At 46.4% G+C, this 122,500-nt stretch overlaps 5 protein-coding genes across 11 annotated transcripts in view; 4 read left to right on the top strand and 1 right to left on the bottom strand.

Moving 5' to 3' along the window:
- clec16a (C-type lectin domain containing 16A) overlaps positions 1 to 13,178 on the top strand; it is a 33,545-nt gene extending 20,367 nt beyond the window's left edge. For 3 of the 5 annotated variants that reach the window (XM_084571394.1, XM_084571396.1, XM_084571395.1), the window contains exons 16-23: positions 944 to 994; positions 1,074 to 1,202; positions 1,545 to 1,665; positions 6,897 to 7,048; positions 7,441 to 7,645; positions 8,365 to 8,535; positions 9,249 to 9,386; positions 11,476 to 13,178. In XM_084571394.1, coding sequence (XP_084427520.1) covers positions 944 to 994; positions 1,074 to 1,202; positions 1,545 to 1,665; positions 6,897 to 7,048; positions 7,441 to 7,645; positions 8,365 to 8,535; positions 9,249 to 9,386; positions 11,476 to 11,990 — 1,482 coding nt within the window. In that variant the 3' untranslated portion in view covers positions 11,991 to 13,178. The remainder of the gene's footprint in view (positions 1 to 943; positions 995 to 1,073; positions 1,203 to 1,544; positions 1,666 to 6,896; positions 7,049 to 7,440; positions 7,646 to 8,364; positions 8,536 to 9,248; positions 9,387 to 11,475) is intronic. The other 2 variants (XM_084571397.1, XM_084571398.1) reach the window with 2 other exon arrangements.
- A 4,633-nt stretch (positions 13,179 to 17,811) lies between these two features.
- On the bottom strand, positions 17,812 to 21,074 carry socs1a (suppressor of cytokine signaling 1a). The gene is made up of 3 exons (XM_084569892.1): positions 21,052 to 21,074; positions 19,981 to 20,181; positions 17,812 to 19,142 (listed from the first exon to the last, which is right to left on the bottom strand). The coding sequence occupies exon 3, from the start codon at positions 19,083 to 19,085 to the stop codon at positions 18,450 to 18,452; it is 636 nt and encodes a 211-aa protein (XP_084426018.1). The 5' UTR covers positions 19,086 to 19,142; positions 19,981 to 20,181; positions 21,052 to 21,074; the 3' UTR covers positions 17,812 to 18,449.
- A 14,187-nt stretch (positions 21,075 to 35,261) lies between these two features.
- Positions 35,262 to 81,661, top strand: LOC311506946 (protein kinase C beta type). 2 transcript variants are annotated; one of them, XM_084571103.1, is made up of 17 exons: positions 35,262 to 35,632; positions 36,598 to 36,629; positions 54,529 to 54,611; positions 58,265 to 58,376; positions 58,467 to 58,595; positions 60,108 to 60,264; positions 60,401 to 60,535; positions 61,304 to 61,400; positions 62,475 to 62,618; positions 65,197 to 65,370; positions 66,343 to 66,434; positions 66,980 to 67,042; positions 68,076 to 68,214; positions 68,300 to 68,380; positions 68,532 to 68,639; positions 70,668 to 70,808; positions 81,174 to 81,661. In XM_084571103.1, the coding sequence occupies exons 1-17, from the start codon at positions 35,454 to 35,456 to the stop codon at positions 81,327 to 81,329; spliced, it is 2,022 nt and encodes a 673-aa protein (XP_084427229.1). In that variant the 5' UTR covers positions 35,262 to 35,453; the 3' UTR covers positions 81,330 to 81,661. The 2 variants fall into 2 exon arrangements, with proteins under 2 accessions (XP_084427229.1, XP_084427228.1); XM_084571102.1 differs by lacking the exon at positions 81,174 to 81,661 and adding an exon at positions 73,314 to 76,396.
- Positions 81,662 to 88,473: 6,812 nt separating this feature from the next.
- Positions 88,474 to 95,783, top strand: cacng3b (calcium channel, voltage-dependent, gamma subunit 3b; the record flags this gene model as incomplete). Its single annotated transcript, XM_084570240.1, has 4 exons — positions 88,474 to 88,690; positions 93,381 to 93,464; positions 94,464 to 94,604; positions 95,263 to 95,783. The coding sequence occupies 4 exons, from the start codon at positions 88,474 to 88,476 to the stop codon at positions 95,781 to 95,783; spliced, it is 963 nt and encodes a 320-aa protein (XP_084426366.1).
- Positions 95,784 to 105,489: 9,706 nt separating this feature from the next.
- Positions 105,490 to 117,799, top strand: rbbp6 (retinoblastoma binding protein 6). 2 transcript variants are annotated; one of them, XM_084571105.1, is made up of 18 exons: positions 105,490 to 106,117; positions 108,242 to 108,344; positions 108,575 to 108,617; positions 111,237 to 111,278; positions 111,356 to 111,444; positions 111,511 to 111,607; positions 111,705 to 111,844; positions 111,971 to 112,143; positions 112,232 to 112,335; positions 112,409 to 112,522; positions 112,833 to 112,930; positions 113,214 to 113,307; positions 113,964 to 114,015; positions 114,654 to 114,678; positions 114,763 to 115,086; positions 115,163 to 115,270; positions 115,347 to 116,783; positions 116,860 to 117,799. In XM_084571105.1, the coding sequence occupies exons 1-18, from the start codon at positions 105,961 to 105,963 to the stop codon at positions 116,975 to 116,977; spliced, it is 3,318 nt and encodes a 1,105-aa protein (XP_084427231.1). In that variant the 5' UTR covers positions 105,490 to 105,960; the 3' UTR covers positions 116,978 to 117,799. The 2 variants fall into 2 exon arrangements, with proteins under 2 accessions (XP_084427231.1, XP_084427230.1); XM_084571104.1 differs by having other exon boundaries at positions 111,356 to 111,607.
- The last annotated feature ends 4,701 nt before the right edge of the window (positions 117,800 to 122,500 follow it).

Genomic DNA, 122,500 nt, shown 5'->3' on the forward strand with positions numbered 1-122,500 from the left:
TAACGGAGCTTTTTGTAGATGCCTGCATGACGACGCCTCACGCTTAGTTGAACATGGTGAAAGATTGAGTCCTTGAGCAAGACGCTGAACCTCCAGCTGCTCCCAGTGCTCGGCTCCGGCAGTGTGACTGTAAAGAGCTTTATGTATCAATGAGTAGAAAGATAATATAATAATATAAAAACAAGACGCTCTGCATCTGTTATGTCTCCGTTCTGTCTCATATGAAACCTGTCAGAGGGGATGAGTGTCCACATAAACAATCACTGTCCTGACATGCTCCACTGAGCGTGTCCACACTTTTTTTGTTTTGTGTCCTCACATCATTCAGCTGATGGTGTCACATGAGTCCTAGAACACACCAGCTTCACGTTTACAGATAAGGACCTCGTCGTCTTCTTCTCCTTCTGTTCTTGTTGCACGCAGCTGCAGAAGAATGTGGTCACACCGGGCGAGCACGGGGACACAAACAACACACTCTGCATCATTCACGCAGAAAACGATTGTTATCGTCAGAGCGTGGATACGTCTGTGTCTTTACTCTGGGTCTGCACGCACACATGAGTCAGCTCAGATGTCAACATGACAACTGCTTTCACTGCAGATCAACACGCTGATTAGGTTCTCATTAAACCATCAAATGCTGCAAAAAGAAAAAAAATGATGATCCAAGAAGACGTCTGCAAACACAAAGATATTAGTTTACAGTTAATAATAAATAATATGCTGAATGAATTCTTACCTTTTAGAAACTGGGATCAGAACATGTTTAACATTTTTACTTTACTTAGTCATTCATTTAATATTAATAAAGAGAAGGAGTAAATATGAAACCCTTAGATTGATCAGATGAACCTTCTGTGTTTCTTCTTTCTACATTTAGCTCTGTGTCTTGACCGTCGGTGTAAATAATTTAAATCTTATTGTCTCCTCTCTGTCGTCCCAGGGTGAGGAGATCTTCCTGGACATGTTTGAGGATGAATACAGGAGCATGACGGTTGGTTTCTTTTCTTTTTAATCTCTATTCTTGGTGTTGGTGTCCTCTCTCTGATCTCCTCTCTGTCTCTGTGTCACAGAGTAAACCTCTCAACGTGGAGTATCTGATGATGGACGCCTCCATCCTGCTGCCCCCCACTGGGACCCCTCTGACCGGCATCGACTTTGTGAAGAGACTTCCCTGTGGAGACGTGGAGAAGACTCGTAGGGTGGGGTCACATTCAGTATCTACTAGTGAATCCAAGAAACCTTCTCCTCCTCCTTTTTATCCTCCTTCCTCTTCCTCCTCCTCCTCCTCCTCCTCCTTCCAGTAGCAAAGTTCTACAGTGATTAATGTTTTGATGTTAACACTTATATATCTGACCAGATCATTTTATTCTGTCTCCATGGAAACGGTTCAGTTCATCTCTGAAGGACGAAGAGAAAATGTTTAAAGTCTGACCTGTTGTTCTTTTCATCTCTCTGTGTTTTTATTTATTTCCTCTCCGTCCTCTCGTCCTCTCGTCCTCTCTGTCCTCTCCATCCTCTCGTCCTCTCCGTCCTCTTCTCAGGCCATCCGGGTGTTCTTCATGTTGAGGTCGTTATCGCTGCAGCTTCAGGGAGAACCAGAGACCCAGCTCCCTCTGACCAGACCTGAAGACCTCATCAAGACCGACGACGTCTTAGACCTCAGTAAGACACAGACACACAGACAGAGAGACAGAGAGAGAGACAGAGACATCCTGAGACGGCAGAATCAAAATAAAAACCCATTTAACAATGCAACTGGAGAGAGTCCTCCAACCAATCAGAGCAGATCTTTGCAGGAGCAGAATCAGTTTCCAACAGAGAAACTCCAGATAAACTTTAGGTTTAAAGTGAAACTAGAAGAGGTTGATGGATGGAAGAATGAAAAGATGTTTTAAATGTCAGAATAGATGTGTTTTAATATTTTTAAGACGTCATGAAACAGCCTCCCTCATATCTGTGGCACTTTATGGTATTTACTTTCAATTCACACTCAAACAAACCACTAGAATCATTCACATGTTTAGAGCTGTTGCTCAAAGGCTTAATCTGTAGTGATCTTCACTATATTTAAAGGTGATGTTACACCATAGATTTCTTAGAATAATAATACGCACAGAGATGAGGTTGTTCCTGAAGTTGTGGGGGCTGAATACTTTGTAGCAGTGACTCCACCATCTGTGGTGGATTAGATAGTCGTGGCCTTTAACGTTATGAATCTGCAGTTTCTGTACTTTTTGGAAACACGTTTGGTTAATGATGTAAAGCTGTGGCCTGATGGAACAAACCTGTGACAGAGCAGTCTGTCGTGTCAGGGGGGCGTCTGCTCGTCACTTTTATTCCTCCATTCAGATCCTCACTGGTTTGTCGTGGTGCCCGTCTATCACGCCGACTGATCTCAACTCATTTGTCTTGATTTATCCTTGTTTACAAGAGGAATGGATGGAAACACTGAAACCAAACGTCTCCCTGTGGCTTCACTTTCAAGAATATTTCAGTGGTTGAAACTGTGACTGCTCATGAATCCAGTCGAAAGAGTCTGCGGCTGATTTATTTTAACGATAGCCTTAAAGAGCCAGCGCCGCCTCGGCTCAGACGTGACTCCCACTAGCTTCATGTCACCAGAAAATATCATTTTAATCTGTTCGGTAAGTTTGAACAGAGTTACTCCTGATTGTGATGAAGAGACTTTTCTTTGTGGCTGACTAAGAACAAGCCTCTGACAGAGTAGTAGTGGGTAGTGGGAGGGGTTTTTCCTTTGGTGTTTAAAACCTGCAACCTCACACCCACAGCTTTTATTTTATTTCTGACCATTAGGCTGCTGACGCCTACGTTTACGTTACAAAACACTTAGTTTGCATCTGCACCAAAACTCTCTGTGGTTACTCTTACAAACAGAAGGTCACGTTGCATTTGTGGCTTCAGAGGCTTCATGTTTTCTGGTTATCACTGTGTTTGCCCTGTTCTTGGTATCTCAGGAATACTTGGTGCAAACCTTCTGTAAACTGAGTGGAATTAAAACCTGCTTCACTGGTCTTAATTTAATAATGTCTGTCCTTTTAACACACAGATATTTATTGGTCGTCTCTCTCTTTGTAGCCGACGGTAGTTGAGTTGTCATAAATATGAGACAGTAATAAATAAAATATATGAGACAAATTTTCGGCCGAAAAAAACGGAAATGCGGTCGAAAATTGCTGCGGTTGTTGCTTGCATCATCACACCACCTGTTTCGGTCGTGTTGTTTTGGCGTTAAATTTTCGGCCCGAAAGTGCATTTTCGGTTTTTTGTCCAAAATTTTTCGGTGCATCCCTAATTATTTTGAGTCTGTCTCTTCAACGTCTGCCTTAGAAGTGTTTGTGCAGCCTGGAGGGTTGATCAGGGAAACATTAAACTACCTGCTGACAGCAGAGGCTTCATGTTTTCTGGTTATCTGTGTGTTCGTCCTATTCTTGGTATCTCAGGAACACTTTGATCGAGTCTCTTCAACTTTGGTGCAAAGGTTCTGTAAACTGAGTAGAATTTAAAAACCTGTTTTTCTGGTCTTCACTTAATAATGTCTGTCTGTTTAACAAATAAAGGGATTTACTTGTCGTCTATCTCTGTGTAGCCGACGGTAGTTGAGTTGTACTGTATGCGTAGGTGACCTGATATTTATCAGTGAAACTATAAATAAAATATTGCTAATGTATGGGCGTAGGTAGCTCCTCTTCTGTTTGAAAAGTAAATACTCCAAGCTGCTGTCATCATCATCATCATCATCCTGGTGGATGTGGTGGTAGGAACCAAAGTGGAGGACGGTGTTTCCTTCAGGTCAACGTTTGGGGAACTTCTCATTAACCTGCTGACACTGGTTCTATTATTTTGAGTCTGTCTACCTTAGAAGTGTTTGTGCAGCCTGGAGTGTTGATCAGGGACACTTGAGAGCTCTAGAGGATACTCACAGGGACAGGGAGTGCTGAACACTTTGAGGCGTGGCAGCGGCTCAGGTCTGATCTCACTTTGTTTCTTAGGAAGGACAGAAGGTGTCTGACGTTAACGTTAGTTTGCCGTCCAGCTCTAAAAGTCACAATCAAAGAAGTTCATATCTGAACAGCTTCCTCCTCCTCCTTCTTCTTCTTCTTCTTCTTCTTCTTGTTCTTCTTCTCAGAGGAAGGTATCTAAACTGTGCCTCGTGAAACCAGACCTAGAAAGGTGTTTCCCTGCAGCCTCTCTGTCTGGTAGTTTTGTTTTTTATTCAGCGGCCCACATCTTCAAAACTTTCTGAGCGGCCTTCTGTAGAATTTAAATAAACACACACACACTTGGGGGTGGGAGGGTTTTTTCCCCGTTTACTTTGGGGATGAATTTTTTCAGACTTCCACCTCGTCCCTACGACCATTGGGCTGTTAAATTCCTTAGAAAACTGGGGACTGGTTCTCCAGCTGCAGGTACTTTCACCTCTCATGTCTCAGTAGTTCCTGGTAACCCCCGCCGCTCTTTTAATAGCGTCGCGTCTGAACCGACAGCATGAGCATCTACAGCTGTCAGGCCTTCAGGGAAACACCAAAAATATAAACTAACAAATGTGTTAGGGTTTACTCAGGCTTACTCAGGTTCCCTCTGTACATCATTTGTCACATGCCATTTAAAGACGTGGGTTTGATCCGAGGAGTTCAGGACAGAAATCAAGGAACCAAGTGAAGCTAAATACAGTAAAGAGGAAGGGACGTGTGAGCGACTGTAAGAGAAACTCACTGAGGGGGGGTTGTACGTCAGCCAGCCTGGTGCCTTTAGAGTCATGATGGGTGATATTTAAACCAAAACCAGTGGTGTCAGATCGGGTCATCACCACTTCCACATTCACTTCAGTCGCAGGAGGTTTTGTGGTAAAACTGAAGTGAGGAGGCCGAGGTAGTTTTGGGCTCAGGGTTTCTTTGTGCTCCTCCTAGACGTGTGGGCGTAAAAACACCTTCTCTGTCCTTTTAAAGTTCACGACTGAATGTTTGGCTTCTAAACCTTATCTAGAACGTATCAGAGTTCCTTCTCTGGAATCAGCTGGTGTCTCAGAGGTTCCCTGTAACCCGTTTATAACTCCCACCGAGGCTTTTCCAAAGAAGATGACACGCTGGGCCTTAAACAGGAACTGATTATACAAATAAAATTCCTGTTATAACTTGTTGGTGTCCACTCAGGCTGGGCTTCCTTCAATACCAGTTCATTTCATTTCATTTCAGTTTCAAAACAGTTTTACTTCAAACTAATGTCGTCACTGGTTCCAGAGGTTTGTGGTATTTCCCTCTAGTTTCTATCTTCTCATGCGTCTTTGCTTTTGTCCTGCGGTTCTTTATAACGAGAGGATGCATCGGATTTTAATTCATTTGTTCAGGACCCAGTCTTAGTTTCCACTGTTGGTTCTTATTTTGTCACTTCTCGTTGGTTTCTGGGACTCATCAGAGCTTTCCGGTATTTGTGGTTCTCTTAAAGAGGAGAAACTCTGTTCTAGGAGTGGTCTAAAGCATTTTTTCCAAGAAAGGAGACAAAAAAATATATAATCATTTTTAGGAAACTAGTCATAAAAGAGAAGTAGAAGCTGCAGTGACCTCATTTTATTCATGGAACGTATCTGATTACTTGAATCGGTAACTAGATATGTTCCATGGTAACGATCGTCGGCTGTGTTTGTGTCTCAGTGGAACATTTTAGTGTTTTAATGGAGGTTAGGCGGCTCAGGTTGGAGCTGCCTCCTAAAATAACCTCCACATGAATGGAAGGATCCGGTTTCTCCCAGCAGAACATTGACCACAGCATCACACTGCCTCCACGGGCGTGTCTTCCTCCCATAATGCATCGTGGCACCATGCGTTCATCAGATAAGCAATGCACCTGTCAGACCAGAACCACCTTCCTCCATGTGTCTGTGGTCCAGTTCTGAACTTTCATCAAAGGTCAGGGGTCAGACCCTTTCCTCCTAGACCTTCAATGACCTCCAACCTCATTAAAACACGTCTTAATACGATGGTTATGACTCCACTGCTATAGAAACCATCAACATCATCCAGATACGCAGTAAAACATGACGTAGCATGGTAGACAGGTATCTCATATAGAGAGATGAATGTCATTACTAAAGAAAGAAACTCACTTAGAACAATTCATCAAGTCTCCTCTCACTCTCTGCAGCCACCAGCGCCACATACGTCAAATCCAGCAGAAGCATCAATGTTGACCCAATAAAATGACAGAAATATACATAACAGATGTAAATATAATTCATTTAATCACCAGAACTTTAGAAACTATTTAGAGTTCTCCTCAGAGCCTGTCAACCAAGGGTAGCGCTCATAGTTGCTGACCTGGGTCAGGCTAGCTAGCTCCAGGGTTGGGCGGCCTTTCCTCACAATATCCAGCTTTTCCTTCAAAGTCCAAAGTGAAAATGTCTTTCTAAGAAGATCTGCAACCAGATGGATAGCCTCTCCTCCTTCCTCCATGGTGGCTTCAACTAATAGCTATCAAAACGTTAGCGTTGTGCAGCTAGCATCAGATGAACATGAACCGCTAGCTTAGCTTAAACAGAGCGGCTCTCTGACCGTCCAATCAGAGGACGGTAAAACGCTGACGCTACCGTAGGCCACAGAGAAGGACTAAGAATACCAACTAGAAATGTGATTGGTTAAAGGAACAGCGTCATTACAATGTGTTTCAGGTTTAATTGTGAAGGCCCAGCAACATGATGATGAAATATGATTGGATAAAAGCTCTGATGCTAAGCTACACTGACAGAAGCACCACAGCTGAGAGACAGACAAGATTAATGTTAAGATATTAAAATGTAAGTTTAGTCCAGTAGAGAGGACTTCGCCACCACTGGTGTTTCATCTATAAATGCTAACGGTCTCTGTGTTCGTCTTCTCCAGATAACAGCGACCTGATCGCCTGCATGGTGGTCAGTAAAGACGGCAGCCAGGCCCAGAGGTTCCTGGCAGTCGACGTGTACCAGATGAGTCTGGTAGAACCGGAGACCAAACGCCTCGGCTGGGGCGTGGTCAAGTTCGCTGGCCTCCTACAGGTAAGATGAAAAGAACTCAAACTGTCCCATCAGTGCCTCTCTGTGTCTTTTTTTCTCTTATCTTTAATTTCTCTGCCTTCATGTTCCTTCTTAATTCCTGGAGGCTCCTCTGTCTCTCATCAGTTATTTCTGCTTCACTCATCTGATGTTTACTTGTTCTTAGTACTTCTTAGAAGTATCACAGGCTTCCACAGGGAGGAGACCCAGTTCAGTTCTTGGTATTTTGACGAGTCTAAACCTGCTTCCTAATACTTCACACTGTTTACAGAGCATCCTAAGTCATCTGTGTTAGCCAAGAAAGACTCAACAGTGACCTGCTGTTAAAGAGTCAGATATTTATATTTATTTTACACCATAAACCTTCTAAAACTCTCTCTCTCTCTCTGTCCCAGGACATGCAGGTGTCCGGCGTGGAGGACGACAGCCGAGCGTTGAACATCGTCATCCACAAACCCAGCTCCAACCCGCACGCCAAGCCGCTGCCCATCCTGCAGGCCAACTTCATCTTCGCCGACCACATCCGCTGCATCATCGCCAAGCAGCGTCTGGCCAAAGGGCGCATCCAGGCGCGCCGCATGAAGATGCAGAGGATCGCAGGTGAGGGAGGTTTCATTTACAAGAACAGAGTGATTCAAACAGAAACTCCTTATTTCCTCAGAAACATGAAAACAGAAGTCAAATAAATACAAAAACAAATAGTGAAATCATCGTTTATAGCCTCAACGTCACACACAAGTAGGAAAGTCCATTTGACTTAACACATTAAACGACACCAGTGTCCAGCAGAAGTGAAAGCTAATGGGTTGATTAAGAGCGTCATGGTATCAGTCATTTCCCTGAATTAGACGCTGCCTCCTTCTACTGAGCTTTAAAAAAGTGACTTCCTCCATTTTCTTTCCTTATCAGTCTTATCTGTGTGTTTTGTGTTTTTTCCTTCCACTATAATTCACAGAAGCGTTCACAGGTCTGATTTCAGCTAAGTGACGAGACTGGCATCTCTCCAGACTCGTTATAAATGCGTGTGTTGGTCAGTAGTGACGGTCAGTCGGCCTCACTTCCCTTCTCACTGTGGTCGGATTCTTGTGAACATCACAAAACATAAATATGAAATCTTGCTAATGCAGCAGAGTGGAGGAGGATGTGAAGCCTGCCAAAATAGCCGCTGCCATCACAGTTTCAGATTCTTTCACAGAAACAAAAACATGAAAGCCAGTCATATGAAAACCTTTTTTCTCACTTAGGTCTTTTTTTTTACTGTAAACCGTCCTTCCTCTCTCTTCCTCTCTCTGCCTCTCTCTGCCTCTCTCTGCCTTCAGCTCTGTTGGACCTGCCGGTGCAGCCCAGTGCCACAGAGGTGTTGGGTTTCTCTCAGACAGCCAACGCCTCGCCCGGCGGCCTGCCGTTCAGATTCTACGAGCAGTCGAGACGGGCGCCCAACGACCCCACGGCCAACAGATCGGTCTTTGCCTCCGTCGACAAAGTACCAGGTGACTCACGCTCAGAAACGTCCTCCAACAATAACACCTGGGCTTTTATTAAACTTTTTATTAAAGTTAATATCTGAGCTCAGAGATCAGGAGTCCCTCTTTGGTTGTTGTGAAAGAGCTGACGTCAGCATTAACCCTTTAAATCATGAAACATGTTTGATATTAGTCTGCAGATCTGTGAACAGACTGAAACTCACTGAAATTGGATTAAATATAATGCAGCTTCATTTTTATTATTACTAAAAAACCTTCCTCTCATTAAGTCTCAGCATTTTTAGTTGTTAATTATCTTTTAACTGGAGGTCTGGAGGCGTCTTCAGGGATTTGTCAGTGGGTTGAGTCTTCATGCATCTCTGCAAAAGAAAAGTCTCGTCTGCAGCTAGAACTCAAAGAGGTGTAAAGACGTGAAGGAAAAAACTCAGAGATCAGAACAACATCTGAATAAAATCAACAGAAACAGATCATTTCAGACATTTAAACCCAGCGCCTCTATCTCTGCTGCTGCTTTAACTCTCTGTTTAGACTTAGATCAACTTTATTGATCCACAAGGGAAACTGTTTTTAGTTGCACATAAAAAAAAAGATTAAATAAAATAAAGACATTATAATATCCCCAGTAATGACGTTAAGGTGCGGTACAGTGTATGTAGTGGTATAAAGGTGGAGGAGGTGATTGACGGTGTTGAATAACGACGGTGTTGACTGGTCCACAGGTTTCGCGGTGGCTCACTGCGTGCCTCAGCTCACCCCCTCACCCCTCTCCTCCCCTTCACCTCCCTCCAGCGGGAGCGGGAGCACAGGAAGATGTGACTCTGTTACAGCGAGCACGATATCCGCTCAGAGCCCGACAGGTGAACACACACAGCCCCTCTCCCCCCTCCCTCCTCCCTCCTCCCTCCCTCCTCTACACATGTTCTGGGTGTAGCCATGGCACGGCCACGTATATACACAAACCACCAGCACCACAGTCGTATGCAGCGGTGTGTGACGTGGTCATATAGGTGTCTCTGTGTGGTCTGTGTGACTAATGTAAACACTGAGTGATTCCTGCTACGGGCCTTCACTGAGCTCACAGTCGTTTCTGAGTAGGAAGGAAATTAAATCCTGCTCTAGAGAATCAATGTGTCATCACTTCTTTATTAATCCTGCTGCTGATTATTCTTTCTAACTTTTAGAAAACAGTGATGTCAGACTTTTAGCTGCTGGAGACTTTTAAAGAGAAGAATGAGCCGTCTAAAGGCTGGATGAAAATAATTATAATATTATTACTGGTTAAATGGAAATGACACAACCTGAGGAGTTAGCATCATGCTAACACACTGGGTCTCATAATGAATCAGAAATATTTTTACACGTCTCAGACAACACCTCCCCTCCCTAAAGCCCCTCCCCCTCCACACACACCTGGTCACCTGCTCTGTCATTTAACCTGACGGAGCAAACAGTTCAGACGACTCACGTAGCATGAGAAGCTGTTTGTTGTTGTTCACTAATAAAATTAGACGTTGCAGACACTTTTAAAACCAGATGTTTGTGCTCTTGAGTTTATTGGAGATTAAAATGATTTAAAGAAAAGTCGGTTAAAACCAGATGAAACTAGCTTAACTTTATAAGAGCTAACGGTTTACTATAAACTAGATTCATTCACTGATAGACGACCACGTCTCAGCAGCTTTATCCAATATTAATGTTATGACAAAACTCACGATCTAATTCTATGTGACATTTCTAATAGATAGATGGATAGATACTTTATTGATCCCGAAGGAAATTCAAGCATCCAGTAGCAGTAACATCCATTAAAGTTAACTTATAACACAGTAACCATACGCTGAAATTGACCTGAGATAAATGTAAATTTAAATGTGTACAGAGAAATTAAATATGTAGAGGAGTTGAAAGTTAAAAAATGTGCAGAGGAATTAAACATTTGCATAGAAAATAAATATATAACTGTGTTAAGTTAACCCGTGCTAATCGTCCATACAAAAACTATATAAAAAATAGAAAGTAACTAGAAATAAAAATGTTAACTATAAATTATATTTAAAATATAAAGTGACGGATGAATGAAATGAATAAATGAATGAAAGTCACAGTCACCACATGTAGCAGAGGTAGACAGACATGGCAATGACAGAGTGTCCAGTAGGTAGTGCAGAAAGATTTGTCCATTGTCTGTAGTTAGGATGGCATCATTATTGGGGGCTTTTATTAAGGTATTAAGACAGTAGAACCCCCCCCCCAAATAAATAAAGACAGCAGGGAGGATCTCATCATATTTTGTGATAAACACTTTATTAGTGACATGCTAATCTCTGTGAACAGATATGTGCTAACGAACATGAGGAAGCTTTCTGGTGTCAGTTTTACGTCCTATCATGTTTGATCCATGGTGGGACAGTGGTGTGGTGGTCAGCACTGATGCCTCCCAGCCAGAAGGTTCTGGGTTCTAATCCAGACCGACTGGTTCCTTTCTGTTCTCCCTGCGTCTGTGTGGGTTCTCTCCAGGTCATGGTCGTTAGGTTTATTGGTGATTCAGTTCTTCGTCCTGTCATGTTTGATCCAGATCTGATTTCAGGTGAACAAGGAGTTAATACGTCACGTTTCTGACCCGTAGACTTTAGACTAGAACAGGAGCCCTTAAAACACTGGCCGATGCCCCCACAGGTTAAAAGTCTGAACCTTGAGATGTTGATGACAGTAAGAGAGAATAGATTATTATAGTTTGTTTAATGAACGTGTCATCAGAGGATCTTATCAGTGAAGGTTTAGAACTGAGGTCAATAAAAGTCAGAGTGAAAGGAAACCAGAGCTGTTTTATCAGGTCGTAAAGGAACGCTCCTCTGAGGGTTCCCATCAGCTGGTGATTCATTCACACCTTCACACCTTCCTCCCCCTTCCTCCCCCCTCCTCACCCTCTCCTCTGCTCTCCCCTAGATGACGGTACATTTCTGGAGCACACCCCTCCTTCGTCTTCGGGTGGGGAAGGCGAAGGCGGAGGTGGGGAAGTAACACTGGTGTCCTCTGCTCCCTCAACCCCAGTCCCGTCTCCAGCTCTGGCCCCCAGCCTCACCCCGGCGTCCCAGCCCACCATCTCCCTCCTCACCGACCCCAGCGCCGACGCCCTGAGCGTGGAGTCGCTCACGCTGCTGCCCCCCGCCGACTCGCCGCATCTGCACCCGTGTGCCGGCCACGCCCCGCCGCCGAGACCGGACGCCTCCATCGCTGAGGAGCAGGAGCAGGAGCAGGAGGAGGAGGAGGTTAGGAAAGAAGAGGAGCAGGAGGAGGAAGAGGAGGAGGAGGAGGAGACGGATGCAACAGTAAAAGAGGAAACCACCGAGATGACTGAGTGTGTCACACCCACTGAGGAGCCTGAAGGTAAAGACACACCTTTAGAGGCAGACAGAGACCAGGCCCGCTCTGACACCCCTGACTCACCTGAGCTGGATTAATGAGCTGTAGCAGGTAAGCTCTGCAGCAGCAGCAGCAGCAGCAGCGGCAGCGTTGCGGCTGCAGCAGCAGCGGCAGCGTTGCGGCTGCAGCGGCGGCGGCGGCGGCGGCTTCGTGTCGTGACCTGTAGCTAGAGCGACTCTTTTTACTCTCTGGTCCGACTCAGAGGAAACACGTTTGTAACCAGACGAGCAACCAGCAACTTTTCTACTCACCCTGAGGGATTGATCAGGTTGCAGTCAAAGACCCGCGTTGTTGCCTCCGCTCACGTTGTGCTGGTCTCTGGCCCGTTAGCAGTTACTGCCTCCTTCAGCTGCCCCGTCTGATCTGACTGGGTCACTTCACTGACGTTCATTCATTCATTCTTAACATGTGACAGCTCATTGTTTCAAATATGCAACAGACACGTTTCCTCATTCAGACACGTCAGGAGTGTGACTGACGAACAGCTGCTGCATAAGTGGAGCACTAGTCATACATAATAGATGATAATAGCGTCTGCAGAGGGTCGTCTGCTGGATGGAGATGAATTAAATGAAATGAATGAACTTTGCGAACGCTGAGCGTCAACCGCTCGTTTCCAGGGTTGTGATGGAACAGCGTCAGCGGCTTTTCACTGAAACCTTGAAATTAAAGCCCAGGAAGGATTTTATTTCATCAGATGAAGCTTTACTACTGCAATAATCCTCAGAGCTAATTAACCAGGGCAGAGGTGAATGTAACGCAGCGTTTGATTGGTGGATTTTAAATCATCACTTGATTTCTTTTCTCTCTTTTTAATTCTTTAATTCTTCTTTTCTCACCTGCCGTCGCCTCCCAGCTGAAGTCTTACAGCTCCACTCGTCTTAGTTTTTAATCTGTACAGGCCTCACCTTTCTAAAGTCAGAGCAATACTCTCTATCTTCTTTTCTCTGTGTGTGTTTTGAGTTTGGAGGTTTTTCCATCTAGCTCCTGTAGATATCAGCAGCAGACTGACGGACGGACGGACGGACGGAGACGGAGACGGCTGACGTCCTGAAGAGGCTCGGCTCAGCCCGCCCCGCCCCGCCCCGCCCCGTCCCGTCCCGTCTGATTGTAGTGTAATATGTTTGTACGCTCTGTAAATGCTTTTCAACTTGTAATTATTGTTAATGAACAAAAACGGGAATAAATAAAGAACCGCAATAAATTATTCTGCTTAACAACGGAGACTCTGGAGCCAGACTCGTGTTCTTGCTTGTTCTGCAGCTTGTTCCTCTTTTTTTTTGTTTTACTATGGAACGCTTCCAGGAAATGACTTCACCGTTGGCGCCGGCGCTCTGTTGGACACACCTGTCAGGAATCCATTCACTGACTATGACACATTTTCATACACATGACAGATTCCCTCCCCGGTTGACTTCCTGCAGAGGAGCCCTGCTCTTCCTCTGGTTGTGTTTGTTCTTGATGTTGTGGCTCCGTCTAACCAAACAAGTTGGTTCCTGGTTCCTTCATAACAGAACCATTAGTCCCGTAGGCGCCAGGTTCTCTCTGTAGTCCGGTAGGCAGCTCAACCTCCTCTAAACAACAGCGAAACCGCAGCCGAACATCGGTTAAATCTTGGCCTGACCTCGTCTAAACATGGGCTGAACGCCATCTACATCTCAACCAGACCCTGGTTAAACATGTATTCATTTGGCCAAACCTCATCTAAACATCATCTGTACCTCATTTAAACCAGATGATGTGAACTCAACCGACCAGGAGACACACTTAACTTCATTTGTTTTCATTTTCATGTCCATAGTCTGGTTCTCATTGAACCAGCGTCCTAACAGTCGTCCCGTAGGCAGCAGGGTCTCTCTGTAGTCCAGTAGTCGGCTCAACATCAGCTTAGAGTAAATATCTCTGATAAACATTTGTACCTCGACCAAACAACGGTTGAATCTTGTCTGTACCTCGGTTAAACCAGATGCTTCTGCATGTTCTACATACAGTTTGCTTTTCTCTGCAGAAGCTCGACCAGGAGACACACTTCACTTCATTTGTTTTCATTCTAATGTCTGGTTCTCGATGGGAACCAGTGTCCTGACAGTCGTCCCGTAGACACCAGGGTCTCTCTGTGGTCCAGTCGACAGCTCAACATCAGCTTAGAGTAAATATCTCTGCTAAACATTTCTACATCATCTATATCTCCAGCAGACCTTGGTTCAGTCTCGTCTGTACCTCATCTAACCAGGTTCTTCATATGTTCTTCTTTTCTGAGTAGAGAGTTGAACTTCACCAGAAACTCCTAGCTGTCCTAGCTGCTCAACCAACGTCTCATTGGTTGAGAAACTGTTTCAGAGTAAAGACGGGTGTCTCTGACAGGAACCAGAAGGTACACGTCGATAACCTAATACCTCGTATTCAATCCCTTCAAAAGGTTTCACTTCGAGTTTGGACGTGAACTGAAATCTTCTGGTTTGGTTTGATGCAGTTCCACCTCGGAGGAGTTGGTGGTTCTGGTTTCCCCTCGTTCACAGAATCACCGTCGTGGCTCCTGTAAGAGCAGAGGAGGAGAGGCCGTCCCTCCGAGCTGCTAGGTCACAGTAGATGATCTTTAAACGCTGCCTTGTACCTGTACCTGTGTGTGTTTGTGTGTGTTTGTGTGCTGAAGTGTGAAGCCGGTGACGTCTCCACTTTCTACCTGTGTGCTCTGCGGCGGCTGCAGGAGCCCTCAGTCATCTTGCGGTCTGTACGTGTTGCTTTATCGCGGTTCCTCTCTTCAGGGAAGTCTGGTGGTGTGTGCGTAAACGTGAATCGGTTCCTGGTACTGGCAGCGATACTCAGAGTGTGTGTGTGTGTGTGTGTGTGTGTGTGAGTGTGTTTTCTCTGCAGTGAACCACAGTCCCAGCGCTGAAGCAGCTTCTCAGTGTGCAGAGTTCAGAGCGAGCAGGAGGCTGCACGTCACCGTTTAAAAACCTTCAGCACGTGTGATCGCTCCAAATATTCAGCTTTTTCTGTCTGCTGCTGATTCCTTTTTAGGACATTTAGCTCTTGACAGATTTATTAGACATTCCTTCTTAATCATCTGCAGCTGGATTACAAAGTATTCGTGCTTGGGTTTGAACCACATGGCAGCAAGCTCTCTGTTCAGTGTAACGCTGAGACTGGAAATGGGGAAATGACTTTGCTCTGTGCACCAGAAACAAAACCATTTCTGCAGTGTTGTCATCACCAGTTCCTGCACTCAGCAGAGGAATAAACTCAGAACGTGACACCCCTCCCCCCCTCCCCCCAGCCCCCAACCCCCAGATTAAACCACCACGTGAGCTTTTAACACTTTTACTTTTACACAGATTCCACAAACCATGTTGATGCATGTGTAGAGTCCTAACAAGAGGCTGAGCAGCTCGTCTGCAGCCGACTGGTGTGATTATAGATATGTTCACCGGCTAGGAGTCCCATGATGAAGCTAAGCTAAGCTAAGCTAAGCTAAGCTAAGCTAATGAGCCATTTACGCAAATGGAAAAGTAGGACTGTTGTTAATGTTTCCTTTATTTACATGGATCATGTTTCTTCAACCAGCTGTTACCATGGAGACCAGATCTAATGATCTGATCAGAGGAACGTGTCTGGAACATCCACCGCTGGAGAACTTTATTGATGGTGTGGAGCATTATATCTACTGAAGAAGAAGAAGATGATGAAGAAGAAGATGAATAAGGAGGAGAAAGTTTTTTTCCTCCTAACTTTATCGACCAAGTTGTTCCTGCTACTTTGCAGCATCAAATCTACTGGAAAGAGAACCAAAGAAGAAGAAGAAGAAGGAGGTTGTCTCCTCACCTGACATTTATTTAGTAATGTAAAGCTCCACCTCAGCCCTGTGACATCTGAGCTGATCAGTCATGTGATTTTATCTCTTTGGGAAAAACGTCAAAACTTTTTGAGCAGTTTCATAAACTTTTTCTAATAAATCTGAAAACACACGTTATAATAGAAGAAGAACGACTTTCTGTCTGACTGAAAGCAGAAATAAGTTGTTTTGTTGTGCAACAGGAGAGTCTGAAAGTGACTTTTTGGTGAGTTGATATTAAAAGTCAGGTTTCTAGTGAATCTCTTATCTGGGTGAAGATATCCCACGAACCAGAACAGGAAGAGTCAGAGGAAGCTGGTGACTAATGAGGCTTCAGGGAATCGTTTCTCTCACTGACAAATGATTTTTAGTTTTAAAACAGAAAAAACATCTCATCCAGGAATCAGCAGCGAGTCAATCGGGACGAGTCAGGTAGAGGAGCAGACCGCCGCCCTGCGTGTCGCTTTCTGTAGAAGAAGAAGAAGAGTTTGTGATTAAAGGACAGAAAAGTCCGAGCGGAGGTTTCCTCAGAAGTCAGCTGATCAACATGAAGTTGCAGAACACCTCACCTCACCTTACGATTCTCAAAATAGTCGGGAATGTCCTGAAAACTGAGGCTGAGAGTGAAACCGCTTGATGTTTGACTCACAAACACACACACACACACCTTAAATATGGAGGTAAGACACTTCTATAAACGCCACTCATAACGTATTGATCACTGACTCATGTTCCCCTTCGCTCGGCCTCTTCATGGCGCTGAGATAACTCTGTCCTCAGCTCATCAAACTCTGACTCATGGTTGTGTGTTTGTTTGTGCGGCTGAACTCGTCTAGACCCAAGAGAGGTTTAGAAAATCCCCCGGAGATCAGAGTTGTTTCTGGTGAGGTTTGGTTTTAGTGTTTCTGGAGGATAGTTGACAGAGATTAAGTCTGCGCCTGTGTGACACACACTCTCACAAATGTCACGAAACTGCCAAATATCACCAAAATTGCGATGCTTCCAGAAGATAACCCTTCGCCTCGTCTGTCACAACGAGATTAGGGTTCCCACGCGCCCTGCTTCTGCACCGTGAACCGCCATGGGACGTGGGCGGAGCCTAAACTGACTGGCTGTTGTGGACCGGAGGCTCTAAAACTGCCACTTTTATCAATGGAGTCTGGTGGCTTTGAATCGAGCTCAGATCTCAGATAGAACCGCTTCAGTTCCTCGTCAGACCGACAGATAAAGAACTTCTACAAACAGTTCAGCGCCTGAAACGTTGAGCTCCTGTTACTCTGAACTCTATCTCCTCCAGATAACGCTCAACAACACTTCAAAGAACTTCTCCTCTAATGTCCCAAACATCTAAGTTTCCATCAGAAGGTTCTACAAATGAGTCAAATCCCTGCTTAATTAAACCTAGAACCTTTACTGATCAGCTCCTGATAAATAGATCAACATCAGGTTGAGGAGTTTCCAGGAAGGACAGAAAGAGACAAGTTGTCTCCTTCTACTCTAGACATGGAGGAGGACATGGAGGAGGAGACACTTCTACTCCTTGTTCCTTCTACTGTTTCCAGCAGATTTGATGCTTGTTGGGATATATCCTCATCCTCATCTTCCTCCTTTTCCCTCATTGTTCCACCAGCGACGTAGTTTTTAACTCCTCACTCTGCCTATTTACATACACTTAAAATAAATGTGTTTTATTAGTCATCCCTCTAAAATCACACTGTAAGCCTGACCTCGATCAAACACATCTCTCGTCTAACCACTAACCCCAAAAAATTCCCACTTCCTCTTGAGGGAATTTGAATTTGTCCACATGAGTCTGAACGCCGCTCCCTCTCTTCATTATGTGTCACCTCTGGTCCTGTTTCTGGTAAGTGTGTGTGCGTCTAAGCGTAACAGTCCATTTACACTCCGTCCTACACAGATGAGTCACCGTGGTGACGATACTGTACTCTACCTTCACACTTCCTGTCTGGCTCTCTCTGTGAAAACACCAAGACGCACCAAACCAAACGAGACCAAAACTTTAACTTTAAATACATTTTATTGTCAAAAATAAAATTAAAAGTTAAAAAGAAGTGATTAGGTAAAAACACAATCAGATTATTTCTGCGTGGCAGACATTTGAATCAGAGGTGAAGCACCTCAGGATACAGTACAACGAGACGTCAGCCCTCCGGCTTCAGAGCTCAACAACATTCATGTGAGGTGTAAACATTCAACGTTAGAGTTTTCAGATGTGCTACAAGAATAAAACGCTGCTGCTGCTGCTTCAACCGGACCCTCCTCCACCACGCGTCCACACAGCTCCTTGATGTGCAGGTTTTTAGGGCCCTGGACCGTGGCCTGGACCGTGGCCCCAGCCTGGACCCCGGCCTGGACCGTGGCCCGCCCCCCGTGTCTCTTTCATGTCTTTCTCTTAATGCAGAGCCTCCAGACTGGTCAGACTTGGTCCGTGTGCAGCGTGGAGTCCGAGAGGTAACGTATGTTGAAATGCAGACCGTCCGACAACAACAACAACAGCAACTCCTCATAAATGTCCCACAGCCATCCAGCTTAGAAAAGTTCACGTGTAGCCATGGTAACGCAGCCTCCGCCTCCTGAACTTGACGGACAGGCGTACTTGGTGGAAGCTGCCTCCTTGAGGCCGAGCACAGCGCCGCCAGGCCGCTCACAGCCTGTAAGGGAAGTCCAGCAGGAAGTCCTTGACGACGTGGGTCACCGGCAGCTCCGGGATGCGACTCTCTCTGCCGCACAGCTCCATGATGCGCTTCCTGCACAGCTCCTGCAGGGTGGGCTGCCATTTCCTGTACGGCGTGGTCAGGCTCTTCTTGGAGGAGTGGATGTAATGCTCCAGGAGGGCGAAGACGCTGGGGAAGGAGCGGTCGCTGTGGGACAGGGAGAACTTCTGGTGCTTGTACTCGATGCGAACGCTGACCGGCCCGTTCTTGGCGTGGAAGGACAGCGTGAATAAGACGTCCTTCTGACTGCTGTCCCGGATCAGGAAGCTTCCCAGAGGAGCGTCCTGTAGTTTGCGGTGGGCCTCCTCCACTCCCAGAGGGCCCCAGTAGAAGCCAGAGCGTTCCAGCTGAGCCGCCGTGTCCGTGATGATCTTACAGTCCTCCTTGCTGGTGAACGTCCTGAAGTGGGTCAGAGGCACAGGTGCAGACCTCTGGGACGGGTTTGGATGAGCCCGACGCTGGAGCTGCTCCGATTCTGTACGACGTGATGAGGATGAAGATGAAGAGGAGGAGGAGCTTGACAAGTGTGTCTTGTCATGGCCTTCTAAAGTGCTGTCGGCTACCATCCTACAGGGGAGAGAGGCCCCAAACCCTCTCCCATCTCTGACCACCACACTGACATCCTGGAGGAGAAGAAGAAGAAGAAGAGGGGGGGGGGGGTCAGTTTAACTGAAGATAAATTATAATAAATAATAATAATAGATAATAAATAGACACAGAGTCCCAGACGTCTGAGTCCTGGTCTCTGTGGTTCACATGGTTCATAATCAGCTCTGATGTCACCACACACACACACACACACACACACACACACACACTGATATGACTAGCTTTGTGGGGACGTTCACTGACGTAATGTATTCCTTAACCATAACCGTAACCACAACCTGAGACAACCGAGACCCGCACACATGTCCTCACTTCACCGGTGGAAAACCAACAGCTGGTCCTCAGAAGGATAGAAAGCTCTACACACACACACACACACTCTCTTCATAGAGCCCATTACTGAAACATGAGCCTCCAACTACACAACTACACAAAGTCAAACTGAACTATTCATTATTAAAGATCCAGTCAGGATCCATGAGCTGATCCAGACCTGATCCAGACCTGATCCAGACCTGAGTCCAGACCTGAGTCCTGACCTGATCCAGACCTGAGTCCTGACCCTGAACCAACTTGACTCTACAGGTAGAGGAGTCGCTTCCAGGAACAGCTGATGATTAACAGGTGATGACTGTGTAGTCTGAGTCTGAGGAGACTTCTTTTAAACTTCTCTCTCATTCACATTCAACACGTTGTTGTTCACTTCTCAGTTTTTCTCAGAGCAGCAGTGAAGGAGTTAAATCCTCTCGGAACATTTTGATCCAGTCTCTGGTTCCCGGAGCAGCAGCTCAGACTCAGTTCCCCAGCAGAGCCACTAGTCCACAGCTCCTAGTGGATTATATTCAAACTCACCGTTTTGTTCTAACTCCGGGTCCTTGTCGTGTTAAATCCCAAAGCGCAGCGGGACGGGACAGTAAATCCAGCTGTGCTCGGACCCGTCCAGCCAGCAGTGAGTCGGCTCATGTGTGTGAGCAGCGTGGTAAACAGTGCTCCTCTTTATAGGCGCCTCCTCCTCCTCCTCCTCCTCCTGGTTTAGCAGCAACTCTACTGTTTCTGTGAAACAGACGAGACGAATCGAAAGTGAAAGTGAGCTTAGTCCTTGTTCTCAATTACTTTGAAGGCAGCGTTATATGAAGAATTTCAAGAAAACCGCAAAGCCACATGACAGCAGGGCGTTTACAGAAAGACAGGTGACAGATTCGAGTAATGGAGCGATATCCAGGAGCAGGAGCAAAAGGAGGAAGCAGCCGCTCCGTCCCCCACCTCTCTGCTGCTGCTGCTGCTGCTGCTGCAGCTGCTGCAGATATGTTTATTAATGTCCTCAGGATATGTTTAAACAGATCCACACATGCTCAGTCTTCCTTCTAGCTCTTCTGGCTCCTCTGGCTGAGCTCTGAACAACTCTGCAGCAGCTCTTTGCTTCAGTCTTTGTTCCACATGTGAAACCTATTGAGATGCAGGACACATTTCAGAGGAATGTGAAAGCTGAGCTGGATGCAGGACCCTGTTGTTCTCTTAGCTGCAGTCATGCACGCTCGCCGGATTCCTTTTCTTGTGCAGATTTAAATAAAAACAGCTCGCCCCGCTGCAGAGAAGTGAAAGTGTGCCACTGGTGGCTGAGGGCCACAGGTATCAGGTTCAATCCTTGGCTGCACTGAGTCTAAATAGAAAGTTAAGGAAAAGGCTGCAGGTCTGATGAGGACACTCTGGCCGTGCACGCTGCTCTGTAACAGGATTCGAGGGTTAAATAAATCCTGAGCTAAGCTGCTGTGTTTATCTAAGTCTGATTAAACTTTGCTCAGAGAGATTCTGCAGGAGCCCGGAGACATTAAAACGGTTCCTGTTCAGATGTTTTTGGTCTGATAAAGAAAAGCTTGATGTCGTTGGAGAATCACTGATGATCTGAGGAGCTTCATGTTTTACTTTAGCTGCAGCAGCTTCATGGTCCACTCTTTCTGCTGGAGCTGCATGTCTGCGTTGCTCCTGATCCTCTGTAACCTCCGTGTGTCATGCGTGACACTCATGACACACGCCTCACTGTTTATCTGACTGCATCTTCCATGAGTTTCATTTTCTGTGAAACAGGGAGAGGAGGCTCAGACATGAAGTGAGCGTGTGCTGGAGCGTGCAGACGGACGAATGCATTAAACATAAACACAAACAGATTTAAAGTTTCCTCCTTCGCTGGAACAGAAGTGCAGAGCAGGGAGAAGCCCGTTTTATTGTTTCTGTTCTGCAGCAGCTCCTCACTCTAACAATAACCGCTTTGTTGAAGTGGGAACGAGAACCAGCTGAAACATGTCTCTGGAACAAGCTCTCATTCTGTTTTAAATCTGATCAACTTTCTGAGCTGGAAACAGAAACTTTAATGTCAGTGGTTCAGAGAAAAGCAGCTGCAGCTGGAGGTCTGCAGGGAGGTTATGATGTGTTTGAGGCCCTCTGTCTGATCACTGTCCTCTCTTGTCTTGTTCAGGACGTCTCACTGCTTCTGTCTTCTCTAAATCCAAGTCTTTCCAGGAACCTGGGCTCCTCCCATCAGGCCTTGCTTCATAACAGAATCTACTTTCAGTATGAAGACGGTCTGAGGATGCTCATAAACCACTTCAGCTCATTATTCTTTCATTTCTTCTTCTTGTAAATTATTCACAGGTTATTACTGCTGCTGATAATGATAGTGACACTGAGGTGTGTAACATGTTTGATTGTTGCTTTCATTTTCATTCATTGTTACAAACATTTTATTTCCTTTACGGGAAGGAAGGATGTTTATCATAGTAGTCACATTAAATAATAATAATATAATAATAACTTTATTTATATAGCACTTTTAAAAACAGGGTTTACAAAGTGCTTTGACAAACAAAGCAGAACAAATAAAAGGAACACAGTTAAATTAAAACTCAAAACTTAAAAATTAATGAGTAAAACGAAGACGACATCACAAAAAGGCGAGTCTATAAAATTGAGTTTTAAGAAGTGATTTTAAAGAGGTTACTGATTCTGCAAGCCTTATCTCCTCAGGTAGGTCGTTCCAAAGCCGAGGGGCAATAACAGAAAAAGCTCGGTCACCTTTAGATTTAAGCCTTGACTTTGGAACCACCAGGAGGCCCCCACCCGAGGATCTAAGGCTGCGAACTGGCTCATATGGGGTCAACATTTCTGTTATATAGCGTGGAGCCAGGCCAAGACGAGCTTTAAAAGTGATCAGTAAAATCTTAAAATCAATTCTAAAACGAACAGGGAGCCAATGGAGAGAAGCTAAAACTGGGGTGATGTGATGTCGTCTGTTAAAACCTGTGAGAAGCCTAGCTGCTGCGTTCTGGACCAGTTGGAGGCGGGAGAGAGACTTTTGATTTATGCCGGAAAGGAGGGAGTTACAGTAGTCTAGTCTAGAGAAAATTAATGCATGAATAACTTTTTAAATACAGACGTTATCTCCAACTGGAAGTAGTTTTAGTGTTCCTGTGAAAACGGAGCCGAGCAGCAGCAGCAGCTCTGTTTGTGTCTCAGGTTTAAAGTCGTGTTTTATTTACTGACCGATGCTTCGGACAGACTTGGCCGGAGAGCTGCAGCCGGCTCAGCTGATCTCATCCATCTCCTGAGACCGGATGAAAGTGGAACTTCTGCTGAAATGAGAAGCAGAGTTTCAGTGAATCTTTAGTGTTTCTAGTAAGAGGCTGTGGAAAGTTTCTCACTTTCTACTTAACTCATGACAGGACGGGAGGTAAACTGTGGACTGAGCGCCGTCATCTGATTCAGGAGGAAGCAGAATGAGCTCCGTCCGACAGCGATGTCCGCTGACCGTGTTACACCACTTTGTGCTTTTTTAAATATCAGCCTGAAAACTTCCTTCTTAAGATTAAAACGTTCTGAATCTGCAGCTGTAACAGAGACGATGTGTTAACTCCCGGGAGTAATGTCAGTCCACGCTAACAGCCCCCAAAACACAGAGGGAGTCAGTCTGGCTCAGGACAGAGGCTCAGGATGAAGCTGCACAAAACATAGAATCACTTTTCTATAAATCAAAGGACTGAAACACAACGTCAGACTTTTCAAAGTAAACCTGAAGCATCAGACTTTAATTATGGTATGTGTTGAATCAGAGCTGCAGGCACGGCCTTTCTCTTTAATACAAAGGTCACAGACAGTAAAACTGGTTTTAGCTGAGCTGGATCCAGTCTGGCCGCTGCAGTTTCTGAAGAAAACCTTGACTTCTTAACAACGATCTGAACTGGCTCTTCCAGTCTGACTCTGACGATCCAGTCCTGACCACATGAAGTCACCTCGGAGCGGCCCGGGCTTCCCAGAGCTCAGGAATCACTCTGAGAGTCCCAGAGTCCAAAAATATAAGTTAAGATCATTTTATCATGAGAGTTTTTAATCCTGTGGCTGATCTCTAATTATATAGAATAGTCTCTGATTAAGACTTTAAGATTTTAGTCCAGGTCGCCCAGAAGTTTTGTTTTTATCTAAAATCTCAACACAAGTAAGACATGTTAATTACAGCTCCCAGATTAGTTTATAGCTTTCTTTATCTATATCTCATAAAAACCTTCAGGAGCGTCCTGGTTCACATCAGACAGCTGCGTTTCACATGAATTAGTTTCCTCAATGATTGTTCATGTTTGAACGGTGAAAAGGAAACGTTCTTCCTGATAAACGTGATCCTGGACGTTACGGCTCATGTTTCCTCTGAGCTGACTTCTGTTTGCAGACGGACAGAAAGATTCTCAGGGTGCTTCAGAGAGAAAATGAAACCTGATCCATGACTTTTCCGTTGTATTTACACAGCAGCTTCTGGTGGAATGAGGAAGCAGCGTCGGTTCATTCAAACTCTTCTTCCTCTGACTAGAAACACGGCGACAGATCTGCAGACGAGTGACCTGGAGCACGCTCAGTCAAACAAACTCAATGCACTGATTCATACTTATTGTTCCAAGGTTTCTGGTTTGAACTTCTTGAGAATTCAGCTAGTTCATCAGCCGCCAGCGCAGCAGTGAATCATGGGAAATATGCCTGGAGGTGACCTGAGGTGTCACATATCCCGTAAAGTCTGTTTATCCAGCAGCAGAGGACACGATAACTCAGCCTGAGTTTAACACACGGTGTGTTTAAGCTGAACTCCTCCTGTTGTCACGCTTCTGTTAACATTCAGAACTTTTTTAACCACCTTTAATCTGAACGTCCAAACTTCTCCAGCTGTTTTCTGACCACAGTTAGCGAGCTAATGAGCAGCTAGCTTAGAGCAGGACGTGTAAAAGGAAGATGAGGCTGTTTGTAATCATCAACATAACATTTAACCTCTAATAAATTAAGAATCCAGAATAAAAGAATCCAGATGAGGCCGAAACGTTGGTGCTAACTGGACCTCTGACGACTTTCTTAGCTTCCAAGCCTCCCAGCTAATAGCAGCTCTTATTGCTTCCTAGCCTCATAGCTAATATTAGCCCTTCTAGCGTCCTAGCCTTCCAGCTACCAGTAGCTTTTCTTAGCCTCCCTGTTAACTGTAGCCCTTATTGCTTTCTAGCCTCCCAGCTAATATTAGCTCTTCTAGCTTTGTGGACTCACAGCTAATATTAGCTCTTCTAGCTTCATGGACTCACAGCTAATAGTTGCTCTTCTAGCTTCGTGGACTCACAGCTAATATTAGCCCTTCTAGCTTCGTGGACTCACAGTTAATAGTAGTTCTTATTGCTTCCTAGCCTCAAAGCTAATATTAGCCCTTCTAGCTTCCTAGCCTCCCAGCTAACAGTAGCTTTTCTTAGCCTCCCAGCTAACAGTAGCTTTTCTTAGCCTCCCAGCTAGCAGTAGCTTTTCTTAGCCTCCCAGCTAGCAGTAGCTTTTCTTAGCCTCCCAGCTAGCAGTAGCTTTTCTTAGTCTCCCTGTTAATAGTAGCCCTTCTCGCTTCCTAGCCTCCCAGCTAACAGTAGCTTCTCCTTGTGTTCAGACTTTCAGAAACGCTGTCCGTAGCTGTGAGGACAGAGATTGTTTGTGTCATCTAAATACCTTTGTCTTGTTAGAACCTATGCAACTAGTTCGATAACAAAATAATCTGATCTGATGAAATCTGAAACGCTGATGTAGACGCAGCTGTTGAAATGTTTGTGCTCAGAATGAAACTGAAATCTGAATTTAAACTGTTTGTTTAGATGATTTTAAGGACTACTGATTTCTGGGAAACGTCCAACACGGGGAGGGAGGATCAAGAAGGCAGGACGGCGGTTTGTTGTCTCTGCTAATCTGGCTCCCCATCAGTGTAAACACTAATTTTACAGTTGATTGGGACATTGATGTCGGTGACACACCTTCAGTAAATACCTGCATGGAGACACCAAGCGTTGCTATCTCTGCCAGGACCTTCCATTGACACAATGAATCCCATAACTTAATTATAACCTGAACCATAAAAACAAGTCTGGACAGGCCCAGGAGGGTTTGAAAAATGGCCCCACACGAACAACATGACCCCACAAGAACGAAATGGCCCCATAAGAACAATATGGCTCCACAAGAACAACAGGGCTCCACAAGAACAACAGGGCCCCGTAGCATCAGTATTCTGCAGTGTGGTCCCTGCGACTTAATAAAAACAAGAACACACACACAAGAAGGACTGTGCATGTTCTTATGCGCCTATAAAGAGGAGCACTATGTCTTTGTGTGTTCTTGTTTTGAATATGTAGAACTCTGCATTCAACACATTTGTTTAATAACCTTCATGCACAGACACGTGCATGAAGGTTATTGTGTAACTTGCATGACAAAGTGTGTGTGTGTGCGTGTGTATTTTGCAACGCATGCAAAACGAGCATTTGTTTCTTTTGAGGCCTCGCGTGCATTTGTCCCATATGCGGTCCGCGTCCCTCTGAGCGGTCACGATGTGCCAGAAACGGTCTTTTTACAGGAACACGAAAGTGAAAGTGTCCGCGAGCTCCGTGGCAACAGATGACGACACGCAGTTTCAGATTTATCATTGGCTCTTTCTGCAGACGCTGCCTTCAGGGAGCGTAGGAAAACTAACCAACACACAACATTAATTTGTCTAAACCTTAAATTTAATATTTACTCATTTAAAAATCAAACACCTAAAATACATACTGTATAATAACTTTACTACTAATAACATATATTATCACTGAAAGCAAGCAGTCAGATTGTGGGTTTAGTCGATTTGTTTGGTTTTGGTTCTTCTTTCCTTCCTGGAATCATGAACCTTTAAACCAGTGTTCAGTCAAAAACAGTTTAAAATTAACAGAATATTTCTGAGCTGGTTCATTCGAAAGAACAAGTTGAGGTGAAGATCAGGAATTTATCGGCCAGAACGAATTTCAGTTTCCCTTGAAATTCTGCAGAAATGGAGAAGGGAAATCTGTGACGGTCCTCATCTGACTGAACCCTGTCACATGTCTGTGTCTCAGAACCACTTTAATGAACCTTTAACAAAGCTGATATTTTCCTCTCTGCGCTGCGTGGACTCGTTTCCAGTACGTATTACGACATCTGTGGTGGAAACTCATCACCTTCATTCTCTTTTTCTGTCTTTTCTGTTGATATAAAGTGAGTTATGGGTCAACGCTGCTGTAACACATGAAGTGGAAATCAGATAAAAGTCTTCTGAGGTAACACAGCGGTGATGAGTGTGAGATAACCAAAGTAAAAGTGCAAGTTCTGTTTTCACGGCAATGATGCTGACTTTGAGTCAAAAAAAAAATAATAATAATAATGCTGCTGATGTAGGAGGCTATGAAGCTAGGAGGCTAGTTCCCTAGCCTCCTAGCTTCATAGCCTCCTAGCTTCATAGCCTCCTAGCTTCCTAGCCTATGCTAATGTAGGCCATGATGGCGTCAGAGTGAGCAACGACATCTGAACCTGCAAATTAAAGCTTCACATGTTGCTGCTGCTGATGCAACCTGAACATTTCCTGCAGTTTGAAACATTTCAGGCAGCGATAGAAGAAGAAGGAGCAGCCACGCTGAGCCGTTAGATGAGGAGCTGCAGCCTCTTCATCACATCAGGTCAGTTACATCTGTTTACTGAAAGGTTTGTTTCTGCCTGTCCACTAAAACCAACCAGGACTGAACTCTTGGAGCCGGTCTCTTCTAAGCCCTGCTGCTATAACCCAGGGTGTTCCCCTAAAGGTCTGACTCTGTCTGAAGCATCTTCTGCTTTTAGTGACGTCCTGTGAGGATGGATATTTAAAAACATCTAACATGAATTTTCTGTCTGAGCTCGTTGCATCCAGTTGGATCTTCCAACACATTTGATTAAAGTTAAAGAGTTAGTTTCATGTAGACACTCCTATATTCTAGTTCTGATCAGATGCTGCAGCAGAAGCATCTCAGAGTTTCTTTTAGTGTCAAAAGTTTAACTCTGAACTAAAAGTCTTACAGTAATAACCTGACGTGTCCTTAAAAGGTGAACATGTAGCTCCACCTCTCCTCGAGGCCGGGAATAGAAATCACTTACAGGAACACGCTTTGAGCTTCTGCTGCTCAGATCTGATCTTTCCTCTCAGTCAACTCTGATATAAACAGACAAACACAACCACAACCCCCCCCCACCCCCACCACCACCCACACCACCCCCTTCTTCTCCACTCAAGTCATGTGACCTCCCGGCAGCTCATTATTCGGCCTCATTCAGCCAATGAGAGCGAGGCAGCGTGTGTTCCTGTTTTAATCACACACAGCGACACCTTTCACTTTCAAAGAAATGAGGTGATGAACTGAAAGTGATGCCGGGGCCGCTGGCCATTTGAGGAGGACGACTCTGAGGGGCTCTGAGTAAACCAGCGACCGCTCTGATGGTCACACAGTTTGAGTTTGTTCTCACTGACATCAACATCCTCTTCTTCTGAGTTACTATGGAGAAGTGCCGTTTCCTTTTATTATAAACTCTTGTTTCTATGTTCTAACTCTCAGAAAGTCGTGGGCTGCAGAAACACCTAAAATAAATGTCCCCACCACGTCAGTCTTCTTGAATAGTTTGGGTCTTAATGAAAACAGGAACACACTCCACAGACGTAATAATGAAACTCGTAATTTGTGTCTTTTGGGGTTTCAGCTGTGGTTCTGTGTTAAATGATGTCATCGGCTCATCGTTCAGCCTTAGAGGAAACAAACAGGTGTCGAGAGTCCTGATTGGTCGATTCTGGGACAGAACCACCTGAGAGTTTCAGTCAGAAAGTCAGAGCAGGCGGCAGCCACGTTTAGAAGGTCAGTATATGACCTCAACAGCTGTTAGCTTAGCATCGTAGCTACTGCTCTACGACAACCAGCTCAAACTGAAGAATTTAGCTCCTCAGACTGAACACAGCACAGGAACGCTCATGAGGTGTAGAGGTGGTAACCATGGTAACCTCTACTAATCATCTCCTGATTAATAAATCAACATCAGGTGAGGAGTGTTCAGGAGGGACAGAAAAAGATGAACCAAGCTGACATGGAGACATCTTGGTCGTCTTCTGAGACTCTAGACATTCAGGGAACACTACTTCTCCTCCTCCTCCTCTTCCTCTTCCTCTTCCTCTTAAACTGGTCAGATCATGTGATCTATCATTCAGTCTCTGATCTTAATCGTTGACGTGTCGTCTCTCGTGTCACGTTGGAGCTTTTTATCAAACGGCATTAAATCTTATTAAGTCATTAACATTCCCGTGTGGTTGCCGTTTTACAGGCCGCTCTAAACACGTCTCTTCTCTACGCCTGGTAGCAGAGCTTGTGCTAAGCTACGCTAACTAGCCTGGGCTACAGCGTTAGCGTGCAGACATGTCACATGTCGTCCTAAAGCAACAGAGTTTCTTCTTCCTCTAACAGTTAAACGTAAGGCATTAATGCTCTGGAAGGGTTAGTCTGTTAGCATTGTTAGCATTGTTCACAGTCTGATGCTCTGTGTACACAGTGCTGCAGTTGTTTCTCGTGTTCACAGGATCTACAGGTTTGTGGTTCACACATGTCTCCAGAGGAGGAGTGTGCGTTTGAGATTTAACTCATGAGTCACCATGAAACAGGCCGAAGGAAAAAAGACGAAGCGGGGAATGTTTTATTTTGGGCGTTTCCTCAGATTATAAAGGGAGTGGCGTCTGCATCCATCAAAGGAGAACACAATAAGCGATTATGTTCAGTTCTTAGTTTAAGGTTTCTGTTAATGTGCTGTACTGGTTTTATGTGGCGCCCCCAGATGAGCTTTTTACAGAGTTTCTGCAGAACAGTCTGATTAAACTGGTTTGTCTGTTTTAACCACATCAGTCTGTAAATAAATGACCTGGTGTCAGGTTCCTCTGAGGCCCATGTGTTCTGGTTCATGTGACTCTAGGAGGATGGAGGAGGACACCAGTCAGAAGATAATGTCAGAGGACAGGAGGACAGACATGGAGCTCTGTCTCCCTCTGCTGGCTGATAACAGAACCACGGCTGTGTCTTATTATTTAACAGCTTCAATACGTAAAGAAATGCTCGTACAAGTTTATATTTACATACACAACTGTGGAGAAATAAATCAAATGAAAAGATTAAGACAAAGCCAGGATGTTGTTCTGATGTCCTCAAGAAAGCTTTGTGTAGTTTTTAGTATTTCAAGTTTGGTTTTAGACTCTAAGATAAAAACAAATACATAAATATGATGCAGAACTCTGTCGGTTTAGAGAACTAAAGGAGACAAGAGTGTTTTTGTTTGTGGCTACATGTTTTAGGTCCAGATGAAGCATGAGCTGACGACTGAGGAGATTCATTCAGTCAAAGTCAAACCAAGGACAGAGGAGAGAGGATCAGAGTTGAGTCTGCAGCTCTTCACCTCTAGATGGCCTCATTCCATCATTTTAGCATTTCATCATTTAGATTTGTCTCTTGTTTCTGAGAGAGAGACGGGTCATTAGAAGTCTGTGTGTGGGCGAGTTTCTTTAGAAGAAAGATGGAGATCGTCACCATCACCACAAGTCTCTCACTTCTTTTTCCTTCTCACCGTATCTCCCGTGAGATCTGTCTGTATAAATAGAAGCTGCTGGCAGTCTAATGAGTCCATCTTCTCTCTACGGTTATTGTTAGATACTGTATGTGCTGTGCATCGATGAGTGGGCAGAGAACGACTGGAAAAAAAAAAAACACATCCGCCCACCAAGAAAACGATAAAGAAGCTGCAGATGTGTTTCTGAGCATCTGCAGCTTCTTCTGAGTCAGTCAGCGACGTCTCAGCTTCTTGGTTTTGTCCAACAGGTGAAGCAGAGCAGAGCTGGTGTTCACGGACAGAAAGCTACATCTGTCCTCCACCGTCCTCCACCGTCCTCCACCGTCCTTCACCGTCCTTCACCGTCCTCCACCGTCCTCCACCGTCCTCCAGCCTAAGGTGTCCTCAGAGCTTATTTCACATCCTGCACGTTTCATTTCAATGATTCCATAAACAGAAAAACACAAATTAAAATCACTGAAGGAAAAGACGACGACGTTTCATAAAGAACAGAGAGAGAAGAAACACACATGTGCTCTAATGAATCCTCCACCTTAATAAAATAACAACTACATAAAACTGATTAAAGATGGACAGAAACTAAAAACAGAGGAACATGAACATCTGTCCCGTCTAAACGTCCTGAACGCCTCCTGTTTCAAGGTTTTATTAATAAATTGACATTTGGAAACACATGACTTTATAAAAACATCTTTTAAAATATATTTTTAGATGTCAGAACCTGTCTGCTTCCACCTGTCAGAGTAACCCCCCCCCCACACACACACACACACACACACACACACACCCAGCGTGGCCCGTAGGGAATGACATGAAGCCAAAACAAATACAAACAAAACAAAAAATGACCCTAACAATGTTCATGAAGGAGGAAACCCCATCACCGTCCAGTAACGATGCTTCTTTCTCTGGACAATAGATCTGACTGGATCTCTGGAAACCTGCTTTATTAATTCATTCATTCATTCTGTTCAGTCGGTTTAGTCTCAGTCTTCATTCATCATCTTCCTCAGGTCCTTCACTAACTCATCAGCTCATTTCTATGTCTGTTATTATATATATATATTGAATCCAGGTGTTCCAATCACTTCCATGTCCACAGGTGTATAAATCAATCACCTAGTCATTCAGACTGTTTCTACAAACATCAGTGAAAGAATGGGTCGCTCTCAGGAGCTCAGGGGATTCCAGCGTGGTGCTGTGATAGGATGACACCTGAGCAACAAGTCCAGTCATTACTAAATGTTCTACAGTGAACTGTTAGTGGTATTAGAACAAAGTGGAAGAGATCTGGAATGACAGCAACTTGTAAAATGACAGAGGTCAGGGTCAGAAGATGCTGAGGTTCATAGTGAGCAGAGGTCAGAGGTCACCAACTTTCTGCAGAGTCAATCTCTACAGACCTCCAAACTTCATGTTTCCTTCAGATTAGCTCCAGAACAGTAGAGAGCTTCATGGAATGGGTTTCCATGGCCGAGCAGCTGCATCCAAGCCGTACATCACCAAGTACAATACAAAGCGTCGGATGCAGTGGTGTAAAGCAGCCACCACTGGAGACTCTAGAGCACTGGAGACTCTGGAGGGATGAATCACGCTTCTCCATCTGGTAATCTGATGGAGGAATCTGGGTTTGGTGGTTGCCAGGACAACGGTACTTGTCTGACTGCATTGAGCCAAGTGTGGAGTTTGGTGGAGGGGGGGTTATGGGGTTATTCCATGCTCCCAACTTTGTGGGAACAGTCTGGTGATGGCCCCTTCCTGTTCCAACATGACTGAGCACCAGAGCACAAAGCAAGGTCCATAAAGACATGGACGAGAGAGTTTGGTGAGGAAGAACTTGACTGGCCTGCACAGAGTCCTGACCTCAACCTGATAGAACACCTTTAGGATGAATTAGAGTGAAGACTGAGAGCCAGGCCTTCTGGTCCAACATCAGTGTCTGACCTCACTAATGCTTCTTTTTACTAATGTCCTGGTCAGAAACTTAGAACCAGAACTTTCTATAAACCATCATTTACCATCAGGCTCAGATTAGAGTCGTTCTAAAGGTTCTAAAGGCAGAAGAAGAAGAACAATAACACATAATGTTCATGGAGTTCTATGAATCAGCCCAGTGGAAGCATATAGTAAAGGATGTGAACCATCGTCTTCATCAGCTCGTCTTCATCAGTCTCTGAAAGGCTCAGTTACATCAACAGAATCATTTCAGCCCTCAAAGACGACGTGGAAGTTCCTTATGTAACCATCATCTTACAGTAACAACACACACACACACACACACACACACACACTGCAGGGGTTTACATCGATGCACACACACCACAGCTGCATGCACACACACACAACCACACACACACATAAACACCATCATGCACATGTGAGTCTAAAACAGAGAGAGAAGAGCAGATATGCAAATACAGAGAGAAAGCAGAAGAGTGAGATGTCTGTGGTTTCATATCGAAGACGTTAGAGCCGCATTTAACTCTGAAAGAGGGGGTGGGGGGACGGGGTGGGGGGATGGGTGGGGGGTGGGGGGGTGAGAGGGGTGAGGAAGTAAGGAGTGAAGAGCTCAGTCAGTCATTAGAGACAAACAGACGTTACTTAACTCAGGTAGGTTCCCCTGAGAGTCTTTCTTACCTGTGGCTAAACATACCTGTGTTTCTATCTTTGTGAGGACGTCCCCCTGACATCATGCATTCCTCCCCAGCTGTGACCTTTAACCTCAAAACTAAGTCTGAGCATGTTTTAACTACTCTCACAAACATGTTGGACCCAGAGAAGAAAAAGAAAAATGTGGACATAGTGTCAGTCTAGAAAATAAAAACAAGGTGAAGAAGAAGAAGAAGACGAAGAAGAGGAAGAAGAAGAAGAAGAAGCGACGTCTGAAGCTGCAGCTGTGATTGTGTTCTGAGCTTCAGTCAGAAAACAACAAAGGAAACAACAGGTTTATGTAACAGCTCCCTGAGTGGAAGAAGAAGAAGAAGAAGAAGAAGAAGAAGAAGACGATGATGGGAGTAAAGAGAGGAGACCACTGTGTATTCATTCATTTAAAATTATTCAGATTTATTCAATGAAATCTTCTGATTCATCAACGTCTTTGAGTCGGCTCCTACATCTCCCATGATGCCTTTCAACCCCCCCCCAGAAGTCGTTTTTAGTGGGAGCAATGATTAGCATTTAGCTCAACATTTTCTTTAAGTTGGAGGTGGATGGTGAGTTCATTTATTAGAGCTTACCATTAGCATGCTAGCTTCTGTTAGCTTCTCACCTCTTGACACTTGAACACTAAACATTTTACGTCGTACCTATTTGGTGCAGCAACAGTTTTATGAAGAAGGAAAGAACATGTGCAGAACAGCTCTAACATTTAGCATTAGCAACATATAGCATCAGAGCAGTCTTAAAAAACTGCATTTATATCCACGCTAGCGTCACGATTCTGTGGACAGCCTGTTTATTCCTGTTAGCATCCTCTGTACTTTGTGCAGCTGTTAGCATGCTAACATGCTAACCTAAGATGGCTGATACCTGCTAAACATCAGTTCCTGTGTTAGCATGTAGCTCAAAGTGCTGCTGTGTCATGTGTTCAGCTCCTGAGAGCTGCTAGCTTGACTGCTCACTGCTAGTTTTATTTTATTTTATTTTATTTAATAATCTCGATGACTCATGCTGCACTCTGGGGCGTGGACTAATCTTGCGTCCAATGAAATGCACCTCCTTGTCTTTTCATGCCCCTCCCTCTCCCTGTGTCTCTCCTTCACTCAGCTCTGTTTGTGGGCGGAGCCTGCTCAGGTGGTTGGAGCCGACCAATCAGAGCAGACTGGTGTAAATGTAAATATTGAAACTAACAACACTGGTGGAGGTTTGATGAGGGCTGCTGAGGGCTCACCTGAGCAGGTACAAGGACTGGAACCATAGCAGGAACTGATTCTACTGTTTACTGGTTTTTATGATCATAAAGCTCAAAGTTTATCTGGAGTCCCTCTGCTGGGAACTGATTCTGCTCCAGTACATATCTGATGGACCAAACAGATCGTGTGAGGGCGGGGCTTAATGTGCTGATGGACAGAAGAGTAACAGTAGTCATAGACCATGTGTCTCTGATTGGTTGGAGCCAGGTGATGCAGAGGGATGAGACCAGACTCAGAACCCCCACCGCCCCAGTGTGTGGTCCTGGTCCTGGGACAGTACTGTATCTGGTGACAGTCAGGCCTTCCTCCTCTCTGGTTCAGTCCCATCCTGTGTAGTGATGAACCTAAAGAGACCAGGGTCCTCCATGCGTTACCATGACGAAGCTGTCCTCCTCATCGTTTGTCAGAGTGATACTTGTGGACGTAAAACCATAAAACCAGAGTGTTGTTGCCGCTGTTGCTGCTGTTGCTGCTGCTGTTGCTGCTGTTGCTGCTGTTGCTGCTGTTGCTGCTGCTGTTGCTGCTGTTGCTGCTGCTGCTGCAGCTAAATCAATCTCATCTAGGTCATGGTGGCTCTGAGTGCAGCCCTGAAATGAGAAGCTGTGGCCTCGATGGAAACGAATGACACGTGTCTATTAAAGCTCGTTATCTTTATCCTCAGAGAGACAGAGAGAGACGCCTCCTTCTAGGAATCAACACAGAAACATCTTAGAAAACCTCCTGAGGATGATGATGAGGAGGATGATGAGGATGATGATCCCCTGTGCTGCGTTCACTGTCGTCCGTCTGAGAGCAGGTTGTAGAAACCGTCTCAGTGTCTGGAGAGTTTCCAGCGACACATCTGAGCCGTGGTTTCACGCCTCGCTGAGCTGTTGCTGCTGTTAAATGACAGAGAGCTGAGTCTGTAGCTCTGAGGCAACGTTTAAAACCTTTATCATTAATAAAAGATCATTAAATATTAATAAAGACTGCAGCTCATCTCTTCATGAGCTGAGGAGGAAAATAAAGAAGTAGATGGTTCTGTTCCTACATCAGCTGATGGTCAGTGAACGCATCATTATGTTTGAAGTTAACTCAAATTAAAAGTTAAAGCTTCTCTTTCTCTCTCCCTTCTTCTCTCCCCTCTCTCTCTCTCTCTCTCTCTCACACACACTCTCTCACTCCTCCCTCTCTCCTCCCTCTCTCCTCCCCCCTGTCAGTGAGAAGAAAAGGAGGAAGCAGAGTGAGTTCAGATCATTTATTGTTCAGCTGAAGGACAAACTCTCTCTCTCTCTCTCTCTCTCTCTCTTCTTTTTTTAATCATATCAAACAGACTCCAGTCTTCCTCCTCCTCCTCCTTCTTCTTCTTCTTCCTCTTCCTCCTCTGACACCTCCTCCAGCTGATCCTCCAGCTGATCGTCCAGCTGACCGGTAGCAGCGGCTCGGACCCCGGACCCTAACCCCGGAGAGAGGATGGCAGACTCGGCGGCGGCCAACAGCGACGGGGAGGACGGACCCCGCGAGCCCATGCGGGGCTTCGCGCGACAGGGAGCGCTTCGGCAGAAGAACGTGCACGAGGTGAAGGACCACAAATTCATCGCGCGCTTCTTCAAGCAGCCCACGTTCTGCAGCCACTGCACCGACTTCATCTGGTGAGCACGCGCAGCACGCACGCACGCACGCACGCGCCGCACATAGGACACATATATGGATGTGTTTGTTGATACAGGCATGCATTAGTTAATGAGATGATTGACAGGTGGTCACATGTTAAAGTTGAGGAGTCTGAAAACAGATCCAGGTTCACCTGTTCAGACATGTCACCTGTAGCTCACCTGCTTCTGGAGCCAGAGGCTGCAGCTCCAGAAGCAGGTTACTATCAGGTTACTATCAGGTTATTAACAGGTTATTAACAGGTTATTATCAGGTTATTATCATCATCAGGTTATTAAAGAGGCTCCAGCTCCAGTTTGGCCTCGTTTGTCTGGTTTCTAATTATCTGCTCTCTATTCCCTCAACGGCCGTTATTTAAGAGCAGCTCTTTAATTTGTCAACGTTTAAATGATCTGACCTAGAAGATGGAGAGACTCACAGAGGGAGACGCCTTGACCTGTTTAGATTATCTATCTATCTATCTATCTATCTATCTATCTATCTATCTATCTATCTGTCTATCTATCTATCTATCTATCTATCTATCTGTCCATCTATCTATCTATCTATCTATCTATCTATCTATCTATCTATCTATCTATCTATCTATCTATCCATCTATCTATCTATCTATCCATCTATCTGTCTATCTATCTATCTATCTGTCTATCTGTCTATCTATCTATCTATCTATCTGTCTATCCAGGTCACTGATCAGACTCAGTGATTTCATACCTGACCAGGTTTTATCTATTTGTAGCAACAATCTAACACTGAGCTGATGGACTGATGTGTGTGTGTGTGTTCATGCAGTAGTGTGTGTGTGTGTGTGTGTGTGTGTGTGTGTGTGTGTGTGTGTGTCCCAGCATTCCTCTGACTACAGGTGTGTCTGAGCGTCAGTCCTTCCTGACAGGTGACCTCAGTCCTCTGTCCTCTTTATAACTGGTTGTGTGTTTCTCTGCAGGGGCTTTGGCAAGCAGGGCTTCCAGTGTCAAGGTAGGACCTCTAAACATGAACACACACACACACACTCACACACACACACACAATAACGCAATAACACTCACACTCTGGCTGGTCGCTTCCAAAGTCCATTAACAATCAGATGAATCTTGATGATTTATTGTGTTACCGCTCCAGCTCCAGGAAGTCGATTCATCCTTCACGTCTAAATAATAATCATTAATGTTTGACTCCTAACAACATATTTAACTTGGTCTCTCACCTGATACCAGAGTTCACATTCATCCTGACATTAATCATCATCAAAGAGCTGAGTCTGGTTTAATTATTCATCAGCTAACGGTTGCCAACACTTAGCACTGAGAGCAGAACGTTACTGGAAATCTACCTGGTTTAGTTTTAGATGCTAGCTGTTAGCATCACCATTAGCACCTTCTACATATAAACCAACCAACCATCAGACTAAACTCTCAGGACCAGATGCTCGTATGAAGCCGTCGTGCTGCGGCCTCGTTGTTTTTACTGGACCTCTTTCTCTAAAAGTTTTTTTCTGTTTTCATGAACACAATTATCCAAAACTCAACGAGACAATCAACGAAGAATCATGTGTGTGTGTGTGTGTGTATTGATTAATGTTGAGGCTTGGTAGGTAGTGATGGACAGAGACAGGAAGTGATGGGACCACATGCATCTTATTTATTCATCTGCAGACTCTGATCCATTCACCAAACAGACGTGTGTCTAATGAGACGCTTTTAATCGTCACAGCAGGAGAAGCAGCAGCGATGAGTCTGACACTGTTTTATTTCAAATGTCTCTTGATCACAGATCGTCTCTGATCTCTGAACCTCCTCCATCTCTAACGAGGAGCTGGCTTCAGATCAGCTGATACAGACACTTCCTGCTCTTACAAATGATCAATGTTCTGTCTGTCGCTCGTCTCGTCACAGAAAAACCGTCGGAACGCGATGACACCTGACTCAGAGCAGAAACCACATGGTTCAGATACATGAACGTGTCGTCCATCCTCCTCTTCCTCCTCATCATCAGGAAACAACTCAATCTGTCTCCTGACGTTTGTTTGATTTTTCAGTTTGCTTAAAGTCTTTTTGTTTTTTTTTCTTGCGGCTGCATTAACATCCAACTGGATGCTCAAGGATTTTCTGGTCTCCTAGCAACAGTGAGACACTGAGACACAGCCCTCTATAGGGTACAGGATGAAAGAGGGGCTTCTCAGCTCAGCGGTGGGCTCGCTGCTAATTGGTCAGGGTGAGCATGTAATGGGTCAGTTGTACCCTTCAGGGGCCTTTGCTCTGCAGGGGCCCTGAACGCCTCTGGAGAGGGACGGGTGTGTAGTTAGTGTGTGTTGGAAGGACTGTGTAGAACCTGCAGGCAGAGGACCAGGTGAAGGTTTCTGTTCTCAGCTGATCGGTCGCGTCTGAGGAGGATTTAAAAAAAAGAATTACATGGAGAGAAAAGAGGCAGCAAGCTAACGTTGTTCATGCTAACGGCTGTAAAACACTAGATGTCCGGTCAGATGAAGACCTACCGTTAAACCATCCACTCAGAGATCCCTCTGATTGGCTGATCAGCTCAGAGAAGAAGAGCAGGAAGTGATGAAAGTAAACAACAACAAAGTCTCTTCAGATATTTCATCTTCACCTGAATGTTCAAATGTTTCCACAACAACATGAATTAATAAAGTGTTAGCGTCCCAGCTAACTGTAGCTCTTCCTAGCTTCCTAACCTCTCAGCTAACTGTAGCTCTTCTTAGCTTCCTAGCCTCCCAGCTAACAGTCCCTCTTCCTGTTTCTCTTTTGAATAATGAATCCAGACTACTGCCACCTGCTGGTATGAAGAGTCATTTCCTCTCAGGTGTAGAACGTACGTACCAGTTGGTTGTTGGCTGTAGTCTTTGATATCGGACGTTAGCATGTCTGGGCTTCAACTCCTTAAATACATTTAACTGTAAACTGTCCAGTTGTGGACGTCTACTTCCGTCTCAAGTGTCACGTTGCTAATCAGACGCTAAGACGCTAGTTCTGGTCCAGATCCGTCTTCTGTTGTTGGGATATCCGCTGACGACAGATCTCTGACCCGCTAGGCGTCTGGAGCCGGCTCTCAGGGAGATAGGGAATTCCTCTGCAAGGTCACACTTATACTCTGAGGGAAGAGCTCTGCTTCTACATGTTCATTTGACATCGTCCTCAGAGGATTCAGTCCAAGGTGTAAAATACTTGATGGATTTACACAGATAAAAAAAAACAACCTCTGACTGATATATCATTATATCTGGATACGTATACAGTTGTAGCTGGAACTGCTCAACTATTTATTTACAGGCTGTTAATAAATCTGAGGCTCTGGAGAAGAAAGAAACTGAAATGAAACCATGTGAGAAGTTTACAGGGAAAATGAACTCAATCATCTAAAGACGTAGTGGAAATAAATGGTTTAATCAATATTTAAAATAAAAGCTTTTTATTCGATCCATTGCATAAAATCTTCATCTTAAACGGAACTAAAGCCGTCAGATAAATGTAGGCAGTACTGGAGCATCAATGTTTATTGAGCTCTGACCTGTTCAGTGTTGAGAAGTCAGATTATCATTTATTTTAATGTCATGAAGACGCTTTGCACGACCGACTTAAGAAAATAAAACGTTATTAATATAAAAACTTGTTGGTTTCTGTTCCAGCTGCAAAGCTTTAACGTTTCAGCAGCATTTCACTTTTCATTTCATCTTGTCGTCTTGGTAAAAAGGAAGTTAACGTTTCCTCTGATGTATTAATCTGATCTATTTTTTAAATTAGCCGACCCTCGGCTCAGTTTGAAACTCTTCAGTCAGATATTCAGACGTGTGCTCTCAGGCTGAACGGCAGCTTGTACCTGGTTTCAGCTTATGATGGTTCTTATGATTAAAAGGATGTGGTGTCGCGTTTCTTTTTTTTTCTGACATGATCAGATGTTCTTCAGATCGACTGACAGGTTTTTTGTTGTTTATCAAACATAGATTAAACTTTGAGTCTCTTAAAGCTACAGCTCATTTCTGCTGACGGAGCCGGTTAGTATTGAAAGAGTTTGGTTCTAAATCTGGATTCAGACGTTCCTGTAGCAGGGACTTAAACACATGATGTCATGTTAACTGTTTCACAAAAGGAGGAAAAGGAAAACTAGCGAGGGAATATCCGGAAAATTGAATTCATTCAGCTTTATTTATAAAGCTTCAATAGTAATGCACTTTGTCTCTAGACGCGTTACAGAACCTAGAAGAAGAAGAAGCAAGTACTGAGGCGACAGGAACAAACACCACATGTGTTTCTAATCAGGTGATACAAGTGAAACCAATCAGGGCGGAGCCAACGATTACAAAGGACAGGAAGTAAAGCTAACTCTTTCCTGGATAGAAGTTCTGAAGCTCAGCGTGGCGTCTCCGTCCGTCTCCATCTTTGTCTGACTCCACCTAACGCCCAGCTGATTCAACAATGGTCAAAGAGGTGGAGCGTTAGCTAGCAGCTAGCAGCTAGCAACTGATGTAGTAGCAGGATGGAAACATTTAACATGGAGGTCAATGGAGACTGAGCGGTGGAGCCTCTAGTGGACGTTAGAGGAACTGCAGCCTTTTAAAACGTCGTAGAAATTAAATCAATGTTGTCACTAAAAATATATGTTAAAATACTTTAGTAAACATCTATGAGTTTAACTATGAGGTCGTCTCTTTGTTAATATCCAATAATAATCAATCAATGATCGATTGTCAGAGCTGGAGACTGGAGCGACTAATCAACCGTTTAATTAATTATTATCTTCATTGATTAATGAAGTGTTTGGTCTAAATCACTGCTCATCCAGTTGATTCGTTGTCAGAATATTTCTAATCATTTTGTGTTTGTCAGTGAAGCTGGTTTCATTCCAGAGTTAAATCACTAAAATCAAGATTCAGTTTGAATTCATTTTCCTGTTTTTACATTATCACGTGAACATGTTATTGAGAAGCAGCTGAGCGGCGTTCATGTTGCTGCAGCTCGTCCTACCACCTGTGTTGATGCTGTAAACATGAACCGGTTTAGTTTTCCAGCTTCTGTCTCGTAGCGTGTTTCTAAGAAGTGTTCGCTCCACGTTCCATTTAATAAGCTGCTCACCTCTTTATTTCTTTAACAGCAGCTCTAGCGCTTCCACGTGACGGGTTTGTGTTCCTAAATGAGTGCGTCGCTAATGAGTTGGGTTTCAGTTTGAAACGGGCTGTGGAGAGTCCTCCAGCGTCTCCTCACCCGCTCAATGGACAAATTATCCCTTCAGAGGGATGGAGAGGACGGAGAGGATGGAGAGGACGGAGAGGACGGAGAGGATGGAGAGGATGGAGAGGATGGAGAGAGGCAGGAAGTGTTAGAGACGTAGCAAAGAGACAAAGGAGGAGGAGAAAAATGCAAAGGAATGCCATGACGGAAGAGTGGGGGTGGAAGGCATGGAAGGGAGAGGGAGAAGGGGGAGAAAGTGAGTGGGAAGGATGTAGGAAGGAGAGGAGCTGGAATTAAGAGCAGGGGAAATAAAAGAGTACAATCCTTCGAGAAACGTACAGAGAACGTTGTTTTCAGAGGGATTTATAAAAACTAAACCCCAGTCGTCCACGTCTTTGTGGCTGACAGCTGGTCTCTGGAGGACGTCCCAGCCTCTGGTTGCCCTGGTAACCCTCAGAACTGTCAACAAAAAAAAAATAAATTATATATTTTAGCTGCTGGAAGACGGGTTGACTCTCACACAGTTCCACCGGTCTCATGCTGATTAGTTCCATCATAAACGATGCTAACGCTCATAGACTCATGAACAGCGCCCTCTGGTGGCGTCACCACTTTCAAACTTTTCTTTAAGTTACGAGTTCTGGAGTTTGTTGGTCCTTTCACTTGTTAGCCACTCGTTAGCCTAGCAGACTGTCTGGTCGTCCATGTCTCTGCTGTAGAGGACAGCTGGTCTCTAGTGGACATCCCAGACTCCGGTGGCCTAGGTAACCATCGTAGCTAGTGAGTGGGCGGAGCTAGATCTTCTTCTTCTTCTTAGTGGATCTGGTGGAACCAAAGTGGTGGATGGTGTTTGGATCTATCGCTCTGATTGGTCGAGATTAGTTCAGCTTGGTACCGCCCACTTCATCAACAGCTTCGTCAACGTTCATGGTCTCTGGTTGTCTCTTCTTGAGTTTGTCCACTCAGGAAGAGACAGTTCATTTGTTTATGCAGCGTTACAAACAACACAGGTTGTCTCCAGATGTTCTACAGAGCTCGGCCTGAGATGACACGTGGAGTCTAATCATGATGCAGCTGATGCATCTTACATAAGACGTTAGTTAGTGACAGTATATAAAGATGAGAGGAGTTACAAGCATCATTTTATAGTGGACTACTCATGGCGCCTTGAATGTGTAGGTGCTGTTATGTACGATGGCTTTAAGGCAAAACACAGAACATGTTCTGAGTTGGATTTGAAAGTTATTTGTTGCAGCGTTTCTGCAAATGTATTCTGACAAAAACAGAATAAATTAAAGAGAGTGAGTGAGAAAGGAGTGCTGGAATGACACTCGAAGCAGCGGAGAGGTGGTGGTGGTGGTGGGAGAGAGACTTTTCACCGGGCGGAGAGGATAATGGATGGGAAAGGTAGAGAGAGGGAGATGAAAGATGAAATGGTGTGGGCACAGAGTGTAGACTGCAGCTAAAACCAGCCCATAAAGGTGTCGTTGGCTGCAGCTATTAGCGCTCGGAAAGGAGAAACATACAGCGATGATAAAAGAAAGCTGCGTTCAAGTGTCCCTCTGACTGACGGTGCTTTGAGTTTTTTTTGGGGGGGGGGTGAGCGTCTCATTCTCATGCCTCATTCCTCTGGATTCACATCACACCATCACATCATCGTCTTCTTCTTTTCATGAGGCTGCTCGGGTTCAAACGACTCGCTGAACATTTGCAAACACCGACGTCTGTTGGCGGTGCTGAATGCAGCTCAGGTGCTTCTGCAGCTCCGACCCGAGTGGGCGAGAGGTTCTCCAGATCCAGAACCTGCCTCCTACACACACACACACACACACACACACACACACACACACACACACACACACACACACACACTGAGCTGATGTTGAGGTGTATCATCATCATCATCTGACTCTTTGTTTTAGTTTTCCTCCTCCTTTTCTGACTTCTCTTTTCTTTTCTTTTCCCCCTTTTTCTCTCATGCATCGTTTTGTTTTATTTTTTTTTACCTCTTCTCGTCCTTCCTCCACATTTCTCTCCGATCCGTCTCCCCCGTCTCCCCCCCTCTGTCTCTCAAGTGGCGGTGTGCTGGAAGCTGTGGGCTTTGATGCTTTTATAAATAGCAAAAGTGTTCCACTGAGAGTAGCACCGAATGGGATGGATGGATGGATGGATGGATGGATGGAGGGGGGAGCTGAGAGAAAGGAGGGAGGGAGGAGGAGGAGGAGGAGGAGGAGGAGGGAGACCTGAGTGTGTAGGTGTGAAGGGAGAACATTGGAAACCACAAAGATTAAAAAGCGACACAGGTTTTTATTGAGATAACAGAATCTGTTTTCAGGCTTCACCTCTTTAAAAGTTTATTTTTTCAATTTAAAAACCTGGGGAAATAAAAATAAGGTTTGCATCGTAGCTCAATAAGGTTTGCTGAAGCGTCTGTATGAAGGCGACCGTTTGATATCTGGAGTTATAAATCGCGCTGTATCGTGTCTCCTACTTCCTGTTGATGATTAATTTGAATCTGATTCGTGGAGTCTTATCTTTTTGTCTTGTGGTAAAACAATTACACAGAATCATTTTTGTTCAGGTCTTCCAAATTAAACGGCACAGTTCTATCTGCAGGACTTTCCAAAAAACTCCTCCAAATCCCCGTTGGTTGGTTTCAGGCTGGACGCCAACGCTCGGCGTTCTCTCTTCCTCCCACGTTAAGGTTAATTGGTGATTCTAGATTTTAGAGGAGGAAACTTGTTCTGGAGTCTCTCTGCTCCAGCAAAGATCTGCTGGGCCAATCAGATCATGTGGGAGGGGCTTCACGTGGTGATGGACAGGAGAGGAACAGTAGTCATACATGTCATCTGAGAGACGTGGAGATGAATTTGTTTTTGCTCTTAGATGGGAAGCTAAGGAGTTAGTAAGAGCTACTGTTAGCTGGGAGGCTAGGGAGCTCTCCTCTCTTCTGCTGAATCAGCTGTTGATTGACACTTTATTCATTCTAGCTCATCATGATGTTGTGTAAATCTAAACGTTCAGATCAGATGAAGATTAAGTTTTTTTTATTTAACAAAAATCTAAATGCAACCAAACACCTGTAACAGAAGCACAGTGACGACCAACGTCCAACCTTCAAACAGCCAGGAGCTAATCTCTGCTGTAACCTGTGACATATAAACTCTTATCGTCAGTGAAGCAGTAACTTGTCAAGGACTTTATTTGCTGATGTTGTATAACACCATTCTGCAGCAGTCTCTCCTGCTGTGAGCAGCTCTGACAGCCTCATATATCGATAGGGACAAAAATATGTCAGCATTATAGTTCATTGATTGGTCCATCGGTCCCGCGGCGCCTTTCAGACACAACAAACCTGCATCCTGGACGCTTCGGTCCACACCAGGAGAATGAATCATGGTTCAGAGGGGAGGTCTCTCTCTGATGGGTTTTGTTCCATCACTATAGTTGAATCTGAAACGTCTGGATACGCAGGGCACACAGGAGGAGACAGGATGACATGAGAAGGTTCACTTTAATGTGACTTACTGCGCTGTCAAGGCAGCTCATCCAACTAAAGTCAACTAGAAATCTAAACATCAACTAGACACAAGGATATAACTAGAAACAGTATCAGAGTCATGAGGAGCTGCTGTTAGCTGGAGGCTAGGTAGAGCTGCTGTTAGCTGGAGGCTAGGAAGAGCTGCTGTTAGCTGGGAGGCTAGGTAGAGCTACTGTTAGCTGAGAGGCTAGGAAGAGCTACTGTTAGCTGGAGGCTAGGAAGAGCTGCTGTTAGCTGGAGGCTAGGAAGAGCTGCTGTTAGCTGAGAGGCTAGGTAGAGCTACTGTTAGCTGGAGGCTAGGTAGAGCTGCTGTTAGCTGGAGGCTAGGAAGAGCTGCTGTTAGCTTGATGCTAGGAAGAGCTGCTGTTAGCTGGAGGCTAGGAAGAGCTACTGTTAGCTGGGAGGCTGTGAAGAGCTACTGTTAGCTTGGAGGCTAGGAAGAGCTGCTGTTAGCTTGGAGGCTAGGAATAGCTGCTGTTAGCTGGGAGGCTAGGAAGAGCTGCAGTTGGCTGGGAGGCTAGGAAGAGCTGCTGTTAGCCTGATTCAGTTTGTGTTCGTTTGTCAAGCGTCAAATCTGCCAGATATACAGTATAAAATAAGGAGGAGGAGGAGTATAATCATGTTGTGTAACCAAAGACAGTGACGTAATTTGAATTTAAATGATAACAGATGAATTAATTGATTACTGTCTCAGGAAGGGAGGAGCTGAAGTTGGTGTTCATTAGTCGGTTTCGGTAACTTGCAGCGTGTTTCCTCCTTTAACTACTTCCTCTTCTCAGAGTCTTAGCTGGTGTTGTGTGTGTGAACATGAGTGTGTGTCTCTGGTGTGTAGTGAGACATGAGTGTGTGTCTCTGTTGTGTAGTGAGACATGTGTGTGTGTCTCTGGTGTGTAGTGAGACATGTGTGAAGGACGATGCTCCTCCTGCCCTGCTCTACTTTCACACATGTGTTTGTTGGTGCTCTGTAACTGACGGCCTCCTTCAGGGCGCGGCCGTCCTTGCTGCTGGTATCTGTGGCGATGCTACACCCGTTACCGTGGTGACACCTCGGCGACGCATGGGGACGGATCACCTCGGCCAATGTGGATCGAGATCAGAGACACAGAGACAGACAGAGACAGACAGAGTGAAGAGCATCTATCAACAGCTAAATATAGACGGTCACAAATGAATCCTGTTAATTAACCTGTGTCACGTTAAATTAGACCAACCCAATCTGAATCTGTGTCATCATCACCTGGAGATGTTACAACCAGGAAGTGATTCAAGCTAATACCACGACCTCTCACCTGTCCCACGTCTTCGTCACTTATAGTAAACAAAGCTGTAGCACTAGTGGGTCGTCTGAGGAGCGTCAAAGCTGCAGGAAATAGAACTGAAGAAGAAGAAGAAGAAGAAGCTGGAAGAGGAGGAAGTGCTGAATGAGGGAGAGAAGATGAAGACGAAGAATGAGGAGGAGGAGAAGAAGATGTAAATTGAGACGTTTTTCCTCCAACCTTTTCTGCTCTCCTGTGTCCTGTGTCTTCTGTCCTGTGTCCTGTGTCCTGTGTCTTCTGTCCTGTGTCCTGTGTCTTCTGTCCTGTGTCTTGTGTCTTCTGTCCTGTGTCCTGTGTCCTGTGTCTTCTGTCCTGTGTCCTGTGTCTTCTGTCCTGTGTCTTGTGTCTTGTGTCCTGCGTCTTGTTGGCTGTGTTTCATAAATAGACTCTACCTCGTTGTGTAAGTGTGTCAGTCCCAGAGAGGACCAACCTGCCTCATTTAACTCTGTCAATAAAGCAGCCTGTGGTGGGATAGATTAGTGGGCTCCACCCGCCGCTCTGCTCCGACCCGGGCCGGGCCGGGGGTCAGTAGAGCGCTTCACTCTGGGGTTTCTGCTCAGCTGAAGCATCGTCTGGAGGAACAGTAGAAATATCCTCCAGTCTTTACTGAAATCACGGAATCTGACTCCTCTGGTTAATAAAATGCTCTGACACGCTCTGATCAGTGCAGCTCTAGCCTCATGGAGTCATAAAACTCTAACCGTGTCCCGTGTCCATCACGGGACCTGTGCTCTGCAGCGTGGCCCATCTACGAGCTGATCCATCTCACTCAGGACAAACCGGTGGCGATGAAGAGATGAGCCGAATGTCTGAAACCGTGAGTCACGGTGTGGAGGCGTGAAGGCTGGCCCACCTGGATTAGTAACGGCCGTGGGTTTAAAGAGCTCTGATGAAAGGAGGGGCGGGGAGGGGGGGCAGCTCGGAGATGAGTTTGGTTCATTTCTGGGACGGGAGGTCGCCCACCGTCTCTGATTGAACTCTGCTTACACCTTCATCCAGGAGTTTAGCTCACATGTCCAAGAACATGACATTTAGAGGGTGAAGCTGCTTCGGGACGTTGTGATGATTTCCTGTTTCTAGTTTCTAGTGTTTTACGGAGAGCTGGAGCCGCCAGCGTCTCTGGCAGCCAAAGGATTTTAGTTTCCAGACTTGGCACGGAGCAGCTTCGGTCTGAGACGAGTGTGTTTGCGTTCACGTCTTAGATTCTGCTGAATCTAAATAAAGCTTTTTTAGAGTTGCTCCATTTTTTGTGTGTGTGTGTGTCTACAGACGGAGAACTATGTCACTGTTGCTCCTGAGATGCTTTAACCCCTTCATCTGTGGACGCCGGTAACCTAGCAACAGGGGCACCAGCAGACAGCAACCAAGTTATCCCAGACCCCGAACCCCCGCCCCCTCCCCTCTCTTTACCTCCATTAGTCTCATTTTTGTCATTTCCTTTATTTTAATATCATCCAGTGACGGGACGTCCTGAAGGCGTGTTTAGATCTGACTGATGCTCATGTAACAGGCGTCACTGAGCCGATGCTAAACACACGTCATCAGTCGTTCTCTAAGGCAGCTGCCATTAGTTTAAGACAAAGGAAGGAGAAGGACGCTGTGATGCAGAGTCACATCTGTAGAGATAAAGACACTCAAGCTGCTGTTTAATCATCGTCCCTCTGCAGCTCCAGCACATTTATTAACCTCAACCAGAGACTCTGGTCAGTCTTTACAGAAGTTTATCCTCAACGAGCCTGAAACACAAAGTGACAGAGTTACTAAAACAAAAGGTTTATTTCATTAGAAAGAGATAAAACGATAAAACAGAGACGTGGTGTCTTTGATCCTCAGGTTTAACTGGTTCACTGCCACTGCAAGGCCAGAGAGGATGCAACGTCTGTATGTTTATTTTTATTAGTTGATAGTTTTATTCTCGGCCTCCTCCAGATGAGCTGCTGAACTGCTGCAGAGTGAATATTTAGGCTGGAAAAAATAAATTATATCCAGAGATCTGTCTCCAAACCAGGTCTCAGAGTTTTGACATCTATTAATAATCAGTCCTATATCTCCTTTACATCTATCTGACGTCCCACAAACATTTATTTTTAGAAGCCTCTGATTGTTTCTGCCTCAGATTGACGACTTTCAGACTCTTATTCCAGCCGTGGTGGAGCGTGTGCGTCTCTTCCTGTCAGAGGTTTTCTAATCGTCCTCTGCAGCTTCATCTGATCGTCATAAACTTTCTGCTGTATGTTAATAAAGTTAACGTGAGGACAGAACTCGTCTTCTCCTGCCTCAGAGGGATGGAGGTGTCTGTGAGAGCGTCAGGGAAGAGAAGGAAACTCTCTGGATGAATACTGTTTGAGTGTAACTGGAGCTGAGTGGAGGAACATGTGCAGTAAAACGCTCTCACATATTGTAGCATGAAACCACAGATGGAGACGCTGGACCTCAGAGCAGCTCCTCCACCCGTCCACCCGTCCACGAGTCAGACCATCAGTGTCTTCTCATTTCACTTCATTATTTTATGTTCAAACCTGTTGGTCTCATCCGTGCTCCTGTTATTATCTGCAGCTCTCCACCCTCACCCCTCTCTCCCCTCTCTCCCCTCTCTCCCACTCTCTGATTTAATGGCTGAATCTGTGGATCGGATTAAAAGCTGCACGTTGAGGACGCTGTGAAGGACTGCAGTTATTTTCTTGCCGTCTGGCCCAAAACAGCAGGAAGGATTTGCGAGGGAGTTCAGAGAAAGAAGGAAGCAGCGAGAGATGGAGGGAGGGATGGAGGGATGGAGGGATGGAGGGGGGATGGAGGAGGGAGGGCATGTACAGTAGAGCAGATGAGAGGGTCAGGTTTGTGTTGATGGTCGGACACGTTGAGTATCTGTGGAGGTTGATGTTCTCCGGCTACGAGAGGACGTGACAGAGAGTTAGTTTAGTTTGACTGCTGCAGCTTCATCTGGAGGAAACGTACGCGCCGTCTGAACAGACCTGGACGAATGTGATTAACGAGCATGAGAGCAATGAAATGTGATCAGGGGAGGAAGGAAGATTAAAAGAGAGACGGATGAATGGAGCGAATAGAGAGAGAGAGAGAGAGATTAAAGGGTGAATGGATGCAGTGAATGAGACGGAGACAGAGGAGGATGAGGGTGGAGGTGTGAGCTGGACCACGTTAAAGCTCTTAAAGAGCGCTGGCACCGAGCTGAAGCTGGAATCAGACGCCGCCGTGTGGAAGCAGACGGGCCGCGGCGAGCTTTAAGGCTGAGTCGTAGAGAGGAGATCAGACGTGGAGGTCTAACAGAGACCTGTTCCTGTTGGTGTGTTTTATTTTCACCAGGCTGTGGTCACGTCTTCCTTCCTCTTCTCTGACTGTTTGTGGCTTTTTTAGTCGTAGCTCTCGTTGCCTCATTGAGGCCGACTGCTGCTTGTTTGTGGAGTGAAATGACAAAACTCTGACATCTAAACGTAGCGCTGCATGTTTGATTCCTGCAGAGTGAACCTAGCTCAGGGCTCATCTCTGACCTCTGACCTCTGACCTGAGTCTGGATTCATTATGATGCAGGTATTAAATCACCTGGACGGTCCTCCAACCAACACATTTAAACCATCACCACATTAAGGCCCGCCCCCGTGCATTGATCTGATTGGCTGAACAGATCTTTGCTGGACCAGAATCAGTTCAGACCTGTTTTGACTAGACCAGCGTTTGACTCTGAGAGAAACTGAAACTAACACAGTCAGAGCTGTGAACTCATGATCTGGAGGAAACGTCGGCGGCAGCAACGGAAATAACAAATAAAATAAAAAGAGACCTGAGGAGGAGCAGGTCACAGGTGCATCCTGGGAAACTGAACCGACAAGAAGGGCAAAGACAAGACTATCACCAATCAGCCACAACATTATGACCACTGACAGGAGAAGTCAATAACATTTAAACCATCTTGTGACAGTTCAGTGTTCTGCTGGGAAACTTCTGGACCTGGCATTCATTGGTGTGGATGTTACTGAGACATGTAGCACCCACCTAGACCAGACCAGGCACCCCCACCTAGACCAGACCAGGCACCCCCCCCATCTGGTCAGGACGTAAACATTGTCTCTCTCTTTCACTTCGTATCACTGATGGTTGTGTTTACTCCTCGTCTTACGATCATCTCCGGCTCCAGGTCGGTGCTTTAGTGCCAAGAGAAATCCTCTGTGATTCAGTGTTACGGCGTGAATAAGTGATGGATGAAGGAGGAGAAGAAGAAGAAGAAGAAGAGAGGATGGATGGATGGAAGGATGGATGGAAGGATGATGGATGGATAGAAGAGGGAGAGGAGGAGTGATATGGGTGCGCTGACTCACGCTGACCCCTCTCTCTGCTCCACCAGCGGCATCGTGGGTATTTATACATTAGCGTGGGCCGCTCAACCCGTCCCCCCCCCCCCTTATATAAGCCCTGACACACACAGACACGAGGGGGGGCACCCAAGGTGAACGCTGCGTTTTATTCACGCTATCCACGTTTCTTCTTCTCCTCCTGTTGCATCAGACTCTTCTTTGAGTCTTCAGGGTGTTTCTCTGAGACGAGTCCAGACCTCTCCACCCTGGATCAGCTGGGACGGGGTGGGGGGGCGGCAGGGATCCTCGACCAATCAGGATCCCTGCCAGGACTCAGACTGCACAGATTTCTGGTTCAGATTATCTTGTAATGTGAGCTGTTCACAGACGTGATGTTTAGGATTTTAAATCTGGACGATTACGTCAGAACAATAACCAATGAGAGAAGCTACTAGCTACACACTAGCCCTGCATGCTAACGCTAGCTAGCATGCTACCTTAGATCAGACATAGAGTTCTGTATTGTTTTTATTTTTAATTTGATTTGATTGGCCGTCAAGGACCCGGTGTACAGATGTGTTACTGCCCCATACTGACCTGGAGGAAGTTGTTTCTCCACGGTCTCTGTTTTCGTTCAATGCTTCCTGATCTGTTGGGATAATCTGAACGGTATCCTGTAGTGTGTGCAGGTTTGAGATGATAGAGGAGGATATCTGTGACGACATGCCTCTAATGTGTTTTATACACATTTTAAACTGTATTTTATTTCCTCCAATCACAGAGCAAACAGCTGTTATTTATGACAGTGAGTCAGATCTCTGTGTCGTAGCGCTGAACCTAGCAGCTGAATCTGGGACATCACTATGCATTAACACACACACACACACACACACACACACACACTGGCAGCTCATTAAAGGCAAACATTTGATAAACAGAAGACAGTGGAGCAACGAGCAGAGGTGGAACAGGAAATGAAACGAAGAGGAAGAAATAAAGGATATTAAAAGTCCTCCATGTGAGATGAAGCTGTGTCGATGCTCAGAGGATGATGGAGGATGATATTGATGAACCAGCCTTTACATAACGACGTCACGTGACTGCAGCAGGTTGAAGTTAGTTCAGATTCACTCAAACCTCTCAACAGTGATTCAGTAGTAGTTTCCACATTTTACGACAAAGCGTCAAATAAAAGTCATTTGATAATTAATCAAAACATCTGGGATGAAACTGATGATTGATTCTGTTAAAAACCAAATAAACACCTTAATGAGACTGGATGTAAACTCTGGTGTCATATGAATCAAAATCAAACGTTTCAGACAGAATAATCTTTTAAAAGCTCGTCAACATTTCCTGATTGGTTCTTTAATCTGACCGGTCTGCCAGTCAGTGATCATGATATTAATCTATTCATTGATAAAAGCTCAGGGTGGTGTCGTTGTGTAGATCAGGACGTTCATTGGGATTTAAAGGAGACAAAGTAGAGAAGTGAAGTGACAGAACGTGCTGCAGCCTGCCCCTGCCCCGCCCCCTGCCCTCCCCCTGCCCCGCCCTCCCCCTGCCCTGCCCCTGCCCCCCGGGGGTAAAGAAGACCTTTGATGTTCTTTGCTTTTGGGACGTTATGAGAACGAGTTGGGACGTGAATCCTTGAGAAACTGATTTTCTTTACTTTCTAGTGAAGCTGGTTTTACCTGAAGCTTCATAATGAGGTTCTAACTCAACCTGCAGTTCCTCTAACGTCCACTAGAGGCTCCAACAGTTAACGACTGAGACGACCTGCTGCAGTCGTCACATTAAATGCATGTAAAACCTCCTGACTACGGGCTGACTTGTCACCATAGCAACCTGGAAAATGGTGGACAGGCTCCAACAGAGTCACTCCCATCAACTGTAGAAAAAAAATGAGGTCATACGGGCGGCGCCATCTTGGATCTTGTTTGAGTTTGGATCCAGGTTCTGGCTGATCCGTTAACTCTGCTCTCTGCTCTACCTCCACCAGTTTACATTAACATTTAAATCCATCATGGATTCATACTTTGTAAATGCTAACGTAGCTAATGTAGCACAGAGCTAACGTAGCTTAACTTCAGGTTGGTTAGTTTACAGCACAACTCATTTAGTAGCTTACCTAAAATGTATGTGGCATGTACTTTAGCCCCACCCACTAACATGGAGGGGGCGGGGCTGTCTTCTGTTTATACTCTAGAGGAGCTGTCATGGCGTCTATGGTCAACAGTTCTAGTCTCTAGGGATAATTTTCGTTCATGATGAATGTTTAACTTAGATCAAGCATTGAAGTTCTTCAGAATTAAGAGGGCGTGGCCTCTTTGATTGACAGGTGGGCGTCCTCACAGGTAGCTAGCTGTCTTTAGCCTCAGCTCCTCTCACGCCCCACCTCTTTGACCACTGTTGAATCAGCTGGTAGTCACACAGAGTTCACGTTTCATCTCAGAGACGGGCCGTCCTCCTCCGTCCTACTCTGTCCTCCTCCGTCCTCCTCCGTCCTCCTCCGTCCTCCTCTGTCCTCCTCCGTCCTCCTCTGTCCTCCTCCGTCCTCCTCCGTCCTCAACCTTGACCTCCACATGCTTTAACGACCCAGAGAGAGGTGACGACGTTCAGCCGTGACATTATGTTGATTTACGTGTTACTATCACGCAGCCTGCTCACCTCTGCAGCAACATAAAGCAGACGGAGAGCGAGTGATATTTAATGAATATGATGAATAATGGAGGCTGCAGCTGCAGCATCAGAGGAAACATGAGGGTTTAAGTCAAACGCCGAGCGCTGCTGCATCCTGGTCTCACGCCATCTGACTGGATGTGAACTAAATGTTGAAGCCTGATGGTTATGGATTCCCAGAGGGAAACTAATGAGAGATGATAGAGGAAAAAAGGCTTTTACAGTCACATGACGGGAAGAGCGTTGGAGGCGCAGTCCTGATGTTGGCCTTCTGCTAAATGATCAGAGTTGTGGTGCAGATCGATTTGTGCTGAGCGTCCTGTAAGGTCAGGAGGAGGAACAGAAACCACAGCGCACCAAGAAAAATCCTCTCCAGAGCAGAATCTGTTGATGTGTGACGGAAGAAGACGTCGAGGCGTAAAGAGCGACTTCTTATTTAGCTGTCTGGATTATAACTCTTATTTTAGTAAATGCTTAAAGCGTTAGAAATGGTTTGGGTTCTAATTATGGTTTTACTATATTTGGAAAGTGAAAACAATACTTTTATATAGAATATTATTATTTCCTAAGAGACCAGAAACCTAACTCCCTCCAGAGCAGAACAAATCTATCGTTAATTTAAACGTGTTGTTTTCTTGCTGGACATGAATTTGTGAGTAAGTCTGAAGGAAACGTCTTTAACCTTTCTCTCTGGAATAAACTCTTATAGATCCTTAGTCGCCTGAATAACTGAAATAACAGTTGGACGTCAAAGCTGCAGTAACGCTGTGGAAAGAAAGCAGAATCTGAAGTGTAGTTTGTTTTTTAGTACGTCTCCCACCAACCTGCAGCTAACACGGCCTGAAAAACTACGAGTTAGTGTTTGTTAATCACGTTCTAAAAGTAGATGAAAGACGAGGGAGTCAGTCACAATTAACCAGAATTAAGAACTTTAATTCCTGCAGCCGGGACTAAAACACGTTGATGATGCAACTGGACCTGAATCTGTCTTCAGTGAACAGGTGTAACACGTGGAGTAAATAATTCAGGAGGTGATCGTTAATTCTGACACCGTGCATGAAAAGAGGTGTTTGTTTAGGCCCGAGGGTCGGAGCTATGAGTGTGTGTGTGTATGCATGGGTGTGTGTGTGTGTGAATGCGTGTGTGTTTGTGTGTTTTGGCAGCAGAAGCAGTTTTACAAAAGAGCAGTTGCCTCGAAGCAACGTGTGCACACAGCTCCCATCACTTCCAGCCCTCCACGCTGCCTCGCTGTGGATCCACTCTGCAGAATCACCGGGATGAGTGGGCGCTGTGTGTGTGTGTGTGTGTGTGTGTATCACTGCTGTGAGTGGGCGCTGGAACCAAACAGAGGATGTCGAGTGGGAGTGAAGAACCATTGAGGTGCACGTGATTTAAACTGTGTGTTCTGTTGTGAATATCTGCAGAGATTTAAATGGATCAATAATCTGATCACTGGTGGAAACACAACCTTTATTTAAATCATCCTCTCTTAATTCTTAATTTTCTGTCAATAAATTAATTAATGAATCAGTTTATATTGTAATAATCTGTCACGTTAAATTAAAAGCAGCTAATCTTCACAGTTAGCTGGTCGGGTTTGTTAATTAACCGCCGCTTAACACGGTTACCACCACACCTCTACACCTCTACACCTCATCCATCAGTGGTTTTTATTTCTTTATTATTAGAGGATAGGTCCTGGTCCTGGTCCTGGTCCTGGTCCTGGTCCTGGTCCTGGTTCTTATCTGCTCCAGACTCATCTGATCTCTCAGCGTTTTGGATCCGTCTGTTTCTGCAGCTCTGATCCTAACATGAACGACTCGTCTCTCCTTCTTCTTCTCTCCTCAGTGTGTTGTTTCGTGGTCCACAAACGCTGCCATGAGTTCGTCACGTTCCAGTGTCCCGGCGCTGATAAAGGACCGGACTCGGATGTGAGTACGAGATAAACAAACTCCTCTAACCCGAGACAGAAGCAGACAGATGACGGAGTTACGCTTCATCGGCCACCATCTTTATCTCTCTTCCTGTCCTGACCGTTATTTTGTAACACGACAAACCCACACAGGAAGTCCTCCTCTATTTATATTCATCAGATGATTCAAAGGTCCAGCGTCAGATAAAACTCCTCCCAGTTCATTGATGGGGGTCAAAGGTCAACAGGCATCCAACATCCTCTAATAACATCTAGTGCTGCTAAGTGCTGCTCTGATTCATATTCTTAACATGCTGATGTCTGTAGCTCGTCCTCTCTGAGAGTCCTCTCGTCATTTAAACTCCTTCACCTCCAGCGGCGTCTTCTCCGTTCGTTCACTGACTTTATTTTCTGACTTCCAGCTCGTTTCTAAAAACCTTCTTCATCATCTTTTTAAACAGTTTGAGGAGACGTGTTCATATTCCTGCAGACGTCATGAACTATTATCAGACTACTCACCACCGGACCAGAACCTGGCTCTATGATTATCTTGTAGTGTGAGCTGTTGACAGATCTGCAGACTCGTCCGTTAATGTGTTTGATGTTCAGGATTTTAAATGTGGATGATTTGACGTGGAGCAGCTGGAGGTGACATGTTAGCTCTCTAGGCTAACGCTAGCTGGCATGCAACTTAAACCGTTGTCTTCATGTTGAAGTCGTTGCTCTGCAGAACAAATCCCACGTCCCCTCGATTCTCTGAGAGAATATGATCAGTAACAAGCTCAGAGAACATTTCCCCACATCAGACTTCTGTTACATCAGTGAAGGTGATAAATAGTAGGACGGTAGAAGTGATAAATAAACTGTGGAGCCACATTTAAACCTGTTTAGGATAAATAAATCAACACTACTAATATAATAATATAATAATATAACAGCTGGTGTCTGTGTATAATTCTGTTTCTGTCCATTTGGGACGGAGGAACATTTAATGTGAACTAAGTGCAGAATATTCTTCATCATCTTCCTCTCCCTCTGCTGTGATTGATGCATTAGCGCCACCTACTGGACACTACAGTAGTGTGCATCTTATTCTCCGTCCTGTTATTTCCCTTTGAGGTGATGTGATGTGGTGCGTTCACTGCTCTCTGATCTGTCAGGATAATCTGGTTTACATCCTGTAGTGTGTGCAGGTCTGAGATTAGAGAAGAACATCTGTAAAGATGTTAAAGCTCATGTCGATCTCCTGGTCGTTCATCTGTAAAGATTTGTAGAAGCAGCAGCAGTGGTTGCTCAACAAGTTGCTCTGAACGAGGCTCTTTTTATCTTCTTCTTCTTCCTCTCATGTGATCCTCTATTATCTCCTCTTCTATATTTGGCCTCCACGTATCTCTCTCTCTCTCCTCATTGTCTACCTGATGCTGTTCTGTACATCCTCCATTTAAATGCCACTCCTCCCAGGGGTCCCCCCCCCCCCCCCCCCCACTGTTAATTACGGGGCCTCACCTCCCCCACAGTGTCATCTCCTTAATGAGTTCACGGCCTTACGACCTCCTCTCCTCCTCAGGAACCAGGAGCTGCTTTAAATATAGGAGACGTCATCTGGATTCATCTCTCAGCTTAAAATATCAACCGTACATTTTCTATTTGACTCTGAAGGTTCAACATTTAAAAAGTCTTTCATTTATATCTTTAATTTATAAATAAATTTATATCTTTAATTTATATCTTTAATTTATAAATAAATTTATATCTTTAATTTCAGTCTGATTAAATATTATTAGTTGTATAAAACTAACTGAGCGTAGATTTATAACTGATAACGTTGAGCTGGAGATGAAGACCTATCATCTTCCTCTGACCTCATCTCATCTCTCTCATAGTTCTTACATCTCATCCCTCTCATCTCTCTCATCTCTATCATCTCTCTCATCTCTCTCATAGTTTTCATCTCTCTCATCTCTCTCATAGTTTTCATCTCTCTCATAGTTTTCATCTCTCTCATCTCTCTCATAGTTTTCATCTCTCTCATAGTTCTCATCTCTCTCATCTCTCTCATCTCTACCATCTCTCTCATCTCTCTCATCTCTACCATCTCTACCATCTCTACCCTCTGACCTCCTGCCTCCCTGCGTCTCTCTCCACCAGCGACTTGTGTTTAAAAGAAGAATTCAATTATAGATGTGGGTTAATAGACCGAGTCCCTGAGGGAGCGGTCGAGGGATGAGAAGCTCTAATGAAACCTACATTTATGGGATGTATAGCGCTGCAGTGAGTCTGGATGACAGGAGCTTACAGATACAGACAGACAGAGTTTATTTATTTACTGCTTTTCTTTAGATGAAACCAAATCAAAACACCAGTAAAGACGTGAAGAGAGATGATTACTAGGATTCATCTCAGAGAGTCTTTGACTCAGGGCCTCTTCTGATGAGTAAAGATGAAGAGTAAAGCTTTACAGAGCCAGAACAGAGCTACACGGCTACATCCAGATGTTTAACTCATATCCACTTTACTCTCGTCCTCCTTCTGTCAAACCTCTAGTAGCCTGACTTCACTCAGAGCAGACCAGTCAAAGTCATAGATCCACATTTAACAGAGAGAACAGACGCTGAGAGCAGCTCTGAAGCTAAAAGAACCTCAACCTGAACCTGAAGCTAACACATGGAACAGGCCTCCCCCCAGCCCCCCCTGGCACCGGCCTCCCCGACCCCAGCCTCCCTGGCCCCCTGGGCCCCAGGGTGGAACTGCCAAGTTTCCCAGAATGCATTTCACAGGTGTCATCAATTCCAGAGTCTGTATTTCAGGAAGTTGGATTTTCATTTATTTGGTATCAAGACCCCTCCTTCTTCTTCTTTTTCACCCTCCTCTCTTCTTCTCCTCCTCCTCCTCTTTTTTCTTCTGTGGTCAGATGTTTGTCTTCCTGGTGGTTCTTGACTGGTTCTTCTCTGAAGTCCAGACTGTTTGTTCTCAGTTTAAAACAGCAGCATATATGAAATGCATTCTGGGATACCTGGCTGCACCAAGTCCCTCCTCATCTGAGTATCTGGACCGTCCCGGGTCGGGTGGTCCTCAGAGGACTTCCTCTCCAGTCGTGGAGGTTTTTCATTTATTTTTCCACATGTGCTCGACGCTATCGTTAGCTTTGACTGACGGGCCGTCGTCAGCTGACGGATGAAAGCGGAGGAGGAAGGAGAAGTGATGTCTTTTCATCTTGATTGACTTTTTCCACGCCTCCGTCTTCCTGACTGATCTTTTTCATTTTGATTTAATCGTTACCGTCCATCACTGCAGCTCCAGGAACAAACACACTGAACCAGCAGAGACGCCCTGAGGACGTCCATGAAGACAGTATCATACATGAGGACCAACCAGTCAGCTGTCTCTGTCTTTATACTGTCATATTAAATCAGCGTCTCCTTCTAAAGACACGTTAGGATCAGACGACTCCAACCTGATCAATGACTCTGATCTGTTTCCATGGAGACGATATCTAACGATGTGATCAGATAGGTGTGTTTACGTCAGAGCATCAATCACTGGAGGACTTTACTGATGAAGAGGAGGGGAGCATCTCATTCTTCTTCTGTCTGAAGGTCAGGAGTTAGAGTGTACAGTAGATTGATGCCTGATCTAATTCTTCTTCTCCTTCTCCTCCTCCTCCTCCTCCAGGACCCGAGAGCAAAGCATAAGTTTAAGATCCACACCTACTCCAGCCCGACCTTCTGTGACCACTGTGGCTCTCTGCTCTACGGCCTCATCCACCAGGGCATGAGATGTGACCGTACGTCCTTTTATGATCGACCCTCTACAATATGTTCTCCTGATGATGATGATGATGATGATGATGATGATGATGTGCTTGTTGTTCCAGACTGTATGATGAACATCCACAAACGCTGCGTGGCCAACGTCCCCAGTCTGTGTGGGACCGACCACACCGAGAGGAGAGGACGCCTGGCCATCACCGCCGAGGTCAAGACCAACGTCCTGACTGTCACCAGTGAGTGGGACACACACCAACACACACACTAACACACACTCTACAGCCAGTCTACATCTACACGGTCACCTGTCGCCCTCTGCTGGTGGACTGGTGGAGGTGCAGGATGTTGGGTCTGGGAACATTTAAGATTTATTGGTCGATAGGAGCTGAGAGGAAGAGATGGAGGGATGAGAGAGGTAGAGATGGAGGAGAAGATCACAACCAGCTCATGTAAGAGAAACAGAGTTGATGTCAAACAGCAGTGACACATGATTACATGGAGAGGATAAAGTAGAGGACAGGAGCCCAGTGCATCATGGGAACCAGACTGAACCAGACTGGTTCCTCTGGATCCTGGAGACTCCACATCCTGTTCTACTTTATAAAACCACTCTACTGGGGTAATCTGGATGAGATGGAGCTCGGCCTGTTAGAGTTTAAACCCAGTTAGATCTGTCTGAGTGAAACATGGTGAGAGGGTGAATGATTCCCAGGAGAAACATTTAGTGAACGGCTCCTTGGAGCAGAATGAAGATGACGCTTCAGGTTGTTGACACCTGCACTGAGAGTGACTTCTGTTATTAATATTTAAGAGCATCATCTCCTCCTCTCTGATTGGACTCATTTTACCCGTAGCGTCATGTTTTCCCTCCAGGTGGCAGCAGAGGTTCACTCTGCTTTCTACAAACTGAAATAATTCACTTTAATTCAATAACTTCACATGAATACCTGATCATGATCTCATCATCTAATGAACTGAGTCACATCTAAAGTCTGATCACGGGCTGCACAGACCTGGTCTATATCTGTTTGTTCTTCTTCTTCTGGTTGAGACAAGGAAACTTTACTCTGGCTTCATCTGGATTATCTGGACTGTTGTCATGCTGCAGGAGATAATTAAAGTGAGCAGCAGGAGGAGGAGGAGGAGGAGGAGGAGGAGGAGGAGGAGCAGTACTCTGATTGGTCCACAGGGGTCAGTGTGGAGCCATTAACAGTTTCCTCCTGTTTGCAGTGAGATGAAGAAAAAGAACCAGGATGAAGGAGAGTCTGCTGTTCTTCAGCTCATTGGTCACAGAGGTCAGGGGTCATAGAGGTCAGGGGTCATAGAGGTCAGGGGTCATAGAGGTCAGGGGTCACAGGCAGGATGTGGAGGTGGACGACAGTCTGGCTCAAGGGCTCTGTGTTGATTGCTCCGTGATGATGGTTGCTGTGCTGGTTGCTGTAGTGCTGATTGCTCTGTGTTGCTGGTTGCTGTAGTACTGGTTGCTCTGTGTTGCTGGTTGCTGTAGTACTGGTTGCTCTGTGTTGCTGGTTGCTGTAGTGCTGGTTGCTCTGTGTTGCTGGTTGCTCTGTGACCCTCCTCCATCAGTAGTTGGAGAGACACTTTAACAGAAATCATCTAATGGTTATTATTATAATTAATACAGTTCTGTGTCTGTCCTCTCTGTGTCTGTCCTCTCTGTCTCTGTCCCCTCTGTCCTCTCTGTCTCTGTCCTCTCTGTCTCTGTCCTCTCTGTGTCTGTCCTCCAGTCAAAGAGGGCAGGAACCTCGTCCCCATGGACCCCAACGGTCTGTCGGACCCCTACGTCAAACTGAAACTGATTCCAGATCCACGCAGTGAGAGCAAACAGAAGACCAAGACCATCAAGTGTTCCCTGAACCCCACCTGGAACGAGACCTTTAAGTTGTAAGAACTGATCTGATCTGGTCTGATCTGATCCTGTCTCTGAGACGTTATCATGGCTGGAAGGAGGAGGCTGACTTATCCTCTCTCCTCTCCTCTCTCCTCTCCTCTCCTCTCCTCTCTCCTCTCCTCTCTGCAGCCACCTGAAGGAGTGTGACAAGGACCGTCGTCTGTCCGTGGAGGTCTGGGACTGGGACCTGACCAGCCGCAACGACTTCATGGGTTCACTGTCCTTCGGCATCTCAGAGCTCCAGAAACAAGGAGTGGATGGATGGTGAGAGGGAGGAGGGAGGGAGGGAGGGAGGGAGGAGGGAGGAATGGTTGAAGGGATTGAAGGAAGCAAGGAAGGAAGGAGTGATGAAGGAAAGATTGGAAGAGTGAAGGTGACCTTGTTCATTACTGCACCGTGGGAGAAATACTTTTTTCATTCCAGTTCTATCAGAAAGATCCCTCTGTATCTCCCCCAACCTCCCCCTATATCTCTCTCTATCTCTCCCCCTCTGTCCCTCTCTCCCTCTCTCCCCCTCTGTCTCTCTATCTCCCTCTCTCTCCCTCTCTCCCCCTCTCTCCCCTTCTATCTCTCTTCCTCTCCCCTTCTATCTCTCTCTATCTCTCTCTATCTCCGTCTGGTTGTGCTGACTCCGTCCTGTCAGTGTTTTTAATGAGATGCCAGTATTTGAAGCTGAGGAGGAGGATGGGGGGGGGGGGGGGGGGGGTAAGTAAAGAACCTGAGAACCTCAGGGAACATGTGTCTGATGGAGGGATGGAGGACAGAGAGGGAATCTGAATTTAATAAATGTTTAATAAAATAATTATGAAAGAAAGAACACAACTGTAACGATAAGTCAGGGTGTTTGACTGGGATCTGGTCTGACTCCAGATTAATCTGATCTGGTCTGACTCCAGATTGATCTGATCTGGTCTGACTCCAGATTGATCTGATCTGACTCCAGATTGATCTGATCTGGTCTGACTCCAGATTGATCTGATCTGGTCTGACCCCAGATTGATCTGGTCTGACTCCAGATTGTCTCTGCTCCAGGTTCAAGCTTCTTTCTCAGGAGGAAGGAGAATACTTCAACGTTCCTGTTGCTCCAGAGGGAGAGGAGGGCAACGAGGAGCTCAGGCAGAAATTTGAGGTGGGTGGTAGAGGAGGACCAGTCCTGTCTGAGCTGGGGCAGCTGGCTGCATCCTTCTTCTTCTTCTTCTTCCTCTGTTCTCTTCTTCTTCTACTGTCCGGTCTGGCTCGCTCCAGGTCCAGACGTCTGACTGTGATCTCACAAGCATCATTCACACATGTGGTCACGTCTTCCCTTTTTCTTTTTATTCCTTCTTTTCCTTCTGTCCATCATCCAGAGTTTAGAGACAAAGCTCAGATTAGAACTGAACCATGGAAGGAAGGAAGAGAGGAAGGAAGGAAGGAAGGAAGGAAGAGAGGGAGGAAGGAAGGAAGGAAGGAAGGAAGGAAGAAAGAAAGAAGCTTCCATCCTCAGAGTGATGTCTTTGCTGATCTGTTGTTTGTGTTTGAGGAGATGATCTCTGAGTTGATTCTAGTTCAGATTAGTTTCTAGTTCAGTTTAGTTCTCAGAGTCTTTTAAAGTCTCTCGTTACTAATAAACAGACATGACTGATCCATGTGATCATCTCTGGTCTAGTATCATCCAGGTCACTGTAGACCAGATCAGGATGTTCTCTCCTCTCCGTCACCTTCATCGTCCCTCTCTGTGTTTCTTTTCTTTATCTGTTTTTCTTTCCCCTCGTCTCCTCAAGGTCGCTCTAAGACTCAGTCTCTGGGGGGGGAGTCTGGGGGAGGGGGGGTCTGGGGGGGGGGGGGTCCTCTGTGGTAACATGAGCTGCATGTCTCCTCAAACTCAGACTGACTTCAGTTTGACTTTGACGGTTTTAGTCTCAGAGCAGCTAGAAGGTTCAGCTCTGACAGATGGAGACGATGAGTCAGGAACATATGGAGGGAATCCACACAACAAACAGAGGAGACCAGATCTGAGACCAGATCTGAGACCAGATCTGAGACCAGAGAGTCAAGGAGTCTCCTTCACATTAAAACCACATTACTGGGTCTCAGTCGTGGTCCTGGTCCGTCTCTGATGCTGATATTAAAACTCTACTAGGCCTGTGTTTATGGATGACTCTCTAAAGCTCTCTCCTTCTCCTCCTCCTCCTCCTCCTCCTCTTCCTCCTCCTCCTCCATGCAGAGAGCCAAGATCGGTCCAGGAAAGAACGCGGAGGGGAAGTCGGCCAACGCCGCGTCCCGATTCGACTCCAACGGGAACCAGGACCGCATGAAGCTGTCGGACTTCAACTTCCTGATGGTGCTGGGGAAGGGCAGCTTTGGAAAGGTGAGGGTCAACGGGACGGGTCTGGGTCAGCTGATCAGGTGATCAGGTGGTCAGGTGATCAGGTGATCAGGTGATCAGGTGGGTCTGTCACGGTGAAGGATTCATGTACAAAAACACTACAGAGCTGAGAGAGAGGGATGGAGGGAGGAGGTGATGAGGAGGGAGGAGGAGGGAGGAGGGAGGAGGAGAGAGACGTGAGGCGATGGTGACATGAATGAACGGAGAGAGAGAAGGGGGGGGTTAAAAAAAACCTCAGAGTGAATGAAAGGAGGGAGGGAGACCTGGGAGAGAGAGAGAGAGAGAGAGAGAGACGTGAATGAAAATCAGGACGAGGGACAGAGAGACAGAGAGAGAGAGAGAGAGAGACTATTGTCTGTGTGTCAGACCTGTGTGCTGCTGGATGCCTGTTTCCATGGCAACAGGCGTTTAAAGCTGCACCGATGGAGAATCTGAGGCTGGAAGAATACCCAGCACACACACACACACACACACACACACACACACACACACACACACAGAGGAGGTCATGTGACGTGTGTGTCGTGTTCCTGAGTGTGTGTGGGAGGATGCTGCCTCTGAGAACATCTGCATCAGAATGCTAACGCTAACGCTAACGTAACACACACACACACACACGCACACACACACACGCACACACACACACACACACACACACACACACACACACACACTGGGTGCGTTTCATTTCTTTAACTCCAGGATGTGAACACTGAGTCACAGTCGTCGTAGCAACATGGACACCAACAGTTTTGATGTGTTTCCATGGAGACCAGTTGTTCCTCCACTAATCAGATCAGACTGATGGAGAAGAGAAGAGAAGAAGAGCTCCTTCTCCTTCTTTCTTCATCTCCTGCCTTTTGTCTTCTCCTTCTCCTTACCCTTATCCTTATCCTTATTCTTCTTCTTCTTCTTCTTCTTCTTCATCCTCTCCCCCCCTTCCTTCTTCTTCTACTGTTCTATTTCCAGTAGATGTGATGCTCCTCTCCTCTTCATCAGTAAACTTCTCCATTGATTGATGTCCTGACATAAACTCATGTATCTGATCACATTGTTTGATCTTGTTTCCATGGAAACAGTCATTCTGTCCAGTTAACGACTGACAGTGTAAACCTTCCTCTTCTTCCTCTTCTTCCTCCTCTTCCTCTTCTTCCTCCTCTTCCTCTTCTTCCTCTTCTTCCTCCTCTTCTTCTTCTGTCTGTACTAAATGAACTTGAGGTCATTTAACTTCCTAGAGTCACTCTGCTGCTGTATGAGCTCTCTTTCTCTCCCTCTCTCCCCCTGTCTCCCCCTCTCTCCCCCTCTCTCCGTCCATCTGCCGTCCCCGTGGACCCATGGACCCAGTAACCTCTCTCTACATTATCATAGCTGAATATTTATAACAGCAGCGCAGCAGAGACTCACCTCCTGATCTCACAGAGAACATCCTGGTCACAACAAAGATCTGATCACACTGATCCTCTCTCCATCCGTCTACAGACCATAATAATAAGACGTCCTCCACCCTCAGTCAGGACAGGAGCAGGAGCAGGAGGCCGAGGCAGAGGAGGTGGAGGTGGAGGTCCAGTTCTTTTATTAGAGTTTGAGGAAGATGTTGACATGTCCTACATGAAGTTAGCAGCTCGTTAGCTTGCTAACTGTTAGCCTCGGTGGCTTCTAGATGCTAACAGTAGCCTAGCGTAGAGGGCTATCTACCTGTTAGCTTGCTAACTGTTAGCCTCGGTGGCTTCTAGATGCTAACAGTAGCCTAGCGTAGAGGGCTATCTACCTGTTAGCTTGCTAACTGTTAGCCTTGGTGGCTTCTAGATGCTAACAGTAGCCTAGCGTAGAGGGCTATCTACCTGTGCTCTGTGGTTACTAAAGACGAGGAGGAAGAGGAGGAGGAAGAGGAGGAGGAGGAGAGATGAAACTAAACAGAAACCTTTGGTCTGAAGCGTAGCAGCATGTAGCTCAAAGTCCTTCAGCCGAGGTCAGAGGTCAAACTGGACGTCTCCTCCTCTTCTTTCATCGGCCTCTCTTCTTTATTTTAATCCCTCCCTCTCTTCACCTCCCTTTATCTCCCCCCCGCCTCCCCCACCTCCCAAACTGAGAACAGAAAGTTACACTAATCCTTTCATCCTTTGTCTCTTCTCAAAGTCTCTGTGTCCTCGCTGGAGTTCATGAGGGACGAAGACAAGGAGGCAAAACACTGCTCCTCCTCCTCCTCCTCCTCCTCCTCCTCCTTCATCCCCTCTTCCTCCTCTTCCTCCTTCATCCCCTCTTCTTCTTCTTCTCTTGGAGTTTTGATGTGAATCAAATGATTTTATTTTGGTCTCCATGGAGACGGCCCCTCTCTGATCAGGTTGGAGACGTATTGATTCTTGATTTATTTGGCCGAGCTTCTGTCAGGAGAAAGAAAGCGTCAGTTCTGTGGCCAAAGCTTTTTGTTTTTATTTTTTCTGCTCAATGTCGGACGATACAAGGCTCTACATTTTATAAATCATGCCCCTAACCATCCTAACGTCTCCCTCTCCTCCTCCTCCTCTTCCTCCTCCTCCTCCTCCTCCTCCTCCTCCTGCAGGTGATGCTGGCGGAGCGTAAAGGGACCGAGGATCTGTACGCCATCAAGATCCTGAAGAAGGACGTGGTGATCCAGGACGATGACGTGGAGTGCACCATGGTGGAGAAGAGGGTGCTGGCGTTGGCCGGGAAGCCCCCGTTCTTAACTCAGCTGCACTCCACCTTCCAGAGCATGGTGGGTGGTCCAACACGTCCCCCAGGTTTAATACATGAGGACGTTAAAGCCTCTAGAGGGCGTTAGAGGAACTGCAGGTCGTACTCCTTCCACCTCCTTCCTCCTTCCTCCTCCATCTACAGCCAGCTCATCGTTTTAGGTCATTTCAGTCAGAGATAACCGTCGCTGCATCCCAGTCTCCTCACAGAGCTGCATCCCGCTGCATCCCGCTGCATCCCGCCGTGGTCTGAACCTCGCCTGCTGTCTGCATTCGCTTTAGATTCTGACGTATAATCCACTTTACACCAAAGCCTAAATATAGCCCTCTGCCTCCAGACTTAACATCTTAACAGTGGTTTACGTTCACATGGACGCAAACATCTGCAGCGTTTCCACTGATCAGAGTCTCAGTCTCAGTCTCAGTCTGCGGTTAAAGACACGACTACATCCCTAACCTTTAAAGTTTAACCCTCAGCGTTAGGATTCCACCTTAACTCTGCTCAGGTTTAAAGCTTTTACATGAAACGCAGTGTGCAGCAGATTATAAGAGTCGTGTATGAATACTGTACGTGATGTGTTGAGGAGGTAGAACTAAGACAAATACAGAAAAAACTAAAGCTAGACAAGAACTCAGGACCCAAGGAAACATCAACAGGGTCAATGACAAAGAAAAGACTGGATGTATATCAACCAATCAGAGGAGAGAAAACACAGGAAGTAAAGTAAGAAAAACATTCAGAACAGAACCAGCAAACACAAACTGAGGTAAAAGCCAATCTCCTGACGGTATCAGTTCTCCACGGTCCCTCCACATCTCCTCTCATCCTCAGTTTTATTGGCAATCTCTGCAGATAATGGAGGAGACTGATGCCTCTCTCTGTTTCTTTCTTTTTAATCCATCCATTCTCGCTCCCTCCTTCTTCCATTTGACCCTGAACTCTTTAACGTTTGCTCTTATCTTCTACTCCCCCTCCCTCCCCCTCCCTCCCTCAGGACCGTTTGTATTTTGTCATGGAGTACATCAACGGTGGAGACCTCATGTATCAGATCCAGCAGGTCGGCAAGTTCAAGGAGCCTCATGCTGTGTGAGTATTAGACAGATTATATTACAGCGTTTTAATCCAGGCTTTAATCTGAGGGAAGGAGCCTCAGATTATTTTACATCTTGTTTTGAAGGAGAGGTTTTGCAGTGATGAGCTCCAGATGTTTCATCCAGCTCTTCTCTGTTCATCATGAATCCATACTGAATGGAACCAGATTCAGGTTCTAGGATCCAGTCTGTTTCAGACCTTTCAACATGTTCCCTCTCAGTTTATTTGTCATTCTGGTCACAGATGAACATCCTCCTCCTCCTCCTCCTCCTCCTCCTCCTCCTCCTCCTCACCGTCTCCAAACAGACTCCAGATAGAAACATGGTTCAGACCTCTGCTGTTGATCTTATCAGCTGCTCTCCGGCCAGGAATAGACAGCTCTGACCTTTACGCTGACACAAACACAAACACACAAATTACCCCCGTGTCTTGTTGTTTCTCATCCGTCCTCTCGTCCTCTCGTCCTCTCGTCCTCTCGTCCTCTTTCTCCCTAAACGCTGCTGTTGATTCTGATTATTTTTTTGTTTTGTTCTGTGTAGATTCTACGCCGCGGAGATCGCCATCGGCCTGTTCTTCCTCCATCTAAAGGGCATCATCTACAGGTAACAGGCCCAGAGCTAACAGCGCTAGCACACCAGCTAACACATTTAATAATAATGAGTCTGAAAGAGAAAAACACCTGAAAGCCTTCAGGACAGGACTAACAGCTGGAGCAGGACGTTGATCAACATGGAAGGTTATTATGATAATATGTAGTCTGGAGGGAAGGGTGTGTTTACAAACAAGAGAATCAATAACAAAAACAAAACCTTAAAATAAATCAATAAAAAGAAGGAAGAAGACGTAAACAACAAGGAATCATTGATGATCTGGTTTATAGGCTTAACAGTAGAATAATATATATATATATATGTGTAATTATAATAGTAGAATAATATATATATATATGTGTAATTATAATAGTAGAATAATAGCTGATTAATAGTTATTAATAGTACTGATGTATATACATGTAAACCATTAAAATACTAAATAAATAAACTGTTATTTTTGTATTTTGCTCAGTTATAATAAAAAATAACTGTGTTTGAAGAGAGAAGAAAATAAATAAAAAAATAGAAAAATGACTAATAATGATAACAACACAGGGTTCAGTCACAGATAGCAGAGACGCTGGCTTCCTAAATGTCTATGACTCATCCTGCACTCGGGGGCGTGTTCTAATTTGTGCGTTAGCCTGCAGCGAATGATAAACATGATAAACATAAAATGGAAGGTGGCCCACACATGACTGGGTCCAGCACCAGTCAGAGCTAACAGTAGGTGGCGCTGGCGTCTTGAACGCTGCAGCTTCTCCACCAAAGAAGATGTTTGCTTCAGATGGAACCACAAATGAATATTTCTTGACAGATAACAGGAGGAAGTGTTTCTGTTGGACATGAAATAAACATCAGAGCGACACCGACGCCCAACGACAGCAGCTAGTCTGTCTAATAACTAATAACTGCATAAAAAGCTTCAAACACTCTGGTCTCCCTCCGTTTGCTCCGTTTGCTCCGTTTGCTCAGGCCTGTGGAGACTGAGAAGATGCTGCTTCATTTATTTATTTAAGGTCTCACCTTCTTCCTGCTCCAGGGACCTGAAGCTGGACAACGTCATGCTGGACTGTGAGGGCCACATCAAGATCGCAGACTTTGGGATGTGTAAAGAGAACATGCTGGACGGGGTCACCACCAAGACCTTCTGTGGGACGCCAGACTACATCGCTCCAGAGGTAGACCACCGTTCTCTCTCTCTCTCTCTCTCTCTCTGTTCTTGTTGTTGTCCCGTCTCAGTGACTGAAGCGCGTCCTGTTTCAGATCATCGCCTACCAGCCCTACGGGAAGTCGGTGGACTGGTGGGCCTTTGGAGTTCTGCTCTACGAGATGCTGGCTGGACAGGTCTGTCCCCTTCTCATTATTAAGAATAGACGGGACAATGCTTGTCTCATTTATGGTGGACGGTGACAAAGACAGGACTTTAGATTCTTCCTCTACTGGTTTAATTTAAACCCCTCTTCCTCCTCTTCCTCCTCTTCCTCCTCTTCTCCAGCCTCCGTTCGACGGCGAGGATGAGGACGAGTTATTTCAGTCCATCATGGAGCATCACGTCTCGTATCCCAAGTCCATGTCCAAGGAGGCTGTCGCCATCTGTAAAGGGGTGAGTCCTGCACAGTCCTGCTCTCTCTCTCTCTGCTCCTTCTTCCTCTTCTTCCTCTTCTTGTTCTTCTTGTTCTTGTTCTTCTTCTTGTTTTTGTTATTCTTCTTTACCTTCTTTTTCTTCTTCTTCTTCTACTACTTCTTGTTTTGGTTGTTCTTCTCCTTCCTCTCCTTGTCCTTCATCTTCCTGTTCTTTCTTCTCCCTCTTCTTCTCCTTCTTCTTCTTCTTCTTCTTCTGTTTTAGTGGCGGTTGGCTAGCGTCAAAGCTAAGTAGGTCCTCTCTATCAACCCTCTGTCTCATCTCCTAACTCCATGCTTCACTGACCACAACACACACACACACACACACACACACACTCTCTCAGGCTGTGTTATGTATTAGTGATGATTACTGGGTCGTAGTTTTACAACAGCCGATCTTCAGTGAAGTATGAGAACTCGCTGTGTCCACCCCCACAGCTCCCACAGCTCCCAGCCCCCCCAGCCAGCAGCACCAGGGTTAACTCAGTGTGTGTGTGTGTGTGTGTGTGTGTGTGTGACATCCTTTTTAAACGCTACAAGATTTTTCCATTTTGAAAAGAAAAGAAAGAAGCAGAAGCAGAGAGCCTCTCCCCCCTCTACGTTTCAGCTCTTTGCAGTGAAGCTGAAAACAGGCGACACTCATGTATACACTCCCTGGCCACTTCATTAGGTACACCGGTCAATGCATTCTAATGTCCTGCAGTAGATCTGATCCAGGGACAGTCTCTGTTCTAGACGGACACGTTTTTAATTTATCAGTTTTCTCTTTTACTGAACCAATAACAAAAAAAAAGTAATTCTCATCCAATGTCAGCCCTGCAGGTTTCTGAAGTTTAAAACCAGAAGGCATCCACTGCAGCACATGATGCAGAACATCATGCATTCATCATGTTCCCACTGCAGCACATGTTTAAAGATAAAGATGTTCGTCTTCTGTTCACATCTGCTGGGATTAGATTTAGATTAACATCTCCTGCAGCACAGGTGTTGGTTTTAAAGGGTTTAAAGGGTTTAAAGGGTTTAAAGGATTTAAAGGTCCGTCGCTGTGTTTCAGAGTCACGTTCAGGTAGAAACAACAGGAGAGCAGCAGAGTGTTTGTTGCAGCGTGAGGTCGACCGACCCCTGGAAAATGTTGTTCTAGTTGTAAAGTAATGAGGTGTGACGGCTGCTCCTGAGGGAGCTCACGGCCCACGTCACGGCCTCCGTGGTGTTCTCAAGGTTCTAAACGGTCCTTCTGGTCGGTACGGAGGAGGAAGAGGAGGAAGAGGAGGAGGAGGAACAAACAACAGCTCAGACCTCCTGCTGAGAGCTGGACCTCAGGGAGCAGATGAGGGAGACGAGAGAAGACGGGATGGATGGATGGATGGAAAGAGGAGGAAATAAATAAAAGCAGTAATAAATATGAGCCCTGTGATAGACTGGAGACCTGTCCAGGGTGGACCCCCCCTCTAGACCAATCACAGCTGGGATAGACTGGAGACCTGTCCAGGGGGGACCCCCCCTCTAGACCAATCACAGCTGGGATAGGCTCCAGACCCCCATGACCCTTCACAGGACTAGAGGTTACAAAAGATGAATGAATGAATGAATGAATGAATGAATGAGTAATAAATACGTCCATGTTCAGATGAGCTCCTGGGTTCAGTTTAGTCTTTAGGACGTCCTGACTGGCTCCAGAGGTTTCTCTTCTTTCATGTGTCTTTACTTTTGTCCTCAGACGTTTTAAATCCTGACGCTGCTCTCAGGGTTGGAGCTTCTGTCCTGATCTGGACTCAGATTTATCACCAGAGGTTGAAGGAAAAGGTTGTGACTAAATAAAAATGGATGCAGAGATTTTCTGAATGGATGTGAGAGCTTTTAAATCAGCTCTGCCTCATCCATCCTCACTGAGCTGCAGGAATCCAGACGTTTAGATCAGGATGGACATAGAACAGACAGGTGGATGTATTGAGGAGGGACAGAGTGAAGGTCTCCAGACTGATCGTCTCTCTTGTCTCTGTCCGTCCAGCTGATGACGAAGCATCCGGCCAAGAGACTGGGCTGTGGTCCAGAGGGCGAGAGAGACATCAGGGATCACAGCTTCTTCCGCTACATGGACTGGGAGAAGCTGGAGAACAAGGAGGTGCAGCCGCCGTTCAAACCCAGAGCTGTAAGTGAGACCCCACACACACAAGGTCCTCCCCCCCCAGAGGAGGCGCCAGGAGTTAGAGTCCTGGTTAAACCTCTGAGCACGACCGGGAGGACGTCTTTACCTGAACACCGTCTGCACAGAAGGAGTTTTAAGAGGAGGGTTAAAGATCTGCAGGCTGCTAGCGGGGGTTAGATGGGGGGGGGGGGGGGTAGAGCTGAAACTCCTTCTGTGCAGACGACACGCTGTCGCCTCCTGTACCTCCTGTACCTCCTGTACCTCCTGTACCTCCTGTACCTCCTGTACCTCCTCCGACTCCTTCGACTCCTGTCTCTGTTTTCTGAACTCATCTTTTCACTCTGTGATGTCTGTCTGAACGACCTGGAACCACCGGCACAGGTAAGTGAGGAAGAGGAGATGATGATGATGGTGATGATGATGGTGGTGATGATGATGATGGTGATGATGATGGTGGTGATGATGGTGATGGTGATGATGGTGATGATGATGGTGATGATGATGATGGTGATGATGATGGTGGTGATGATGGTGATGGTGATGATGGTGATGATGATGGTGATGATGATGATGAAGGATGTGTTGTGGTGAGACTTTGGTGCAGAAGCTGAACGGGTTCAGAGTTTAGATGAATCAGTTCCAACGCTGACCTGAGATGACTATTTATTTTATTTTATTTTATTTTATTTTATTTTATTTTATTTTATTTTATTTATTTATTTATTTATTTTCTTATTTTATTTAATTAATTTTTTTATTTTATTTTATTTATTTATTTATTTATTTTCTTATTTTATTTAATTAATTTTCTTATTTTATTTTATTTATGTATTTATTTATTTTCTTATCTTATTTTGTTTTATTTATGTATTTATTTATTTTCTTATTTTATTTTATTTTATTTATGTATTTATTTATTTTATTTTATTTTATTATTTTATTTTATTTATTTTTTTATTTTACTTTTAATTTTCTGGACCATAGTCTGATGTCCGCTGTTATTTTTTAAGGCAGCGTTCTCAGGCTGCAGGCCTTTAGAGGCCGTGATACTGCCGCGTGTTCACGTCCACTTCCTGTCTGATAGAGGTCAACGCTCCTACGTTAGAGAGTTCTGGATGCAGCTAGAGAAGAAGGAGAAGAAGGAGAACACACACATCTGGTTCTGCAGCGTTAGTTTTATCTTGGTGCTGAGGAGAACATGAAGATCTAGATCTGAGGTTTAGAGATGGAGATCTGACTGTGGAGAATGGTTGATGGTTTGTGAGCTGAAGAAGAAGAAGAAGAAGAAGAAGAAGAAGAAGAAGTGAAGGATTCACTGAGAACAGATGAGAAACCTTCATGCTTCCACTTTCATTCATTCATCTGTCCTTTCAGAGATCTACGGTCTCACTGTTCCTCCATCCATCATCATCCATCCATCATTCATCCATCATCCATCTATCCATTCATCCATCTATCCATCCATCTATCCATCCATCCATCCTCCATCCATCATCCATCATCTACATTTTCTTTGTCCTCTCTGTGTTCTCTTCTCTTTTCTCATCTCTTTATTATCTGCATGTTCAGGAGCTCTCTCTCAAACCTTCGGTGCACTACAGACCAACATCATTTATTCCTTTGACCAAAATCAAACCCAATGAGGGTCCTGGTTCTACCTGGTTCTACCTGGTTCTACCTGGTTCGACCTGGTTCTGCTTGGTTCTACCTGGTTCTACCTGGTTCTACCTGGTTCTGCCTGGTTCTACCTGGTTCTGCCTGGTTCTGCTCCTCTAAACAGATCCTAACTAACCGTAGGTGAATTAGCCTCAGATTCAGTTTGACCCTGGTCTAATTTTTTATTTTTTTCCCACATATTTCCCCAAACTCTAACCGGTCCGGGTTAATTTCATTTATTCCCAGAGTCGTGTGGATTTAATGAGTTTGTAGTTTTCCTCTGGGTGATGTTGTCAGAGGACGCTGGATCCTTGTTGTGTTAATTAAAGCTCGGTGCAGAGAAACATCTGAGCGTCCCTGCCAGGCGTCCCTGCCAGGCGTCCTGCTGACGGCAACTTAATCACTTTGTTTTATGCTCATCTCAGAGGTAGAGGAATAAGGAACATCTTTATCTGCCCCCCCCCCCCCCCCCCCCCCCCAGCTCTGAACCAGGACCACGTAGCTTCAGTTCCTGGGACAGTTCTGGTGTAAATGTTCTCTCTGGCTGTAGTGCACCTCCAGGACCTCTGAGACTTCTCTGATCTGTTTAAAATATTAGAAGAAGGCCGGTGCAGTGGGGGGGGTGGGGGGGGGCTTCATTTCATCACCTCCAAAGAAATGAAATGGAACGCCCCCCCCCCCCCCTCGATCTCTGAGCCTTGCTCTGATATTTGGTTTGAACCACGTTCAGGTGACGTCACCTCTCACCAAGTTTTATTTTAACCTCAATCCATCCATCCCCCCCTCTCCCCTGCCTCACCCCTCCCTCCTGTACTCCACCCCCCCCCCCCCCCCCCCCCCCCCCTCTAACAGTGCGGACGTGATGCTGAGAACTTTGACCGCTTTTTCACGCGCCACCCTCCGGTGCTGACGCCCCCCGATGAGGAAGTGATTCAGAACCTGGACCAGGACGAGTTCCAGGGGTTCTCCTTTATCAACCCGGAGTTCCCAGGAACTATTGCTGCCAGCGAGCAGGCTTGATCTCAGCCCACCACCCACCCACCCACCACACACTCAGCCCCCGACCTCTAGTATCACCCCCCCCCCAACACACACACACACACACACTTCAACATGAATCCTTCAGACTTGTTGTTCACTCTGCTGCAGCTACGACCACAAACCTGACGACACGTTTTAACTACTAGAGCTGCAACAACCTGATGACTCACCTCTAGATAACTTGATGTTTCACCTGATGACAGAGTTCAGACTCATCCTGACATTAATCCTCATCAATAGAGCTGAGTCTGGTTTAATTATTCATCAGCTAACGGTTGCTAACACTTAGCACTGAGAGCAGAACGTTACTAGAAGTCTACCTGCTTTAGTTTTACAGGTTTAATTAGTTTAATAAGCACAAAACTCAGCTTGAAACTAAAAGTCCAACAGATCAGTATATACAGGGTCCTAACTCCACACAGGAAGGAACCAGTCAGCTGATGGATTAGAACCCAGAACCTTCTGGATGTGAAGCGTCAGTGCGTTTGTGTTTTCAGCAGCGCTGCAGATAGATCCTCCATCTTTATGGACGAACATAAAAACAGACATCGATTACGCCGACGTTGTTGCAGCCCTAGCTCTAACTGACCTTTGACCTCTGACCTCTGACCTTTGTCTGACCAGTAGAAACCATCTGAGCTCTAACTCTCTACGTCTTTCTGGATCTGGATTGTTTTTCTCTCTCGTTGTTGTTGCAGCGTGAACTCAGAGTCTGAGATAAATCACAGGTTCAGCCTCAACAAGGAACATCAACACATGAATCTATTAAACACATGAATCTATTAAACACATGAATCTATTAAACACATGAATCTATTAAACACATGAATCTATTAAACACATGAACACATGAATGCCGGCCCTGCGCCCCCAGACACAGCCTCAGTTCCATGTTCTGACATTTATTTGGGTGGAAACTGTGATTTCATTTTCCTTTTCCTGATTCCTCGGCTCCCTTTGGTTCGGCCCGTCAGTTCAGTGCATTTATAACCAGTGTATAATAATAATAATAATAATAATAATAATAATACTAGTGTCCGTATGTTTCTCCTTATCTTAGCTACAACTGGAATGCTTGACGTTTAATGCATGAATTTCTGTATCAAGAAGAAGAAGCCCTGGACCTTCTGTCCCGGCAGCGTTTCATCACCCAGTAACGACTCCGTTAGCGTCTTTGGGCCGGTGATGATGAACGCTGCTGGGACGCGTCCTGACTGAGGCTCAGTGACATGTTTCTTATACTCTGTTAGCTCGTATTTAAGCCATGGAAGCGACTAGCGGCTAGTTCCTCTGTGTTTTACTGAAGCATGACTCCGTGTGTTTACAGCGTGTGTGTGTTTTATATATGTGTGTGTGAACGAGTGTGTGTTCGTGTCCACGCCGTCCCACTTCACTTCCTGCAGGCAGCTCTGCAGAGGAAGCAGGAAGTAGAAGCAGAGGAGGTGGACAGACGAGTGTTTTCCTGCAGCGATGCGTTGATGCAACGAGGTCGGTCCGGGACAGACGCAACAATTAGTCCTGAACCTCGAGTTTGAATCGATTTAAACCTCAAACAGCGACGACTAAAAGGTTCTCTGGTAAAAACAGGAACAGACCCAAATGTGTTTTCTTGGGACGTAACATTTAAAGGCTCCACTCACTGTGATTGGTGTTTGAACAAGTCGCTAACGAGAGCTGCAGTAAACTGTGGCTAAAGGCTAAAGGCTAAAGCTAGGCCTCCTGAAGCAGGGGAGTGTGTGTGCGTGTGTGTGTGTGTGTGTGTGTTTGGTCTTTTGTTTTCCAGCGAGCAATAATCCTGCTGATCAGTCTCAGAGACCAGAGTCTTTAGTTTGTGCTTCGTTAACGTCCAGGAGTTCATCAGCGTCCATATCACAGGTCTTTAGTTTTACTGATGGTGCAGGACGTGACTGTTATTTCTAGGAATTAGCTTTTAATCATGTGAAGGGATTAATTACTGGAACTAGTTTCTCATGTCTGATGTCGCTGCCGTTAGATTTGAAGGTTTATAGGAGACGCTTTAGTTTTTACTTTAGTTTGAATCTTGGAGGAAGTTTAACGTCTGAACCTCTGAGACATCGATGAGACGATGAGAGACGTGTTGGAGAACAGCTGGCAGTGACTAGAGGTTAATGATGGACGGATGTAGACGGACTGATCGCTCTAAAGGACGTGACGCAGGTTTTTCTATCTTAACGACCAAAGCAAACATTTCATCACATGAATATTTCACCAGAGACAAGAGGAGCGTTGTTTCCTCTCTGCAGGTCGTTGGCTCTCGTCTCTGTGGTGCGTTCGAGTGCAGCGTCGGTTTGTTTGAGTTCAGTCTTAAGATCAGATGAGCTGCAGCTGTGATGTTGGAGGGATTCAGGGCGACACGGCAGCTTTAGAGGAAGACAAATCAACTGATGCAAAGAAATAACCAGGTATCCTGTTACTGCATAAAATAATCAGCTCCTAGGAGACGTGTTCAGGTTGTCCTGTGGAGTCTTTGACATCGTCCAGTCTTTAACTTGGTTTCTTGTCGTGTGTCAGTATTTATTTCAGCCTGCAGCAACACATCCACACACATATATATATATAAATACAGAAACACATATATATATATATATTATCCCTGTGTCCAGTGTTGGTTTGTTTGCTGAAGGAGAAGCAACATGAACTCTGCATGTTTGACCTTTTTATTAGTTTCAGGGCGACTTCCTGCCGACGTCCAGCTACTGTTTTGTGCGCTGTCTGTGAAAATACACACACACGTATATAAATATATATAAATATAAATATAAAATATCTAAAGAAAAAAAAGCTTTTCACGATGCTTTCCATGTGCCAAGTTCTTTTGTTTTTTTGTTTTTCCAACAGAAACAGATTTAGCTGAAATAAAGAATCTAAACCTCGCTGCTTGTGTTCTGTTGTTGCTTCAGGAAACGTCGTCTCCTCCGTCGTTATCATTTAAAACGTTTCTCAGTGAAACACGCGAAGCACAGACTGAGGTGAGGAGGAGGAGAGATTAGACTGGAGGAGGAGGAGGAGGAGGAGGAGGAGGAAGAGGAGCAGATAGATATGAGGGAGGGAGGGAGGGAGGGCGGCGTGCAGCTATGACAGGCCGTTCATATTTCATGGCTGCCACTTATCATAAGAGCCGTTCCCTGACGGAGCACGAGTCTGATGACTTCAAGGAAATAACGAGCAGAACGCGGCCTACATGCCCACGGCCCCAAAGAGCCACGCCGCCGCTCCACGCCGCCGCTCCACGCCGCCGCTCCACGCCGCTGCTAGAGCTGCTGTCAACCAACGCACCATTAACTGTTAACAGGAACTAAATACTCCTCTAATCATGGGAATAAAAACCTCCTGGTGGATGAGGAGTAGAGGTTGTGGTGGTGGTAACCATGGTAACCTTTACTAATCATCATCAGGTGAGGGACAGAAACATGGAGGTAGAAAAACAAGATGAACCAAGATGGAATCAATGTGGACAGAGACGATGGAGACGTGGAGACATCTTGGACGTCTTCTAAGACTCTAGACATTCAGGACATGGAGGAGGACATGGAGGAGGAGGACATGGAGGAGGACATGGAGGAGGAGGACATGGAGGAGGACATGGAGGAGGAGACACTTCTTCTTTTCTTTCCAGTAGATTTGATGCTGCACAGTAGCAGGAACAACTTGGTCAATAAAGTTCTTCTCCTCTTCCTCCTCTTCCTTCTTCTCCTCTTCCTCCTCTTTCTTCTTCTCCTCTTCCTCCTCTTCCTTCTTCTCCTCTTCTTCCTCTTTCTTCTTCTCCTCTTCTTCCTCTTTCTTCTTCTCCTCTTCCTCCTCTTTCTTCTTCTCCTCTTCCTCCTTCTCTTCCACCTTGAATCAAATAACAACTGTTTTCTCTTTACTTCTTCTCTTTTTTGATATGTTAAAGGACCAAAAGTAAATTCAGATTCACGTCGAGGCCGTTATAAATCCACTCGGTTATTCTTTAGAACCAAAATGTCGTGACAGAACTGAGCAGTGGTGCCGCTACGGGTGGGAAATACCAGAACATAACAGACCGTGGTCGGATCGTCTTTGCTCTGGAGGAAGCAACACGTGTTTCCACATATTCACTTTTAAAATTAGATTGAAAGTGAACTGATTTTAAACGTTGAGGATCAAATCAGAGGAAACTAAACCCTAATTATTCAGTTTGACTTCAGCCTCTGAAGAGGAGCGAGCTGAACGTATGTAGAACATGTAGAGTAACGTCTGAACGCAGCCTGACTGGCTCTACAGCAGCTACACTGTTTAATGTGTTCTGAGCTAATTGATGGTGAAGCGTGGAGGCTGCAGAGACTCTGACGTTAGCGTGGCTGTAGTAGCCAGCGTTCACGCTCAGCCTCCACGCTGCTGCTGCTGCTGCTGCTGCTGCTGCTGCTGCTCGACTGTTTCTGATAATTAATTCCAAACGTTGCGGCCTCCAAATTAAAGCCAGCCGCAGCTTATCAGCCCAAAACAGGTCAGCGTTCCTCCTCTCCTCCTCACCTCCCCTTCTCCTCTGTGCCTCCCACTCCCTGACATCGGCTCGTCTCCCACTAATCCTCTCGTTACTGAAAAGAGATGGGATGAGAGAGAGAGAGAGAGGGAGGGAGAGAGAGAGGGAGGGAGGGAGGGAGGGAGGTGTAAAGAGACTAAAATGAAGACTCACAGTTTCTCCATTAAAGCTGCTGCCTCTGGAAGACGGTGGAAATAAATGTTTGCTCTGAGCGTCTAATCTGAGCATCTCCACCGACGGCCACTGATATTTATCTCAGCCCCGTCCTCCCCCCGTCCTCCCCCTGTCCTCCCCCGTCCTCCCCCGTCCTCTCCATGTCTCTGTGTCTCTGCCTCCAGCACTAACTGCTGCTGAAGCTGCTGAGATGGAACATTATGAGCTGGCCAACATGGCCGCCAGCTGTCAGTGTGTGTGTGTGTTAGTGTGTTAATGTGTGTGTGTCTTTAGTAGTGGTTTATATATTTTAGATCTACCTGAAACTAAACGATGATGTAGCATCAAAACTACTTCTTCTTCTTCTTCTGTTTAAACGTTGGTTGGCTGGTGTCACAGCTGACACAGTGTTGGGTCGTGTATTCTCCTCCTAGACCTTCAATGACCTCCAACCTCATTAAAACACGTCTTAATACGATGATTATGACTCCACTGCTATAGAAACCATCAACATCATCCAGATACACAATAAAACATGACGTAGCATCATAGACAGGTATCTCATATAGAGAGATGAGTGTCATTACTAAAGAAAGAAACTCACTTAGAACAATTCATAAAGTCTCCTCTCACTCTCTGCAGCCACCAGCGCCACATACGTCATATCCAGCAGAAGCATCAATGTCGACCCAATAAAATGACAGAAATATACATAACAGATGTAAATATAATTCATTTAACTCACCAGAACTTTAGAAACTATTCAGAGTTCTCCTCAGAGCCTGTCAACCAAGGGTAGCGCTCATAGTTGCTGACCTGGGTCAGGCTAGCTAGCTCCAGGGTTGGGCGGCCTTTCCTCACAATATCCAGCTTTTCCTTCAAAGTCCGCCGTGAAAATGTCTTTCTAAGAAGATCTGCAACCAAATGGGTAGCCTCTCCTCCTTCCTCCATGGTGGCTTCAACACATAGCTATCAGAACGTTAGCGTTGTGCAGCTAGCAACAGATGAACATGAACCGCTAGCTTAGCTTAAACAGAGCGGCTCTCTGACCGTCCAATCAGAGGACGCCGGTAAAACGCTGACGCTACCGTAGGCCACAGAGAAGGACTAAGAATACCAACTAGAAATGTGATTGGTTAAAGGAACAGCGTCATTACAATGTGTTTCAGGTTTAATTGTGAAGGCCCAGCAACATGATGATGAAATATGATTGGATAAAAGCTCTGATGCTAAGCTACACTGACAGAAGCACCACAGCTGAGAGACAGACAAGACAGAACATGAGTAGAATAATTAGCAGGTAAATCACATCTAAATGATGTTCATAACTTTTTTTCAAAATGAGAAAAGTAGAAAGTCCATCAAGGCGGCCATTTTGGAAACGGCTGCCTGCGCTAGTGAGAGGATGAATCCTGCAGGGGGCGGTGACGAGTACCAGATTATTTTAGTTCCTGCTCCGTGTGAAGAATCAGAATCTTCAGCTACAGAAGAAAATGGAGGATGAAGAAGAAGAAGAAGAAGATCATCATCATCACTGGTTCCTGATGAGGTTTCTATGGCGCCACCTGCTGGACAGGAGTAGAGCTACAGAGTGTTCTCCTACCTGATGTTATGACGGCGGTGGACGGGAGCTGGACGCCGGTCCTGATTGGACGGATGTGTGGAGGGAGGGAGCTGGTGTCAGATGAAGGTAGGAGATGAATCCTTTGGTTCCTGTTCCTCTCTGTCCTCCTCGCTGACGCTTCAGAACCAGAGAAGAGCTTCTCTTCCTCTCTCCTCCTCCTCCTCCTCCTCCTCCTCCTCTGTCCTTCCTCTGGCTTCAGATCTTTGTGTCGTTGCTTCTCGTTGCTCTGACCCTCGACCTCGTCGTCGGTTGATCAGCTGGTCCCTCTTCTCCAACGTCTCCTCTTGTGACCGCTGCGTCCTCCGTTCATGTGAATATCTGTGTGGTCATCTCTGGTTCTCTGCTTCTTCTTCTTTCTTCCTCTCTCTTTTTATTCACCTCTGAGTGATGTCATTTAAAGTCCACTGCTTCATCTGAATCTCCATGTGCTGCTCACTGACCAACCAGACGTCTAGACGTCCTTTAGACTGAGGTAGCTACTGAGATGAACAGAGGAACGTCTTCAGCTCCAGCTGTCTCATCTAATAACGGCTGTTTCTCTACTTTATGTTCTGGTTTTAAAACATTAATCACTTCCAGGGGTCATGATAACAGAACACACACGTATTAATGACGAGTCAGGGGAGGACGGTGGTCTGATCAGCAGTTTACCTGGAGGAGACTGATGCTCTGACTCTCCCCCCCCCCACCACCGGCTAGCATCCTCCATCTTTAGCATCCTCTTCGTCTTCTCTTCTCTTTCCTCTTCCTCACACAAACTGAAACGAGCGCTAACGAAGCTTCGCCCAGAGAAGCTCTCTGACGCTACGTCATGTCCACGTCAGGTGATTTAAGACGCCGTGGTCTCCTGCTGCCTCCGTCAGCTCACGTTCTGTCTCTAGTTCCATATCAGCAGGTTGAAGATGTTTCTTCCATCGTTTCAACAAATCATCACATGAAGTTTGAGACACGACATCAGAGTGAAACTCCAGGAAAGAAAAGGTTTCGTCTTCACGTCTTCTATCGTCCACAGTGGACAGTAGACACAGTTTATATATTATAAATAAATGGTCTACACATTTTAAAAGGTTCATCTTTTATTATAAATTCCTGACGATGCCTGAGGATGAGGTCGACTCACTTATCTCAAGCGTTAGCCACTTAGCTTAGCTTAGCTTATCTTAGCTTAGCATGAACACCTTCAACAATGATTTGACAAACACACAGAGAAACTAGAACAGAATCAAACGACTGAATGAGTCGAATAATTCATCGTCAGTTGTTTAACGGCGGCGCTTTCTCCTCCTCCTCCTCCACCTCCTCCTCCTCCTCCTCCCAATCATCAACCCTCCCTCCCTCCCTCCCTCCCCCACCATCACCCTCCCCCCTGCAGAAAAACCGGCGGGACACCTGCAACTTCGACAGGGAGTTCACCAAGATGCCGGTGGACTTGACGCCGACAGACAAGCTGGTCATCATGAACCTGGACCAGGACGAGTTCCTGGGCTTCTCCTTCACCAACGCTGAGTACGTGGCTCCAGGAAAATAAAGCCCAAGCCTTCAGCTCCACTAAGACTGTGACTTTAACCCTTTAACTTCATCCAGTGCTCGTAAGGACAGTAAGATTCAGTTTGCTGCTCCGTGTTCAGGCTTGTCACCGTCGTTAGTCATCTTTAAATAAAGTTTATGAAGCTGAATCCTCATCGTAAACCACAGAAGGACCAGATCAGAGCAGCAGAGCAGGACTGACCCGACCTGATGTTTCTACACAACATGTGTCCTGACGTGAGCTTGGTCTAAAGTTTTATATATTCTATGTCTTTGTAAAAAAAACAAAAAGCTTTCTAACTTGTTCTGCATTAAATAGTGAAGAGTGGATGTTAAACGTCTACACGCTCCTGTTAGAGACATATCAGAACATTTGAGCCTTTATTTTGAAAATCACAGCCTGAGCAACGACCAGAGACCAGAAAACAGAAAATATAGAAACAGAAGAACATTATGTTTAAAGGTCGTGGTTCACCAGGTCCTGATGCTGCTGGGTTCTGAGGAGCCTTGATGATCTCAGGCTCTGAGGAGACCCGGCTCCTGGTAAACCCTGATCCGGTCCACCCTAAAGGTGCTGGACGTGGCTGAGGTCAGGGCTCGGTCCAGTTCTTCCACATCAAACCGATGGTAGCCTGGATCCAGGTTCTAACACTGATCAGTCTCCTCAGAAACCTTCCAGACTCTTTTACTTCTAACGGGAGCGTTTAGACGTTTTTCTTTCTTTGCTGTAAACGTAGTGAGCAGTGAGGAGGTGGCGACCATGTTGACCTGCTCCCTCAAACTCTCTCCTCCTTCTCTTCCCTCCTTTATTTGTCTTCTTCCTCCCTCAGTCTTTTTATTTATCTTTTTGTCTTTGTTCTAATCTGAACTTCTGACGAGGGGACGAGTCTGATGTGGTGTCAACAAACCACAACAACTGCTGCTTCTCCTCCGTCTTCTCGTCCTCTCGTCCTCATCCTTTCTTCTTTTTGTCCTCTCTTCCTTTTCACCCTCTCATCCTCTCGTCTTTTGTCCTCTCGTCCTCCATCCTTTCTTCCTCTCGTCCTCTCGTCCTCTGTTTTTTAGATTTTCAGATGAAGCGTGAAAAAAAACAAAGATGCTTTTGGTCCTGGAGGCAAATGAGACGCCTCCTCTCACCCCTTTCCTCTTGTCCCTTCCTCTTGTCCCCTCCTGTCGTCCCCCTCCTCTCGTCCCCCTCCTCTCGTCCCCCTCCTCTCGTCCCGTCCTCTGGTCTAGATGTTGTGAAGCAGCGTCTCTCTGCTCCAGGATGGAAATATTTCCTGATATCGTAACATCTGCTGCTGAGACTCCGAGGCTCTCGACAGCTGTCTGAATGAGTCCATGAACGAGTGAACGAGTGAACGAGTGAAGGAGTGAAGGAGGACATGTTTAGCTGTTTGGGTGGAGTTAGAGCAGACGGAGTCCCGTGGGTTCATGTCCTGGTCCATGTGGTATGGATTTAGACGTTAGGAGCTTGTGTCATGTACATAGATAAATATTTGTACATAGAGTCAGAGTCTTCCATCTCCATAGCTGTAAATGTTTAAGGATATCAATTATATATATATGATAGAAGTAGAAGCTGTTGTAATGCAGTGGTTGAGGGTGGACTGTTCTCCTCCCTCCTCTCTTTCTTTCTCTCCGACCTTTTCTTTGATCTCACCTTCTTTCCATCTGTCATTTAATTTTTGGTTCTGACCTTTCTCTCTCCTTCGTCTCCCTCTCATCTTCCTCATTGTCTTTGTTTATTTCCTCCTGACCTTTCTCTCTTCCTATAGGCTCCATCTCTCCTCCGTTCCCTCTCTTCTCTCCTGATCAACTGCCGCCCCGTTAAAGTTTGACGTCTGCCTCTTAGACTCATTTACTGACATTAACCTGGAGACAGCGTCGGGTTTTTAGAGAGAAGAGTCGGAGAGTGTGTCGTGAGATAACAAACTCTGTATCGTGTTGTTTTCAGCTGTAGGAAAATAAATCACGTTGAAAAATCACCTGTTGTTTCCGGTTCAGTCTTTAGTTCAGACGACTAACGAGGATGTAAACTCTGCAGGAAGTCTGTGTGACGTGAAGGGAAGCAGCTTTATTAATGTTTATGTGGAAACACTAATTAGCAACAAACTGCTGCTGCTAATACTCAGAGGATGATTCTTTCTTGGTCTGAAGAACTGGAACTGCTCCAAGTAGAGCTCCCCCTGGTGTCTGTCTGCAGTATAGGTCATAAGCTCCACCCCCTTCATGTTAGTGGGCGGGACTTGGGCCAAACTAAAACACTAGAATACACGTCAAATCATTTTTTTAACAGAGTCCAGAGTATAATCCAACATCTCCTTGTAACAGGTGGAGGTAGAGCAGAGCGTAGTATTAATGAAACTAAAACATGAGTGAGTCTGGAGGAAGTGTGGGCGGGGCATCAATATCACGGCTCCACGTGGCTCCGCCCTCAGACTGTACTGATCAGACTCTGGATCCAAACTCACAAGATGGCGCCGCCCGTATCCCCGGGAACATAGAGTCAGTTTGACCAATGAGAGGAAGAGGAGACGTGGTGTCCATGTTTATATACAGACTATGTTTTGAACTCGTTCATGAGGTGAAAAGAGTTTTAAATGTTAATTTTAAAATCAGCCTCTAAAAGAGAAAAACAAGAAGATTTGACCTCTGTTTGACTGAATTTAGACACAAGACGAAGAAAAGAATCAGGAAATAAACCCGTCCATCCACCCCGACCTCCTCCTCACCAACTAGTTGAGTTAAGACACAGGATTCAGAGATTATTCTCCTAGACACAGTCAATCTGTATTCAGTATTTATATGGATTCAGTTCAGCTCAGTAACAGATCCAGGGTTAGTTTATTTTTACTGTTAGCAGAAGAAGAAGACGTGGACAAACTGGGATCTATCTGATAAATAAGATTAAAACTAGTCTAATTCAGATTATTTAATCCCAAAAAACCTTGAGAAGGATATTATTATGTGTAGTAGAACTGTCCTGGCCTGGCTTCAGGCTAGTTTGATCTTTTAGGCCTCGGTCTTCTTCTTCTTCTGTTTTAATGGCGTCTGGCTGCTAGCATCAAGCTTCCAAAAACCAAAGAAGAAGAAGAACCAGAACCCAGGTTCTACCATGAAGGTCGTCCTCTGTTAGTCAGTAACTAGTGTGATGTGGATGTGTGGTGAGGTGGTAGTAGTTGATCATCTAAACAGAATCCATGTCCAGTCAAAGGCTGCACCCAAACAACAACAACAGTTTCCCTCCCTACTGGACGGTAGTGTCCACTGATGTCCACACACGTCTTCATCTGCTTCTGTGATGAGAAGAAGAAGAGGAAGAAGAGGAGGAAGAAGAGGAGGAAGAGGAGCTAGCCTCTCTGACGCTGTGTTCTTGATAATATTCATGTTTTGAACAATGTGACATGAATCGTTTCAGAAGCTCAAAGAGAAGAACCTGTGATGTGAAGCAGAAACACATCAGGTCTGTGGTGTAGTGTAGCAGCAGCAGCAGCAGCAGCAGCAGACGTCCAGCTGAACGCTCCTCACCCTGAGCCTCCTCCTCCTCCTCCTCCTCCTCCGTCGTCACTAACCTTCCCTGAAGACACTGACATTTTCCAGATAAAGTCACATCTTCATGCAGGAATACACCCACACAGCTCAGAGATACTCAGGATGCTCCTCTGCTTAGCACGGATGCTAGCTAGCTGCTGGAAGCTGGGAAGATGGAGGCACTGCAGCACGGGGGGGGGGGGGTCTTAAAAACGCTCCAGAGCAGAGCATGACAAGAGAGCTTATTGGATTTATTCCACACTGTCGTGCCCTCTCTTCTCTTCTCTTCTCTTCTCTTCTCTCACGTTTTCATCAGACAAACACAATTAAAATACTTTTCTTTTATTTAACCTCTTAATGGATCAGACACTGAGAGGACCAGGACCAGACTCATTACCTGGACTCTTTATTCATAGCTCATCTCCTCTGGCTCCGTCTGCAAACGTTCAGCTCATAAATCACCACTCTGATGTGTTAGCATCATGTGTTAGCATCATGTGTTAGCATCATGTGTTAGCATCGTGTGTTAGCATTATATGTTAGCATCGTGTCTTAGCATCATGTGTTAGCATCATGTGTTAGCATCGTGTGTTAGCATTATATGTTAGCATCGTGTCTTAGCATCATGTGTTAGCATCGAGTGTTAGCATCATGTGTTAGCATCATGTGTTAGCATCATGTCTTAGCATCATGTGTTAGCATCGAGTGTTAGCATCGTGTCTTAGCATCGTGTGTTAGCATCGAGTGTTAGCATCATGTGTTAGTATCATGTGTTAGCATCATGTCTTAGCATCGTGTGTTAGTATCATGTGTTAGCATCGTGTGTTAGCATCATTTCTTAGCATCGTGTCTTAGCATCGTGTGTTAGCATCATGTGTTAGCATCGAGTGTTAGCATCATGTCTTAGCATCATGTGTTAGCATCATGTGTTAGTATCATGTGTTAGTATCATGTGTTAGCATCATGTCTTAGTATCGTATGTTAGCATCGTGTCTTAGCATCATGTCTTAGCATCATGTGTTAGCATCATGTGTTAGTATCGTGTGTTAGCATCGTGTGTTAGCATCATGTCTTAGCATCATGTGTTAGCATCATGTGTTAGCATCATGCCAGAATCATGCCACATCACCAGATGTCGTCCCTCGGCCCCAGAGGACACAAACAAACAGACACTGTGAACATGAACATGTGATCTCCACCAACACAAACAGGAAGTTAAGACACAGCTGCTCATGTTGGTTTGTTTCTAACCCCTTCATCCTCCTCCTCCTCCTCCTCCTCCTCCTAGTCTCAGAACACTGGCCAAAGGCGTGAGGAGGTTCCAGCTGACTGATCAGAAGCCCTGCAGTCTTCCTCCTTATCATCTTCATCCTCCTCCTCTTCCTCCTCCTCCTCCTCTTCCTCCTCCTCCTCCTCCTCTTCCTCCTCCTCCTCCTCCTTCAGAACCCCTCACCCCCACATCTCTGTCTCTTCATCCTTCTGTCAGATTACCAGTAACAGAGGAGAGAACACATCTGTGGTCTCAAACTTCATTTCCCATGATGCCTCCCTCCACAGGGACCGTGGAGCCTTCTCTCTCTCTCTCTCTCTCTCTCTCTCTCTCTCCCTGCTGCCTAGCAACACCACGGCAGCAAGGCAAAGGTAACCAGACTCTGGATGGAAGTTAATACACTGTCACTCTCCTGTCCATCATCACATTAAGCCCCGCCCACACATGATCTGATTGGTCCAGCAGATCTTTGCCGGAGCAGAATCAGTTCCCAACAGAGAGACTCCAGATAAACTTGAACTTTCCAGACAGTTGGACTCTGTCCTGCAGGTGAGAGGACAACTGGGACAGCTGAAATGCATTCTGGGACACCTGGCTGGACCGACGCCCCACCAGTGGCCTCCTGATGTGTCCTCACACACACAGAGACCAGAACAGAAGACGAGCTGTCCCCCGTCCACACACTGGACATGTGTTTATGTTCTGAGGGTTGCCACGGCAACCAGAGCCTTGGACGTCCGCTAGAGACCAACTGTCCCTCTACGGAGACATGGACGACCAGAGGATCACTGGAGGAGGTGCAGCCATGCTAGCATGTCTGTCAAGAGGTGAGCTAACAGCTAACAGCTAACAGCTAACAGCTAGAGATGATGAGTTTTTTTTATCCATCTCTCCATCTTCCTCTCCTCACTCACCTCTCTCCTCCTCCTGGGTGGTCACTCCTCCCCCATCCTCCCCCATCCTCCCTCTTCTCTACCTCAGGTGAGACGCTGTTCTTCTCTTCCTGAAGTCATTTCTATGTTAATGAGTCTGGTGAGATAACACACACACACACACACACACACAGATACACACTAATACACACACACACACACACACAGATACACACACACACACACACACTGACAGGACTTGTCGCTTGTGCATTTCTTCATTTTCTTCTTCTTCTCTTTTCTTTCTCTGAAGGATGAAGAAGAAGAGGAAGAGGAGTTCCTTCCATTCATCTTTTAAAAAATGACTTTCACGTGAGCGCTCTATAGATAAAAGAGAGTCACGTGACCACGGACAATGTCGTGCACATGCGCGCTCTGGTCCGTGTCTCCTTAAGTGGCGCCTTTGCTTCTTTCCGATTCTCCACGCATCTCTCTACCGCCCCCCCCCCCTCTCTCTCTACCGCCCACCCTCCCTCTCTCTCTACCGCCCCCCCTCCCTCTCTCCCTCTCTCTCTCTCTCTCTCTCCCCCCCTCTAATCAGTGCGGTGCAGCTGGCGCCGCGCAGGCGGAGGCGGAGCGCACAGAGACCCAGAGCAGCGCGGCGTTCAGCACCACGGACAGCTCTAAGGACGCGGCAGCAGCGCGCAGCGAGCGGCAGAACGAACAGACCGAGTTTTAGTGAAAATCCAACTTTATTTTGGACTCAGTGACTCAGTCTCTGCTCCGGTGACCCGCTGAGCTGCTCCTCACAGCCTCTGACCCTCCGAGCTCTCCCCCCTCTCTCCCCCCTCTCTCCCCCCTCTCTCTCTCTCTCTTGCTGTTGATACAGCGGCGTCGCGGCGGTGGGCGGGACGAGCGGCTCCTGAAGGGCGCTGTCAGCAGCAGAACCGAGCTGAGCCGAGCGGAGGAGACGCGCGGTTAATTTCAGTTTGTGCTGGTCGGACAGGGAGGAAGAGGAGGAAGAGGAGGACGAGGAGGAAGAGGCTGTCATCGTTTTGAACATTCGCACGGACAGAGCGAAGCGTCAGAGAGGAGACGTCGCTGGAAGGAGGAGGTGCAGCAGGAGATCCAGCTGTGGCTTCAGAAACACATCAGCTGCTTTAAAGATGGAGTCCCGCCGCGCGCAGCCTGCTCGTTAACGGTGAGCACGTCCCCGTGAGGAACGAGAGAAGAAGAGGAGGAAGAGGAAGAAGCAGAGAGGAGCTGAGGGGCGATGAGGGAGGCAGCGGCGGGACGTGGCCGCGTCTTGACGCTCCGCGCTGACTGAGCGAACAACCTGTGGTCGCTCCTTCCTCAGAGGAACCATCGGTATCTGGACCCGCGTCTTCATCGCCTCCGTCGGACTCAAATCTCGCGGGATATAAAAGCGGACAGCGGCTGAAGCGGACGGGACCAGAGGAGCCGCCTATATGAAGATGCTGATGTGTGACCGCGGCGTCCAGATGCTCGTGACGACGGTGGGCGCGTTCGCCGCCTTCAGCCTCATGACCATCGCCGTCGGTACCGACTACTGGCTGTACTCGCGCGGGGTCTGTCGCGTGAAGAGCAGCGGGGACAACGACACGAGCCGCAAGAACGAGGAGGTGATGACGCACTCCGGCCTCTGGAGAACCTGCTGTCTGGAAGGTACGTGACCGGAGCGCGCGGCGTGGACGTGGCTGCCCGTGTCCGTGTGCGTGTGTGTGTGTGTGTGTGTGTGTTGTGTGTTTACAGCTGTAACAGGTAGAATCAGAAACACTCCTCCACCTCCTCCTCCACCTCCTCCTCCTCCTCCTCCTCTCCTCTCCTTCCTCCTCCTCCTCCTCCTCCTCCTCCTCCTCCTCTCCTCCTCCTCCTCCTCCTCTTCCTCCTCCTCCTCCTCTTCCTCCTCCTCCTCCTCCTCATTTCAGCAGCTTTGATGAGAACATGTTTTTAAGTGTCCAGATATTAAACCTCATGTCCTCATCAATATAACGACACAAAGACTCAGGAGGTTGAACGGAGGACGAGATCTGAGATGATGTTGTGATGAAGGAGAGACAGGAGAGAAGGACATGATGAGAGACGGACGGAGACAAGACATGAATGAAGTCAGGCTGAGAGAGATGGATGAGTGGAGGAGACCAGAGAGGGATGGACGCTCAGAAACTGTTGATGGATCAAAGGTTTAAATGCATTCTGGGATACCAGGCTGGACCATGTCCACACGAAGAAGAGGAAGAAGAAGAAGAAGAAGAAGAAGAAGAGGAGGTCTTCAATCAGTACTATTTGGTCGTCTGGACTTTGTGAAGTCCTGAGGACGACATAGGACGGTCCTGAATCCTGGGACTGATCATCTTCAGTGAACTGTTTCTGACACGATATAAAGACAGAAGAAGAACAAACAAAGAATAAAGACGTTAACACAAAGATGACTCCACCACGTCTGAGAGGAAGAAGAGAAAAGGAGCAGAAACAAGAAAGAAATGTTCAGTCTGAAAGGAAAGTATCCAGAGAGAGAGGGAGAGAGGGAGAGAGGGAGAGAGGGAGGTGAAAAGTTTGATCAACCTTCCAGAGGACAAATAGATGAAGCTGAGACTAGTGAGAGATGGAGGACGAGGAGAGGACGATTATTCTGTAAAAGACAAAAGAGACTCTGGAGAGGATGAACTGAGGTCTTGTGTCCAAATACTTTTGGTCATGTAGCTCTGAAGGAACAAGAGATGAAGGGATGAGCAACAGAGAGAGAGAGAGAGAGAGAGAGAGAGGAGGATGCGACCGTTTAAGAGGGAAAGAGAGAGAAAGAGGAAGAGGTGTGCATCCGAGCAGAACCTGCCTCGTTCTCTTTCATCAGCCGTCACCGTGGAAACCAGCCTCTTCTCTTCCTCTCCTCAGTGCTGAGCTGTCAGAGACGCTCGGAGGAAACAAGGTCGTCCAATTTGCTTTTCAACTTTCCTCTCCTCGTCCTTAGACAAAACTGTTTCAGGAGGAGGAGGACGCCATCAGCTCATTAACGTGTTAGCATGCTAGCTGGTTACATGTTAGCATGCTAGCTGGCTACATGTTAGCATGCTAGCTGGCTACATGTTAGCATGCTAGCTGGCTACATGTTAGAGATGGTAAACAGTAAAACATGCTAGCATCCAGAACATTATGACCACCTTCCTAATATTGTGTAGGTGACTCATCAGAGAATGGACATGGGCCTTCTGAGGGTGTCCTGTTGTTAGTGGGGGGGTCTTTGAGGGGAGGGGCCTCTGTGGATCATCCCACAGATACTTGATCAGTTTGGGATCTAGTGAATTTGGAGGCCAGGTCAACACCTTGTGCTGTTCTTCATGTTCTTTTTTTTAGTTGTTCCTAAAGTGTTTTTGTGTGTGTGTCTGTGTCAGGCTGCATCCTGCTGGGGATGGCTGCTGCCATCAAGGAGTGTCATTGCTATGGGGTGGGGGTGCCTGGTCTGGTCTAGGTGGGTGCTACATGTCTAAGTAACATCCACACCAATGAATGCCAGGTCCAGAAGTTTCCCAGCAGAACACTGAACTGTCACAAGATGGTTTAAATGTTATTCACTTCTCCTCTCAGTGGTCGTAATGTTGTGGCTGATCTGTGTCTATACTGGATAGTTGACTCTAACTTAGCTGTATGAAACACAACCAGATCCAGGTCACCTCTGCTTCAACCTCTATTCTTTAAGGCGGTATTATTAGAACAGATGTTCCAGGACCAGCAGGACAAACATACAATCGTGCTCCGTGTCCCAGAATGCATTGCTGTTTGCTGTGGTTGCAGCCGCTGCCCTCGGGCCACGCTGACCTTTGTGAGGCAAATGTCTCCTGATTGGACTGAGCTCATTATTTTACCATTAATTAGAACAAAAAGCACAACATGCGTTAATCTTTAGAGCGAGCAGAGACACGAGCGTCGTCTGAACGTGAGCTGAACTCAAACTGAACCGCTTCATGATCAGAAACATCTGGTTTAATGAGGAACACACAGCAAGAAGATCTAGTTTTCAACCAATGAAAGAAGGTTTTCTTAGAGGGTAGTGTCAGTCCTGTTGGGTAAAGACATGTCTGATGTGACTGATAATAATTATAAAGATCAGTAGTGGGACATTTTAAGTCTTTGAGGTATAAGTATGGTCTGTATGTAACACCTCTTTCCATTAGTTCTGAATAAACACGATCAGATTTCTCCACGTCCTCTGCAGCCGCTGAGTCTAGAACCAGTTTATTTATTTCAGATTAAACATCGTATCAGGTTTCATCACCAGAGATCTCTCCAAGTCCAAGAGTTGGTGGAAGACGACCGTAGTGTCCAGGCAGCCAGACTCATGTCTTCACTTGTTTTTATATCAGAAGCATCACCTCCCAGAGGTTATTACCCGTTACCCTCCCCTCCACCTCACCCACTCCTCTGGTATAGAGTTCATCAGAGTCAGTCTGAGCTCTTTAAAACGTTCCAGGCGTCTGTGAATGACGACTGATTTTAAATGATTTCAGAGGAGATGTCTGAGCTGTAAACTCTGGAGCAAACTGATGAATGGAGCCGTGGTGTTGAGATAAAGAATGTAGAAACTAGGCTCAGCGTTTAGTCTGATGAATCTCTAAACTCCTGAATACACTGAGAAAAGAGTCATTAATAAAGACATGAAAGGAAGCAGAGGTGTGTTCATGAAGTTAAACCTGAACGTGACACATTAATAATCTGGTCTCCAGCTCTGACTCACTGTGGCTTCTGGAAGGAGCCTCTTCATGAGCAGAGAAGTAATTAGGTGGAGTTTGTTCGCTGCCGTCCTCCATCCTCCGTCTTTCACACCGCACTTCCTCCCTCTCCTCATCCCTCTGCTCTCGCTCATGCGTCCCGCGGTGTTGACCATGTGTGAATGGGACGGAGTGACGGCTGCAGAGGACACACACATAAACACCAGCGTGGATGTGGATGTGCTGAGGAGGAGGAGGAGGAGGAGGATGAGGAGGATGAGTCACTCTCTGCTGCATCCTCGTCAATACAACACACAGGCTTTTACTTACATGCATGATTGATGGAGTTCATGTATCAGTTTAATGAGCTGTCTGTGTGTGTGTGTGTGTGTGTGTGTGTGTGTGTGTGTGATAAGGGTTTTCATTAGTGCTTCCAATAAGTAGCCTGAAGGTTACAGCTCTGTCCTCCGTCATCTGTCTCAAATGTTTTCATGTCAAAACAAGACGACTGAATTTGTTTCTGCAGAAAGAAAATCCATCGTCTGTGGAGCTGAGAGCATAGTCTGTATATAAACATGGATGACACGTCTCCTCTTCCTCTCACTGGTCAAACTGACTCTATGTTCCCGGGGATATAGGCGGCGCCATCTTGGATCCAGAGTCTGATCAGTACGGTCTGAGGGCGGAGCCACATGGAGCCGTGATATTGATGCCCCGCCCACACTTCCTCCAGACTCACTCATGTTTTAGTTTAATTAATACTACGCTCTGCTCTACCTCCACCTGTTACAAGGAGATGATGGATTATACTCTGGACTTATTATTAAAAATGTTTTTACAACTCTCACAGTCTCACAGGACCGCTTTACAGAGTGGTTGGCATGGCAACTGGTGGTCGCCATTATGTCACATCCTGTTTCTATAGCGTCAAATAACTAAACTTGAACATTCATCAGCATTATATTAACTACCTAAAATGACAGAAACCATCCTTTAAAATATATATTTGACATGTATTTTAGTGTTTTAGTTTGGCCCAAGCCCCGCCCACTAACATGGAGGGGGTGGAGCTTATGACCTATACTGCAGCCAGCCACCAGGGGGAGCTCTACTTGATTTGGCTTCACTTTAGAGGAGCTGTTCCACCGTCCATCTTTATTTACAGTCCACGGTTCATCCACGCAGGATGAGGCGGGACCGAGCTGAACAGATCTGGACCAATGAGAGCGGCCGATCCAGTTAATTGACACGTGACTCAAACATAGAAACATTCCTACTTTGGTTCCTACACCAATGACGACAGCGGCTTGGAAGAAGAAGAGCTAGCTATGACGGTTACCTAGGCAACAAGAGCCTGGGACGTCCACCAGAGACCGGCTGTCCTCAGCAGAGACATGGACGACCAGAGACGACTGGCTAACAGTTAGCTTTGCTCAGTTAGCTCGCTCCGTTGTGTCGTCTGGACAGATTTCAAACGAGGGGAAACAGGAAATGGCGTCTCTTCAAAATAAAAGCTCTAGAGTTAATGTCAAGGCATTAATGTGGTGATGGACAGTAACAGTGGTCATGTGATGAGTTTAAACGTCTCTGATTGGTTGTCTCTGGGTTAAAGACATACTATTCCTGGTGAACTGATGTGTTTTCATCTGCAGGGACGTTCAGAGGCGTCTGTAAGAAGATCGATCACTTCCCAGAGGACGCCGACTACGAGGCGGACGCTGCTGAGTACCTGCTCCGTAAGTCTGGGACAACACAGTCACACAGCTTCTAATATATGTGTCTTCATTACACAGAGGAAGCTCCAGACTCTAGTTTAACAGACAGAGCAGACAGGAGGACAGGGTGCATCATGGGAGATTGTGTCTCAGAGTAAAGATGGAGGCAGAAACAAAACAACAACAAAAAAAGGGGAAATGGATTCAGCCTCTTTCTGTTTCTGCTCCACTGAACACGGAGCCTCATCCCTGGAGGCAGCCAATCACATCGCAGGCCTCGGAGCAGGCTGGGCCAATGAGGAGCGAGGACCTAGTGACCGCCATTCACACGGCCTGAGGCTGTGGGCCGCGGTGGGGGGCGGGGCTAGAGCGCTTGGTCACGGCGGACATGTTTTAGAAGGAGAAAGAGAAATGTGAAAAAAAATTAATCTGATTAAATCATCATCCTCCTCTTCTTCATCCTCTCCCTCCTCCTCCTCCTCCTCCTCCTCCACCTCCTCCTCCTCCTCTTCCTCCTCCTCCTCCTGCTCTCCCTCCTCCACCTCCTCCTCTTCATCCTCCTCCTCCTCCTCCTCCTGCTCTCCCTCCTCCACCTCCTCCTCCTCTTCATCATCCTCCTCCTCATCCTCCTCCTCCTCCTCCTCCTCTTCATCCTCTCCCTCCTCCTCCTCCTCCTCCTCCTCCTCTTCCTCCTCCTCCTCCTGCTCTCCCTCCTCCACCTCCTCCCCTTCATCTTCCTCCTCCTCCTCCTCCTGCTCTCCCTCCTCCACCTCCTCCTCCTCTTCATCCTCCTCCTCCTCCTCTTCATGTTCTGGATTCAGACTCAGTCGAGTGTGAAGCAGAACACGCTTCATTCTCTCCCTCCTTCTTCCTCTCCTTCCTCCTCCTCCTCCTCCTCCTCCTCCTCCTCCGTCCACCGTGCAGTAGCGATGATGTGACGTTCAGGTACCGTGGGGTTTTCCAGTGTGACTGTGTGGGGGCTCAGTTCTTCTTCATGTGTGTGATTGTGTGCGTGTCCAGGAGCAGTCCGAGCCTCCAGCATCTTCCCCATCATGAGCGTGGGTCTGTTGTTCCTGGGGGGGCTCTGCGTGGCCGCCAGCGAGTTCTACCGGAGCCGACACAACGTCATCCTCAGCGCCGGGATATTCTTCGTCTCTGCAGGTCAGTGAGGATGAGGAGGGAGAGGAGGGAGAGGAGGATGAGGAGGGAGAGGAGGGAGAGGAGGAGGAGGAGGTCAGGACGTTTTATTGATCCTTGAAGGAAATAGTTCTTTGCAGTTTCATTAAATGACAGATACAGGGAGAGTAAAATAGAATAAAATAAAATAAAATAATAATATACATAAAAAATAAGAATGTAAGATGACATAAAATACAGAAAAATAAAATAAAATAAATGTATATATAAAAAAATAAAATAAAATTAATGTAGAAAAAATTATAATAAATGCAACTAAAAAATAAATAAATAAAATAAATGCTATACTAAAATAAAAGCTTCCTGGATTCTTCCAGGTCACTAAAGTCTTAATGTTCTCCTCGTGGCTTTGACTCGTTTCATTCTGACGTGATGGAGGAGCTTAGCAGGGTCATGATCTCATTCATAATTTATACGCTATAAAAATTAGAAGAGGACGATAAGAAGCAGAGCTCTGCCTCGTACAGGACCAGACTATGACTGAGTCTCTGTTCACTAATGTTCTGGTTCTGGTAACCATGGCAACCTTTACTAATCATCTACTAACTAATAAACATCAGCTGATGTCAGACCAAACATCCAGAGACCTCCCTGACTGAGTCCAGATGTTCTTCTCCTCCAGGCCTCAGCAACATCATCGGGATCATCGTCTACATCTCGGCCAACTCCGGCGACCCGGGCCAGAGCGACAGCAAGAAGTCCTACTCCTACGGCTGGTCCTTCTACTTCGGCGCCCTCTCCTTCATCATGGCGGAAATGGTCGGCGTGCTGGCCGTCCACATGTTCATCGAGAAGCACCGCAAGCTCCGGGCCAAGTCCCGCACCGAGCTCATCAAGAAGTCCGCCTTCAGCCGCATCCCGTCCTACCGCTACCGCTTCCGGCGCCGCTCCAGCGTCCGCTCGTCCGAGGCCCCCAGCCGCGACACCTCCCCGCTGGGGAAGGGCGGCTACACGGGGCCCGCCGCCTCCGAGATGCCCATGTACACGCTGAACCCGAGAGAGGCCGGCAACGCCAGCACCAAAGCCGGAGGCGGAGGCGGAGGCATGGGGGGGCTGCTCAACTCAGAGAGGGAGTTCCTCCAGAGCAGCACGCTCACCAAAGACTACAGCAAGGACCCCAACCGCCGGACCACGCCGGTCTGAGCTGCTGCTGCTGCTGCTGCTGCTGTAGATACACATCGACCAATCAAACGAAGCGAGCTAGAGCAGGGGACACACAGGGTGACGGGGTGGGACCGGGGGGGTGCGGGGGGGTTTGATAAACTTTGACTGTGAACTGTGAACTTTTAGCCTTTGAACTGTGAATCCTGAGCCCTGTGAGAGACGGAGCGAGCAGCGAGGGTCGCTTTCAGCCGAGAAGTTGTTCCCAACTCCACTTCACCACATATCACGTCCAGATCATGGCTTTATGTTCAGAACCCGGCAGAGAGACGAGGGGGGGCGAGAAACGGGACAAAAAGTTTAACAGAAGTGGTTTCCTGTTTGGGGCAACTTCTCCTGAAAATGTGAGGGAAGTGTGACCTCTGACCTCTGACCTCCTGACCCTCTGGTAGCAGCAGAGTTGGATCAGTGAAGGGAACGACCTCAGATCTGATTTAGAGCGTGAACGGTTCGGTTTCCTTTCAGTCCGTCTGAAGCTGAACCGAGCTGCTCCGCCCCCGTCAGACTGACTCCAGATCAGCCTCCAGGCTTTAGACGGTACCATCAGATCCATCGGTGCTTCCTTTGACTTCTATTTTCTGCCACTTCGTCTTTACTCTTCATTTATTGTCTCACCTGAAGAGATGATTTGCTGTCCGTCTGTCTGCCTCCACCCTCCACCCTCCACCCTCCACCTCTCTCTGTGTAGCCCCATCACTCACCTCACTGGCAGCACACCTCCACTCATCCTCCCCCCTCCGCCGCCCTCCTCCCCGTCTCCCCCTTAGATAATCTAGATTTAGTTCCCGTCTTCCGTCGGTCGTAGACTAGTTCCTGGAGGTTGCTGGTCCAGGAGACAGACCGCTGAGCTGTGAATACGGCAGTGCCAAAAAAAAAGAGACATTGAACAAACAAGAGATGGACTTTTTTTGTGTTTGCCCGCTACCTCCTGGTGAATATGAATTTATAAATATCTCCACCAGCCAGAAACACTGTCGACTTTTCAGAGATAAGCAGAGAAAACGCACACTCTCCAGATTTAAACTTCTAGATCAGAGCCCTGAAGGTGAGAGGATGTAACGCAGACTCACCGGTCATGTGATCTCAGACCATAGTTTGGCTCAGTCTGGTTTGAACCCAGAGAGATAACGCTAACGACATCGTTAACAGACGGTAGCCGTAGCCAGTCGTCCTCCAGCTGATGACCTATCACTGCCTCTGTTCATTTCTAAGGCCAAGAAACGAACAGGTCGACGTCGCAGCCTGTAGCATCAACGTACGAGACGAAGAGACAAAGACCTCGACACACCGAGGCCACGACAAGAGTCACAACGGACCCGCAAAGATCTGAACGACGTCACGATGAGCGAGAAGAAATAATGTGACGACCAAATGATCAGCTGATACAGGAGAGAACAGGAGCTCCTCCTAGCTTCACAGCTAACAGGAGCTCCTCTTAGCCTCCCAGCTAACAGTAACTCCTCCTAGCTTCACAGCTAACAGTAGCTCCTCCTAGCTTCACAGCTAACAGTGGCTCCTCTTAGCCTCCCAGCTAACAATAGCTCCTCCTAGCTTAACAGCTAACAGTAGCTCCTCCTAGCTTCACAGCTAACAGTAGCTCCTCCTAGCTTCACAGCTAACAGTGGCTCCTCTTAGCCTCCCAGCTAACAATAGCTCCTCCTAGCTTAACAGCTAACAGTAGCTCCTCCTAGCTTAACAGCTAACAGTAGCTCCTCCTAGCTTAACAGCCTCCCAGCTAACAGTGGCTCCCACTGGCTTCCTAGCCTCCCAGCTAACAGTAGCTCCTCTTAGCTTTTCAGCTAATAGCAGCTTTTCCTAGCTTCCTAGCCTCCAAGCTAACAGTATCTCTTCCTAGCCTCCCAGCTAACAGTAGCTCTTCCTAGCCTCCTAGCTTCCTAGCCTCCCAGCTAATAGTAGCTCTTCCTAGCCTCCCAGCTAACAGTAGCCTTTCTTAGCCCCACAGCTAACAGTAGCGCCTCCTAGCTTCCTAGCTTCCTAGCCTCCCAGCTAACAGTAGCACCACCTAGCTTCCTAGCTTCCTAGCCTCACAGCTAACAGTAGCGCCACCTAGCCTCCCAGCTAATAGTAGCTCTTCCTAGCCTCCCAGCTAACAGTAGCGCCACCTAGCCTCCCAGCTAACAGTAGCTCTTCTGGTTTCTTGGAGGAGTTATTTCCTCTCATGCAGATGCAGAAGGTATTTTTTATATTTTATTCTGTGGTGCGTTCAAGCGCATCTTTTTTTGCTCGTGGACGTGAGTCTTGTCGTGTGTCTGGTGTGTCCAGGCCTTTGCTACTTCCTTTACTCTGAGGAGTTTTTTTTTCTGTGAGAAACGAGTTCAAAGAACAAAAACAGCCTTTTTGTTCTTTTCCTCTCGAAGCCACTGAACACGAGGCGAGAGCGAGCGCCGATAGAGTCTCTGACAGCCTGACCTGATAATAAAAGATGTTTTAAACCTCAGCCACACTGTTTAATTCATGATGCCTCTGTTTTATCTCCTGTCTTTTACGCCATAAATGGAGCTGAAAGGGACAAACCGGCGTCGGCACGGACTCGCTCGCGCTGTCCTCCACATGTAAATATTAATTTTGCAAGCTAACTACAACATCAGCAGTTGTCACGGGCTGTGAAAGGGAAAAAAAAACCGCTTTTCTCCGAGCAAGGGCTTTTAATTTTTAAAGGACAGGAGTGCACAAGGGCTTTTTACTGCAGCGGTGGTGTTTTAAAGGTGTTCTGTGGGAGGCATGAAAAGGCGTCTGCACAGAAACAAGAGTTTTAAACCAGCTGAAGCGACATTACACAAAGACCGGACTTTAGCTTAGACCGTAGCTCGTTAGAGATGAAGACTATTGCCTTAAGCAAAGCTAGGATACTATCTGAGAACATATATATCTGTTTTAGGTCGTAGGTTCGCTGCAGATTTACTCTCTCAGCAGCAGCGATGTAGCTCAGCACATCAGCGGCCCCTCGCATCCGTCTGCCAGGGGCCTCAGTTTAGAACTGCCATCCATGAGCCATGTCAGCATCGACCATTCAGACCATGCATGCCATGTCCATCTGCTTCCAGTGCTTCCATCTCAGACCCGGCCTCAAACAGCACCCTGTCCTGGACGTTTACCCCCCCCCCCTCCCCCCACACACACACACACACACACACACAGAGCGCAGGGTGCTGTCTGAGCCTCCTCACACAGCTTTGATACTCCCATATCTACAGATAACTGTATTATTAGTAACAACGATTCTATTCTAAAGGTGCCACTGTGCAGAGGACGAGAACCTCTGACACATATTCTAGTTATTAACCTATTGTTGGGGGGGGGGGGGGGGAGGGTGATTGCAGGGAGTTGGCCAGCGGGGGTCGTAGTCTTTCTAATATTATCCTAGTTTCATTTTCTACTTTGATGTGGTCGTGCGGTCGTGTTGTTCTGATCACGGCAGGACGAGGAGACAGGAGGACGATCTCATGGACATGAACGTCTCCTCAGACACTGCAACACCTACACTATCTATACTGACAGGTTACTATACTTCTGAGGACTGTTGTGCAGCGTCTTAAGGACCAGCTGGTGTCATTTAAATTAGCTTAGCACAAAAACATGAAAAACACTTTGAATTAGGCAGCTTTAACGCTCAAGACGTATCTTAACGCCACGTTCACGCTACCAGCGCCAACAGCTACGACGTGGTTGATCAGCTGAAACAAGCACACATGATTGGTTGACACGTCTCTGGAGCTCGTGGGTGAACCCTCCTCCATCCTGAAGCTCAGCGCGGCGTCTCTGCCCGTCCGTCTCCAGCTAACTAGCATTAGCATGCTAGCTGATTCTGCAGAACTTTAACCCCTGATCTAATTTAAACATTCATCATGAACGCAGAGATTAGTTTTAGTAGCAGGATGGAAACACGATGATTTATCACGGAGGTGGAGGGTGGAGCCTCTAGTGGACGTTAGAGGAACTGAAGGTTCTTGGTTTCTTCTTGTGAAAACACAGCAGACAACGTTCACAGTCTGCTTTAATCCTTCACATCATGTAAACTGATCAAGAAGCTGAGCTCTAGAGACCAGAACGTCTTGAACTCAGAAGACATCGGGCCTCATTTCCAAGCTTCGTAGCGTTCCCCTGAAGATAACTGGTCACAACTCAATACTTTAATGTTCCCAAAGAAAAAATGACTAAAGATTAATTTGTGCTGTTGGTCCTCACAAGTATAGGAACACATGCAAACACAGACATTGATGCATGAGAGTGTTGGCGTGCGGCCGAGCAGAGAATCACTGTGTCCCGTTTCTTGTTTCCGTGGGAGAAGAAGAAGAAGAAGAAGAGGGAACTCCACGTCCAATGAGCCAGCCAATCAGACGCGACGGAGGACCACGTCTGACTAATGTGAATCTAAAAGAATGAGCACTCTACACTTTGCACTCGCAACCAACACAAACACACCACATCCGTGTGAGGAGGGCCTGCAGGTTGACCCGTGTGCCTGCATGTTTGTGTGTTAATATCCACGTGTGTGTGTGTGTGTGTGCGTGTGTTTGTGTGCAGCTAGCCTCCTCCTCCTCGCCCATGCACCCAGTGCCTGCCTGTCCTGCCTTCAGACAGCTCCCAGATCAGCCATGGGGCTTCCAGTGTGACCTCCTCTGCATCCCCACGGCCCGGGATCAGACTTAGAGCTAACCGCCCCGATCGTTCCTCAGCAGCCATACGAGCCGGTAGGACTGCTTGGATTCAGTGGGTCCGCCTTTTATTTTGAAGGTCTGACTGTTGCTGTTTCCTGTGTGAGGCTGATTCAGGACCAGCAGAGGGGGCGGCCCAGCCCCTGGTGACGCCTGGTCTTGAATCAGCGGTGGAGCCTGCTGTTGTTTCCAAACGTAGGACGAGTTGGTGACGTTGACGTTAAAGCAGAGTTAATAGAAGAGGAAGAGAGACCGTAGACGGGACGACGTAGGAACCTCGGATTAAAATATCAGCTGTTATTATTTAGGTTACTCTGGCCTCGGTACGTCTTTGGATCTTTTCATTTGTCCTGTGATAGATTTTTGTACGAGTCAAACCCTGAGAAAGCCATGCCCCCAGATGACACATCACTCTGTACTGAGCCAGGCTGCCAGTGAAGGCAACACGGAGACTGGAGGGTTTAGCCATGCTAGCATTCGTTATGACGTCCCATCAGTCCACTGTTTAGGTTCAGAGCCCAGACTGAATATAAAGATGGCCGACGCGTCTCCTCTTGAAGCTGAGAGTTTGAGCTGAGACGTGTTTCTGTTTGAACGACGCTGAAGAACATTTCTTGGAGGTGTATTTTCATGTTTTAGTTTGGCGAACGTGGAGGAGGAGGAGGGGGCGGGGCTTCGTTACCACCGACAGCCACCAGAGGGAGCCGTCACGTCGTCCATCTTTACATACAGTCAGTGGTTCAGACTGAGTTACCATGACAACTGCTGCCAGCGTTAACGCCCCCCTTCAGGAGGAACCATGACGTGAAATCAAAAGTGCCACCTGCAAAATATTCCACGTCTGCTTCAGCCCTGCTAGCTAGCATGCTAACATATGCTAAGATGTGCTAACACGGTGGTGAATATCGTTCGGGCTTGGTTAGTGTCGTCACTGCTGTACCAAAGATGCAGCGGCTCCGAGCTGCTAGCATGGCTGCAGACTCTTAGCATCTTCAAACTGACCTGAGGACTGTTAGCGGTAGAGCACAAACTCAGGAGAAGAGTCAGAGACCGTTTCTTTTTTACGTGTTTACGGACGTGAGCTCATTCAGAGTAAATTAACGAGAAATATCCTACGATCATCATCATGTGCATCGCATGAGGTGAACAGCAGCGTTCAGACGGAGGAGGATGATGATGATGATGATGATGATGAATAGCAGACAGCTGTTACTCTGCGTGTCTTTAGGAGGAAACTCTGAGACTGAAAATGAAAAACGAGCCTGAAGTCAAATGTGCAGCTGGAACCTCGAGTAGCATTTAAAAAAAAAACACAAAGAAAAACGGCTTCTTATCCTGCTCCTCCACACACACACACACACACACACTAACACACACACATGCATGCAGAAACATGCTGGCACACACACACACACACAGATGCCAGCCAGTTTCACTGTATACTTTCTAATGTAAACCTCCGACTAACAGCCGTCACACGCTGTGAATTAAAGCACACTTTTACTTACATGATATAAATATGATTACCTATATGAAGAATATTATCTACAGATAAGAATTAGAAAATAAAATGTCACCTTTTCAAAAGTGTCTGTGGTGATTTCATTCTGTCCTGCACAGTCAAACTGGTCTCACCTGGTCTCACCTGGTCTCACCTGTCCATTCACCTGGTCTTAATATAAATGTGTCTCCACATGCGTCCCCAGCCAGCACTTGAGATCTGATCTCAGTGTGTGTGTCTGTAAATCAGCAGCGCCATCATGTGGTCACAGCTGCTGTCTCTAATGGATCTCTACCTACCGCTGGATCAGAACCATCAACAGCTGCTGGTTGACTTGGAGACATGATCCAGATGTTGGAACAAGATGGAAAGACTCTCACATGTTAAGATCTGATTTATTTTAGAGACAAAGACTCAGATTAGACATGAACCCTGAAGCTTCATCCTCAGAGGAACATCTCTGATTTATCTCTGTGTTTGATGGAATAAACATAAACATGAATCTTACCAAGAAATAAGAACAATATATAAAATATGCACATGTTTGTGTACAGTTGTTTTCCCTGATCATGTCCAACAGGAAGTCTAACACCTGCAAACATGGAAACCACGACCTGGTCTTAAATCTCCAGCTGGATGAGACCGAAGCTTCGTCCAAGAGAAGAGACATCAACACAGACCAAAGCCTGGACCCGTCCCTCCTCTGAGACGAGGTCAACCCTGGACCCTGACGTAAACACTGCACCCTCCAGTCCTTCTGCACAGCGTTTACCGACACATTATATTCAGACAATGTGACGTGGTAGAGGTGAGACAGATATGGGCGTACCGAACCATCGGCAGCGTAGATTTACTGTTGTTTCCGAACCATGAATAGCGTCAATCTACCATTGTTTCAAAACCATGACCAGTGTTAATCTAATGTTTTTTACAAACCGTGACACAACAATGATTTACTTTTATTTCCAAACCATGGACAGTGCCGAACTACTGTTGTTTCAGAACCGTGAACAGCGAGGATTTACCATTGATTCTGAACCATGAACAGTGTTTATCTACTGTTGTTAGAGAACTCTGAACGCCGATGATTTACTGCTGTTTCCGAACCACAAATAGCAACGATCTATCATTGTTTCAGAACCATGAACAGTGTTGATATTGTTTTTTTCCAAACCATGAACAGTGCCAAACTACTGTTGTTTCAGAACCATGAACAGCAACAATTTACCAGAAATATCACACATATAACGCACAGTGTGTGGAATACATTTAATGAAAAAGTGTGTGTACTTTTCAGGCATAACTGGGCCATAAACCTCTGATGACAAATGTCCTCAGTAGCTGCAACCAAAGGGCAAGTTAGATGGTTGAACATTTGTTTACTTGAAGACACCAGTGGTTCTGTTAATTCAGAGGTATTTTTTGATGTGTAGTTCAAACATTCAAAGAGTCCAAATGAAGGACGGAGGATGTTGAAATCAGAAAGACGGCCTCGGTATGAGATGATAACTGATTTGATTTGTTATGTATCGTCTGGAGGAGATGGAAGGTTTCTGAGCTCAGATTCACCTGATGAATATTCATAACCCAGACGTCACACATGGAGCTCCTCTTCGTCGTTCTAGAGATTAAAGTGGATGAAGGGATTATGGGAGAGTCTCCATTGGCTGCTTCTCTGCTTTTGTTCCTCTATATGCAACGTTTCGTCAGAGATATCGTGATCGTCGCCCACGTATGATTTTTCCTCTTTCGACTCTTCCTCCATGATCCTCCTATCCCACGCTGCTCTGTTCTGAATCTCCCATCAAGCAGCTACTGTAGTAATTGCTTTCTTCAGCTCCACTGGCCCAGTGAGAGAAAATGGCTGTTTGTGCTAATAGCCCATAAAAGACACTGAGCCTCCCCCAGCAGGAGATTATGTTATAGCTCTCTAGACACGTCGTACCTGCACACGGTCTAAAAATAAAACTGGTTATACTACAGCAGGCTAGTGTTTAGCATTACACAACAGCTGTTTGTGGCTCTGGAGGAAAACCTTCAAAATCTGTATGGAAATAAAAAAAAAACACGTCTGGAACACAGTAGAATCAGTACCGTCAACTGTTCTCAAAACAATACATCACTGTCTACTGTTGTTTCAGAACCATGACCAGTGCCTATCTGCCATCGTTTCTGAACCACGAACAATTTAATTTTATTGGGGAAAACTGAGGACCACAACATGCAGTGATTAATAAATCAACCTAGACTTACTTACTTACTCCTCTTCGCCCCCAGTGGGACATAAGGCTTCAACAAGCCCTCTCCACTGGATTCGGTCCTTGGCAGCATGTTGGGCCGCTCCCCATGACAGATTCATCTGATTCAGCTCTTGCGTCACAGTTCTGCGCCAGGATGTTTTGGGTCTCCCAGGTTTTCTCTTCCCTGGTGGTGTCCATTTTAGGGCGACCTTTGGGATATGGTTTTGCTCCATCCTCAGCACATGACCTAGCCATCTCAGACAACCTAGAACAACCGCGTAAATATCTTATATGGAACAACATTTTACTCTTTTAAACAACTGATTTAATTAAATTAGAAAAATGGGACCGCTGAGGTTAATGAACCATAAATAGTTGCTGTATCACATTTGATTTTACTACAGTATAATGTATAAATTATGAGGTAATTATAGGACGCTGCAGTAAAGTAAATATCAGTAACAACATAAATTATATAGTTTATCTTTTCAAAATGAGTTAATAATATTAATTAATAACTATCTTATTAACTATGATGAGCATTATTTTGTGGCTGACTTTATGGAGGAACCTTCCACAGTAGAACAGACCAATCATAGATGGAGCTGTGTCTCCCTCTGGTGGATCCTTCAGGCTTCAGAGCAACAGTCAGCAGCTTTAACTGATGATTCATTCTGACTCTGAAAACATGTTTCTAATGTGGTGTCGAGTTTCTGTGCTGCTCTGACCTCTGACCTCTGACCTCTGTCCATAGAGAGTGGTCATTACCTTTACTGACTGTAAATCTGGGTTCGTTTGACTTTAACTGAGTCTGAGCAACAGGTGGAGGCGAGATGCTGCGTTCAGGTGTCGACAGAAAAAATAGTACTTAGCCTTCATGTTTGTGGACGTTAGTTTACAGTCAGTATATGTTATTAGATGGTGTTTTTAATGTTGTGTCACATGTTGCTTCTTTTTCTTCCTTCCTGCAGGACTTTTATGTGCAATGTCATGTGTGCCACGATCTTAATTAAAGTTTGTACACAGAATAAGAAATAAAATAGATGACAAATAATAAGAAGAAAACAAATAAACTGAATAATAAAAGTCCTGCAGATAGGAGCATATCAATGAAACATAAAGACAGTGGTGGAAACAAAGCTTTTTATAATAAAGTTTAAATGTTCAAAATGCTTTTAACGCTTTTACACTTTTTGCTTTAAAAATAAAATACTGCTCAAACATATTTTTAATAACTAATCATATAAAATATATATTTATAGACACATATTTAGTTGTTGACACGTTTATATCTTAATATTCTGAATATATTAATACATGCAGACATTCACAGAGTCATTTCTAAAATCACTGCATACTCTGTTAAACTTTTCTTAAGTAATTTAAAATGATAACAACGTGAACAGTTTTATTTTGGAAGACAGAGTTTCAGAATAAAGCGTGGCAGCGACTCCGGCGCTGTGAAGCCGGAGTGTCCGTGGGGGCCGTGAAGGCAGCATCAGATGCTGACTCGCCGTTGCTTGTGGAGACAGTTGCTGAGTTGTGTCACTGAACACTGAGCTCTGACAGCAACATTAACGCCTTTTAAAGTCCACATCGACCCGGTTCCGACTCCTCCAGCCCGGGACCCGTCCTCCTGGAGGCGACGCTTGCTTCATATCACCACTCATTAGCCTGTTAACGGCTAACTTTGAGCTGCCGCGGCGTGGTTCGGTGCGTGCGGCGGTTTGAACGGATCCATCATGTCTCACGTTCACTACAAGTTCTCCTCCGAGCTCAGCTACAACACGGTGACTTTCTGCGGACACAACATCACCCTGAAGGAGCTGAAGCGGCACATCATGGACCGGGAGAAGATCCGGAGCGACCTGCAGATCACCAACGAGCAGACGGGACAAGGTAACCAAGACACGTCAAACACACACATGTAACACACACACACATGTAACACACACACACGTTCAGACTGACCGGAAAGTGTTGCTGCCCGTGTAAAGTTTGGGAAGCACGTGGTTTGACAGCTGTCAGTGAACGCACCTGCGGACACTTTAAACATCGGAGCCGTTAAAACGTCGTATCTTCGTCCGTTATCTCCAGAACTTGTTGTTCTTTAACTAAACTCCTTCTTTCTGTCCTGAACCCCGCTGACAGGAAGCGAACCGCTCCGCTCCAGCTTTATTTTAATGTACATTTAAACGTACAGGCGTGTCAGCTCTTTAAATTTAAACTACAGCTAATTTAGCTAGCTAGCTCTGTCAACTGACCTGCGCAGAACAGCTGCGCACACGCCCCCTGACTCAGGTTTTGGGTTGCCAGATGTGTTGACCTTTAAACCTTCAGTTAATTCACCACTAAATAATAAATATTAAACTTTGACTCCATAAGTTTCTCCCAACAACATATTTAACTTTTAGATATTTTAGATCAGATTAATTAATCGTCATCCATAGAGCTGAGTCTGGTTTATTGATCAGCTAACGGTTGCTAACACTTAGCACTGAGCGCAGAGCTCTTCTGGAAATCTACCTGGTTTAGCGGTGCTGCCATGCTAGCTGTTAGCATCACCATTGTCATCTCCATTAGCATCTGCGCTAGAGAGTCTTTGTTGTGTCTGAAACACAGCGTCGACTCCCAGGCTCTGGTGGAGACAACCATGGTAGTGTTGGCTCTAAACCATGGCAGTGTCGGCTCTAAACCATGGTAGTGTTGGCTCTAAACCATGGCAGTGTCGGCTCTAAACCATGGCAGTGTCGGCTCTAAACCATGGCAGTGTCGGCTCTAAACCATGGTAGTGTCAGCTGGTAGTGTTGGCTCTGAACCATGGTAGTGTCGGCTCTGAACCATGGCAGTGTCGGGTCTGAACCATGGTAGTGTCAGCTCTAAACCATGGTAGTGTCAGCTGGTAGTGTTGGCTCTAAACCATGGTAGTGTTGGCTCCAAACCATGGCAGTGTCAGCTCTGAACCATGGTAGTGTCAGCTCTGAACCATGGTAGTGTCAGCTCTGAACCATGGTAGTGTTGGCTCTGAACCATGGCAGTGTCGGCTCTAAACCATGGCAGTGTCAGCTGGTAGTGTTGGCTCTGAACCATGGTAGTGTCAGCTCTGAACCATGGTAGTGTTGGCTCTGAACCATGGCAGTGTCGGCTCTAAACCATGGCAGTGTCAGCTGGTAGTGTCAGCTCTAAACCATGGCAGTGTCGGCTCTAAACCATGGCAGTGTCGGGTCTGAACCATGCTAGTGTCGGCAGGTAGTGTTGGCTCTGAATCATTGTAGTGTTGGCTCTAAACCATGGTAGTGTCAGCTCTAAACCATGGCGGTGTCGGCTCTAAACCATGGTAGTGTCGGCAGGTAGTGTTGGCTCTGAATCATTGTAGTATTGGTTCTAAACCATGGTCTTGTCGGTTCTGAACCATGGCAGTGTCGGTTCTGAACCACGGTGGAGAGTTGGCTCTGAACCACGGTGGAGTGTCGGCTCTGAACCATGGCAGTGTTGGCTCTGAACCATGGCAGTGTCGGCTCTGAACCATGGCAGTGTTGGCTCTGAACCATGGTGGAGAGTTGGCTCTGAACCACGGTGGAGTGTCGGCTCTGAACCATGGCAGTGTTGGCTCTGAACCATGGCAGTGTTGGCTCTGAACCATGGTAGTGTCCATGTCGGCCACTCGGTGGAGAGTTGGCAGGTGAGCGGTCAGAGAGGCTGCGTCACCTCTTTCATTCTGACGATGGTCCAGAAGAGTCAGAGCAGCAACAAAGGGCTGAAATGAATGGAGCACATTCCTGCTGCATTTACGCTTCACGCCCTTAATTAAATGCAGCAGCTCTGTCTCTGCTGCCAGCGACCGACCCAGAGACGTCAAAAGAAATATAAAGTTAACAATCATCAGAATACCTGATGGACATGCTGCTTATTCAGCACATTTAAACTGACCTGGAGCAGAAGTCATCAGCTGATCCAGGTCATTGATTGGTCCAGAAGCTGATCAGCTGATTAATCTCTTTAACCTCCATCTCTTCCTCTCAGAGTACACAGACTCCAACAATCTGATCCCTAAAGGTTCCTCCGTCATCGTCAAGAGAATCCCCATCAGTGGAGTCAGGCCCAGCTCCAGCAAGACCTCCACCCTGTAAGTGTTAAACAGATCACATGACCAGGATTTAAATCTTTTAATTCATCAAGCAGCAGCTTCATGAACCACTAAACCTCTAAAGAAGGGAATAACTAAACGTCATATTTGACCCATGAGGCTGTTTTCAGATCCACAGTCAGCTGATGTTAGTCAGCCTCTCATTGGGCCTAACACAAATATTGACCTGGAGTCTGAGTGCAGCCTGATTCACTCTGTTTGTGTTTCAGTGGTCGATCAAATCAGCAGCAGAGCTCCATGGCCAGCAGAACGGTACGTACCTCAGCTACAGCGGGAAACTGTACGACAACAGCACCACTAACAACACTGACAACAGCATCACCAACAACACCACCAACACCACCAACACCAACAGCACCACTAACACCACTGACAACAGCATCACCACCAATACCACCAACACCAACAACACCACTAACACCACTAACACCACTGACAACACCACCAACACCAACAATACCACTAACACCACTGACAACAGCATCACCACCAACACCACCAACACCAACAACACCACTAACAACACTGACAACAGCATCACCACCAACACCACTAACAACAACAACACCACTAACAACACTGACAACACCACCAACACCAACAATACCACTAACAACACTGACAACAGCATCACCAACAATACCACTAACAACACCGACAACACCACCAACACCACCAACAACACTGACAACACCACCAACACCACCAACACCAACAATACCACTAACAACACTGACACCAACACCACCAACACCACCAACACCACCAACAACACCACCACCACCAACAACAACAACACCAACAATGACACCACCACCACCTACACTAACACCAACAACACCACCACCAACACTAACACCAACAATGACACCACCACCACCAACACTAACGCCAACAATGACACCACCACCACCTACACTAACACCAACAACACTAACACCACCAACACTACCACTAACTCCACCTCCACCTACACTAACACCAACAACACTAACACCACCTACACCTACACTAACACCAACAACACTAACAACACCAACACTAACACCACCTCCACCTACACTAACACCAACAACACTAACACCACCTACACCTACACTAACACCAACAACACTAACAACACCAACACTAACACCACCACCAACAATGACACCACCTCCACCTCCACTAACAACAACAACACTAACAACACCAACACCAACAACACTAACAACACCAACACCAACACTAACACCACCTCCACCAACACTACCACTAACAACACCACCAACACTAACACCAACAACACTAACAACACCAACACCAACACTAACACCACCAACAACAACAACACCAACAATGACACCACCTCCACCTACACTAACACCAACAACACTAACAACACTAACACCACCTCCACCTACACTAACACCAACAACACTAACAACACCAACACCAACACCAACACTAACACCACCTACACCTACACTAACAACAACAACACTAACAACACCAACACTAACACCACCAACACCAACACTAACACCAACAACACTAACAACACCAACACCAACACTAACACCACCTACACCTACACTAACAACAACAACACTAACAACACCAACACTAACACCACCTACACCTACACTAACACCAACAACACTAACAACACCAACACTAACACCACCACCTCCACCTACACTAACACCAACAACACTAACAACACCAACACTAACACCACCACCTCCACCTACACTAACACCAACAACACTAACAACACCAACAACAACACCAACAATGACACCACCTCCACCTACACTAACACCAACAACACTAACAACACCAACACCAACACCAACACTAACACCACCTACACCTACACTAACAACAACAACACTAACAACACCAACACTAACACCACCTACACCTACACTAACACCAACAACACTAACAACACCAACACTAACACCACCACCTACACCTACACTAACACCAACAACACTAACAACACCAACACTAACACCACCACCTCCACCTACACTAACACCAACAACACTAACAACACCAACACCAACACTAACACCACCAACAACAACAACACCAACAATGACACCACCTCCACCTACACTAACACCAACAACACTAACAACACCAACACCAACACTAACACCAACAACACTAACACCACCACCACCAACACTAACACCACCTCCACCTCCACCAGGTCCACATATAATGGACAGTTAATAAAAAGCACAAGATCAGAATCAGTCAGAAGGTTTTTTATAAATAAAAGTATTTTATTGAAGCTGCTGTGTCTCATGTTGAAGATCAGTTGGTTAAACTCATCACCAGCTGCTGTTAAATATTAAAACCCAGACTGTGGGCTGGTCTCAGATCAGTCTGGAGGTTTTTCTGATTCCTTTGTCTTGGTCGTAGAGAAGCATCATCAAACATCTTCATAGTGACCAGATGTGAGTAGTTGTGGTGGTTTGTTTTTGGAGGATCTTTTTATCAGTTTAATATTTTATGAGTTGTTGAACGTCATCTGTTTCTGGTGAGGTGACGTAGATGTTGAACGTTGGAAGAAGAAGAGATGAAGATTTTATCTCCTGATTTAGTCTCGTGTCTCTCAGAGGTTCTGACCTTCAGTCGTGTTTAGCTTGTTAGCATCTTACTGCAGACTTTAGCGTGCTAGTTGTTAGCTTTAAATGCTAACAGTGATGGTGCTGTCTTTAGGTTTGCTGGTAAAAGTTCAACCTGAATGTTGTAGCTGCTGAGACTGGATGCAGGTGTCTGGTTAAACTTCCCAGCATGCATTGTGTTTGAATATGAATAAATACATGTGAGAGACCAGAGGATGTGAAACTGTCTCATGTTTCGTTTCCACAGATGGAGGATCAGATGTCTACACCTGTTTCCTTCTTCTCTAAGGTCTGATGCCTCCTCTTGTTGTCATGATCACAGATCTGAGCTCAGACTCATCTCTGATCACCGTTGTCCTCTCTCAGCTGCAGATGGCTAACCTGGTGGACGCAGACATGTCTGAGGAGGACAAGATCAAAGCCATGATGCATCAGTCCGCCTACGACTCCATCAGGTCAGTCCTCCACCTCTTTAACGCCGTCCTCCTGCTCCTCCCGTCTCATTCTCTCTCTCTGTCCAGTCTCAACAAGAAGCTGGGCGCCGTCCCTTCCGCCAACTACACCTGTCATCGCTGTGGGAACACTGGACACCACATCAGGAACTGCTCCATGGGCGGGGTGAGCTGCTCACTGAGCTGCTGCTGTGGTCTCTGCATGAGTAGAATATATTTACATACAGGTATATATATATGTGTGTGTGTGTGTTTGAGAGCAGGATAAAAACCAGGAGGCTCCTCTGAGGATGAAGAGGTCTTCAGGCATCCCTCGCTCCTTCCTGGTGGAGGTGGATGATCCCAGCGTTAAAGGAGCCATGTTGACCAGCTGTGGACGCTTCGCTGTTCCTGCCATCGACGCGTGAGACACAATAGATTGATCCTCTGCTCGTCCACGTCTCTAGAGGACATTGGTCCCTAGCAGCGTTCACACTGTGACATTACATCCGTCCATGTCCAGCCTCAGCTTCCTCTCCTCTCTCTGCAGTAAAGCGTACGCCATCGGTAAGAAGGAGAAGCCTCCGTTCGTTCTGCAGGACGAACCCAAACCTAAAGTAGAGGAGGAGCACACACCTGAGGAGCTGCTGTGTCTGATCTGCCACGACCTGCTGGTGGACGCCGCCATCATCCCCTGCTGCAGAAACAGCTACTGTGACGACTGTGGGTCTGCTGCACCCTCTGACCTTTGACCCTGACCCCAGACTGAACCATGTAACTCTCTCTCTCTCTCTCTCTCTCGCTCTCTCAGGTATTCGCACGGCCCTGCTGAACTCAGAGGAACACACCTGTCCCACATGCCACCAATCAGGCGTCTCCCCTGACACGCTGACAGCCAATAAGTTCCTCAGACAGGTACAGAGGTGTGACCCCTCCTCTCGGAGATGTTCGTCTCTTTCTTGCTCTTCATCTCTTTTCTCTCCATCAGACCATCAACAGCTACAGGAAAGAACGAGGAGCCGTCAACGGCCTGAGCGGAACATCTGGACCGGACCCCCCCTCTCCTCTGACCCCCGTCCAGAACCAGCAGAAACCTCAGCAGGTCCTCGTCTCACCCGACACATCACTACAGTTATATTATTATTGGATGTATTCTTCCTCCTCCTCCTCCTCTATTTCCAGTAGATGTGACGCTCCTCTTCATCACTAAACTTCTTCACTGATCGATGTTTTGATGTGAACACATGTTTATCTGATCACCTCATTTAACTTTGTCTCCATGGAAACGGTTCATCTCTCATCACACTGATTATTGATTTAATCTCCATGGAAACGTGATGTTTTCTTGTTGCTTCTATTCTGATCTCTCTCCACCGTCATCCTCTTCCTCTTCATCTTCCTCTTCCTCTCAGGTGTGTGCGGCTCCCTCTGCTGTGACAGGTTCAGTCTCTGACCGTAACTCACCTGGAGCATCGCTGCCGTCTGTTCAGAGCCTCCACACGTCTGACAAGTATGTGAACTAACTGAGTTTACTGAGTTTACTGGATCTTTATTAAATAATTAATTAAATATAATTTACTCCTAGAGAATATGTCACAGTGCGTCAGTATGACGTCATCAGTCTTATTAAATGTCAACCTATCAGAGTGTAGTTCCTGCTCCAGACAGAGGGGGGCGGTAAAACACTAAATGTTTCTAGATGATCGTCTTCATCGTCTCAAACATGAAGCTCACACTGATCAGAGGTCAGAGGTCAGAGGTCACAGGGTTGATCACAGGTTTGTTGTGTTTAGTGAAACTGAAGGAGAGACACTGGCTGACTCAGCAGCTGCTGACCTGTCAATCAAAGATCCAGAACAGGAAGCTCAGACAGAGACCAGACCAGAGGTGAGGACACACAACATCACAACAACACAACAACACAACACAACACAACAACAACACAACACAACAACAACACAACACAATAACAACAACACACAACACAACAACACACAACACAACAATCAGATGTTAGATGGTTGTGATCAGATCACGTTACATCAGGTCTGAACACGATCTCTGACTGTTTACGTCTCACTGTCTCATTGTGTCTCTGTGTCTCTGTGTCTCTCTGTCTCTGTCTCACTGTGTCTCTGTGTCTCTGTCTCACTGTCTCACTGTGTCTCTGTCTCACTGTCTCAGTGTGTCTCAGTGTGTCTCTGTCTCACTGTGTCTCTGTCTCACTGTCTCACTGTCTCACTGTGTCTCAGTGTGTCTCTGTGTCTCTGTCTCACTGTGTCTCTGTGTCTCTGTCTCACTGTCTCACTGTGTCTCTGTCTCACTGTCTCAGTGTGTCTCAGTGTGTCTCTGTCTCACTGTGTCTCTGTCTCACTGTCTCACTGTCTCATTGTGTCTCAGTGTGTCTCTGTGTCTCTGTCTCACTGTGTCTCAGTGTCTCTGTCTCAGTGTGTCTCTCTGTCTCTGTGTCTCTGTCTCACTGTGTCTCTGTCTCACTGTGTCTCAGTGTCTCTGTCTCACTGTGACATGTGGTTTCTCTGCAGGATAAATCTCTGCAGCTCCAGACAGGAAAAGGAAATCAGAACATCTCCTCAGGTTCTTCTCTCTTCTATTCACTTCACTGTGTCTGACCAGTTAGCATATAGCACAGTTAGCATATAGAACAGTTAGCGTATAGCACAGTTAGCGTACAGCACAGTTAGCGTACAGCACAGTTAGCATATAGAACAGTTAGCGTACAGCACAGTTAGCGTATAGAACAGTTAGCATATAGCACAGCTAGCATATAGCACAGTTAGTGTACAGCACAGTTAGCGTACAGCACAGTTAGCGTACAGCCCAGTTAGCGTATAGAACAGTTAGCATATAGCACAGTTAGCGTATAGCACAGTTAGCGTATAGCACAGTTAGCATATAGAACAGTTAGCGTATAAAACAGTTAGCGTATAGCCCAGTTAGCGTACAGCACAGTTAGCATATAGCCCAGTTAGCATATAGCCCAGTTAGCGTATAAAACAGTTAGCATATAGCACAGTTAGCATATAGAACAATTAGCGTATAAAACAGTTAGCATATAGCACAGTTAGCGTACAGCACAGTTAGCGTACAGCCCAGTTAGCGTATAGAACAGTTAGCGTACAGCCCAGTTAGCGTACAGCCCAGTTAGCATATAGCCCAGTTAGCATATAGCCCAGTTAGCCATGTTGCTAACGTGCTCTCCTCTCCTCCCTCAGAGCCTCCTGTCTCCAGATCCTCCAGGTCAGTCAACGTCTCTTCAGTTTCTCTATAAAGATCAAACTGATCGTTCTGGTCTCACGTCTCCTTCCTGTGTCCTCCCCACAGCTCCTCCTCCCCCTCCCCCTCCCCCTCCTCCTCAGGTCGTCCTCCAGGAGTCCTGAATGAATCCACCACCCAGCAGCCTCCTCCTCTCTCCTCCTCCTGCTCCTCTTTCTCTGCTCCTCCCTGGCCTCCCTCTCCTCCCCCTCCTCCCCCTCTCTTCCACACCTTCCTGACAGCCCATCATCCCCTCACCTGTTACCCTCCTGGACTCCCCCCTACCTGGTTACTTCCACCCCCCCAGGCCTCCCCCATCCCGTCCCTCTGCTCCTCCTCCCTCCTCCTCCCCAGTGAGTCCTCCAGAGACCAGAGGAGGAAGAAGAAGGAGAGGTAAGAGCAGCAGCCGTCACCTTCTTTACGTTCCACACTGAGTCTATGTGTCATTTAAAGAACGTCCTGTCCTCAGGTCTCCCCCCAGACGCTCCTCCTCTCACGCCACACCCACGTCTTCTCGTCTCTACTCCTCCAGTCGGCCCTCGTCTCGCTCCAGGTCCAGGTCCAGAGACACATCCAGGTACGTTCCATAGACCGTCTGTCCCTCTACAGGTCTGGATGTTGTTTCTGACCCGTTCTCCTTCCTCCTCTTACAGCTTCGGCTACAAACGTTCTCCGTCTCCGTCCTCTTCTCCTCGGGCCCGTTACCGCTCCAGGTCCAGGTCTCCTTCAGACCAGAGGAGGAGCCGCCATCACGGCAGGAAGTCCTCCTCCAGCAGCAGGAAGTCCTCCAGCAGCAGGAAGTCCTCCTCCAGCAGCAGGAGGTCCAGGAGGGACGGGGGCGTGTCTGAGGGACGTGTGGACCTCCAGCCGTCGAAGCCGACCATCGTCCTGGAGCTGGACACGGAGCGCTACCTGCAGTGGAACAAGGACTACAAGGACTGGTGCGACAGATACTTCAGCTCCAAGCCTCCTCCCTCCATCAGTCCTCCTCCTCCCTGTCCTCCTCCCTGTCCTCAGTGGACACACAGAGGAGGACACAGAGATCACTCACAAGTCGGCTCGGACTCTCACTGTCCACCACCGGGGAGACGCTCCCCCAGGACGGATGGACGGTCCCCTCCCTCCGAGACATCCAGCGACAGCCGGTCTCCTCCGTCTCAGTCCTCCAGCGACGGTCCCTCCACACCGTCTCAATCGTCCAATGACAGACACTTGTCTCTGTCTCTGTCTCGGTCATCCAGCGACAGGCGCTCAACACCGTCCGAGGACAGAGCTCAGGTGAGGACGCTTCCAGAGAAGAAATGTCCTCCAGTGAGACAAAGTAAAAGCAAACCTCTCAGAGGACGAGAGTCCTCGTCCCCTGAGACCGATGGCAGTAGGAAGGACAAGAGGAGACGCGGCGAGGACGGACGAACACAGGACAGAAGAACTGTCCCCGGCACCTCCAAATCTGTCCAGAAATATTTGGACAAAGACTGTGGAAGACAAGTCAGAGGACAGAGAAGAGACAGAGACTCAGACCGTCGGCACAAAGCGAAGGACAGAGACGCTCCCGACTCCAGAGCAGAGAAGAACCACAGAAGAAGAAGGGACGACCCACAGAGACAGGACAGAGACAACCGTCCATCTGTCCGTCCACACGGCAAAAAAGACACGAGATATGGACAAGAACCAGAAGACAAGTCTGACAGGAAGAAGAAGGAGGTGAAGAAGACGAAGAGGACAGACGGAGACATCTGGGAGGGAGGGATGAAGATGAAACCACAGAAGAAGATCAGCATCAACATCAACCTGGACGTCAAGAGGACGGTGGAGGACAGAGAGGAGACGCAGCAGGATGAGAAGATGGAGGGAGGAGAGGAGGAGAAGATGGAGGGAGGAGGAGAAGTCAGACAGATGTGGTCCAGAGCTACGTTCAGAGAGGAGGAAGAGGAGGAAGAGGAGGAGGAGGAGGATGACGGCAGAGGAGGAGGAGGAGGAGGAGGAGGAGAAGAGTTGACGTCTCAGAAGGAGACGGCAGGAAGAGACACCACATGTGAGGAAGAGGAGGTGATGAAGAGGAGGAGGAGCAGGAGCCTCCGTGATCTCAGGTAAGACCTCCTCAGCTTTCTGTCTGTTTCCATGGCGACGCCAGCTGTGACCTTAAAACCAGCGTGTGTCCAACAGCTGTGGACAGGAGGACGAGGACATGGGACGGGTGAGACGAGACATCTGTCCTCCTCAGCATCGCTCCAGACGAGAGGAAGAGGAGGAGGAAGAGGAAGATGAGGAAGATGACCACTGAGGTCTGATCAGTTCATTCAACTTTAAAGAGACTTTTTTGTTTAATTTGACCAAAGTGTCTGAGAGCAGATGTTAAATAAAATAATATATGATGATGAAGATGATGATGATGAAGATGAGGAGGAGGAGAATGTGAAGCTGGTTTATTTTTGTTTGTGTCATGACATCATCACTGATTCAGATTTTTCTTTGAGTAATAAATGTTTCATCTGAAGAGAAATAAAACGAAGCTTCAGTTACTGTCTGCTCCTTCTAACGCTAATTAACCTGGAGCTAACGGGGAGCTAGCGAGGAGCTAACGAGGAGCTAGCGGGGAGCTAACGAGGAGCTAACGAGAAGCTAACGAGAAGCTAACGAGGGGCTAACGAGGAGCTAACGGGGAGCTAGCGGGGAGCTAGCGAGGAGCTAACGAGGCGCTAACGAGAAGCTAACGAGAAGCTAACGAGAAGCTAACGGGGAGCTAACGGGGAGCTAACGAGGAGCTAACGGGGAGCTAACGAGGAGCTAGGGTTGCCAACCGTCCCTTGAAAAACGGAATCGTCCCGTATTTAGAAACAAAAGTACGCGTCCCGTATTGAGCTGAAACGGGACGCACTTTGTCCCGTATTTCCGTTAGAATCAAAAATAGTGTGTAAAATGTCAATGGAATTAATGAATAACAGGGCGCTTTATATGAACATTTACGGTAAACTGTGACCAATGAGGGGACAGCGGGAATCCCGCTCATCTCATTGGTCGAGGTACTGTCGCTTGCGAAGAAGATACCGGAAGACAACAAAGCAACAACTTCTCCTCACACTTTATGTTTGCACTTTTCTTATTGCACTATTAACAGAGGAATAATAATAATAATAATGCATTTTATTTATAGGCGCCTTTCTTGGCACTCAAGGACACCGTACATACATTCATAAAAGAAACAGCAATTCATAAAAAGAAACAGTAATTCATAAAAGAAACAGCAATTCATAAAACGAAACAGCAATTCATAAAAGAAACAGCAGAGAATAAAATATGGGGGGGGGGGGCAGAGTAATTGTCATCAAGTGGCGTAGGCAGTTTTAAACAGATATGTTTTGAGTTGAGATTTGAAATGGGGAAATGAATCAATATTTCTGAGTTGGGGTGGTAGTGAATTCCAGAGACGGGGAGCAGAGCGGCTGAATGCTCTGCTCCCCGTGGTGGTAAGACGGGCAGTAGGGACAGACAGATGTACGGAGGAAGATGATCGTAGAGAGCGGGAGGGAGTGGGAACATGGAGGAGATCAGACAAATATGGGGGAGTGAGGTTGTGAATGGCCTTGAAAGTAAGCAGGAGGACTTTAAATTGGATGCGAGATTGAACTGGGAGCCAATGAAGTTCTTGAAGGACAGGAGTGATGTGGTGAATGGAGGGGGTTCGAGTTATGATGCGGGCAGCTGAATTCTGGACTAGTTGAAGTTTATGGAGAGATTGTTCTGCTTTCTGTTGTTTTATATTAATTTCTACAGTTATAAGTTAAACAGGACAGGTTTTTGTTTAAGAAAGATATTTATTCTGTTAATTTTGTATTAAAATTAAATTGTTGAATAACAATTTAATTTCCAAAAGGGCTAAAAAAAAATTCACCACACCGGGAAGGGTGAAAGCAATCAGGTCTGCCGGCCCTGCCAATGAGGTGTCCCTCATTTATTTTTCAGGGAGTTGGCAACCCTACGAGGAGCTAACGAGGAGCTAACGAGGAGCTAGCGGGGGGCTAGCGGGGGGCTAACGAGGAGCTAGCGGGGAGCTAGCGGGGAGCTAACGAGGAGCTAGCGGGGAGCTAACGAGGAGCTAATGATGAGCTAATGAGGAACTAGCGAGGGGCTAGCAGGGAGCTAGCGGGGAGCTAGCAGGGAGCTAACGAGGAGCTAGCAGGGAGCTAACGAGGAGCTAATGATGAGCTAATGAGGAACTAGCGAGGGGCTAGCAGGGAGCAAGCGGGGAGCTAGCGGGGAGCTAACAAGGAGCTAGCAGGGAGCTAACGAGGAGCTAATGATGAGCTAATGAGGAGCTAGCGAGGGGCTAGCAGGGAGCAAGCGGGGAGCTAGCGGGGAGCTAACAAGGAGCTAGCAGGGAGCTAACGAGGAGCTAATGATGAGCTAATGAGGAGCTAGCGAGGGGCTAGCAGGGAGCTAACGTATTTCCTCCACACCTCCCTGAGTGTCTCTATGTCCTCTGAGGATGAAGCTTCCAGGGTTCAGGTCTAATCTGAGTCTTTGTCTCTAAAATAAATCAGATCTTAACATGTGAGAGTCTTTCCATCTTGTTCCAACATCTGGATCATGTCTCCAAGTCAACAAGCAGCTGTTGATGGTTCTGATCCAGCGGTAGGTAGAGATCCATTAGAGACAGCAGCTGTGACCACATGATGGCGCTGCTGATTTACAGACACACTGAGGACATTGAGTTTAACACCAGGTCTGGTTCTGGTTCTGGTTCTGACTGAGATCAGCTGCTTTAATGAGGACTGAAGGTTTATTATTCGTCAGTTGAGTCGACTCTGATCACATGATACAGACTCAGGTACAGTAGACGTCTGTTCAACTCAGAAGAAGAAGAAGAAGAAGAAGAAGATTTCTTTCTGCAGCACTTTATTAAATCAACATTACAGAGAACTGAGAGTCAGTCTGTGGAATAAAAACTAAAAGAGTTTCAGTCAGCTGATGGATCACTGCACGGCCAACGTCCTCCAGAGACAAGATCACAGCTGTGGACCTCATCACCTGGGACGGGTCTGAAACCATGTCCTCGCCTCGTCCAACATGAAGAGACTCAGCCAGAGCTTCAGAGGACGATGAGAGACACCAGAGGACGATGAGAGACACCAGAGGACGATGCACCAGAGGACGATGAGAGAGACCAGAGGACCAGGTCCAGCAGAGTCAATGATCCATCTAAAGTCTGGTCTGAGTCGTTTCTATTGATTCATTAGACTGATGATCCTGTTGATCAGCTGATCAGTGTGTTGAAGCTGTTTGTTGTAAAGGAGTCTTCTTATGTGTCCTGAACGTGTCCTGAACGTGTCCTAATGTGTCCTGAACGTGTCCTGAACGTGTCCTAATGTGTCCTGAACGTGTCCTGACTGCGATGGACGGGTGAATCCTCACAGATCATGAATATTAATGAGCTCTGGCTCTTTGTCCGTCAGCAGCAGAGATCAGACGGAGGCTGAGCTGTCTAGACGCCGTCTGTGTGTGTGTGTGTGTGTGTGTGTGTGTGTGTGTGTGTGTGTGTGTGTGTGTGTGTGTGTGTGTGTGTGTGTGTGTGTCTCCACATTCCTGTGTACTCCTGGTCAGTCTGTTTGATCTGTCTCCATGGTAACGGCTCATTATCATGCAGGAGGGGGGAGGAAGAAGGTCGTGGGAACGATGGAGGCTGGTGGACAGAAACCAGGCGGAGCAGAGACACGGGAGCAGAGACGCGGGGTCAGACCCAGACCCAGAGTTAGATCCAGGACTAAAGTTGTACAGAATGAAGGGGCGTGGCCTCTTTGATTTGATTGACAGAGTCAGGAGACAAAGATGGAGGCGGACGGAGACGCCACGCTGAGCTTCAGGACCTGAGGGGACACCTGGGTGACGTCAGGGAGTGTCCTGGGACGGACCGGAGCGGCCGTGGAGACATGTCTGTAATCAGACGCTGCTCTGAATTAATCATGTGGACAAACAGTGAAACTTTAATATCAGACAGGAGGAGACATGTTGTTGTCCCAGAGGTTTGTGACTCTTTAATAAAATGTAAAATAAATAAAAGCTCTGGGATGACATCATCACATCGTTCATCACCGAGGGAAAAATAGAAATCAATAAAATAGAATGTAAATACTAAAGGTGAGGTCTATCAGACAAAATATTTGTACACACAGTTAATGTAATGAGACTCTACTTCATCAGGATGTCTCTCTGGAGGACAGTGTGGACAGACGTTCATTCTTTTAGAGGTCGTCTGATCGTCTGCTGAAGGTCATCCCTCTCTCTCTCTCTCTCTCTCTCTCTCTGTGATGGTTCAACCTGCAGGAAACGTTCATTTCATTTAGATCAAGGGACGAGAAACACGGAGGAAGAAGAACGACCAGAGTCTGAATATCGTCCTCCACTGATGGAAATGACCAGACGTCCAACTACTAGTTTCAGCTCTGCAGGACGTCCAGCAGGATGCAGGAGCAGCAGGAGACATCACCGTCTCCAAATGAGACGTCTGTGTCTCATCTGCTGCTCAGTAAGAAAACCTGTGACCAGAGAGAGAGAGAGTCTGAGCTCAGGTCTTTATTTCAGCTCCAGGATCAGTGACATGAATATTAATGAGGCTCAGCTCCACATGTCAACACTCATCTGCACATTCAGCCACAGGCCCCGCCCCCAGGAAGTACCACAGCACTGTCTGCGTGTGTATACGTATATGTATGTGTGTGTGTGTGTGTGTGTGTGTGTGTGTGTGTGTGAGCTGCAGGGGGATGGTTGCTCAGGTAACCAGGTAGACCAGGTGTAATTTTAGTGTCAACAAACCTATTTCAAAGCTGGTAAGGAGTCACAGAGCCAGAGTTCAGTCATGAACCAGAGCACTGATGTGACTCTGCTTTGACTCAGACAGATCATCTCCCACATGGAGACGCTGCAGCAAGTAAATCAAGTTCTATTCTGATTTAGATTCGTTCTTTTCTCACCGTTCTCAGACTGAATGATCAGATTATTTAAATGATCAGATTATTTATTATTTTCCGTCTGGATGAAGTTTCTCTTCACGTTTGACAGGAATCATCTCGACCAGTTCTCAGCGGTGGTGAGATGTGGTTCTGCAGCTTAGAGTTCTCAGGACAAGCCTCTTACTGCTTGACATGCAAATCTCTTCTCTGACCTTCTTCTGTCTGTCAGTCTGTCTCTCTCACCCTCCTCCCCCATAATCTCCCCCTCTCTCCCCCTCTCCCTCTCTCCTGCTGCTCACTTTCCATTTTCCTCACACACATTCAGGTTTCACTCCAATTTTCTTTGCTCCCGTTCTTTCTCTCAAGAACAATAGTCTCCTCCTCCTCCTCCTCCTCCTCCTCCTCCTCCTTCTCCTTCTCCTCCTGCTCCTGCAGCTGCAGACGGCAAAATGGACGTTCATGTAGAACGCCGTCATGGCTGCTCTGTGTTGCTCTGTGTGTTGCTCTGTGTGTTGCTCTGTGTGTTGCCCTGTGTGTTGCTCTGTGTGTTGCTCTGTGTGTTGCTCTGTGTGTTTGCTGGAGTCATCCAGGTTCTGTTTCCTGCGTTTGAACTCTTGTGAATGATTAACCCGTGTCTGTGGAGGTGACGGTCGTGTCAGAGACGTTACCAAACTCTTATTAACCGTTAGTTTGCATCGCTGGATTCTGATTGGTTCAGCACCATAAACTAATAAACTGAGAAACATTCAAGTGAACCTCACATCAACCTCACATCACACTTTGTGGCTAAATTTTCTTTTTTTGGAGCTGAATGTTTCTGACCCAGGTTTCTGACCCAGGTTTCTGATCCAGGTTTCTGA

The sequence above is a fragment of the Chelon labrosus genome (assembly GCF_963514085.1).
Source record: "Chelon labrosus genome assembly, chromosome: 21".
In the NCBI taxonomy this organism is placed as follows: Eukaryota; Metazoa; Chordata; class Actinopteri; order Mugiliformes; family Mugilidae; genus Chelon; species Chelon labrosus.

Coding starts and splice junctions, on each gene's coding strand:
- rbbp6 (XM_084571104.1), top strand. CDS start 105,961: ATGTCTCACGTTCACTACAAGTTCTCCTCCGAGCTCAGCTACAACACG. Junction 111,845..111,970: donor GCTGTTCCTGCCATCGACGC/GTGAGACACAAT, acceptor CTCTCTCTGCAG/TAAAGCGTACGCCATCGGTA. Junction 115,271..115,346: donor AGGTCCAGAGACACATCCAG/GTACGTTCCATA, acceptor CTCCTCTTACAG/CTTCGGCTACAAACGTTCTC.
- socs1a (XM_084569892.1), bottom strand. CDS start 19,085: ATGGTAGCCGACAGCACTTTAGAAGGCCATGACAAGACACACTTGTCA.
- LOC311506946 (XM_084571102.1), top strand. CDS start 35,454: ATGGCAGACTCGGCGGCGGCCAACAGCGACGGGGAGGACGGACCCCGC. Junction 65,371..66,342: donor ACTCCACCTTCCAGAGCATG/GTGGGTGGTCCA, acceptor TCCCTCCCTCAG/GACCGTTTGTATTTTGTCAT. Junction 70,809..73,313: donor CGCCGTTCAAACCCAGAGCT/GTAAGTGAGACC, acceptor CCCCTCTAACAG/TGCGGACGTGATGCTGAGAA.